Genomic DNA, 144,179 nt, shown 5'->3' with positions numbered 1-144,179 from the left:
CTGTGCCATGTGACTGCTGGCAAAGAAAAATGGGCGTGTTGCCGCCGGCTTGTGAAAAGCCTCTGGACTGGAGCAGGGATGCATGCTGACAGCACTTACCTTCAGGGTGGAAAAGCGTGAGGAAAATAAGAAAAAGGCGTGTGGCTTACAGCTGGTGTTTGTTGCCTTCAGAAAGCTTTGACCTTTAACCCTCGCATCTCATTCATGTGCCTGGTTGCAAAAACATTTCCACACTAACCCTAATAATTCAGGGCCGTCTCAGAAACACCTTGAACACGTTAAACGTGAGCGTGCTGCAGTTGTAATACAGCAAAGGCCCAATGACAGCACTAAGCTCAGGTTCACCCATTTTTAATAGATACTGTTGGTTAATAAGAGGGAGTCAAATCTATTTTTACAGAGATCCTTTTTAAAGTACAGCTGCTGGACACTGAAAGGAAACTGCTCCCTCATCACGGGCGTGAGGAGAAGAACCAGGGACACACCCGAGGAGCCAATTAGAGCCACGCACCGGGCCTTCCTTCTTTCTGCTGCTCACAGTGGATCATCTGCATCCACCTCAACCTATCCCAGCGTCTTCCTCTTCTCCTGCCTGCAGCTGCATCTTCATTCTCCACCCTCCCTCCATCCTGCTCACTGAACACCTTCAGCTCAGCTCCACTGTCTCAAGTCTCACCTCCATCCTTGAACCTTCCCTTTCACTCTTGCTGCTATCCTTCAGTCACATTTGCCTCCACCCGCTCCACCCTGCCTGCACTCTGTCCTGTGATGTTAAACCGTCACCATTTCTGCTCCTGCATGTTCAGCTGCCTCCCTCTCATTCACACACATGTATTCTGTCTTCTAAATCAGCGGTCTCCAACCTTTTTTGTGCCACGGATCAGTTTATGCCCGACATTATTTTCACGGACCGGCCTTTAAGGTGTCGCGGATAAATACAACAAAATAAAACTAGTACCGGTACCGAAAAAAAGAAGATTTATTCATAACACACGTGAAAAGACCCAGGAAAACCGAGTAAATGATAAAAACGATAACAAAATAACGCTGAAAACCGATAAAAACCCTGAAAACTATACATTTCACACCTGAGCCTCAACTCTCGCGGCCCGGTACCAAACGACTCACGGACCGGTACTGGGCCGAGGCCCGGGGGTTGGGGACCGCTGGTCTAGTGGACTTCATCCGTTTTGCAGACGTCTCAGCGCTGCTGACGAATCACATTTCCTGGCTACACGCTGCTAACTTCAATCTGCTTTTTTATTTCCACTCATGATCAACAAGTTAATGCTGCATTTTTCAGGGATAACTTCTGTATTAGTTTAATTACTGACAGCGACCATGGACTGCACCTAAACTCAGCTCTAATGTTGGTTAAACAGATACTAAATGTTTCTGTGTGGCAGCGACGCTGGAACAACAGGATCAGTGGAGGAAGTTTTAATCTGGAGTCTGAAATGTTTTATGCAACCAGACACCAGTCGAAGCTTCGTGTTTGTGCGTTTGTGCGTTTGTGAGCTTGTTAATTGTGCGTGTGCACGTGCTCAGCTGCAAACACATTCCTGTGCAGGGTTAGTGCTCCGTGTGTGTGTGTCAGTGTATGGATGGTATAAACAGCTTTCACTGATGTCATACTTTCACCAGGACGCAGGAAGTGGAGCCATAAGCTGCATAATCACACCCACCTGTTGTCTGAGCGCCGCTGCTGTAGAAACACGCCGCCATGATGAGGCCGACCAGAGCAGCCCGCCTCCACTCCATGCTGGATCAGGTTTCTCTGTACCTGCGACAGAAACACAAAGTCTGTTTCACATCTGGAAGCAGCTCCATCACAGCGTGGGGGGCGGCGTTTTACTGGCACGGATACCAAACGCTCCGACAAACATCTGCTCCACGAGGAACGTGAGGCTGAGTAGATGTTTGCAGAAGCTTTTTGTGCCAAAACAGAATTTTGATATACAACAGAGACAGAAACACAGCAGAGACACGAGGGGAGGAACAATATTTATGATAGTGATTATGGGATGTTTCAGCCCCAGTTAGGATACTTACAATCGTCCAGGTTAAATTATTGGACAAATATGTGTAACTTTCATTTTTTAAATAAAGGTTTGAAGGATTCGTCTAATAAATTGTTAATGAATGGACGACATGTTGTTTATTAATGCACACAGTGTTCGTAAGGCATGAAAATAAAGCCTGCATCAGGAGTCCACAGTCTGCATCTGCAGCCGAGGATGAACCCTCCACACAGGAAATATGGATTTGCTTGTCAAGATGTGACAGGAATCATCTGATGTTTCCCAATCTTGTAACAGTAAAGAAGCCATCCAAAAATTCCTGCATCCAGTAAAGTAAATCACTTCCAGCCCCGCGCCTGAGCTGAGACATGTGAGATGGAGCTCATAATGATGACGATGGAGCTTCCTGATTGGTCAGTTTTTAATCAAGCTGAAATGGTTCGCTGAGCGTGTCTCGCCCACTGATGTTGAAAGTTTCAGTATAATTATTGAAACGACACATTCCTGCTCGCCGCCATGAACTCATTTCCTTGCAGTGCTGTGAAACCAGAACCGCAATAAAAGCTACAAATCATCGAGCGGCAACTACGAGGTCACCAATCACGTCTGTGCGACGTCTGTAAATCAGTGTCAGCCACGGGAAACTATTAAAACTCGGCGTGTGTGAGCGCACTGACAGGAAATAAGATGTGACGCTCAGTCTGAATAACGTCAGCGTTGCCGTGGAGTCAGGGACACGGCAGGGGAGGAGCCAGCGTTGCCGTGGAGTCAGGGACACGGCAGGGGAGGAGCCAACGTTGCCGTGGAGTCAGGGACACGGCAGGGGAGGAGCCAGCGTTGCCGTGGAGTCAGGGACACGGCAGGGGAGGAGCCAGCGTTGCCGTGGAGTCAGGGACACGGCAGGGGAGGAGCCAGCAGGAATCAGGAAATTGTAATTTAGTCAAAAGCATTTTGTGAATCCAGATGGAGCCGTAGCATCCAGGCGGGAAGCCTGTTAGCGGGTTACACGTCCAGCAGGGGGCGACTCCTCTGGTTTCTGATCTGACAGCTCAGGGAACTATGAGGTCTCAGTCGCTGGTTTCAGGTCGGATGGAATTAAAAACCATGAGGATAATTCTGGAAACGAACCCCGTTAGAGCAGGAAGGACGAGCGAGATGATCGAGGGGTACGCTCTAAGGTGAATGAAATGCTTCTGTGTCCTTCACTTACTCGTATCCACCGTCAGCACCACACCAACCAGTGGCCATGTCCATCTTTTATATACAGTGTGTGTAAAACACCCTCAGACATCCCCGGCTGGTTTCTGCTGTCGTTGGGCCAAACACGATAACTCCACGTGCAGCTCCACAGCCTCAGCAGCCAGATGAGTCAGACTCTTTCTGGTGTTTGCAGCCAGACTTCAGAGCATCATCTGGCTCTCCTCACGGCCTCACGGTGCCATTTCCTGAGATCTGTAGGCTGCAGACAGTGTCTGGCCACATCACAGGCCGGATGAATGAGAGAATATTTTAAATGTTGTCTGGACGATGGTGCTTCAGATGCAGAGGAGCTCCCTGCTGGCTTTTACTGCCTCTCTACTTTCTTGTCTCACGCCCGCCACCATAACGTCTCTGCTCTCTGTTTACTTCCTCATTTCAAACTCGGTCCTCCCTGAACTCCTGCTCACATCATCTCACAACAAAACAACATCAGATTTAATCTGTTCATCCATCATTAGAAGAGCAGGAGAACGTCGTTTACTGCAGAGGAGCATCGTCTTGGACGAATTGTTCACACGGCGACACAATCGTGCACGACGTGCAGGTGAGCCGTGTCGTCAAACCAAAATAACATATCTGACTAACGTGCGTCGGTACTCGAGTGAGGATGTGGGCGTGGCTACTACAAACCAGAAGGTTTTACTGGCTTTAAGTTCCCGATCAATAAACTGTTTAATATGTCAGTGATCTGTCCTGAATCATGGTTTCCTTCCTCGTCTCCTGCTGCCTCACACTTCCTGTGAATTTCACCAGCTGATTCCAGCTAATAAAGATTTCAAACTCGTCTCTGCCTTTTACAAGGTGCTGCAGATAAATCTGCTTCGTCCTCAGGCAGCAAAAGTAACAATAAGCAGCTCTGGATCTGTGTGGGCTTCATTTATTGGACAGCTGTACTCCAGCTCACGCCTCCCTCTCTCCGTCTACATGACCATGTGTTCGCCCACGAGCGTATTTCAGAGCTGTGTTTAATCACGGGCCAAATGCTCGAGGCCCTGTGAGTGGAGGAGGATTTGGGGGAGGGTTATTCTAATGCGAAGCATGTGGAGGTCATCAGCGCTCCAGTGACAGGCTGATTGAAGCGAGGTCCAGCTCTAGTTACACGCACCTCCAACTGTATTTACTCGTGAGCGGCTCTTTCCTGTTGGCTCTACGGACCGTAGATGTTTGATGTTAAAGAGTGAAGGGCCTCATGGTTTCTAGTTCAAACTGGTGTCACACATGCAGGAGGCTCTCCTCGCTGATGAGGACATTATAGAGCTGACGCTCTGCAGGCGCGCTGGAGGACAGTTTGTGCCGTCCGAGCAGCATTTAGGAGAACGGACGTATTTCTGTACTGCATCGTGGACAGCTGCATGAAGCTGGAACGTTTCTAACGTGAATCTGTGTCCGAACAACAATCCCACATTCAAAGCCTCAGCTGTGGAGGTCAAAGAGGAGCTGAGACTGGACTCGTGTTGAGCGAGCCCGCCCTCTCGCTGTCTGGAGAGGCTGAAACTAAGAAATGCCGTCTGACAACCAGTGTTGGTCAAGTTACTTGAAAAAAGTAATCGTAACTAATTACTGATTACTTCCCCCCAAAAGTAATCCCATTACTTTACTGATTACTTATTTTCAAAAGTAATTAGTTACTTAGTTACTTTTTAAAAACAGGATTTACAACCTGAATAGGTGATAAAGTGATAGATCTTTCAGCCCAATTCTACTTTTTCTGCATCATCATACAAAATGTAATCAAATGGAAAAGTCTCTTTTTAAAACTTGTTTTATTAGTTTTAATCTTTTAACTTTATGCATCAAGCAAAAATTTAATTATCTGCAACATTCTCTGACTGGAAGAAATTAGTTTAACATTTAAACCTATTTTCTGCACATTCCAGCACATAAAATAAAATATTTTGTGTGTTTACACTCAGTCTTTCAAATAGATGCAAGTAAAACACAGCAGAAAATAAATAAAGTCAAAGACTAGCGGTCCTGTTGCTCTATTTTCACCTGTAAAGCAGGAGTGGGGTAGGCGGAGGTTTACCCTGGTGCAGGTGTGCAGCGGTCAGTGGAAGAATCCGCGAGTTTCTCTGTGAGTTTCCCATTACGTCGTAGCTACTCGGTGCTTGTTTGGAAGTTTAGGGGTTTTTTCGCTGTAAAAAGAAGTTTTCTTCCCACGCACAACGGACACTAATGTTTTTGTCACTTTTTATGGAATCAAACTCAAAGTAAGGTCAGTACTTCCACGCTTTAAACGCTGCACGCTCATACTCTCTCTGCACTCGATATATGATCCATTGTTGATCTGCACACAGCTGTTGTCACGAACGTCGCACTCGCTTACGTCACTGTCATGAGACATTCTCGCAAAAAATCACGGTTTTAGTAACGCAGTAACGCAGCGTTCCTACGGGAAAGTAACGGTAATCTAATTACCGTTTTTGCAATAGTAATCCCTTACTTTACTCGTTACTTGAAAGAAGTAATCGGATTACAGTAACGCGTTACAAGTAACGTTACTTCGATGGTCCGCCTCACATACGAACTGTTTACCTGCTTTTACCTGCTCACTGTCGCTGTGCATCTGCAGGACGCTCTGGAACCCACGCCCACCCCAACCTCTTCTTTCCAGCCTCCGTCTGACTCGATGTGGGCTGCTCGTTTCTCCAGGTGTTGCTGCTGAGCCCGTTCTCATCCTCTGGACGTCCAATGGAAACACCTCCAAGCATCAGCCTCACATGGATGAGCGGGGTTACTGCTGTGATGGGGCAAAAGCTCAGCCTGGTACTTTTCAGAGCCTCAAACAGTGAAATCCTGGACTGAGCAAATCGAGCAGTGGCTCTTTTGATTTATGCCAACCTCCAAAAGCCGACCTGAGGAGGCGGCGTCTGACAAAAACAGCTGTATATTAATCACATCATAAATGTGCATCTCACACAGCGATAATAGCTTCAAATCTATAGAGGTCAAAGACTTTGTGACTCCTGTGGAGTTTCCTGATGTCACAGACATCCAACGCTCATCAGCCGTCTTTTAGCGATGAATGAAAAAGGAGAAAGGAGAGGCCCGACAGCTACACGCATGCAGGGAAAGTGAGACTGAACGTCATGCTTGGTCAGACAGGAGCGTTTTCATGATGCAGAACCTGAACGAGCTTCACTGAAACGGTCGGGAGGACCTGGAGCTGCTCCCGTGAACAAACACAGGCTAATGCACGCGGCCGATGCTCAACCTGCACTTCCATCCAGACAGAGAATAAACGCCACGCAGCTGAAACAGTCGCACACCTCTGCTGTGACCACACAGCGACTTATTTAACGTCTCTGCTGGGGCGAAGAGAAAAGGAAGAGGTAATGGACGATGAACGGCGAGCAGGGCGAGGCCTCAGAGCAGAAAGACAGAGCGTCTGTCCCCGTGAGTCAGTAAATGGAGTGTAACATTACATGGGGCGGTTTGCACTGAGCAGAGCTGAAGACAAGAAAATAATGAGGCTCAAATGTACGTCAGTTAATGTCTCCTGTTCCTAACATGAAGCCTGCCACCAACACTGAACCTAAATCGCCTCCTGGCTGCAGCAGCCATCGCGCTCGCCAGGAGCAGAGGTGGACTGGGGACTGTTTCGGGTCTCAGACAGGGATTACCTGTCCAGCTGGAAGCAGTCTGGCTGCTCGGAGTACTTGGCTGAGTTTCCCAGCACTACTACAATCGAGCGAGGGTCTAACAGCGACCATCATCAACAACAACCACATTGTTAAAAATTCACAAACACAATTTAACGATCACTGTTTGTTTTCAGCTGCCAGGATGCACGAAGAGGCAAAGACTGAGCAGCAATTAGGACTGACCCTGGAGGAGATTAGCGACCTCCACAGATCCACATCTTGAGAGCACATGTGTGAACAGAGACGATGTCTCACTTCAGCCTGAGGCTTCTCCTGCTCATCAGAGCTGAGAGTCTAGCTGATTATTAGAGATAGGTTGATCATATTTAAGATCGAAGAATTAATCAATGGCAGGACTTCTTTGAGCAGTTTTGTAGGAATGGGGTCTAAAAGACACGTTGATGGTTTGGAGGAAGTAATTATTGAAGTTAACTCAGAAAGATCGATTGGAGAAAAAGAGTCTAACTTAACATCAATGGTACTAAGAGTAGCTGTAGATAATATTACATCTGTGGGATGATTATTGGTAATTTTTTCTTTAATGATAAAAATGTTATTTGTGAAGAAGTTCATGAAGTCATCACTAGTTAACGTTAAAGGGATGGTTGGCTCAAAAGAGCTCTGACTTTTTGTCAGCCTGGCTACAGAGCTGAAGAGAAACCTGGGGTTGTTCTTATTTTCTTCAATCAGTGATGAGTAGTAAGCTGTTCTGGCTTTGCGGAGGGCTTTCTTATAAAGCAACAAACTATTTCTCCAGGCTAAATGATGATCCTCTAAATTTGTGACACGCCATTTCCTCTCCAGATTACGAGTCATCTGCTTTAGGGTACGTGTTTGAGAATTATACCACGGGGTCAGGTACTTCTGATTAGAGACCTTAGTTTTCACTGGAGCTACAGTATCCAGAGTCGTACGTAGTGAGGAGGTGAAATTATTAACAAGATAATCGACCTCTGTTGGGGTAGCGTTCAGATAGCTGCTCTGCTCTGTGTTGGTACAGGGCATTGACGATGATAACAGTGGCTGGATTATATTCTTAAACTTAGTTACAGCGCTTTCAGAGCAGCACCAACTGCAGGCCAACATGGAGGAGGTGGAAGGAGAAATTACCAGAGGAAATGATGCTGAGGAGCACCAGAACAGCACCAAGGGAGCCAGTGGGGAAACAGGAAGCAGTGACCGAAGTTTCAAAGTAAGAGCCAAGGGATGGACCTGTAGTAAATCAAACAGTGATGTTCATACAGAAGAATAAAAATGAAAAATGTCTAGAATGAGTCACTAATCATCCTTGGGGGATCAATACCTGAGCAGCCCTCCAAAGTAAAGTGCAACCAAGAAAATTATCAGTGGACTCAATGATGTCAGTATGCAGACGCGAGGAGCTGGTGGGAAGAAATCCCTGCAGACGCCCTCAGCAGGAGAACAGTTAGAGCATAGACAGGATGTCCACATACTTTTGGCTGTTCAATGATCTGATGTGGTTTTTTTGAGCATGTCTCCATCAGGGAACATTTGCACCAACCAGCAGGTGGGTGGGCTGAGAAGAAGACGTGAAAGTTTACGTGAAGAAGACGTAAACCTTCAAAAAGAAAAACATGCAAACAGTCTGAGTCTCTGCAGTTTTAATGTTTAGAGTGAAGAATGCACAGCTTGAAGCTGCATGATGTAAAGCCTCTGCCAAACACAGGACACCCAGGCGCCCCGGGGGCCCGTGGGGGGATGATGCACTTCCCTCCCTGATTGAAGAAGTGTTTGAAAGCCAGATGTTTGTGCTCTGGATAATCTAAACCCAGGAATTTGTTATTCTGATGTATAGAAACCAAAGTTTGGAGCAACTCTGACAGAAAGCAGCCTCAGCTCTGCTTTCAGCAGCTGATGGGAGTTTAAACCTTCAGCACCAGCAGACGTTCAGCAGCAGAAGTTCAAGGAAAAGCACCGATGATGAAACTGCATCGGCTCAGTTTTTAAACCCACTCTTTGAATAGAACAATGAAGCAATCGAGGCAGCTAAAAGATGGATATGACGGATTTGTTTAGGACTTTGGAGACCTGTGAAACAATCCAGATGTTCCAGCCACTCGGCAGCTCATTAACTCACAATGTAGAAAAATATGGACTTCCAAGAAATCGTTGCAGTTTTTCTCTGAACTCATGTGGTGAGAAAAATTACTTCAGGCAGGTCCGACCAAGAAACGTCTTCAAAGCGCTGCGAGTGTGTGAGCCTTCGAGTCCACCGTTCATCGTTTTGTGTTTGTTCTAACTCTGATAGAGGAGGCTAAACTGGTCAGGCTAAACTGGTCAGGCTAAACTGGTCAGACACTCTGAGACATTTAAAAAAGTCAAAGTTTGGTTGGAAAGCAAAGAGTCTTTTTTCTGTTCCAAGGACCATTTTCAGTGTGAAACAACATCTTTTTCTCTGAAATGCAAATCCCTGCCCGCTCTTATCTACCACTGACGTTTACATCAGTTATTAGAGGTTTGCCACACAGATCTGTCATACTGGTTTCAGTCCTTGTTCAGGTTCTTCACTCAGCATGGAAACATGTCAGCGTGTTTGTTCACGCAGGGAAAGCCGGTGTTTCCATGGCTACAAACTCCAGGGGCTGGTTATTCTGACCAATGAGAGCAAATCCAGCCCTTCTGTTGCTTTTCACTGGAAATGCAGATCTGTGCCAATTTCTCTTACCAGTCCGTCAAACTGGATCCAACCAGTTAACTTCAGGATATTTTAAAAGTACAAACTCAGATGCACCAGTTTGCTAAATCAGATTTTAATTATAAGGGAAAATTTCACCACTTCAAAAAGAGCCGAGGAGAAAAACGTGCCATGCATTTGTTATTCGTTCGCCTCCTCAGCTCATTTCAGCTCATTTCAGTTCTCTGCTTTTACTAAAGTGGCTTTGACTCACAAACAGTGTTGGTCAAGTTAATTGAAAAAACGTAATTAGTAACTAATTACTGATTACTTTCGCAAAAATCACGTTATTTTACTAATTACTTATTTTCAAAAGTAATTAGTTACTTAGTTACTTTTTAAAAACACGATTTCCAACCTGAATAGGTGATAAAGTGATAGATCTTTCAGCCCAATTCTACTTTTTCTGCATAATCATCATACAAAATGTAATCAAATGGAAAAGTCTCATTTTAAAACTTGTTTTATTAGTTTTAATCTTTTAACTTTATGCATCAAGCAAACATTTAATTATCTGCAACATTCTCTGACTGGAAGAAATTAGTTTAATATTTAAACCTATTTTCTGCACATTCCAGCACATAAAATAAAATATTTTGTGTGTTTACACTCAGTCTTTCAAATAGATGCAAGTAAAACACAGCAGAAAATAAATAAAGTCAAAGACTAGCAGTCCTGTTGCTCTATTTTCACCTGTAAAGCAGGAGTGGGGTAGGCGGAGGGTTACCCCGGTGCAGGTGTGCAGCGGTCAGTGGAAGAATCCACGAGTTTCTCTGTGAGTTTCCCATTACGTCGTAGCTACTCGGTGCTTGCTTGGAAGTTTAGGGGTTTTTCGCTGTAAAAAGAAGTTTTCTTCCCACGCACAACGGACACTAATGTTTTTGTCACTTTTTATGGAATCAAACTCAAAGTAAGGTCAGTACTTCCACGCTTTAAACGCTGCACGCTCATACTCTTTCTAATCATTAAAAAAATCCCCCCTCGTGTCTGGCAGCTCTGATGAGGCGTCCCGCATTAGCTTAACTTACTGAAAGTGCCTCTAAAGCTGAACAAATGTTAATGGAGCCTGAAAAGAGGGCAGTGAGGGCCCAAAGATGAGAACTCCATAAAACTAAAATCCCTCAGCATGTTTTTGTTCAGAGTCAGGAAACCAACCAAAGCTCTGTTACTTAAAAATATTTGTGGTTTCCCAGAATTCTCAGCGGGGCTAAAATCTGATAATGGTAGTCGCCACTGAAAACAAACAACATAAATTACGGAGTATTGTTAATGCACCGAGGACATAAACTGGCTCAAACATCAGGTCGGTGCAGCCAGAGACAGCAGCAGGAGTCTGGGCTGAAGGTGGTTCAAAACCAGGAAGTGATTATGTTAGTAACAGGAAACTGACCTAATGACAGGACAGGGGAAGTGAAACTAAATACATACTCCTTCAAAATAAAACAGGAAACATGGAGAAAAAACACAATAATCAACAAAATAAAACTAAAATGTCTTGGTACTGGGTCGCACCGGGACTTTTTTCTTCCTGTGCAATCACCTGGAGGGGAGAAAATGGAGCACTACAGCAATACAGCCTTTGAGGAGCGGAGATGTGGACGTTACTTTTATTGTTATTGCACAACAGGACAAGAGTGTGACAGTAAAATTGGACAGAAGCTGCTAACACAGCTTTGGTCTTTGCAAGTGTCTGCACAGACAGCATGCTAACACTAAGCTAGCCAAGAACCCAGACTGGTGTTAGAGCTGAGCGCATGCAGACCCGAGCCCGCAGCCAGAGCCTGAGCGATGAGCAGTCAGGCCGCAGCCTCCGTTTCTACCTGTTCATGTTTTAGAGTCGCTGTGGCGATCACTCTGAGCTCCCTGCTGGTTTTCAACTTTGCTTTGTGAGTTTTAAGTTCAGACGTAAACACTCAGACAAAGATCTGAATCAGGCGGCTGGTGTGGATATCGATGCAGGGCCATAGCAGTGGATTTCAGGGCGAATGGTTAGTATTTAAAATGCATGTGTTTGTCCCAGGCAGTAAAAACGCGAAAGTGCTGAAGTATCATTTGATTTTTGTGTTTTACAGGCATTTCACAGGAAATTAAATTTCTGTTGCCGGGGAGGACTGCAAGACCGTCCACAGACCCACGCGGGCCTGGTTCTAATCTAGGACCACATGAACACGGACATGTGACGAGGAGCTACAGAGACAGAGCTCTTCATTGCGAGCCTTCTGTCTTTCATGTTGCTGGAAACTGACTTTTCAGATTGATGTTTTCCTTTTGAACACTGGAGCAGCTCTTTCAGCACTTTTTAATGTGAGCAAACCCCTTTTGACTTGTTTGTTTGCATTCTTGGTCAAAGCTCCCATGAAAATAAAAATGCTTGCAATGCTAAGCAAACATCAGAGGGAGAATTTAAGGACAATGTTCCCAGTGTGAGAGAAAATCAAACAGCAAACTCGAAGGGCTCAGAACTAAAACCGATAGTCATCTGCAGGAAACTCCTCATTATGGATTTGTTGCAGTAACATCCTGGAGAAAGCCGGAGCTAAAGCTAATTATGTAATTACTTCCTGTCACAACTTAAACTAAGCAACAACAGATGAAAACCACAGAGGATCAGAGACGACCCAACATCAGCTTCAGCCACCGATAAAACTCCCAAACCAACAAACGTCACCGCAGCAGTGGAGGAGGTGAATCCCTCTGAGGCGAGATTAAAGCACCAAAGAAGAAGAACAAAGATTCGAGCATCTGTGATGAAATGTTAATTAAACACTGAAGGTTTCACAGCTTATTTCAGGTGCTCAGTGTATGTGTACAGCGAATCAGCTGCGAGGTGCAAGGAGAAACCAAACAGTTGTCACATGTTTATGAACACAAAACGATAGAAGTGACGAGACTATGGCCTGTATTTGTATCAGGAGGCAGCCTGGGATCAAACCACCGACCTTCTGATGAGTGGCTGACCTGCTCCGCCACCTGAGCCACAGCCAGAAATTAGAAAATATAATTTTTAAATTTTTACAGTTCGGTAAGTTACTTTTCTTCTTCTTTTTTAAACGTTTAAGCAGGATTTTAAACATGAATCACTACCTGGCAGAAAGTCGGCGCTTGGCTCACTTCAGCTGGATGACGGGTGGTCAGGAGACTCTGATGATCCTGGATCACAAAAACAAACAAAGAGTCAGCATCAGCAACCAGCAGCTTCACCCGCTGCCTCGATACGCCAAACGCTCACTCGCAGGAGGAACTCTGGGTTTATCTAATTAACCTTGTTTTGTTTAGACATCTGTTCAATGAGGCGCTGCAGCTGCACGCAGAGCTGTGTCTACAACACATTTCCCTCATGCAGGTAACAGCTTGACTTCAGATTTGGTTTCTGCTTTGGTCAAAGGGCCATCTAACGTGTAACTTCAGACAAAGCTGTGAGATCAGCTGATCTCGTTTCCAGATGTCATTAGCTGATGGATTTCGTTGGATTCAGTTTGAAAGATTTTTGCTGGATGTTACATCAAAGCTGATTTCCCCTGCGTACAGTTGCTGCACAGCTGCAAACCACCTTTTATGCTGTATCAGACTGATGTTGCATCTGCTGTCACTGGTGCTGCCCTGTTTGAAGTGCATGTTCTGTCAAAGGAAACCATTGCTAATTTACATGTGTGGGAAGCTACAAATGTTCAGATTGTAAGGCAAACAAATCAGAAACAAAACAGCGTTTTGGTTTCCTCGTCTTGATGTGCTCGACTCTGAGGTTTCTTTGAAGTGCCAGCACCCTTTCCTCGGTCACTTTAAAGTACAGACAGTGTCACATGTCTGTTGTTCTAGTAACAGCACAGAAAACTGTAGAGGTAGATACAGTAGATACTGTAGGAGGCTCAGAGTGAAGTTCTTTCATGTTCTAAAGGAAAGAATTGATTCATGTTTTACATGAAGTGTGCAAACTCTCAAAAGGACTTTCCTGTTTCCTGTTGTGCTAAGGACAGTTTATGATGCCAGACTGCGTCATTACAGTTTTTGTGGTGAATACTGAAACGCGTTCGTGTTAACCAAAACCACAGCCCTGGTCTCCAAACGTAACCAATGGAAATAAAAATATGAACAAAGAAAAAAACTGAAGAACAACAATGGTCCCACATTGCTTCCAGTTTGTCATCAGCCCCGCCTCCTCTCAAACGGGAATGTGCTGATCTTTGGACACGCCAGTACAGGGGCCACACAGGGGTCACACAGGGGCCACACAGGGGCCACACAGGGGCCACACAGGAGGACATGTTGGATCTTTGGTGGTTTAAAGAGTGTGATGTGATCAGCTGTTATGAAAACAGAACAGGGGGTTGGAAGTAGCGCGTACAACCTGAAGTGTCATTTATCAGTCACCGAATCTGAAGGCTGCGTTGATGTGATGCAGATGTTAGCTGTGGTGAAGGGGCGGAGCCAGGATGAACAAACTGATTCATGCAGAAGCATTCACTGAAGATCATCTCGGGAGAACAGACTACATCCTGATGACGTGGTCACAGAAATACGTGATTATAGAGAATATTACTCTCAAGGAAAGAGGCATTTGAGTAGACGTGGAGCTCTGACATTCGATGCTGGTATATGACAAGAAATCATGAAAAGCACACTAGGTCCACTTTGTCTCTGTAGCCAGTGGTGGACGTTCATATTAAACATGACTGTTTCCAACACTGAGCTCAGAGCATGAGCAGTAATCCCAGTGAGCCCGAAGCTCAGCTTTCATTCTGCTTTCATTTCATCTGTTTCATGGCACAGAAGCCACACCCACCTCAAGCCCTCTGTTTTTCAGGGGCAGCCAATCAGAAGAAAGGTGAGAACAGCTGTAGCCCAGTGTGAGATAAAGAAGGCTCATTTTGGACAGCTAATCATGCAAAGCTGCTGAGTCCTAGAATCAAAGTACAGATTATGACGCACTGATGAGATTTCCATTTATGTGAGGATGAATCCATCAGACGGGGCACTGCACAACCACTTTTCAGTTTTTGCTTCCAAAGCTGCTGCTGATCCATCAGTCTCACATGTGTACACAGAAAATACACAAAACCAAAGGCACTTCCTGCTGCGAGGCAGCGCCCTGCCCGAGAGCAGATAAACAGGAAAGAATAAATCAGATGTGAGCGGAGGCGAGTCTGCTTCTCCTAAACACTCAACATGTGCATGAAAGCCTCCATCACACCTGCTCGGCTCCTCTGCTCTCAGGCGACTGCCGGGACGACGAGGTCTTTCCTAATTTGGCATCTCGATGTGTGCTCCTTTCTTACAGTGAGGCGCAAACTCAGTCTGCTTGTTTCATCCAATCACAGATTGGACAAACTGTCATCAGTGCCTCTTGAACGGTCGCTGAGTTTGTACCTGGAGCTTTTTTTAGATTCTAATTATTTAAAGCAGCAGAAAATTAAAGAACACAACATGTCTGTATGTCCGTGCATCAGCTGATGCTCTGTGAATATAACACAGGCCTGATGCACAAGTTTCAGCTCAGAACTAGAGATGCACGATACCACTTTTTTATATCCGATACCGATATCATAAATGTGGATATCTGCCGATACCGATATGAATCTGATATAGTGTTTTTAATCAATAAAACTTTTTTTAATATCTTGCTGCATTTTGTATAAGTTTATACTCAAGTTTAAATAAACAACAACACTAAAGTTATTCTGTTATACCTGTATGTAAAAAACACACTGCACCCAAAATATTTCATAGTTCAGCAACACTGATCAATCTAATAAACTTAAACCTGCTCCATCCTCCCTATTCTGGTGTTTTAAAGAGAACTTAGCAGAAATATTAAGCAACCTAACTAATAGGGTTGCAAACTCCCAGCAAAGAAAATAGGGAACTCCCCCCCAACCCCCAACCTCATGATGATTAATCGACGTGATCAACTTTAATTTGATGCAGTGGAAAAAAATGCACAGAAATAAATTATTTTTCAAGAATAATTAAATAGATTCAACATCTTTCTTCAACAGAACTGCAGACTGCACAGATGGTTCCCAAAGGAAAAAGTACTACAGCTTACTAGGGTATATTAGACTTAACAGTTACTATATACAGTAATGGACTTCTATACATTTTACATCAGATTAAAACTTTGGGTGTAAGATTCAGATAATTATTTATTAAAAGCTCGACATTTTAAATGAGAATAAGAAAGAAAAGTATGTCTTTGTGCCCCCTTTTCCCTGTTCATGCCCTATCGGCCCCCCTGGCTACACTTTGCTAGCTCCGCCCCTGCACAGTTACGTCAGCTGTAGAAAAAGATCCTGGTGTAGAAATAATATTAAATAAATTCTAACAACAGCTGATCAAGCTTAAACATGCTGCTGTTGTTCAGCCGCTGGTTTCCTCTTTCTGGCGCAAAGTGGGCCAAAAACAAAGAAGAGAGACGATCAGCTGATCATTGATCAGTTTATGATTGAAGCAGCAGCAGGAGAGAGAGAGAGAGAGAGAGAGAGAGAGAGAGAGAGAGAGAGAGAGAGAGAGAGAGAGAGAGAGAGAGAGAGAGAGAGAGAGAGAGAGAGAGAGAGAGAGAGAGAGAGAGAGAGAGAGAGAGAGACGCTCCATATATCTGTTGTTAAGCTTTACAAACATTCAGAGATGAACTTACACACTTGCTTTACTTCTCTCTGGGAAAACTTCCTCGGAGATGAAATGCTGGTTTGTTAGCGATGCTACAAATACACACAGCCGCTCTATCACGTGACCACACTGCTCCGACTGCTACGGTTATGAGCCGAGTTACGCCGTGTCGCAAGTTTTGTGAGGTGCTTTTTTGATATTTAATGGATCGATTACATTTTTTATTTCTCTCCGATATCCGATCCAGTAATTTGGGTCAGTATCGGACAGATACCGATACGTAATATTGGATCGGTCCATCTCTACTCAGAACATCAGCAGATGTTAAAAAGACTCCAAAGGTCCATGTCATCCAGGAAGAAACTCGCTCACTGTTTCTGTTCATGTGCCAAAACTAAAACATCATGAGACCCTGGCGGCGACGGCAGCTGCTGGGTTCATGTTTCCCAGAATAAAACAATGAAAGTTGGACAGACTCAACTATGGTGAAAACTCCCACTTCATAATCCCTCCAAGTGGGATGATTACACGCACAAGTATGATTGTGTTTCTTTAGTGAGACAGTGAATGTGCCTCACATCGTGTCTCATGGATTATGATGCAGTGAATCATGACCATAGGCAGCACGGTGGCACGGTGGTTAGCACTGTTGCCGCACAGCAAGAAGGTCCTGAGTTCAATTCCAACATCAGGCCGGGGTCTTTCTGTGTGGAGTTTGCATGTTCTCCCCGTGTTTGCGTGGGTTCCCTCCGGGTACTCCGGCTTCCTCCCACCGTCCAAAGACATGCAGCTTGTGGGGATAGGTTAATTGGATAATCCAAATTGCCACTAGATGTGAATGTGCGAGTGAATGTGAGTGCGAATGGTTGTCTGTCCCTGTGTGTTGGCCCTGCGACAGACTGGCGACCTGTCCAGGGTGTACCCCGCCTCTCGCTCTATGACAGCTGGGATAGGCTCCAGCGCCCCCCGCGACCCTGAAAAGGATAAGCGGAAGCGAATGGATGGATGGATGAATCATGACCAGCTGACAAACTGAGGAGCTAAAACAGCTAAACCACCCGCTCCCCGTCCAGGTCTCGTTTTACTATCAAACACATGCATCAATGTAAATATCACCATATCATGTTAAATTATATCATTATTTTAAATTCAAAGTCCTGCTCCTCCATCTTATCTTATTGACCTTGTAGTACCATATCACCCTATTAGAGCACTTCGCTCTCGCTCTGCAGGCCTACTTGTTGTTCCTAGAGTATTTAAAAGTAGAATGGGAGGCAGAGCCTTCAGTTTTCAGGCCCCTCTTCTGTGGAACCAGCTTCCAGTTTGGATTCAGCAGACAGACACCGTCACCGTCAGAACTCTGCCTCCACTTTCTACTGTTAGTGACCACACAGGTCGTCTGACGGGAGGCAAGCTGTCCTTAACCCCAAGCTGTTCAGCTCAGATTGGAGCGTTCTGCAGAGGCGACGTCACTGTTTGTGGAGGAATTTCTGAATTTGTGCTGCTTATCACAGCCCACCGAGACGAGAGCAGACACACACACACACACACACACACACACACACACACACACACACACACACACACACACACACACACACACACACACACAGGAGGAGGGGTCTGATTCTAATCTCATGATCTGATTGGTCCCTGCCTTCACAAACTCTCCCTGCTAATGACTTTACATTTAGAAATGTAAACTCTGACCAAAAAAGGCCCAACAGTCTACACACACACACACACACACAGACACAAACACACACACACAAACGCACAGACACGCACACACACACACACAGACACAAACACACGCACACACACACACACAGACACAAACACACACACACACACACACACACAGACACACACAGACACAAACACACGCACACACACGCACACACACACACACAGACACAAACACACACACACACACACACACAGACACACACAGACACAAACACACACACACAAACGCACAGACACGCACACACACACACACAGACACAAACACACGCACACACACACACACAGACACAGACGCACACACACAAACACACACACACACACACACACAGACACAAACACACGCACACACACACACACAGACACAGACGCACACACACAAACACACACACACACACACGCAGACACACACACACACGCAGACACACACACAGACACACACACACACACGCAGACACACACACACACACACACACACACACACGAGGGGATCTAAGCCATAAAATGAGCAGGTCATAATGGCTGCAGTCGACAGTGGGCGTGTCCATTGTTGTGGGCGTGGTTGTCAGATCAGTGTCATAAACTAACTGGCGAGTGGAAAAAAGTGGGAACCCTCACCCTCAGTTTTCAGAATAAAAGCTTTCTTAAACTCTCACAGCTCCACAGGTGGACGCTGCACGTCAGCTGCTCTGCTGAAGCATCACAGGAATAATTAGCGACACTTACAGTCACATCCAAATAAAACGTCACTCAGAGGCCACGCCCATATTAATGCAAATTTGCATACTTGCATAAATAAAATCTGCAGGCTCACTGACAGGAAACAGCGTCTGCTGCTCTTTCAGAAGAGGCTGAGAAAGAGCTGATTCTGGAATGTTCTCCTGGAGCTGAGGGGACCTCACTGACGTCACTGCAGACACACTTTAGCTCCTATATGATGAAACTGTAGAGCTTTTTAAGCACCGTCCAAAGACTGAAATGGAAACCAGCTGCAGATGGAGAGGATGGAAGTTCAACAGTGACAAAAACACGAACCTGCAGAGAAACTAATCTTTGTTTTACAGATGTCAGCTTTCATCAGCGCCATTTGTCCTGTTTTAAATATTAGTCTACAGATACGAACACATTATCAACCACACAGCACAGTTTCAACTCGAAGCTTTTACATTCACAGCAGTTAGCAAAGCTTTGAGATCCCACAGCATCCATGAATGTCTGCATCCCCGCGAGGCAGAGCCTCGGCACGCGTCGAGACTCGCACGGCAATCCTCAGCCTTTGACTTCCTCTCCAACACATTTGTTTCATTATTATTGGATTATCTGAACTTTGTCTGTTTCTGGTGTTCTTCAGCACATTGAGCTCGATGTTACTCAAAGGCAGTGACTTGTGTTTGTCTCCTTCCCCAGAATAATCCTCAGATTAATGCTGGGATGGATTTCATGACTCCTGGTTGAGAGGAGGAAATTAAAAACCAAACAAACTTCAGTGCGATCTTGGTGGTCTTGGCAATATTCACATGAGCTCACGTCAGGGGAGCCAAATGAAGGTCACTGAAATAATACAGAACGATAAGAAATGTTTTCATTTTATATTTTGTGTTTGTCTGTAACAGACGGTCACAACATGTTTAAATATTTTAACTGATGTGTTTTGTGTCCTTTTAAATAATAAAAATCTCATAAAACTTGTGCAAATGTTGTTTTCTCAGAAATCTATTTTTAGCGTCTTCATCCCAGTGATAAGTTCAGGATGTTTGAAACAGGAATCGATCAGAAATAAGGTTGTGTTTAGAAACAAAATCGATTTTAGTCTGAATAAAGTGATCTCGAGTCATTAAATCCTGGATTTAAATATGAATGTGATTTATCAGAAACTCCAGAATCAGCTCAACCAGGAGATGAGAGCAGAAACACAGAGCGCGGGTCGTCCACAGAGCGTGGATCGTCCACACAGCGTGGATCGTCCACAGAGCGTGGATCGTCCACAGATGCGCCGTCGGGGCTGAAACACAATGATCGCTCAGCTGTGATCAAACCTCTGTGACTCTGCTTCCCTTCAGCAGCATCAGCTTCACGTGTTGATTCACGGTTTGCTTCAGTTTTTGATCGACTGCAGAAGATTTTGAAGCTTCGAACGAGTTTTTCACACTGAATCGACTCGATGATAGAAATCGGTGAGGACACCAGCCCTAATCAGAAAGAATTGATCGTCCATGCATTCTGGCTCTGACTCCACCCGAGCCTCCAGCAAACTTTCCCCATATGGAAAAGATCTATATAAATCATATAAAGTTTGTATCCGTCTTGTATGAAACTTGTATGAAAAGCACACACAATTAAACTTGTATGTTTTGAATACTTACTAAAAAAATATATGAAAGTAATGAGAAAGTTTCACTTTCATGAGTAAATCATATAAGTTTTTACTATTTCTTTTCCATATGGGTTCCCATGCAGTAAAAGCTAACAGCTGATGGACTGAGCGATGATTTTATAACCTGAAATGTGAAAAGTTGACTCTGAGTTTGATAAAAACTAAACTGATGTCGTTTCCAAACAGTTTCTGCTTGAAATAAAAAAGCTCTTTAGATTTTGGATGTTAGAGCATTTGAGACATTTCAGCAGTATTCAGATGAAGCCACAGTCACACTGCAGCACCACAGGCTGAGGCTAACAAAGAGTCTACAAACAGCAGGTAATAAAACCACAAAACCTGCACCTCATCGCGTCTCAGTGATGAACCACAAAGTAAAACATCTGAACGACTGTCTCTGACTAAAAATCAAACAATCATCACAAAAACTGCTGCAGGAAAAAAACTTCCTGTGCATTAAAAAGCCTCCATAGACTCATTTACCTCACAGACGAAATGCAAACAAAGTACTTTAAATCATCAGCTCCTGTTAGTCTTTGCATGAATAATAATCAGTAATAGGAATGAATCATTTCCCCACACTTGTCCTCCTTTAAAGGAAACATTCATAGCTAAGCGTCACCTTTCTGCTGTCTGACACAACATTCATGTTAAAACTGACATAAATGAATTCACAGGTTAAAACTGACGAGTTTCTAAACCAATGAAAACACAGAGAAGCTGCATGAGCATCAGCCTCTGAATCAAAGCCCTTCACTATCTGCTCTTTATAAATCGCTGCAGCCATCCTGCCCATGCACAGGAGAGTCACTTACAGATGTGGCGCTCTGCGTCCGTGCCCTCCACGCACAGCACACGAGTGTGAAGCCATATAGGGAGCTGTAACTTGTTCTGTAGGAAACGCCTTCCTGCCGTCTCCACTCCTCCCACCAGCCTGCAGTGGGGGAGAAGTGATTGCTCATGTGAGTGCAATTTATAACTAAAGACACCTGATTGGTCTGTTTACATGTTGTTCTGCAGGACACCTGCTTCCTGTTTTCTTCCTTGAGCTTCTACATACTTGGTTGCTTCTCTGTGTTGTTTCAGAGGACACACACCGGTGGGCTCTTCAGAGGATGATACAACATGTGTACCTATGTTCAGATGAACCAGCTTACAGCTTTGATGGTTGATCAGCTCATGATGTGCTTCTCCAGGAAAGTCCCGCCTTCTTCAGAGGAACAGACCCTGCATGCTGTACAGGCCCCGCCTTTTCCTTGGAGCCCCCATGACAGGAAACTAGTTTGTGGTGCTGATAACAGTCAGTGACGAGAATGAGACGACTCCCAACATCTGCTCGAGAAACAAAAAGACTTTCTGAAGAAGTGGAGCGCACTTGTTCACTGGGGGAGGTTTTTCTTCCCTGCAAGAAAAATCCAAGACGGGAATTCTCATCAATGAATCAGCTTCAAGTGAAACATGAGCCACAGACCCCATCTGCCTCCATCTGCCTCCATCTGCCTCCCTCGCAGCGCCCTGAGGCCGCAAGGCAGAATGTTTCAGCTTGAACACATCTGGATGTGCATTAAGGCTGATCAATGACATTTAAAAAATAAAATCGTATCAGAAACCTGAGCTCGGACTTCCTGGAGCCCCGAAAGAGAGTTTTATATTTGGCATTGTAGTATTTTGACTGGTGTTTTCTTATTTCTCATTCGGATCTTCCTGGATGGTTTTATGTTTACATTCTCAGATCCTCTCAGATGTAGTCTGTGTGTTACAGGTTTCGGGTGTTTGTGGACCCAAAAGCAGATACAGGACAGAGAAAACTGAGGAGTAACAAAAAGTGAGCCGTTTGTTAGGCTGATAGCAACAAACTAAATCAAGGTGAACGGGAGAAACTAAAGCTGTGACATGAACACAGCCTGAACAGCAACATGAAGACAACCTGAGACACGAAGAGCCGAGACTCACGGGCAACACGTTCTCACTCCCAAAGCGTAACATTTTACGCTAGGTGACAAATCGTCAACATATTACGTTTTTGGCTACCCACCACGTTCCTAAATGACGACCTCGGAAAAATGAGGAAATATGAGAACCGTATGGACTCAATCTACACATGTTTGCTCTTTTTCTTCAAATCACTTAGAAACACGCTATTTAACATCATTAAAGTCCTGGTTAAGGTCAGGAAAAAGGTTAGGTTTAGGGCTGGAACGTCTATTACCGCGGGAGCATCATTGCACTGGATTTCAGCCATAACCCGCCGCGTACCATAAGAACGCCGAAGGTCTCCTTTTGTGTCCATCAGGAATGACCTGGGACGTGACAAAACGTCGCCATGTTACGCCTCGGGAGTGAGAACGAGCTCTCACGGGACAAACGAGAGACAAACACACAGGGAAGTGGAAACACAGCTGAATGAGCCTGAACGCCACACAGGAAGTAAACACACTGAACATCAGACTCTTCAAAATCAAACAGCAACAACAAGAGACAAAGACATGACGAGCTCGACAAATGTGGAACGAGGAATAGCAGACGTGACAGACGGAGAGACTCAGATAAGAGGGACGAGGACACGGGCATGACTGACAGCAACACAGAGGACAAGACAGACACATAGAAGACACAACTAGACTCAACTAAACACCAACTAAAATAAAAACACAATCATTAAACAAATAAACTGAAAACACTGGGTGACAGATCTATGATTGTTCCTGTTGTTTGTATGTTAGAGATGCTCGGTGATTCGTGTCTGCTCTCTGCTCATCAGCTCCCGAGTATTTAGAGGTGATGTCTTCAGTCTCAGTCGGTGTGTCTGTGTCCTCCAGCTTAGCTTACGCTCTGCTTGGGCTCAGTTTCATGTTTTCCTCACACTGTACGTTCTCCCTGTTTGCACTCTGGGTCCTCATCACGCTCCACACGATCTGCTTTGTCTCCAGACTTTGACACGTGGACGCTCTGTTACAGTGACCTCACAGCAGCCATGTTGTTGGTCACATCAGCCTTTAAAACCCACGCAGAGCAACGAGTTAATCGCGCTGCGCACACACTGACCTCATGGAGCTGTGACTCTCAGAGACATAAACATGTCTGTAAAAGAAATGTGGGTGTGTGCGTGTGTGTGTGTGTGATGGCCACAGTGATGGATCACTGCAGATATGGACAAAGGTATTTGGTTTGGCTGTGGATGGGATGCGGGGGAGGAGGAGCAGGGACGCTGGAGGAAGGCTCCGAACATGTTCGCGTCACATCAGAGCGTCCTGCTGAAACCTGAAGACCAAAAATGAAAAATAATTTTCTGAATTGAAGGAAGCAGCTGTTTGTTCCAGCGCTGCTGTTTGAATGTTCATCTTCTGCTCTTTAGCTCCTCACATGATTTAATCTGGTGTAAGTTTGTACTGCTGAAACACACAAAACAGTAACTACATGCACAGATTATTAATGTGAAAATATGCAGCATTAAATACTTTCAAAGCCAGGAAACATGTTGCTCTGTCCTGTTATCATGCTGAACTGTCATGATGGATGCTTTGTGAGAGAGCGCCGCTGGCTGCAGTCGGCTCCGTGACTGCTTCACTACAACTGTCCAAACATGCCTCAGCAGAGCTCAGCAATGACCCTGAATCACACAAGCAGCCCACACATCCCAGCATTCACCGAGGAGCCAGTAACCACAATACTGATACATACTGTGTGTGCGTGTGTGCGTGTGTGAGTGTGTGAGTGTGAGTGTGTGTGTGCGTGTGTGTGAGTGTGTGCGTGCACCGAGGGGAGATGTTCTTTTAAAGTTGTTCGAGACATTTCCTGCTGCGATGGCAGCTCAGATGTTCCTCTTACTCTTGCTGTGATCCAAATTGTTCTATATGTCACAGATCTTTGTTGGTGTTGTTCAACAGCACCAACAGCAAACGCCACCTCGACGCGCTTTATACTGTGAGGTGAAGACCTACAAGAACCCCGCGGTTGAATGATTTCCTGCTGCTGGTCTTTTATTCTCCGCTGCTCCTTCCTGCACTCCACGATGGCCGAAGGAGATATTATCACACGTCTACAGCTTACTGGAGGAGTATGAGAAACACCTCACTGTGTCCACACTGTTGTGACGATGCTGATTGCAGCGTGTGCACATGGAAAGGTGGGAGAGCTGCGCCGTGCTGCCACACGCAAATTACACATGAAAAAAAGACTTGTTTAGTCTATAGTGCTCCTCATTAATCTCCTTTTCTAAAGCAGGATAATTAACCACGTCTGCTGTGTGTCCACTTTAATATCCGCCTGTAAAAACTCTGGGGACAGTTTACAGATGTTGAAAACAGCAGATATTTAAACCGCAGGGTGTTTGTGTGTCAGCAGCCTGTGTGAAACACGGCGATCCTCCTTCTGGGTCACAGACAAAGAGAATCCACCCGGTCCTGGTGTTGGTCTCCAGGAGCACCGAGCAGGAAACACATGTGACCTCAGTCTGCTGCTGGTCCCAGCAGTGACTGTACTGTGGCCATAATGACGTTAAAGCAAAGACGATCGTCCTCACTGACACAGGAATTCAATAACACTTTGATAAGACGAAAGATGATGACATCATCATTGAATCATACCTGTTATTAATCTGTCTCTCTTCCACAGCGTGTCTTTATCCTGTCTTAACCCCATAGTTGGTCGCAGCAGATGGCCCCGCCCCTCCCTGAGCCTGCTGGAGGTTTCTTCCTGTTAAAAGGGAGTTTTTCCGTCCCACTGTCGCCCAGTGCTGTTGACAGGGTGATGAGGTTTTCTCCTGAATATTGTAGAGTAGCAGAAAAATGACTTTGACGACAGTCTTGTTGTGAGTTGATGCCATCTGATAAACTTGAATGGAACTTTTTTTGTCGCCGACGTCCTGCTCAGGAGACACGTGTCTGCGTGAGGCGAGATGGAAAGAGGTTACCATGGTATCATTAAAAATCATCAACTATTCATCCTGAATTCAAACAGATCTCATAACACAGCAAACATGACGAAGGCTGAAAGAAACTCGGACGGTGAACTGCGGGGCGACGGTGTGGCAGCTTTCCACAGCGGTGCACTTGGATAAAACCCACTAAGGGTAAAAACAACAAGAGCAAACTCTAGAGGTGAGACGAACAGACGAGCAGCCTCTAGAGCCTGATGACAGCTTCTCACCAGCCAGTAATCAGCAATAAAGGTACGTGTCACAGGGGGAGGAGCTTCAGCACGCACTGACCAGAGTCCGCAGCTTTGATTTTTAATGGATCATTGATGGATTATTAACTTTAAGAGCGACCAGAAGTCACGCAGGATGTTTACATAAGGACCAGCTGTGAGCCGAGCCTAAGAACACGTCCCACAGACGCTCCCCGACTCTGTGAATGGTGCTCGTGGTCGTTCGTGGTCATGACAGCTTGCACATTAATGATCATGGCAATGAGCTTGTGGCTTCCAGCTTGTGTGCACAGCTGGAAGCAGCTGTGCACACGGCTGGATCACGTGACGAGTGAAAACACGTTCTTGGTGTAACTTTAGGTTCCTCACACTGGAGTCACAGCTCGTTACAGTGGACTCACACTGCATACTATTCTTGTTGTGCGAGCACTTTGCAACTTGTTATTGTGTCTATGTACGCACTTCTGTTTGTCCTTCTTCCTGCTGTCTAATATTTATATTTCATTCCAGCACAGTCGGTGTGAATCTCACTGGGAGCACTGGTTTTGATAAGTGTTTTAGGTCTTCTTATACTTGAACACTGGGCGTTTCCAGTGTAACGGCGGATATGTAAAACTAGCTCATATTCACGTAATATAACGTTTGTGCTTTTATTTTGGTAACTTCCTGTGTGACCGGAAGTGAACGATGTAACGGTAACCAACTTGATGTACAAAAAGACGGAAGAAAACGGAAAGCTAATGCTAACGGAGAAAAGGGAGAGAAAAATATTGTTAAATTGTACTAAAACGAATGGTTCTAGCTACAGTCGACAGGGGAACAAGGTTTGTAATGTACATGATTTAAGTTGAGCAATCTGAAATGAATAATATGTATTATATAGTTTAATAGAAAACGGTTAGACCAGCGTAATGAGCGGTTAAAATGGTGTTATATAAATAACATGGTAATTGTTTTATTTGTTTGTCTAGCTCTTACGTTGGTTCGTTGTCTGATACACGGCAAGGAATAATAAAGGTCATTCAACAACCATCAGTTCTGGCCTTCTCAGTTCGACTGGATGCTACAGTAAGAGCTTGACCGCCGCCATTTTGCTACACCACGAGGGCTCAAGGTTTAACGGCAATTCCCACAACGTCCAGCAGATGGCAGAAGCAGGTCAGAGAATAAAACGGCGAAAGGCATAAGAAAAATAAAGTTAAAATGGAGGATTCAGAAGAAGACAATGATCAGTTTGCAAACAAAGAACAAATATTAAATGAGCCACAAGATAAAGCTCAAAGTGACTCCGCGATTCCAAGGTGTTCAGAAAGAGCCAAGGTGCCAACTGAAAAAATGCTAACTTATCAGAAGGAAGAGATAAGTAAAAAAGAAAAAAGACTATTAACTCTTTATGAACAATGGAAAATACAGGTGCGAGAAACAAGAGAAAGATTAAAGTTGGACATTTCAGAGAAAGAAATGGCAGATCTTGCAGATGATGTAGAGTAAAGAAAAGGTGAACTGCTAAAGTTGTACACTGAAATGAGAAGTCACATTGCACCTTCATCAGACATACGAAGAAAAACCGATGCATGTGAAGCAGTTACTCACGACATCGTGAAAGTCATCCTGGAAAGAATAAGCGGTGTAGATTGAGATTTTGATGGAGAATATGAAAGAAAACGTCTACGCAGACTATTAGAACATGATTATACCCAATCCATCTATGGTTCAACTGCAGCATCAAAACGTAGCCAACTGTCTTCAGCCTCACATCTTGCTTCTAAACGAGCAGATGCAGCAGCAGAACTAGCAGCAAAGGAGGCAGAGTACAAGATTGTACAAGAGGAACAAAGACAGAAGGAAAAGATAAAGGCTCTAGAAGAGGAGCATAAGAAACAAATGGCAGTTCAAACATCAGAGTTGGAACGCCTGAAAGCCGAAAGGGAGGTGGAAGCCGCTCGCGCCAGGTTGGACGCCTACAACAGAGAGTTATCACAACTTGATGATGCATATTCAGTTAAGATGGAAAAGGTGAACCTAGAGCATACACCCAAACACACTGTACCATCATACTCCATACCGGCGCCAACAGCCCCTCCTAGTGTCACCCAGCTTGCACAGGTGGTACAAGACAGCATAAGAATAAATAGACTCCCCACGCCAGAACCAACGATGTCTAGTGGTGAGCCAATAAAATTTATTGAATGGAAATCCACTTTCATGTCACTCATTGAACAAAAACGGTATGTAACTGGCTCAGCTCGCAAGTGCCTTGAAGGGACTTTCTTCAGAAATGATGAAGAAGCGTATAACGACGCTTGGGCAAAGTTAAACCAAAGGTACGGCCAGCCGTTCTTGCTACAGCGGGCATTTAGAGAAAAGTTATCTAGTTGGCCTAAAATACAGTCGAGAGATGCTGACGGGCTAAGGAACTTTGCTGATTTTGTGAATGCATGCATGCTTGCCATGCCTCATGTGAAAGGACTGCAAATACTCAATGACTGAAGAAAATCAGAAACTGTTGCATAAACTGCCGGACTGGATAAACACAAGATGGAACAGGCATGTAACAAAGACACTCATGGGCGGTGGTGAATTCGCCTCCTTTCTCTCGCTTGAAGCAGAAGTAGCATGCAACCCAGTCACTTCCATACATGCACTTCGCTCCACGGAAACAAATGATGACAAAAGAAACACAAGAGAAGTCAAAAGAAACAAGGCAAGTGTATTCAACATTAACACAACTGAACGAGATGTAAAGACTAAAATATACAACAGTTCTTCATGCACACTGTGCCAAGAGTCGCATCCACTTATAAAGTGCCCAAACTTTCTGCAAATGACCCTGGAAATGAAAAAGAAACATGTAAAGTATAATAAACATTGTTATGGTTGTTTAAGGCAAGGTCATAGTGCTAAGGACTGCAAACGGCGCCTCACTTGTGAAACCTGCTCTAAGAGACACCCGACCTGTCTTCACGATACGAACTACAGCATTAGTCTGCAAAGAGAAAAGCAAGCTCAAGTGAGTATAGACAACGCAACACAAGGGAACTCACCTGAAAGTGCAACAGCCATGGCATTAAATGTCGCTAGAGCAGAACACACAGTCAGCACCTCCATGATAGTCCCAGTATGGGTCTCAACGGCTGCTAATCCACAAAGGGAAAAACTAGTCTATGCGCTACTAGACACGCAGAGTGACACTGTTTTTATAGATCAGGATGTAACACAGAAACTGCAAGCAAATGTGTGCCCTGTAAAACTCAGACTAACCACAATGATGGGTAAAAATGCAGTAGTAAGCAGCGGAAAGGTGTGTGATCTTCTAGTGAGAGGTAGGGCTGGGACAACGCGTCGACGTAATCGATTACGTCGACGCGTAAAATACATCGACGTAAAACAATTTGCGTCGATGCGTCGTCACTTTCAAAAAAATACATGGCAGCAGCGAGTAGCGGTAACATGAGTGAGGCAGTCGCAGTCGACTTAAACCACTCCACCCGAACACGCAGTTCTACAGTATGGGGATATTTTAACCGAAAAGGAAATGATTCAGTCCTTTGCCGGCTTTGTAAGGTGGAAATGGCCTATCATAAAAGCACGACGGCTATGCACCAGCACCTCAAACGACGACATCCAGGAGCAGCTTCTGAAAAGGACAAACCACCGTAAGTTTTCAACTTTTTTACTAATGCTGGTTTTTACCCGTTAATTCATCCAGACCCCCCCCTCCCCTAGACATACACTTACTCATAGACAGAGATAAACACCCAACCTCCGTAAATACAAAACTAATTTAAGCTGCTTAGCAGTAACATATAGCAGCTGCTGTTTAGTTGTTTTTTTAAATTTGTGGCCCATGCTGGCAAATTGAGTCTGAACGCGCGCAGGCTGATTATCAGAATCGGCGAAAGACGAAAATGTGAGACATCGAATTGGCCGCAGGAGAAATGTTATCAAGGATAATGCACCGCCTGCTAAACGTAGCCATTGTGGACACTGTTACAACATTGTTAAAGTGCTTGCAAAAGCAAAATGACAACAAACTCTTGATTTGTCAAGTTTAATGTCTTTCATCCTATTTGAATGCTGTTTTTATACGTAATGCTTCTCCAGCTTGATCTTATAGGTCAAAGTTATGCCATCTATGACTAGAAAGCAGTGCACCAGTAAAGGTGCCATCAGCTATGGTTGTTTAAACGCTATTTTTTGGCTGCATATCATATGTTCAACATTGGTGATTATCATTAATCTCTTACTGTTATGCTATGAAAGCACATGGGATAACAGTAAGGCACATACATGGTTTTATATATATATATATATATATATATATATATATATATATACATACATACATACATACATACATACAGTGGGGCAAAAAAGTATTTAGTCAGCCACCGATTGTGCAAGTTCCCCCACTTAAAATGATGACAGAGGTCAGTAATTTGCACCAGAGGTACACTTCAACTGTGAGAGACAGAATGTGAAAAAAAAATCCATGAATTCACATGGTAGGATTTGTAAAGAATTTATTCGTAAATCAGGGTGGAAAATAAGTATTTGGTCACCTCAAACAAGGAAAATCCCTGGCTCTCACAGACCTGTAACGTCTTCTGTAAGAAGCTTTTCTGTCCCCCACTCGTTACCTGTATGAATGGCACCTGTTTGACCTCATCATCTGTATAAAAGACACCTGTCCACAGCCTCAACCAGTCAGACTCCAAACTCCGCCATGGCCAAGACCAAAGAGCTTTCGAAGGACACCAGGAAAAGAATTGTAGACCTGCACCAGACTGGGAAGAGTGAATCTACAATAGGCAAGCAGCTTGGTGTGAAAAAAATCAACTGTGGGAGCAATCATCAGAAAATGGAAGACATACAAGACCACTGATAATCTCCCTCGATCTGGGGCTCCACGCAAGATCTCATCCCGTGGGGTCAAAATGATCATGAGAACGGTGAGCAAAGATCCCAGAACCACACGGGGGGGACCTGGTGAATGACCTGCAGAGAGCTGGGACCAAAGTAACAAAGGTCACCATCAGTAACACACTACAACGGCAGGGAATCAAATCCCGCAGTGCCAGACGTGTTCCGCTGCTGAAGCCAGTGCATGTCCAGGCCCGTCTGAAGTTTGCCAGAGAGCACATGGATGATACAGCAGAGGATTGGGAGAATGTCATGTGGTCAGATGAAACCAAAGTAGAACTTTTTGGTATAAACTCAACTCGTCGTGTTTGGAGGAAGAAGAATACTGAGTTGCATCCCAAGAACACCATACCTACTGTGAAGCATGGGGGTGGAAACATCATGCTACGGGGCTGTTTTTCTGCCAAGGGGACAGGACGACTGATCCGTGTTAAGGACAGAATGAATGGGGCCAAGTATCGTGAGATTTTGAGCCAAAACCTCCTTCCATCAGTGAGAACTTTGAAGATGAAACGAGGCTGGGTCTTCCAACATGACAATGATCCAAAACACACCGCCCGGGCAACAAAGGAGTGGCTCCGTAAGAAGCATTTGAAAGTCCTGGAGTGGCCTAGCCAGTCTCCAGACCTCAACCCCATAGAAAATCTGTGGCGGGAGTTGAAAGTCCGTGTTGCTCGGCGACAGCCCCAAAACATCACTGCTCTTGAGAAGATCTGCATGGAGGAATGGGCCAAAATACCAGCTACTGTGTGTGCAAACCTGGTAAAGACCTATAGTAAACGTTTGACCTCTGTTATTGCCAACAAAGGTTACAAAGTATTGAGTTGTATTTTTGTTATTGACCAAATACTTATTTTCCACCCTGATTTACGAATAAATTCTTTACAAATCCTACCATGTGAATTCATGGATTTTTTTTTCACATTCTGTCTCTCACAGTTGAAGTGTACCTCTGGTGCAAATTACTGACCTCTGTCATCATTTTAAGTGGGGGAACTTGCACAATCGGTGGCTGACTAAATACTTTTTTGCCCCACTGTGTGTGTATGTATGTGTATATATATATATATATAACAACCAGATCCTTATCTAATTATTTTGATATTATGCTTTCCATATAATTTGTAATTATTCGAATTCATCTGTGTGCTGTGTGTGATTTATGATTTCAGGAACAAACAGAAAAGTCTGGAGGACTACTGTCAGAGAAGAAGTACACCATGCACCCCCCAGGAGGCGGCTGTACTTACCGAGAGCATCTTATCTATGATTTTAAAAGACATGAGACCACTTGCTGTGGCTGAGGGTGAGGGATTCAAAGAAATGCTGACCACTTTCCATCCAGGATACACTCTGCCGTCTAGGCGTCATTTTACAAGCATGATGGAGAGAAAGTATGAAACTTCAGTTGAGAAACTAAGGAATGAACTAAAAAAAGCCACATCCAAAATCTCCCTTACCACTGATGCTTGGACAAGTCTGGTCACAGAGTCCTACTTAGGGGTAACTTGTCATTTCATTAATGACAATTGGGATCTTCTCTCCTTCAATTTAGCAACATTGCCAGTTGAAGAGCGCCACACTGCAGAAAACCTTGCCTCCTGGGTGGAGAAGGTGGCAGAAAAATTCCACATTTCCTTGCATAATGTCCTTGCTGTTGTGCATGATAATGCAAGTAACATAGTTGCAGCTCTCCACATCCTGAAAGAGAAGTTTGGAGTGGTGTCCTATCGGTGTGCCGGGCATACACTGCAACTGGTTGTAAACCATGCACTGAAAGACCCCAAGATTGATAAGGCACTATCAGCTGCACGGGGCCTTGTAAAGCACATCAGGAAAAGTGAGCCAGCTAGCACCAAACTTAAGCAGAAGCAAAAGCAGATGGGTACAGCTGGGCATAAACTAATCCAGGATGTCGCTGTCAGATGGAACAGTTCATAATACATGATTGAACGTCTGTTGGAACAGAGATGGCCAGTGGTTGCGACGCTTTCAGATCCAAAAGTCACACAGCGTGGGAAACAGTACCTAGATCTGAAAAGTGATCAGTGGATTCTTCTGGATGAATTGAAGGAGGTGCTCAAGCCTTATGAGCAAGCCACTAATGTTCTTAGTGGACAGTCTTATGTCACAGTCTCTGTTCTTCCCCCCCTGCTGAAAGGTCTCCTGAAATCCACCAAAAACAAATCATTTGATTCTGCTGTAGTGAACTCTTTCCAGAACTGTGCAGAAGAGGAAATCTTGTATAGGTGGCAGCCAGAGGTATCTGCATTTCAAGGAGATGGAAAAAATGTGTCACTCATTGCTGCTGCCCTCGATCCACGTTTTCGTAAACTGAAATTCCTTTCTCCAGAAGATGCTCTGAAACTGCAAGTAACAGTACAGAGGGAGGCACTTGATCTCAAAAGGGAGCAGAGATCACAGTTACAGCAGGAACATGTGGGACAGGAAGCCTCAGCAAGTCCCCCGACGAAGAAGAGGTCTGTGTTGGACACTTTGTTGGGTACAGATTCTGAGGAGGAAGATTGTAATGAAAACACTGACCAGGGTGGGGATGGAGAAAATGAGGTGGGGAGGAAAGAAGCACTGCTGTATTTTTGGGAAGCTCCTATTCCAAGGGATAATGACCCCCTTACATGGTGGAAGAATAATGCAACAAGATTCCCCACACTGGCTAATTTAGCCAAATCATATCTGGCTGTACCTGCCACATCAACACCATCTGAAAGGCTTTTTTCAGTTGCTGGAAACATTGTCACCAAAAAAAGGGCAAGCCTGACTGCTGAGCATGTTGAAATGCTAACATTTCTCCACTCCAATGCATAACTACTTCAATGTGATGAACGTGATTGAACACACACAGAAATAGGAGAGAAGGATGGATGAAAATGGATATTTTGTTAATGAAGAGCACTTTTTTTGCACAGAGCAAAGTGAATGTTACGTTGTATTTGTTCAAAGACGCCATTTCTGCTGTTTATATTTTATTAATTTTTTGCTATGATTTCCTTTGTTCATATTTGTTTTGCACAACATTTATTTTTGTTAAAAACAGAAGATTGTACTACAATGTTATTGTGGATTTTGTTTTGTGAATGAAGAGCACTTTTTGGCAGAAAGCAAAGTGAATGTTACATTTTGTTTGTTTAAAGACACCATTGTTGCTATTTACTTGAAATGTTTTGTTAACTTTTCCTTAATTTTATATATGTTTGCACATTTCATTTCTTGTTAAATGCTATCTTTAGTGTATTGATTGTACGACCTCTACAACTTTATTTTGCAAATTTTTTTATTAAAAGGTCTTCAAATGAAGAAATTTGTGTTTTTCATTGATATACATAAATTAGTAAATATGAAATTGCTATACAAGTCAAAAAGATATGGAAATAATCGATAATCGAATCAAATCGAAATCGAATCGGATTGAAAAATTAATCATTAGATTAATCGATGCATCGAAAAATTAATCGCTAGATTCATCGATTAGGAAAATATTCGTTTTGCCCAGCCCTAGTGAGAGGTTACAATTCAGCAACAGTGCTAAGGCTCCCAACTGCTTACACAAAGGACTACATACCTGCAAATAGAGAACACATACCAACATGTGACACAGCAAAACTGTGGAGCCATTTGTTGTGTATTGTAGATGAGATCCCACCGCTCCTCAGTTGTGAGGTGAGTCTCCTGATTGGTTATACTTGTCCCCAAGCTCTGGCGCCCAGACAAGTACTCTTAGGTAAAGACAATGAGCCATATGCCATCCAAACTGATTTAGGATGGAGCATAGTTGGCAACTCAGTGCCATGCAATGCATCAGAGACAACAAGGAGTCTCTGTCAGAATAACTGTTAAAGAAATTTCTCCATGTACTCCCGCAGATGCAATACGTGCACTAGAAAAGGACTTTAAAGAAAACGAAAAAAAAGAAAAGATGGTGTTTCAAGACGACCTTAGGTTTCTTGAGAAACTTGAACAAGGCATAGCACAAACAGAAAAGGGACATTATGAAATGCCATTGCCATTTAAAGAAAGGCTACAAATGCCAGATAACAGACAACTCGCCGAGAGCAGACTCAATCAGCTCAAATGTAAACCAATGCGTGATGAAAAATACAAAAGAGGCTATGTCACATGCGTGAATGACATTATACAAAGGGGTGATGCTGAAGAGACTGATGATAATGGACCTGAAGGCGAGACACAAAACAATACTACACCACAGCAATGGTTCTATCTACCGACGAGTGAAACCCCTGCTGACATAACATCAAGGAGCACATCAGTAGCGGAACTGCTATCATCAAACTGGCTCACAGGCCCACAGTTCTTATGGGAAAGGAAGTTAAATCTTCCAACTAAAGAGTCTATTGAATTTTTGATGGGAGACCCAGAGGTGAGAAAAGGGCAAACACTCAGCAGCCAAACTACAGAACACAGAAGTCTCTGTGACCGTCTCACAAAGTTCTCATCCTGGTCACACGCTGTCAGTGCCATAGCACGTCTCAAACGTTTCCTACTCAGAGACAAATCAAAGTCACGCAGCACTGTAACTGAAAGACAAAACGCTGAAATGGTGATTATCAAAACCCTACACGGACTAACATTTTCAGATGAGATAAAGATCTTTATCTCTTTAAAGATAAAGAGATAAAGATGAGGTAAAGGCACTACATGAGAGCAACAAAATGTATAACTTGGATCCTTTCTTGGACGAAGACAATGTGCTCAAGGTGGGAGGAAGGCTACAACACTCATCGCTTCCTAACACATTCAAACATCCAACTGTCATTCCAAGAGACCATCAAATTACAAAACTCAATCGCTCACTGTCACGAAATAATAAATCATCAAGGAAAGAGCTTCACAATGAACGAAATACGGTCCAGCGGTTATTGGATTCCCAAGCTAAGTCAAACAGTATCAGACTACATCCGTCAGTGTGTGACATGTCGGAGACTAAGGAGAGCTGTGGAAGGACAAAAAATGAAAGATCTCCCCACAGAAAGAGTCGAACACTCTCCGCCTTTCACATACTGTGGTATGGATGTTTTCGGCCTGTTCCTAACCAAACAAGCAAGAAAAGAAAACAAAAGCCACGCAGGTGGAGTATGGGAACGACAAATTCGGACTGTGAGAAACGTCCTCAACGCCACACTTGCTCTCGCAAAGAGACGACTCACCGATTCATCGCTCAGAACCTTTCTCTATGAAGCAGCTGCAATAGTAAACAGCCGCCTGTTGACAACAGACAATCTCAATGATCCAAACAGTTTGAAACCAATAACTCCAAATCATCTCCTAAAGGAATATGCAAGTAGGTGACATAGTGATGGACACGGAAGAAATACTGCCACAATCCCAATGGAGACTTGGTAGGGTTGTGGACAGCGTAATGAGCAGTTAAAATGGTGTTATATAAATAACATGGTAATTGTTTTATTTGTTTGTCTAGCTCTTACGTTTGTTTGTTGTCTGATACACGGCAAGAAATAATAAAGGTCGTAGTCAAAGGAGCTTGCAAAGAAAAGCGTCTGGACTTCTTTAAGTTACTTGAAGAAGTTTCACCTCTCATCCGAGAAGCTTCTTCAGTTCTAAGGTCAAATGGTGGAGAGTCCCAGATATAAACCTAGTGGGAGTTTCCCCCCACAGAGGGACAAAAGGACCCCCTGATGATCCTCTAATCGCCTGAGCCAAGGTGTGGAACTGGGTGTGGGTCCCAATCAGCCAGAGTTTCGGGTGAGCTCATTGTGAAACCTGGCCCCACCTTATCATGTGATTTCCTGAGGTCAGATGGCCCAGGGCGTGAGTGGGCGTTAAGGCGTCTGGGGAGGGATCTCAAAACTGGATTATAGATGGCAGAGAGTTGGTGTCGTAAACCACCGCCTCTGTTCAAAGATGGTCGCTCACAGTGGACATAGCAGCTTCTTTCACTCCTCTTTCAAACCATCTGTCCTCTCTGTCCAAAATGTGAACATTGGCATCCTCGAAAGAGTGACCTTTGACCTTTAGATGCAGATGGACAGCTTTGCAAGCTCCTTTGACTACGATGACCTGGATGACTGAGAACCTTCACAGATGGACAGCTGAGTCTTGTCCTGTGGAGGTGGCTCTTCTGTGTTGTGCGATGCGCTTGTGAAGTGGCTGTTTGGTCTCTCCAATGTAGAGGTCTGGGCATTCCTCGCTGCACTGTACAGCAAACACCACATTGTTAAGTCTGTGTTTTGGCGTTTTGTCTTTCGGGTGAACCAGTTTGTGTCTGAGTGTGTTGCTGGGTCTGAAGTACACCGGGATGTCGTGCTTGGAGAAAACCCTCCTGAGTTTCTCTGATACACCGGCTACATAGGGGATGACAATGTTGTTGCGTCTGTCCTTCTTATCCTCCCTCGCTGGTGTCTGATCTTTTTTTCTGTGCCTCTTTGCTGACTTTAAGAACGCCCATTTAGGATAGCCGCACGTTTTGAGTGCTTCCTTTACATGCACTCACGCACACGAGAGTAGTGATCTTTGTATGGTAATCTGTAGTGTTTAGGACCACGGTGCATCTTCCCTTATCAGCTGGTAAAACAGTGATGTTGTGGTCTTTGCTCAGGGAAGCGACGGCCTTCTTTTCCTGTATTGTGAGGTTGGACGGAGGGACTTTGGCACTGGAGAGGGTGGCTGAGACTTTCATCCTGATTTGCTCTGCTTCTGTCTGTGATAATTTATTAATCCGTATGGCAGATTCTGTGGCTGTGATGAGGTCCACTATGGGCAACTGTTGTGGAGAAATGGCAAAATTGAGTCCTTTGGCTAATACTCTCTTTTCAGGTTCAGTGAGATTCCTGTCTGAAAAGTTCTTAACCCATTTCTGGGAACCTTCACAGACAATAAAGGTCATTCAAAAACCATCAGTTCTGGCTTTCTCAGTTCGACTGGATGCTACATCCAGTATGTTTTGTGTGAGAAACAAGCTGTACCTCTTCATAATATCATAGTATTATTTTTATCAGTACATAAAAGACTAAGCTGAATATTTATGGCTCATGTTTTTGGTGATTTCTGCCTATTTGATGATTGCTGACCAGGGGCCTCAACCTCCAGTCCTCGAGGGCCACCTCAGCATGCGGTCACGTTCGATACTCGTGCTAATGACCTACTAATTGTATTCAGGTGTGTTGCAGCAGAACAGCAGCCCTCGAGGACTCCTGCTGCAGACTGTAGGTGCGATGTCACTGAGATCATCTGCGTTCCTCAAACGCAGCGTTCTTCCCGTCATCGTAGCGAAGAAGAGAAAGGACAGTGTGACTGAGAGCAGGTGGATGCTCACCTGTGGACACAAAGCTGTCCAGCTGCTTTGTCGGCTCCACGTTCACATCTGTCAGAGACCAAACAGTCAGCAGGGAGTGTGAGCTAAAGCTGCAGAGCTTCAGTGAAGCAGGTTTCATTAGAGCACTTTACAACACCACGGGCTGAGTTACACCCACAGGGGAGAAATAAACAGCAACACAGACGGCCATAAACAGGCCGGTGATCCGAGTTTCTGCTTGTAATGATGTGGACTCACTGACGACTGAATGTAGTTGAAATCTGTTTGCTTTTAACTAATTGGAAACAAATTTCCAATAAAGTCAGAGAAGCAGTGGTGCTGAGTTCTGCCAGGACGGTCTATCAGCAAATAAATTCACATTTTATTAGAAATATGACAGATTTCTGTTTTAAAAGGTCTGCAGTGATGTCCTGGGGCAGGGCGTCGTGCTGCACTCGCTGCCTTTCACACTGTGGGCCGAACATGTTACTTAACCTCCTCAGACCTGAACTCTTTCATGGCTTTCGTTTTTAATTTCTCTTTCCTATTTGGGCTGATTGGGACCTGATGACAGTAAAAACAAAGAATTACTTGATTTTTGTTTTTTTTACAAAAATGAGATCCACATATGAGGACAGTAGTTTTAAATTTCAATAGAACAGCAGCAGTGCAATGTCCTCGTAAGTGCACATCAGGCCCTTTGTAGAGCAAAATGTAGTTTTTTGGTCTCGACAGCCCAAAATGTGACGTCCACTGTTAAGAAGAGATTACCTGAAGTGCCTCGATGCTGTGCTTTATATTAATAAGTGTATGTAAAGCGCTTTGGGTCCTTAGGGACTGAGTAAAGTGCTATACAAATGCAGGCCATTTACCATTTTACCCAACATGACCACACACCGCCAGCGTCATCAGTTTCCACCCCCCTCTCACACTGACCACTAGTATTCTCCTCATGCCATCAGGGAGCGTTTGATTGGTTGTCGCTTACCAGCCAATCTGGTGCAGTGGAAGAGGCCATGTTTCGTCAAAGCAGGGATGAACATACTTACATCCTGATACGAGAGCTGCTTTTGTTGCTACAGATCATTTCTGCTCCAACAGCTGGAAGATGTTTTCAGAACTACAGACTCAAGTCTTCATTATTGTTCTGTGTCTGTGTGCGCGCGTGTGAGAGAGAGTGTGTGTGCGTGCGTGCGTGTGTGCGAGAGGGTATGTGTGCGTCTGTGTGTCTCTGTGTGCGTCTGTGTGCGTGTGTGTGTGCATGCGTGTGCGTGTACACGTGTGTGTGCGTGCGTGTGTGTCTGTGTGCGTGTGTGTGTGTGTGCGTGTGTGTGCGTGCGTATGTGTGTGTGTCTGTGTGCGTGTGTGTGTGCGTGTGTGCGTGTGTGTGTGTGTGTGTGTGCGTGTGTGCGTGCGTGTGTGCGTGTGCGTGTGTGCGTGCGTGCGTGCGTGCGTGCGTGCGCGTGTGTGTGCGTGCGTGTGCGTGCGTGTGCGTGCGTGTGTGTGCGTGTGCGCTACCTGACTGTGACTTGTCTCCTGTCTTCAGAGTTGTTGATGCTCGTCCTGCTCCTGACTGAACGCAGAGCAGAAGAAACTCGCTGAGTCATCACAACATTTTTCTGGATGACACATTTTAACAGCCAACATCAGTTTACAGTCAGAGGTGCATCGTCCCGTTGAAGCACACAGACTCACTGAGTTTAATTGTTTGCTAACACTTCAGTGACTGAGAACTATGACAGGCTTTTAAATGCAGCTCTGTGATGTCCCAACAATCGTAGCTCGGCCACACTTATTGAAGAGAACACGAGTGTGGTTTAGAAACTGATCAGATCTATCAGACTTGATTAATAAAAGCCGACTCTGAGAATCACAACATTTAATTAAATACATAACAGTTTGCCTGCTGAAGAAGTGTACGTAGGACTATAACGTACAATTAAAAGTATATAAATGCTTTAAATAAATTCTGTAGAGTGAAGTTAAATAACTACGGTCACATGAAGTTTCTCAGGACTGTGTAGTGCTGAGAAACTGTTCTTCAGTCACACAGACACACCTGACCAACAGCCTGTCAGGTGTCAGTGCAGTCAGAGACGACAAATAACACAGATAAGTTTGTCTGATATTCTTGATGCGTCTCAGAAAATATTAAAGACAAATATAAATCAAGTTGGCGCTCAGCCCAGCAGCTAGATTTATATTTAAAAGACACAAATCTAATCTGGACATTTACAAAAAAAGAAACAGCCTGCCTAAACCAGCGAACACTTCCAGGACGTCGGCTCTTATCTGGAGCTAAGAATTCCAGCTCTTCCCTCTGAAGACAGATTAATGAGAGGATGATGTATCTGTACACCAGATATTTGGCTGAAATGCTGCTCAGTAAATCACTGACTGCACGTTGAACCCGGTCATCTAGTGTTACAGACCAGTTTCTGATCATCTCAGTCTTTGATGACAAAGCTGTGTGAGCTGCAGGGCACCGACATGTTCATCGGCCTGGATCTCCCTGAGCTGTCCAGCACCACGACCAGCCAGCTTTACTACAGATAAACTACACAACAATGAAACTATAGATGTGAAAGTTAGCACCATCAAAACACCATGATGCACAAGCATCGTGGTGTTTACTACCCATGGTATGAGCATCAGTCGTTACCGTAACAGACGGCACAGCTCTCGACCCTCCTCAGGTCAGCAGCCGGCTCCTGTGGCCTCCTCAGCACCGTGAAGATGGAGTTTCCTGTGTCGTCAGCCTGAAAGGAGACAGCAGCTACCGTTACCGACTGCTTCACTCATTCATGACAAACAGAATTCCTCAACGGCAGAGGGAAGACGACGAGCAGCTTAACCCTTTAAGACCTACCATAGAACCAAGTCCGCCAGAGCTTATATTATATTTTTACATGCTGTGGAGCCATTTTTGGGAGCATTTCAAGTTGCTATACATCAATACAACCATTATAGCCCAGATTTTAATAATATGTCTGCATTAAGTGCATAGTGATTACATAAATTGCAAAAAAGTGCAATAAACTACAAAAAAATTGAAAATCGTTTTTGTTTTTTTAACATATATTTCTAGTTAGAGAAATTTAAGAGGCTTATCCCTCAAAACTGTAAATACAAAAAAGTTGCACAAAATAGTTTCCCACCACAGGAAATTTATTTTGAGTGTCTTCATAGTTTTATTTTTGAAATACACCAATTTTTATATACTGCAGGAAAAACGAAAATAAATATTATAGTGCAAATTTGCAAAAAAGCAGCATATGCATCAAAATAAACTATTTCCAGCAGTGCAATATGAGTCCTAAGCATCCCAGAAACGACACAGAAAGTCATAAAGTCAAAGATAACTTTTAAAAACACCAGTATAGGCTCATTGAGGCCCGGGCGGTAAAAAATTACATTTCCGCGAAAATGACGTCACTTCCGGTTTCGGGCAGGTCATGGCGGACATGCGATAGTTCGCGCTGACGTCTAATCCAATGTAGGAAGTGTTATGAACAGCTGATTGGATCGGCAAAGCGTGTTTCTGGAATATTATGTTTTTGTTGCTGCAAGCGCTTTTTATGCAGTTTTTGCAAAACTATATGTGGAAGGAAACTGTGACCGAGGACAAGCTGATGGCATAAGATGTAAGTACAACTCCTCCGGTTTCATATGCAAAAACAATTATTGCGCTTGCTCACGTGGTTGCAGAGCTACCGGGATTTAAAAATAGTTACGCAAAACAGAGCGTGCCCGCTCCCACCGGTTTTAAAGGGTTAAAGAAAATGATGTTTTATTGAACTTCAGTCCATCTGTCTCGTATGTGCTTTATAACTGACAGCCATGAGAGAAGGTTTCAGGCACCACAGCTGTTTCTTCCTGTTCTACACTAACTTCTGGCTACACACTGTAAACGTAACTGGAGCCGCACAAGGAGACTAAGTGCACAATGAGCTGGAACGACTTCATGTGTTTGCAGGCCAAACAGGCTGGGAAAGGCCCTCACATCATCTGCTGAGAAGGTCCCAGATGTATTGGCTCAAGTGAGAGCAAAGAGTTTAAAAAGGGGATGATGACCTTTAATGAAAGATTGATAGAAAGGGCCAGATGTGGTTAAGGGTGGGTCTAACCTTTGATTAAGAAGTTCTTAGCCAAGGTGTACCATCCCTAATTTTCCCACTCAGATCCACTCCACACCGATCATGTCAGAGACACTGTGTTACTCAGTAAAATCCTACAAGCAGTTGGAGACATCCGTCCAAAACAACAGTTTCAGATAAAAAGGTCCAAATATGTTACTCTTGTCCCGATGATCTCAGTCAGTCGGCATCTGTGGACAAAGTCTTTGCACTGTGCTCACCATGTTTGTTCTCACTACGAGGAGACGTACGTACCGTGTGAACAAGCTGTGTGAAGCAGAAACATATTCACTTATCAGAGCGCAGTCTAAGGAGCTTACAAAGAAAAGCGTCTGGACTTCTTTAAGTTACTTGAAGACGTTTCACCTCTCATCCGAGAAGCTTCTTCAGTTCTAAGGTCAATTTGATCTCTCCAATGTAGAGGTCTGGGCGTTCCTCGCTGCACTGTACAGCATACGCCACAAACTTAACAATGTGGTGTTTGCCGTACAGTGCAGCCAGGAATGCCCAGACCTCTACATCGGAGAGACCAAACAGCCACTTCACAAGCGCATGGCACAACACAGAAGAGCCACCTCCACAGGACAAGACTCAGCTGTCCAGGTGTCGTCTACATATCTGTATACTGTGCCATGGGCTCCCCCGTGTCACCTATTGTAGCCAACCTTTACATGGAGGAAGTGGAAAGGAAGGCTCTTGGCTCTTTCAAAGGAAGAGTACCCAGCCACTGGTACAGATATGTGGACGACACCTGGGTCAAAATCAAGACACAAGAAGTGGAATCCTTCACTGCGCACATCAACGCTGTGGATAAAAACATCAAGTTCACCAGGGAAGACACAAAGGACGACTGTTTGCCTTTCCTGGACTGCGCCGTGCACATTGAAGAGAATGGCAACCTCAACATCGAAGTTTACCGGAAGCCCACACACACGGACCAGTACCTCCTGTTTGACTCCCATCACCCTCTGGAACACAAACTTGGAGTAATCAGGACCCTACACCACCGGGCAGAACATGTTCCCTCTAAGCCTGAAGGAAAAAAGAAGGAACACACACATGTAAAGGAAGCACTCAAAACGTGCGGCTATCCTAAATGGGCGTTCTTAAAGTCAGCAAAGAGGCACAGAAAAGAAGATCAGACACCAGCGAGGGAGGATAAGAAGGACAGACGCAACAACATTGTCATCCCCTATGTAGCCGGTGTATCAGAGAAACTCAGGAGGGTTTTCTCCAAGCAGGACATCCCGGTGTACTTCAGACCCAGCAACACACTCAGACGAAAACTGGTTCACCCGAAAGACAAAACGCCAAAACACAGACTTAACAATGTGGTGTTTGCTGTACAGCAGCGAGGAATGCCCAGACCTCTACATCGGAGAGACCAAACAGCCACTTCACAAGTGCATGGCACAACACAGAAGAGCCACCTCCACAGGACAAGACTCAGCATCTGCATCTAAAGGTCAAAGGTCACTCTTTCGAGGATGCCAACGTTCACATTTTGGACAGAGAGGACAGATGGTTTGAAAGAGGAGTGAAAGAAGCATCTATGTCCACTGTGAGCGACCATCTTTGAACAGAGGCGGTGGTTTACGACACCAACTCTCTGCCATCTATAATCCAGTTTTGAGTTCCCTCCCCAGACGCCTTAACGCCCACTCACATCCTGGGCCATCTGACCTCAGGAAATCACATGATAAGGTGGGGCCAGGTTTCACAATAAACTCACCCGAAACCCTGGCTGATTGGGACCCACACCCAGTTTCACACCTTGGCTCATGTGATTAGAGGATCATCAGGGGGTCCTTTTGTCCCTCTGTGGGGGGAAACTCCCACTAGGTTTAAATCTGTGACTCCCCACCATTTGACCTTAGAACTGAAGAAGCTTCTCGGATGAGAGGTGAAACGTCTTCAAGTAACTTAAAGAAGTCCAGACGCTTTTCTTTGCAAGCTCCTTTTGTGTTGTATTTATTAATTATTGACAATCAACTCCAGTAGCCGTTCTTACATCTTCTGATTAATAATAGCTCGATATTTAGCTTAATACCTGATATGCATTTATTCATTAGTGCTTTGTTAGTGTTACATGAGCATACCGTCACGATAGGACTCACCTGTGGCCCAGCAGCACCTGGGAGGTTCTCGGGTTCCTCTCTCACCAGGTGAGTCAGATATCTGTGTACAGTAACAGACCTTCTCACCACCGGGAGCTCTTCTTCTATTACGACCCTGCACAAGAAAGAAAAACACAAATCAAATGTATTTATTAACAGCGCTCTAAACCAGAGCTGTGCGTCACAAAAAAAGTCTTATAAAATATTTAAAGTTGTATCTGTACGTTTAAGGCAACAGATTAAAACGTGACTGAAGACTTTCAGCTTCGGTTTATCAAAGGTTTTATTAACTGTTCAGGGATGTCAGACATTTTCATGCACAGCCGCCAATTTTCAAAAGCTTTAAAAGCAATTGGAAAAAAAACACAATTCAATATAATTAAATAATATATTTATAATATATTAATATAAATATAAGTTTTTAAACTTGGATGAAAATCCAATGACTGCCTGATGTCTCTACAACAGTCCTGCATCCTCCCTTGAGACAAGGGAAAAATCCCAAAAAACTTTATTAGTTCTTTTAATTGATAGGATTGTGTGCTGGGATTATGTGTTCAATATGTTTTAGTCTGCACTTAAAATGAGCATTTGAATTAAAGTTGACAGCCTGTTCATGATTTACACTCTTGCTGTTGTTGGGGGTGGGGAGGAGTGAGCAGGGTGAAACGTCTGAGGTGTCAGAGGTGGAGCAGCAGTGGGGGTGAGTCTGATGTTGGAGACCGCCTCATCGATGAATCAAACCTGTTGAAGTTCATTTGCCCACCTCGAGATGGCTCTGGGGCCTCTCCAGACTTCACCAACGTTGTTCTGTTGGAGCTGGTTCTCCATCTTCTGCCTGTAGCTGTCCTTCCCTTTCCTTATCAGTCCTCTCAGCTCTCTCTGCACCCTTTTCAGCTCCTCCTTGTCTCTAGATTTGAAGGCCCTCCTCTTCTGCTTGAGGTTAGGGTATATTGTATACTGTGGTGGAAGGTTGGGATTTAAGGATTAACCTGAAAGTGGAATAATGGTTTAGTCTGTGACAGATAAACATATTTAAGGTTGTCATTAGAGGGTTGATGTGCTGTTAAGAAGCTCGACAAGTGAATTGTTTGTAAGGAGCTGTATGGCAAATAAATACTTATTGTTCCACTACACTTGCCTTAGTCCATCTTACTGTGTTTCCAGCCGCTAAGGGGCGCCCTGTTACAATGCTTACCGGCGGCAGACCCAGAACCAATGAGAGAGATTATATAGATCCGCTTTCCTGGGAATGTCTTAAACGTTCGCTCCCCCAGTGCACGATCTGAATGTGGAGTAGCAAAAGGGTCCAACAATCAGTGATTAATGATGAGGTTTGATGCTACACTGGTACAACAAGCTTTACAAATACCCAGAGTCGTCTGTGAGAGCTGCCAAAAACACTGAGAACAAACAAAAAGGCCCACAAATAAACACCCTGTCAGACCGCAATACTTCACATAGTTAAGACCAGTTATGTGACTAAATGAAAAACATCAGGAAACTCTTAAACACATCTGTTTATACAAGAGGCCAACTGCAAATCAGCCTTCATGTAACAGCATGAACGAAATGTCGTTCGTCTAATGAGCTCACCAGAATCATCTCCAGCATCCATCTCTGATCCAGATGGATGTAGAAAAATGGACTCAGCTGCACGTTACAGTTCAGCCCCAACATTTAACACTATAAATAACTCTGAGACCCCCAAAAGCTGCAGTTCATCCACCTGATGCTCCTAAAACGAGTCCCCTTACCAGCAGACACCTTCTCGTGCAGTTACCTCTGATCCCCTAAAACTCGACCATAAAGTCGTGGCTTCAAAGGACTACTCCACCAACCAGTGGGTGATGTCACGGTCACTACTTCCATGTTTTACATGCAGAGTATGGATGTGTCTTACTGGTGTCCCTGGGCTGCCGGGGTCTCCTTTGGGTGCTGGTCTGGTGCTGTCGACACCCGGGGTGCCCCGTCAGAGTCAGTGTTTGGTTGTTGAGCTTCCAGCTGTTTGTGGAGCTGCTGTCGGCCTTCTGACAGAAGAAAGAGCTGATTTTACATTATTGACATTAAAGACATTTAAGTTTCCTTGTATTTAGTCTGGTCACGTGTATGTTATCTTTCCATTTAGTTATTTTACTTTGACTCTTTCCGTGTTTCGTCCTTTTGTCTCCTCGTGAAATCAGTCGTGTCTGTTTAATATCAAGTTCCTGCCTCATTACACTGATTTGTGCCAGCTGTGTCCACAGCTGTCTGCCTGATCACCGTCCATGGGCATCCGATTACTTTTTTTCAGATAACAAGTAAAGTAAGAAATTACTATTGCAAAAGCGGTAATTAGATTACTATTACTTTATAGTAAGCATGCTGCATTACTAGAAGCGTGGGGGTTTTTTTTGCGAGAATGTCTCATGACAGTGACATAAGCGAGTGCGACGTTCGTGACAACAGCTGTGTGCAGATCAACAATGGATCATATATCGAGTGCAGAGAGAGTATGAGCGTGCAGCGTTTAAAGCGTGGAAGTACTGACCTTACTTTGAGTTTGATTCCATAAAAAGTGACAAAAACATTAGTGTCCGTTGTGCGTGGGAAGAAAACTACTTTTTTCAGCGAAAAAACCCCTAAACTTCCAAACAAGCACCGAGTAGCTACGACGTAATGGGAAACTCACAGAGAAACTCGCGGATTCTTCCACTGACCGCTGCACACCTGCACCAGGGTAAACCTCCGCCTACCCCACTCCTGCTTTACAGGTGAAAATAGAGCAACAGGACCGCTAGTCTTTGACTTTATTTATTTTCTGCTGTGTTTTACCTGCATCTATTTGAAAAAGTGAGTGTAAACAAAAATATTTTATGTGCAGAAAATAGGTTTAAATGTTAAACAAATTTCCAGTCAGAGAATGTTGCATATAATTAAGCTTTTGCTTGATGCATGCTGATTACTTTTTCCAAGTAACTTGACCAACACTGGCTAGGAGGATTGCCAGGATTTATACTTTGGGGAAACCAAACAACCTCTGGCTAAGAGGATGGCACAACACAGAAGAGCTGCCTCGTCAGGCCAGGACTCTGCAGTCTATTCACACCTACAGGCCAGTGGACACTCTTTCAATGATGAGGATGTAACATCCTGGACAGGGAGGAACGCTGGTTTGAGGGCGGAGTCAAGGAGGCCATTAAAGACAGTTTCTGAATGGAGGAGGGGCCTAAGGGTCCATCTGTCCCCATCTTACAATGCTGTGATTGCAGCCATTTCCCAACTCTCTGTAAATGGGACTCATGGTTATTGATCAGTGGTCATGAGAATTTGCATAATTAAGATTAAGGAACTGACCTCCCAGCCCGTTGTTCCTTCAGTGGGCTGGTTTCAGTCATTATGCAAATGTCCTGTTTGTAAGATTGAGACGTGCAGTCAGCTGGATGAGTGACGAAACGTTTCATCCCCTGAAAACATCCAGAGGATCAATCGACAGCAAGATTAAAAAACAACAAACAAAATAAACCAAACACTCTTAATTTTCCAATCAGAAAAAAGGCAAAAGCACATACGTTTGTTTTGTTTGTTTACAAAAAAAGACTTTAGGAGTGACCTGATTGGCTGTTGGAGAAGTGTGCTGCCGATGGGCGGCATGAAAATGAGAATAAACAGCTTGTAGAGCCGGGTGGTCATATATAGTTAGAGAACCAGTATGGATGTGTCTCCAGTAAATTCAGTTTTGTTTTGTAAGTGAGTGCATTTTCTCTTCTGTTGGCTAAACTAAACAGAAAAGACTGGGCGTACCTGTAAAACATGTGAGGCAGGTTAAAGAATAGCAGTTCACCTGCCAGACATGTTTAATGCTAAAAATGTGTTTTGTGATTGCTTCATGTTTAGAAAGCTGCTGTAAAGTCTTTATGCAGGACTTTGGAAAACTAATAATGTAACTTTCAGTACTTGAAAGTGTTTAACTTGCAAGTAACGGCCAGTTTGTACCAGACCTTTGTAGAAGCTCTGATTCATGCTCCGGTTTCATCACATCTTTGTCGAGTCCATCCGAGAAGACATAGCATACATTTACACTGCTATGCAGATGACACCCAGCTCTATCTGTCCATGAAGCCAGATAACACACACCAATTAGTTAAACTGCAGGAATGCCATAAAGACATAAAGACCTGGATGGCCGCTAACTTTCTGCTTCTTAATTCAGATAAAACTGAGGTTATTGTACTCGGCCCTGAAAATCTTAGAAATATGGTAATCGAAGCACTTGGTACGGTGACGCCCAAACTAGGCAAGTGGCTCCAGCAGATCCCAGGAACAACATCGGAGATCTCTGTGAAGAAGAGCTAAGTCCTGGGAACAGCTGAGATACTGCACAGGACTCACACAGACAGGACTGGAACTCAAAACGCTGCTTTAATGCTGAAAAACCCTCATAAAAATAACTAAAAAAAAAACAAAGTAGAAAGACTGGAACACGACAAACACACGGCATGGAGAAAGTACGACGCAAAAGAGAGCAAAGGCAAACAGAGGGCTTATATACACAGGGAGTAATCAGGGAATGGGAAACAGGAGGGAGACACAGCTGGGAGAGGTTAGGACTAACGAGCCTGGGGCAGGTAAAACTGAATACACTGACATAGGACTGAGACTATCAAAATAAAACAGGAAATAAGACACAATTCACAAAAACTCAAACTTGACACTGAAGGACAGACAGAAGGAATATAACCCATGAAACAGAAGACAGTGACTTAAACTAGAGGCCAGAACAACAAATGACACAAATAGAACAAAACCAAGAATAACCCTTAATACACTGTATTGTTAATTTGAAGAAAGAAAGTCAAAAATCTGAGATCTCACAGTACTATTTCAGGATTAAAGAGTAAACATATTTCAACTTTAATCCTGAAATATTTTTATTTTCAAAATTAACAACAAAAATAAAAAGGATCTTTGATTAAAGCACAAAGATCTGACATAACAGTTGAAACAGCATGAGGGGCATAAGGCTCTGAGTCAGCAGTGTCAGTTCATCCAAGCAACATTCATCAAGCAGCACATTCTAAATGAATCCCAATCTGAAGAGGCGGCTGCACAGGTGTGCCAAGGTAAGAACCACGCTCGTCTTTTTGGGCTGAAGCGTTAATGCCCGTCTGCTCTGACACACCGTGAGCTGCTGCAGCTCAGTCTGTAGTCTGAGCTCCACTAAAAGTCTCAGCAGACAAGCAGCTGCTTTCACAACATCTGATTGCAAAGAAGAATGAAAATCACAGCTGGAATCACACAAAACTGACCTGTGATCAGACATCATCAGCTGATATTTCAGGAGGAGACAGACAGTAAACTGTGCATGCAATCATTTCCTCTCTGACACAACAGGAAATTCCAAACTTCCCAAATTGACTCAGAAAAATCTGCATATTTTCTTTGACTGCACAAGATCGAAGAGAAAAAGACGTGAACCCACTTACAGCTCTGCTGCAGCAGCATCAGCACCTCTGCAACCAAACACAGCTGATCCAGAGCTGCAGCTAGGGGGGCGATGGCGGGGGTGGAGGAGGAAGGGTGGCACCTCCTCTGGCTCCTCCTGTCATCTTCCTCATTAGAGGTGGATTTACATGTTGGACTTGTGAATCAAAAGGATTTTCTGGTCACACTGAAGCATCTGTTGTGAGTTTTGCAGAGAAAGCAACACATCGTCTGCACATAGACTGATTTATGTTCCACATTCTTACATTTTATGCCCTTAATCACTGAATTCTGTCTAATTGCTGCTGCTAGTGTTTCGATAAACACTGCAAACAGTGAAGGGGAGAGTGGGCATCCCTGCCCGGTGCCCCTCAGGAGACAGAAGCTGGACGATGTTTGCTTATTTGTTCGGACACAGGCTGTTGGGGAGTTTTGTTATATTTTTAACACGTTCTCACTTCCAAAGGGTAACATTTTACGCTAGATGACAAATCGTCAACATATTACGTTTTTGGCTACCCACCACGTTCCTAAATGACGACCTCGGAAAAATGAGAACCGTATGGACTCAATCTACACATGTTCGCTCTTTTTCTTCAAATCGCTTAGAAACATGCTATTTAACATCCTGTCCTGGTTAAGATCAGGAAAAAGGTTAGGTTTAGGGCTGGAATACAGGGCTGGAACGTCTATTACCGCAGGAGCGTCATTGCACTGGATTTCGGCCATAATCCGCAGCGTACCATAAGAACGCCTTATGCGTTCCTTTCGCGTTCCCCAGGAATGCCGCGGGACGTGACAAAACGTCGGCATGTTACGCCTCGGGAGTGAGAACGGGCTGATTTTTAACCAGTTAATGAAAGAGGTTCCAAAACCAAGTTTGTGTAAAGTTGCAAATACAAATTTCCAGTTAACTCTTTAAAATGTTTTTTCTGCATCTAGAGAAAATATTTCTGTTGCATGAGTAGTCTTTTAAATTAAGTAAATCTACGTGCGTTTGTTGATGAGTGCCTACCTTTATCAAACCAGTTTGGTCAGGATGAATTAAACGGGGGGTTATCTTCTCGATTACCTACATTACTTCATTACTACTTCTACATTAATAAGGGATATTGGACGATAACTTGCGGGAAATACAGAGTCTTAACCTGGTTTTAGCAGGAGACTAATATTTGCAGAATTCATATTTGGTTGTAGTCTGCAATTTCCCTTCTAATCTCCTGGAACATCCTGTGGAATACAGGTGAAGGAATTGTTGACAATTCCTTGTAGAATCCTGCAGGAACGCCGCCTGGACCTGGAGCATTATTAGTGGGCATACTTATCAGGGCTTCCTGGAGTTCACCTGATGTCAGTGGTGAATCCAGCACCACTGCTCGAGTGTCTAATAATTTTGGAAGAGTTATGTTGTCCAAAAACTGATCAATTTCATATTTAGACGGGTTTATTTGTGGTTTCATAGAAATCCCTAAAAATTCTGTTTATTCTTTCAGGGTCATATGTTGTGTTCCCAGATGAATCTTTGACAGCACATACAGTTGTTTCTTCTTTATTTATTTTTAACTGGTTAGCTAGAACCAACCAACCATAGCTGCGTTAATATCAGCATTAGTATCAGCACTAATGATTTCATTAAATTCTAGCTTTGTTTTGGGTATTTTGTTCAGTATTTCCTGATCTTGGTCGGAGATGTAGGAGGAGCGTAGGAAGCGTGGGAAGCCCGAGAGCGGGGAGCACTGGGAGTGCAGACACGGGAGCGGAGAGCACGAGGCAGTTGGGAAGAAGACGTGGCACGAGAGCCAATGAACTGTTTACATCACTGTAAATAAACGCACTCATCATCATTAAGAGTCCTGCATCTGGGTCTTCAGGCCCACATCCCCACGGTTGGCCAGCGCTACCGTGACAAAGAAAGAATATTCCTTACTGTTGGGGTGAAGGGAGCGCCAAAGTCGCAAAGCCCAGCATCGCTCATCTACAGTTTGATTATATTTGTGGACTGCGCTGACTTCCTGCTGTGTTGAGCCTTTCCACCTCTCTATTTAGTGCAAAGATGAGGTCGAGTGAGTAATTTAGGTGTTCAGAGAGTGCAGTGGAAGAATGAGGCGTCGTCAACATTTGGATCATATTCACTTACGATACACAGCTTCTTGTTAAATATAGATCATTTAATAATTATGAATCTAATCTCTTGATCTATGACTGTGGACTGAGTACTTTCAAATTAATATTTTTATGTATGTTGCTAACCCTTTGTAGCTCACTACATACATACAGGCTGAGAACACGTTAGGAAGCCTGTGACTGTGGGTCATGGTCTCGGTCATATCACCCAGTGTTTGGAGTTTGTTGTGTCCTTTGTCATGTTGTGTTACTATTTGTGTTTTAGGTCCACAGTTTATTCAGTTTATTCGATTTCCCCTCGTGTCTTTGCCCTCTATGTCTCATGTTCCTCTGTTTCCTGTTTTATTGTGAAGGTCTCGTGTTTCCGTGTTTGTTCCTCGTTATCCGTCTCTCATGTTCAGCTGTTTTTTTGTAAAAAGATAACAATGTTAGCCTTTTCTGCAGCTATGGGGCATATATGGTATCACTCTTGGCTGGAAGCAGCTTAAACAATGGAAAAAACACAAACTTTGTCCAAAAACCTCTCATGTTTAACTGTTTTCCACTTTTTCTTTGGTCATTTTAGCCTTTTTGTCCAGGGTGAAGGGAGTATCTGCCATCAAACAAGAAGACAGCTGCATGTAGCTATGATGGTGTTTGCTAGTTCACCTTACATGCATTAATGTAATAACGTGGTTAGCCTACTCAACGTAAATTACACACGAACAACATTAAGCTACTCACGCAGAGAAGAACGGCTGCTGCTGCATCATCATCCTCATCATTTCTGCTACACTGGCAGGGCTAGGGGCCAGGACTCTCCTCTTCGGGTTTTTGGGGGATGTTGCTAACTCCGGGTCGATAACAGGCACCACACCCGCAGTAGATGTGTTCGGTGTGAGGTCTCGCAGCAAGCTATCAAATACGGCGCATTTCTCTGCAAAATGCTGTAGTCGCCAGGTGTTTCATCAGATTTGAGGTGTTACCTCCTTTGACAGCATCACAGTATCAGCTTAAAGCACTTGTTGCACCTGCTGAGTTTGCATCTTTTGCTGTGAAGTACAGCCAGACTTTGACCGCTTCACCTTGGGCATTTTTAATCTGTAGCTCTGCTCTAAAAGAACGTACGTACCTGGGCCCGCCTACTATCCTCGGAAAGGTAAAATGATTGGCTAGAATTCAAATTGTATCACAGCTCAGGAAAATAAAGCACCAAAATAAAGCACCGAAATGTGCGCTGCTTTTCGGTCTGGTTACTACCGTTTATGTCAGAACCGGTATCCGGTCTTGTATATCGGTGTATACCGGTGCCATGATGGTACCGGTATCCGGTACCATCATGGCACCGGATACCGGTACCCATCCCTACTAATAGACACCAGTTTACTGAGCTTGAAGTCTTAAAATTATCAAATAAATTAACCATGAGATTTCAGGCTGATGGTGATGTTTGTGTTTCCATCTTTCTTCACAATAAAAAATGTCCTTTGATAAAGTCTTTGAGCGTGTGATTACAAAAACATCAGATACCAGTCTGGAGGATAACTCCAGCCTGATGGTGCATCCCAGTAAACGACTCTATCATCCTGTAACTGTTATGTAACTCGTTGTGCAGTAAATTATCCAAAGGAAAACCCGTTAAGTTCAAAAACTGTTGTACGAAAAGATTGTTTTTAACAGGAAGCGATGGAGCTCAGAGCAGCTTTCACCGCCACACGCTGCAACAATCACTCAGCACAGAGACGTGTGGCGTCTCTGTGCTGCAGCATGGGCAGCGTCGCTGCTGAGTGAGGGAGCCTGGGCCTGCTGACTGCTTCTTAGACATTGCAGCGCCACCTTGAGGCAGGAACACAGCAGTACCGTCTTTGACCTGAACGCAGAGATTGAACGTGACAGGATCACTGAATATTTAATATGAGCTTCAACATATCAGGTGGAAAATGTTTTAAACTTTGTTGTGCTGCGTTTCTCTTTTTTAATGTCAGGTTTGGGTTGTTTTCACTGAGGCCCACAGACACGGACACATGTCGGACTTTTATCTAAACACAAACTTTTATTCAGAAACAAACAGTACAAAATACATGCAGCTGTTTCAGAGGAGCTGCTTCAAGGCAGCTGCGAGCCTTGCAAATATTTGGATTTTAAAGGCAGGTTTTAATATTTTCAACAGCAGGGGGCAGCGTTTCTTGAGCTGGCGTTGTTTTAACTTTAGTTTTTGATGTTTCTAAATTTTCTCACAGATTTTGTGTTTTGCCCGGCTGCAGCTGCAAAGGCACTGCACCAACGCCTGGTAGACATTTGTATCACAGTCCTGCTTCCTTTGGCATTTGTTAAACATAATTCATAAAGGTTTTAGGCATAAAATCATTTTTCAACACATTCTCGTGATGTCTTTCCTTAATTTGGAAGCATTTAAAGTATTTAAAAATGAAAACACCTTTAAAAATAGCACCCTATGACATAGAAAAGATTATTCGATTTCAGTAAAGTAGTTTCAGAGGAGTGAACTAAACTAACCACACATGGGTGGAGGAAAAGGCGGCTCCTTGTGTGTTTAAGTCTGGGAACACTTTAACTGCCCAGAACAAAACTCTGAGGTCGCTCTGCTGCTGTGTGGACATCGGTGGCCCGGCGCCTCATCTGTGCTTCGACAGACAAACTCTCTCACATTCTGCCTGCGTCTCAAAGCGGTTGTTGTTGCCTCCGCAGCCGCCGTACCAGAAGCGAGAGCAGACGCTGCGTTTGTGGTCGAAGAACCACCTGACGGCGTAATTCACACAGTCGCCAGCATCCTTGCTGAGGAAGCAGATGCCTGCAAGAGGTGAAATAAATAAAATCTTTTATACTTCTGTTCATTTTCCACCATCAACATGATTCATGTTCTACGAAACGCTGACAGGAGCGAGGAGGCAAAATCGGCTCACAGAAAAACAAACTTAATAAAATAGAATAGAAGAATAGAAGAGCCCTTTATTGTCATTGTACATGTACAAAATTATGGGCGCTCTGCAACGCAGAAAGAAAATATAAATAGTAAAGGGCTTTAGGCATAAATAGCAGACAGATCGGGGTCAGCAGCCTTTAACACCCAAAGAGCAGTTTGGACCCAGCGTGTTGTTACCATAGTTCATGGAGGAGCTGCTCACATACGTTTGTGCATCCAAAGATCCACACTTGGCCTGCCTGGTTGAAAGTCTCGATAAATGCACGGCGCTTCGGCGGGTACGGTTTATGCGAGTGTGACGCTTATTTTAAACGATGAAGAATACTGACATATAATTTTATTTTTGTATTTCAAGATCACGATAATCTTCCAATTTCGAACTACAAGTTAAAAAAGAACTAAGACAATTAAAATACACTTCAGTTAAATACTTATCATTCTTTTCCAAACCACGTGGAGCCGCAGTATCAGGACTAAAGAGCCGCAGGTTGCGACCCCTGCTCTAGAGGAATGTGAGTGTGTGAGCGTCCTGAGTGATGAGGGTCACTCAGACCATGCCTCAGATTGGTGGGCAGGGGTGGGGGAAGGAGCTGTTAGTGAGTCTGGAGGTGTGGCACCTGACTGACCTGAGGCACAGACTAGAGAGCAGTGGGTCAAACAGGTGGTGGGCGGGGTCACCTGTGATGGCCCTGGTTTACCTGGAGGATCTGGCGATGGCCTCCAGGTGTGTCAGAGGGCAGCCAGTGATTTTTTTGGGGGGTGTTAATGACCCTCAGTGCAGCCTTCCTGCTCTCAGTCGTGGCCCCTGAGTACAAACACCTGGCAGGAGGATCACGCTCTCCACTGAGGAGGGTAGAGCAGCAGCTCCTCCTCCACATTATTCCTCGTGGAGGAGGAGCTGCTGCTGGGCCTTCTTTGCCAGGGTGTTTTATTTGATTTTTACAGACTATTATTAAATGCGTAAACAATGAAGAGTGAACTGAACAGGAAGTCTGTGCTCAGATATCTGCCATCTGCTCTGAAGCTGGGAAATATCAGTCTCACACGGTAGCAGGACACTGGGCATAGTTTATGTATCGAGCTGCAAAGTGCAGCTGTGCTTCTTACTAATAACACTGTGACCTGCTGAGACTCAGCACACTCATGTCCTCTGAAGGGGAATTTATTTTAGTCTGTATCTTCTGACTGGTTTGAGCTACCCCCCTAAAAGACTTTCCCCTCAGTTCTTGGCTGGTTAAACTGAAGTAGGCTGAATGTTTGTGGCTCATGTTTTAGTCGATGTCTCCCTATTTGATGATTGCAGACTGTAGGTGCGATGTCACTGAGATCATCTGCGTTCCTCAAACGCAGCGTTCTTCCCGTCATCGTAGCGAAGAAGAGAAAGGACAGTGTGACTGAGAGCAGGTGGATGCTCACCTGTGGACACAAAGCTGTCCAGCTGCTTCATCGGCTCCACGTTCACATCTGTCAGAGACCAAACAGTCAGCAGGGGGTGTGAGCTAAAGCTGCAGAGCTTCAGTGAAGCAGGTGTCATTAGAGCACTTTACAACACCACAGGCTGAGTTACACCCACAGGGGAGAAATAAATAGCAACACAGACGGCCATAAACAGGCCGGTGATCCGAGTGCGTGCTTGTAATGATGTGGACTCACTGACGACTGAATGTGAACCATTCGTGGTTAAAATCTGTTTGTTTTTAACTAATTAGAAACATGTCTGTAAAGGTTCTCATCCAGCTCATCGTAGTCTGAGGAGCTTGGAAAGAAAAGCTTCTGGACTTCTTTAAGTTGCTTGAAGACGTTTATGCTTCTTCAGTTCTGAGAGCAACTGGTTTAAGCCCCGGCCTGAGAGGGCACGATGGACCCCCTAATGATCCTGTACCTAATCACACGAGCCGAGGTATGAAAACAGGTGCAGGTCACAATCGGCCAAGGGTTCGGGTGAACTCCCCACCCTATCATGTGATTTCATTCCCGACGCCTTAACACCCAATCACATCCTGGGCCTTCTGACAACAGGAAATCAGCCTCTTTGCTGATTTGATGAAAGCCCAATTAGGATAACCGCATGTTTTAAGAGCTTTCTTTGTGTGTGTGTGAGTTTGCTTGTGTCAAAATTGGGGACTTCTATCAGCTCACACACCAGTCAATTGGGGACACCTCTCCCTTTGGGGACCAAAACCACCGTCCCCAATTAGATTTACCTCTAACAACGTTCAGCATGCTCTAAAACATATTTTAATCCAAAAATATCACCTGTCCCCAAAAGTGACATTTTTTAGATTTTTTGTGTATGTGTATGACATTGCCACCAAAATTTTTCGCAATCTGCGTATATCTCTATGTTGCCCCCTAGTGGAAGTGTGTGAAATTGCAAAAATTTCCACTGTCCCCAAAAGTGACATTTCTTGGATTTTTTTGTGTGTGTATTACCTCTCCCTAACCCTTATATTATTATAGTGTAAGATTTCTTTTAATATACTGATCTTTGTTGAAAATCTTATTCAACATTCTTTTGTATGAATGGTTTTATATAAACAAACATTTGTTCTCTTAACTAAATAATAGAAATCAGTAGACTATTTGTTAGAAAGTAGATTATATTTTCAAAGGGTAAAGAAGACACTAGAAAATACAAAAGAGTCATATTTCACGTAATTATGATATAAATAATTTTAATATTTTTTAAAGAATTATTTGGCATGATGTGAAGCAGATGCATGAAATAATGGAGCACTTTAGGTTCATATTTGCTTTCTGAACTGCAGCTTGACATAAATTACTCCAAATTCTTGATACTTGTATTGCAACATATTTAAGATGTTTCTTGAATTTCTGTTGAATGGTGCAGGGATCCAAAATTTGGTGAAACAGCTGAGCTAAATTTAAATTTCAATGTTAATACCTTTTATGTAAAATACTGCCTAAAAAGCATAAAAAGTCACAAGCATATGGCATAAAACTTAATTCTCACCAAAGTCTCTTTAAGAGCTGATCAAAAACTGTGTAAGACTATGGTCACTGAATATGGATCATGACAGAAAAAAAATTATATCCTGGATACAAGCGGGAAAGATTAGCTTCTGTAGCATGGTTGACTGGGCCTTAGAGATATGTGCAGAGTTTGACTCAAGTCAAATTCAAAGTCAGCTTTATTGTGAAAACCCATATGTACAGATGATACACAGGAATTTTAAACTGTAATGCTCCCACGGTCTACGGTGTACAGTGAACAACTTAAAGATAAAAACAAAACAAAAGTCCTATGTACAACATAATACAATAAACACTAGTGTCATACAATCAGAGTGCTTTCGGGAAAGAGTTTGTGTGCAAGTGGGGGTGGGGCAGTCAGTCAAAGGGCGATGTTTAGAGTTTTGTATGTCTGTCGGGTGGGGGGGATCAGAGGAAAGAGATGAATGCAGGTCTGGAGTTCGTGTGTGTGAGAGTGAAGAGGGACACAGCAGGGACAGCCTAAAGGTAGGGGAGGTGAGGTAAGACCTCTGTGTCACCATAGGCCTTGATATCAGCCATGGAGGTGTGGGGAAGCAGCAGCATGTAGAGCAGCTTTAAAGGTATGAAAAGTGATTAAAACATTTTTAGTTTCTTATACCTATATCTTAAGGTTTCTGCTGAAAAGTTTCAGCATTTTCTGTTTGAATGTAAGAAAGTTATTTAGTAATAAATGCTAATACTAGTTTGCTAGATGTGCCCTTGATAATTTGGGAAAAAAAGACTTGAGCTAATTAGCCTGAAAAAGCTAGCCACGTATAAATTACACATTCAGAGATGTCTTGGATTAAAAATCAAGGCATGTTTGAATGAACCAAACTTTCAATATTTTAGGGGATTTCATTTTTTTTCATGCTTTTATGATTCTAAAATAAAAAAGGATGTTTATTAGCATCCTTAAGTTTTTCATGTGCAAGCTAACAATGAGGATTATCTTGTTAATTAAGAGAGGCTAATGAAATGGAAAAAAATAAATAAGCTTCATAAAGAGGAATATTATGTTATTTGTTTAATTTATTTATTTATTATTCTGAAACAAAGAAACATAAATAAGCTGCAGGATTTTGAATGTCCCCATTTAGGTTAAAGTGGAGTGTATTTGTGTTAGAAACGTCCCCAAAAGTCATAAGAATATGGCATACTAGTGACTATAGTTGGATATTGTTTTGTATTTTTTTTTAAATGGTATCATGCCCCTATTTTCTGCATAAACCTACCCATGAAGTCGGAGAACAATTTATCAATTAATAATCCGAGTTCATTGTATTTACCAGTTCCCTAACGAAAGTTTCCCATTGAATGTCCCCATTTAGGTTAAAGCGGAATGTATTTGTGTTAGAAACATCCCCAAAAGTCATAAGTATATGGCATACCTATGACTATAGTTGGATATGTTTTTGTATTGTTTTATAAAAATAGTGTCATGTCCCTTTTTCAGTATAACTCCATACATGAAGTTCGAGAACAATTTATCAGTGATCACCACACTCAAGTAAGGGTTATGTTGTAAAATCCTTCATTATGTCTAAGATTTGGAAATATGAAACAAATACCAATCAGAATGAGGACTAAGATAAAGCAATCCATCCCCCAAATCATTACACATACTTTAACATAAGCAAATATTTAATAATCAGAGTTCATTGTATTTACCAGTTCCCTAAGGAAAGTTTCCCATTGAATGTCCCCATTTAGGTTAAAGTGGAGTGTATTTGTGTTAGAAACGTCCCCAAAAGTCATAAGTATATGGCATTCTAATGACTATAGTTGGATATGCTTTGTATTTTTTTAAAAAATGGTATCATGCCCCTATTTTCTGTATAAATCTACCCATGAAGTCGGAGAACAATTTATCAATGATTCCCACACTCAAGTAAGGGTTATGTTGTAAAATCCTTCATTATGTCTAAGATTTGAAAATATGGAACAAATACCAATCAGAATGAGGACTAAGATAAAGAAATCCATCCGAAAAGTAGTTACACATACCTTAACATATGCAGATGTTTAATAATCCGAGTTCATTGTATTTACCAGTTCCCTAACAAAAGTTTCCCATTGAATGTCCATATTTAGGTTAAAGCAGAGTGTATTTGTGTTAGAAACGTCCCCAAAAGTCATAAGAGTCAGGTGTACCAATAACTATAGTTGGACATGTTTATGCAATTTTTAAATGGAGGTATATTTCTGTATTTAGTATTAATCTACCCTTGAGATCAGTGACAAAACCACTAATGGTCACTGATTGTTAATGACGATCAGTTAATGATCACTATACTCTGGTACTATATCAATTCAATTTCATTTATGTATATCCTTTTGATTGTCCTCATTCAGGTTAACGCAGTGCATTTGTTTTAGAAATGTCCCCGGAAGTCATAAGAGTCATCTTTTTTGGCAGTTTTCAATTGTCTCTTGTCTATTTGTTATTCATGTTAAATGTACCCGTAACATCAGTGAAAACTAAAATTAAGATATCCATTCTAAAATCGTACAGCTTGTCTTATCACTCACAGATCTTTAATACTGTACTTATTGGTGCCCTGAGGTAAAGGATAATTTGATTGGTTCTAATGTAGGTTAAAGCAGTGTTTATTAATAATTAAATTAAATCTTTTATCATAGGTTTGCTTCAAAGTTTGGATAGTTTCTGCAAATCAAATGAACCCTTAGTAATTGTGTACAAATTATCTGTGTTAACAATTCATAGTTGAAATGAGAAATTTCTTTTTTTAGTTTAAATAGAATATAAAAACTAGGTTAACTGTCTAATGTTTGCCTATTTAACTTATGTTTATCTACTCAAGACTAACCAAGCTGAAGCAGCATCATGAGAAATGCCTAAAATGTAAATAAAAATTGATCTGCAAAATCCGGATTCCTCAAGCATGGTATGGAGGCAACAAAAACACAATAGAATAAGAAAACAGATCAAAATGAAGACAGGGGACCAGGGACTATTTGGAAGCAAAGTTCTTGCCTTACAATTTGCTGGTAACAAACACTCAATAGTACAGATGATTTTTTTTATCCAAGTTTCTCTGCATTAATGATGTGCATATAAACTCCCAAAACAACACAGTAGTAATAAATGCAGTCAAAAATTTAAATTGTTCTGTGGCCGAGACGTTGGACATAGCTTTGATTTCTTCAAGATAAATGGAGACCTTAATTATTGTTTAGATTATTGTTAGATTGGGTAGTTAACCTTACATTGTACTTTGATGGAATTTCCTTTAAGGGAAGTAATATCCCCAAAACGGACATAAAATAACTTGTGTATGTGTGTGTTGCTGAAGACCCCAAATGGAAGTAAGGTCCCTAAAAGTGGCATAAAATAGTTTGTTTATCTGTGTATCGCTGAAGACCCCAAAGGGGACATTAAACATTCCCAGTCCCCAATGGGAAGGTAAAAATACTGTCTGAACAAATGTTGCTTAAAATGAAAATCTCAAGTGATTTTTTTTATTTCTGTGGTCTTGGAGGAGTAAAACTGAGCTGCCAGCTTGCTTTTAAACCATACAGAAAGTGGTGTCCCCAAAGGGTGGGAGTTAAGATATGCGACCCCAAATGGGACTTACGCGTGCGTGAGTGTGTGTGTGTGTGTGTGTGTGCACTACCTGTGAGGTCAGCTCCTGAAAACGACCCCTTTCCTTTGTTCAGAGTGTTGATGACACTCAGGTTTCTTGCCAAGATTCCCGTCTGCTCCTGGAACCAGTTCCTCGGCTGATCGGAAATCTCCAGCTGCCAGTCTGCTGAGCCCTGACTGGACATAGAGCAGCGGCACTCGCTGAGCCATCACAATAGCTTTCTGAATAACACGTTTAAGTATTGCTGCTCCGTAACTGCTGTTTACTAACATTTATGTGCTTTATATTTCAAGGAGAGAAATACTACAGAGAAACCCAACAATCAGACGACCTCATATGAGCAAGAAAAACTCAGACAGAACCAGGCTCAGGGAGGGGCGGAGCCATAAAAACACATTGGAGTCTATTAGATAGATATGATACAAACCACTGCAGCACAGTACCTGTAATACCTACAGCATGTTCTAATCGTTCTAATAGGATATTATGGTCGACAGTATCGAACGCTGCACTGAGGTCTAGAAGGACAAGCACAGAGATGAGTCCACTGTCAGAGGCCATAAGAAGATCATTTGTAACCTTCACTAAAGCTGTTTCTGTGCTGTGATGAACTCTGAAACCTGACGGAAACTCTTCAAATAAACCATTCCTCTGCAGATGATCTGTTAGCTGTTTGACAACTACTCTTTCAAGGATGTTTGATATGAAAGGAAGGTTGGAGATTGGCCTATAATTAGCTAAGACTGCTGGAGTTAACGTTAAAGGGATGGTTGGCTCAACAGAGCTCTGACTGTTTGTCAGCCTGGCTGCAGAGCTGAAGAGAAACTTAGGGTTGTTCTTATTTTCTTCAGTTTATTTGTGAAGAAGTTCATGAAGCAATAAAGAGAAACTTATTCCAGTTAATTAGTGCCAAACAGTAAGAGATGACATGTCTCCAGCTTATGGGTTATCTGCTTTAAGGTGTGTTTGTGTGAGCATAACAGATGTGTGAGTCTGTGGAAAGTGTTACCTGTTAGTGTCCAGAGTGCCGTCTGACAGCTGGCTGCAGATCAGTTTAAATGGGAGTGGAGGATAAGTGTTGAGTCCCTCTGAAATAAACCCAAACAGCCCGTCAGTGTGTGTCTGGTTACAGACGATAGGGAGATCTGAGCGTGCTCTTACTGTTGAGGGCGGAGAGGAAGACCCTGATGAAGCGCTGGGCGTAGCCCTGCTCGTCAGCCTTCAGCCTGTCGAGTCTGATCAGGTGCTGCTGTATCGGCACGCTGGCCAGCTCCTCCACCTCCGTCCGGTCGTAACGATCACCCACCGCCACCACAAACAGCGCCACCCCCTCACACTTGGCCTTCTGGGCGATGTAGCGCAGCTTGGCCTGGTCTCTGTAGGCCGTCTTGGTGCCCACCACAGTCAGGATGGCCCTCTTGCTGCGCGGCTGGCCGGCCTTCAGCAGCACCTCCCTCAGGGTGTAGTCCAGCATCTGTCCCAGCGCCAAAGAGCCGCCCTGCTGCTGCATGTTCTGGATCATGTACGTCTTCATGTCTCCAGCGTTCTGGTAGGTCTGCAGGCCGAACTCCACCTTGGTGCTCTGTTGGACCAGAGCTACTCGGGCCTGGCGGCCGGCTCGGCGGGGCTGCGGACTCACGGCCAGCTGCTCCACCACAGAGCTCAGCAGCTGCCAGGCACCGGCGTATTCATCGGCCTGGATCTCCCTGGAGCTGTCCAGGACCATGACCAGGTCCACATCCGCCTGCTGAGGCGGCACTGGTTCCTGGATGAAGGCGCACTCCTCTGCACGCCTGCAGGGGTCTGCAGAGACAGCAGCAGCCACCGAAAACACCTTTATTCATCCTTTTGTCCACATACGCTGCTCGTGTATTTGTAGTCTGACAAAAAACACGTTGTGATTTTTCTCATGTATTACCAAAACTGGAACAAAAAAGTCTGATATTGTGTAACTGTTTTTTATCCAGGGAAGGATTAGAGCCCTAAAGGCATAAAGTTATGTATCAACCAAAGTCTCTGTCAGTGTACAGAAGTTACAGAAGTTAAATATTTAACTGTTTTTCTACACGATGAACAAAGAAAGAAATGTGTGAAATTACAGAAAAAGTTCTGGAAGTTTAGTTTTTAACTGCAGTCGTATAAAAACATTTCATTGGTTTTTGCTTAATGACTCTGTGCAGTGTGAACAGGGAGGTTTTAATCAGCAGGGAAAGTCGTAAAACTGCATCAGCTTGTTTGTGGTGAGCAGCAGATCCAACAAGTTAGAATCAAAAATGGCTTCAAGTGCACATTCAGGTCTGTGAGACTCGCTGGGGAGAACACACATCACGTTTAAGGCCTGGACAAGTTGAAACGTTTTGTTCTCCATCATGCAAAAATGGCTGAAAATAAAACCAGGCCAGCTGCAAATTTTAAAAATTCTGCACTCAGCTCTGCGGTCTCCAGTGTCATCCTGTGTTTCCCAGTCTCTGTGCACTCGGCCTGAAGCTACACTCGCTGCCCCTTCCTTCTGTCACATATCGGTATGCTCCCAGCGATATGCGATTGGCCGCAGGCTGTTCCCCCCAAAATAAAGTCCCACCCCTACCTACTATCACAGTCACCTGCTGCAGAGCTGATAATGGCATCAATAGCAGTAGCTGTACATCCTGAGAGCAGTGAGATGTGGCGATTTACATTTTTAAGAGGACTGTAAAGTCAAGCTTCCTCATATTCTCTTTGATCCCACACAGCTCATCTAACTCGAACTAAAAAAGTGTGCAGTGTAGATGAGGCATGAGCATCAGTCGTTACCGTAACAGATGGCACAGCTCTTGACCCTCCTCAGGTCAGCAGCCGGCTCCTGTGGCCTCCTCAGCACCGTGAAGATGGAGTTTCCTGTGTCGTCAGCCTGAGAGGAGACAGCAGCTACCGTTACCGACTGCTTCACTCATTCATGACAAACAGAATTCCTCAACGGCTGAGGGAAGACGACAAGCAGCTTAAAGAAAATGATGTTTAATTGAACTTTCCCTCTTCAGTCCATCTGTCTTGTATGTGCTTTATAACTGACAGCCATGAGAGAAGGTTTCAGGCACCACAGCTGTTTCTTCCTGTTCTACACTAACTTCTGGATACACACTGTAAACGTAACTGGAGCCACACAGGGAGACTAAGTGCACAATGAGCTGGAACGACTTCATGTGTTTGCAGCCAAACAGGCTGGAAAAGGCCCTCACATCATCTGCTGAGAAGGTCCCAGATGTATTGGCTCAAGTGAGAGCAAAGAGTTTAAAAAGGGGATGATGAAACTGTGGAAGCCTCCTGAAGTCATCACACTGTAAGGTCTAAAAAGGAAACGTGGACACCCTAACCGTAGCATTAAGAGCCAAATGTTTTTTAATCCAAGGCAAACACTCCGATAATCTCAGGGCGTCGTTGCTGTAACAGGGCTTACTGATTTATGAAGTTCCATCTTCATCCAAACCAGATATTATGATATCGACTCCACACTCCTGTATGCTCACATTGAGAGGCATGGTAGGTTTTGTGGACAGATAGGGCGGCTCGCTGCATTATTGCATCACTTCCTGCTCCTGGTGCACCACATCAGTGGTGCTTGTTCAGTTGTCTGAAGAGCAGCAACATCAGCAGTAACTGTCTGAGAAGCTGGCTCTTTTCTGCTCACTTTGTCGGTTGTCCAATTGTTGCTTTGCCTCCTTTAGCACCTGGTCGCCTGATTGTAGCTCTGGAGGCCTGGCTCCCCACAGAGCGAGCCAGGCCCACAGAGCCAGCCAGGCCCTGTGGTGCTTTGCAAAGGGACTGTTGGCCTGGTTGACTGTGTCCAAAGTGGGAAATCAGGCCAGTTTGGTGACTATGAGGAGGAAGTGTAGCCTCAAACAGAAACCTTCAGTACATGAACCCAACACGTTGATTCTGTTCAGTCGGCTGAGACTGAAGAAGTCACTTGGATGAGTGACGAAACGTTTCCCCCACTGAAGACACGACGTTCAAATAAACGGATCTAACTTTGCCAAAACGATGTGGGCGTTATAGATAAGCGGGACAATTTCTGGACGAAACGTTGTCCTGTTAGTAGAGATAACATCCATCCCAGGCTGGAAAGAGCAGCTGTCACGGCCTGGACGATCACCAGTTTCTCTCTCTCTCATTGCGGGTTCACGCCCTCAGCCACGCCCCTCGGAGGAAGAAACACCTGAGCCTCGTTAGTGCTGCCAGCATCTTTGCTGGATCGTTGTGTGTGACTCGCGTTGGTGAAGCCAGGCCTCAGCAAGTTTTCTCTCGTGTCTCTTTTGTATGAACGTACGTTTCCCAGTGTACAGACTCCCTGGACTGTTTCCCGTGTGGTGAGTGTCGGAGAGAGAGGAATGAGTACTTTTCCCCTGGATTTCCCTGGAGCCCTGACCCCTCACCTTTTAATATAAATAAATTCTCTTGTGTACATCTGACCTCAGAGTCCTGCGTGTGAGTCCTCCACCTCAATCGTAACAGCAGCTCCCATTTCATTTATTAACCTTTTCATCTACGCTAGTCCATGCTGGTATCAACATACTGATTCATCCTGACCCACTGAGTCACAGCCAGACTCCTCAACGCACAGGCCAAGGAGGAGGAGTGGCAGCGCTTCAGCTTATTAACCAATCAAAGACACAGTTTGAATTCATTAAAAAAAACGTTAATAACCAGTTCTCATTTGTTATAACCAGTGTTGGTCAAGTTACTAATTACTGATTACTTTACTCGTTACTTGAAAAAAGTAATCGGATTACAGTAACGCGTTACTGCCCATCTCTGGTTATAACAAACAAGACATAATATTTTGTTACAGATTATTACGTCAGTACTTCAGACTAAAGAAGAAACTGATAGTTAGGGGTGACCCTGAATCATTGTCGGTTGTATAAAATAATGTTTTCTGATCAAAGCTGTGTTTGAGTTTCCCCAGGGAGTCACGCACTTCAGATTCCAGGCTCTATTTTTTCTACAGAATCCAGAGTCAAGATAAAATGATTAACAAGAACACTTTCCTTAAAGGTAACGCAGTTTGCTACTTAATTGCTCCTAACTAGTAATTTGCTACACTACCTGTTACATAAAAAAAGCTGTCTCACAACCACAGTTTAGTAAGATGAACCTCAGGCTACACCAAAGCAAATCCCTAATGAGGACTCACATCTCTGAGATCTTTCTCTCAGCAGAACACAAAGCAAAGACTGACTCTACTTTAGAAATGTGAGCAGGTAGACAGGGAGGCTGCAGCCCGACTGCTGTTTGTTACCTGTTGAAGGTAAAGTCTGTCTGGGCAGCATCAGCAACATCATGCAGTTGTTTCTGTCCTGGATGCAGTTTTCCTCTTTTCCATTTGTCTTTTGTACAATAAAAATAAATTTTCCTCCTCTGACACGTGAACTGGAACCAGCTGATTGTAGAGAGAGTGCAGCCACATGATTCCAAGGAATCGGAGCGCTGGGAACAGGTTTTCTACAAAAACGTTTTTGACCCATCGCCAGATGGTCTCAGTCTTTGGTTTTAAGTCAGACTAAATAAAAGATGATTTTGTGCATGATGGTGCCGTTTAAAGTGTTCAGGTTAATTCATCAACATCATTTTTTCCAACAACAGAAAAACTATGAAACATGTTTGAGAATTAATTTGTAATGTATCGTCTAATTTTAGCATGTTCACCTGACCCTAGATGTTCACCACGGACCTGATGGAGGTTAAATCAAACTCACCTCCATTGCCTGATTAATCGCGGGAACGTTCCTCAGGGAGATGATTGCTGGGACGATGTTCAGAGCCCGGTACTCCATAATGGCAGCAAGAATGTCAGCGTTGTCCTGAGACGCTCCATTGGTGAAAAAGACGGCCACCTTCCTCACCGTGAACCCAGCTCGCACTCGTTTGAAGATGTTCTGACCCACAAAGCACATGGCGGCGCCCAGCTGGCGTTTGTTGGACGTCTTCACTAGGGCGATGTTCTTCACAGCTTCTCTCAGCGCAGTCTTGTTATGGTGGTCCTGGAAGCGGATCAGGTAGTTGGTGTAGGCGCTGTAATCAACCACAGCCACGCGAGCACCTTGTGGACAGTTGCTCTCAGCGAGGCTCAAGTCCTCCAGCAGGTGGAGGAGGGCGGAGCGCTGACTCTCAAAGGCCGTCTCAGTCACGTCGTCAGACATGTCCAAGCCGAACACCAGCTCGGTGGGGTAGGCCGGACACTGTGACTCACCTGGAGGAGGTAACGTCAGGAAGAGCTGAAGTGAAACTATGAAGCGCCTTGAGGCAACTTTTGTTGTGATTTGGCGCTATATAAATAAAATTGAATTGAATTGAATTGAATTGAAACGACCGAGGTGTTTCAGACGGAGGAAACACGTTCAGGCCGATTAACAGATACTCAAAGACGACTATTTACAAGTTACAAATTACTTCTGCTACTCAGTAAAATCCTACAAGCAGTTGGAGACAGTTTCAGATAAAAAGGTGCAAATATGTCCCGATGATCTCAGTCAGTCGGCATCTGTGGACAAAGTCTTTGTGCTGTACTCACCATGTTTGTTCTCACTAAGAGGAGACGTACGTACCGTGTGAACAAGCTGTGTGAAGCAGAAACACATTCATTTATCACAGCGCTCGTACTCTGCAGTTTGCTTTCACAAACGTTCGTTTTACTTTCCATCCTCTACATAAAAACTCATAAACAAACAGCTCATCATTGTTTTGCAAACGTGTTTAAAGCGACGACACTTACCACAGTTGTCTCTGATTTTGTCAATCAGTTCGCATTCCTGAGATGACAGAAAATGGTCAACAACATATTTATTTTAAGCAGGTGAAGCGATTTAAAGGTGGACTTACAGACAGGCTTCTGCTCCCAGGAGGACCTTTCGGGCCCTGGATGGAGGAAAAACAGAGATTATTGCAAGTTTATTTGGGAGGATAATCAAATGTGACTTTTATCTGTGGCTTCCACAGGGTGATGACCCGCTTCCTTTACATGGTGCCAGTTTTACTTTGATGTGATCCCTCCCTGACCACTGAACAGGATGCAGCGTTACTGCTGGAGTCTGCCAGTCATGGATGGATCTTGTGTGATGTCTGTTCTATGGACAGTGATCCCAGCAATTTGTGATGCTGTGTCATTACCAGCTTTTTGAACTGAAATCGTCCATCAGTAATCAGGATGTGCTCACAGCCGTCTGCCTCCAGCTCACGATACCATCCTGCTCTGTCACAGCAACCCTCTGCATGATCTCGTCAAATACATCCATGAAACCTCTATGAGGTCTTTCTCTTTTCATCCTGCCTGGCAGCTCCATCTTTTAATATGTCCTCTGTCTAATTTAATTTAAAAACTAAATGAGCTTTTTCTTATTGGAAGATTTGCTTAGAAGATAACAATTTATCATTCAAAGAATTATTAGACCTGCTAATGAGAGTGAAGGTCGGCAGGTGAAGATGCAGTTTAAACGTACTTTGTGTCCTGGATATCCGTCACCTCCAGGCTCACCTGGTTCTCCTGGCATGCCTGAGTTCCCCTGCACACATAAATCACAGAAGAAGCAAAAAGCCAACGTCTCAGTGACGTGACATCGAAGAAACCTTTCTTACCCCGTGACCCCGGTTCCCCTTGGATCCTGGATATCCTTTTGGTCCCTTCGAACCGTCTTCGCCCTGAAGACAAAATGCCGTCTCAATCACCACAGAGTCCAACATACTTCTAGCTTACTTTGGCTGAACCACATGGTAGCATCAAAATCTTAGTGTGTGGAAAATGGAAGGACTCACCGGTAAACCAGGGTAACCAGGAAAACCAGCATCTCCCTGTACAGAGAAAGGAAGAAGCAACGATTTCACAATTAAGACAACAAAGACTTTCTAAAATGTTCAGCCACATGTGTAAATCTGTTTTACCCACATCATTGTCCAGCTGAACAGCACCAAAGACATCCCCATGCCTATGCAGATGATACTAAGCTGTATTTTTCCACTAAGCCCCCAAATCTCAACAAGCCTCCCAGACCTCAATCACTTCACCACTGCCAGTGAAAAATGGACGAACGTTCCTTTTTCTGAATCCTGGTAAAACTGAGGTTCTTCAGGTTCTTATGAGAACTTGGGAGGGAACATAAATTTTGGATTCTGCCAGCACAGAGTTTGGGTGCGGGTCACCAGTGACACAAACCACAGTGTATCCTGAGAGAACCAGAACATCTTCTCCTCCATCAAACGAATAGCTGAAACTAAAATCATGTGGCGTTCTTCTTACTGCTTTTCATTGTTGATGAAAACAGAATTCATTCAGTTTTTGTTGGTTGATGTTAAATTAAGGTTCAGCTCTACCTTGGAACCTTTCGGTCCTTCAGGTCCAAACCCGTCACGACCATCCAGACCCTGAACACAGAGAAAGTCATGCATGAGATAAATGCATTGAATTACAGATATACACAAGCTCAGTTCCTGTTCGGGATCCTACCGGCATTCCTCTGGGTCCCGGTGGTCCCAGAGCACCCTTCACTCCTGGTTCTCCTGGTTGGCCCTTAAATAACAACCATGGACATTTCTCCATCAGAATTTACACCCCCATCCAACAAAACCATGCCAAAATATCTTTCCATTTATAAAAAAAAAGTACATTATTTACAGGCTGAATCCAGTTTTATTCACATTTATACGTTTAAACTGCTGCTGTGGTTTATGGCCACGATCCATTTGACCCAGCGTTTTTATACATTTTGATGTTTATGTTTAAGTTCATCAGGTTATTAAGTTCATTTCTATTATACTGAGGTTGCTGTTACACTTTATTGTTTATTACAGTCCCCTGGTGTCTTCACCCCGTGTGTTTAAGTCTCCCTCACCCTTCACGTGTTTCATGTCATTATGTTTCCTGTTTTATTTTGAAGAGGTCTGGTGTCCCATGTTCATTGTGTTTAGTTTCACTTCCCCTGTGCCGTCATTGTGTTCATTGTAATCAGCTGTTTCCCCATGTGTTTCCGCTTCATCACCTCCTGTGTGTATTTAGTGTGTGTTTCCACTCATTCCTCGTCCAATCGTCTGCTTTGTTTCCATGCCTCTAGGTTGATGGATCCATGTCAGGTCTTCAGGTTTCTAGGTCCTTGTTCTAGTGTTTTTATATTTCGCTCACCCAGTTTAGGTTATTGTTAGTTTCTCCTTTGCCTTTTGTTTTTGTGCTGTTTACCAGCCTACAATAAACAGCTCGCTTTCAGCTAATATTACGTCTGTTTCCACTATTATCTATTCACATCCACACAGTTTGCTTCAACCAGACTGTGACACAAAATCTCATTGGGGCCATTAAGGCTTGTAGTTGGATAAGGGTTGGGTTTTGACTTCTAGCCGCGTGCTACATGGGTATTCCTGAATGCAAAGAAAGGAAGTGATGTCACCCACCTCCTGCCCATTAGGGCCACGACTTCCAGGTAGACCCGGTTCTCCAACAGATCCATGTTCACCCTGTGGGAGGAGCAGAACTGCCACTGTTCACTCGATTCACATCATGCAAACACTGAACACTCTTTATGTTGCAGCCACTGGAAATGAACTCACCTGATTTCCTGGAAAACCAGGTGTTCCTTTGGGTCCAGGTTCCCCATTGTCCCCAGCAGGGCCCTGCAGGGTCAACACAGTTTGATAACTGGTGATTATTTACACCTCTGCTCTTCCAATCAATGATGACTGATGATCACTGATGGATAGTCTGCATAGCTGTAGACCAGTAGTCATCTGGAGTGTACGTTGATAATAATATATATGTCACTACACTTTATTTGTATTGCTTCTAAAACAAAGAAGTGTTGAAAAATAATAATAAAATTAGGAAATAAAAAAAAAAGAACAAGAAAAAACAAGGGCGCTAGGAACATTCCATCAAAAAATAATTACAGCGCTATGACAAACATAGCAAATCAGCGTGTGGTTGTCTGCATGCGCCTGCCAGAATCCTTTCTACGGTCAAACCTCATGACGTCATGCATGATGTCATATAATTATGTATCGACTGCCTAGTACAGATGCCGGGAGTCTACGTATATATGACAGGATACTGGAGTCAATTCTCTATCATCTCACACGTCTATTTAATCAGTTTCTGTTTGATGGTTATTCAGCTGTGTGACAACCCTGGAGGAAACCACCCGGGGGATTAATAAAGTTTTATTTCATCTATTCTAATAACTTTAATCGCAGCCAAACCGATTTACTCACGAACAAATAAAACACTGAAGAAAGCCAAACAAAAACATTTTAAAGTGATCTAAGTGACTTATATATCATGTTTAACCTGAGTAGCCAAAGACCACGGGTGGCTGAAAACGATGTGCCGGGAGTTCGCTGTAATCGCCCCGGCTAGCTATAGTGGGTAACAGACGTCTCCGAAAACGTCGGAGCACCTTTGCAAACATGTGGTGTCTTGATAAACTGAGCAGATATTTGAGGTTTACACAGCTACTTTCTCACCTGAAAATATGTTAAAAGTTTATTTTGTGACCCAAAAAGATTAATAAGAGTAATTTTAAAACTAAGTAGCTGCCGCCATTGTTGGAAACTGGAATCGGCTGGGCTATGAATTCTGGGATAGGTTGGGCCACGAAGGATACCGACCCATTCTTCAAATCTGGGGAAATGAATGACGCATTTGTCGGCCGCAATTGGGACAGCCTTCGACCGTGGCTCAGGGGGTTGGGAATCGCATCTGTAACCGGAAGGTCGCCGGTTCGATCCCTGAGCTCTCTGTCCTGGTCGTTGTGTCCTTGGGCAAGACACTTTACCCTACCGCCTACTGGTGTTGGCCAGAGGGGCCGATGGCACGATATGGCAGCCTCGCTTCTGTCAGTCTGCCCCAGGGCAGCTGTGGCTACAACTGTAGCTGCCTCCACCAGTGTGTGAATGTGAGAGTGAATGAATAGTGGTATTGTAAAGTGCTTTGGGTGCCTTGAAAAGCACTATATAAATCCAATCCATTATTATTATCATTATTCGTCGCCTGGCTGTGACGTAATCGGCCTCCGAAGGATGCGGCCACCGAAGGATGCGGCCTAGGTTTTGGGACACAGCTTATGGAAAGACTGGATGTTTTTCAGTCACCAGGGCCGGAGGCTAAGTAATTCACCTGGAATAATTTTGTGTGTCCCTGACCAAATGGCGTGGAACACCTGCCTTAAGAATTTGGTTGGTGTCATTTGAGCACTGTGTGTCAGGCAGAGGGAGGAGCCAACGCAGGACTCAAAATTCAAAAGAATTAACTAAGGCAGGCAAAACACCAAATACAAAAAAAACGTAACTCAGACGTGAAACTAGACAACTGAGAAAGTGAGGAACAAGCAACTAAGAGCAAGGAAAAGTCGGGACACTCGCAGCAATATGGGACAATGCAACAATGGGCAAAGGAAAACGGTGGAAGCACACGGGGAATGGGGGAGAGATCAAACATAATGAGGTGGGAGGAAGGAAAACAGATGAATAAAACCCAGAGACAGAACTTATACGAGAGACGTGACAGACTAACCAGGGAGGGAACAAACTAAACCAACAAGAAGTACAAATGATTACACTTGGAAGAATGAGGAAACTAAACAACAGCAAACGAGGACATAAGAAACATAGAAACACTGTGTTAGCGTGACAGCAGGACAGCGTCATTCACACATCGTCACAGCCGCTCTCGTCTTCAAGAGCGCAGCATTTCATATGTTGCTTTGAGAAAACAGTCATGGTGTGGATAAGTGCAGTCATGTTTTGGGGAAGTACGATCTGACGTTGGCCACATTTCAGATCAACAGTGAGCTTATTTGTGTCTGTGTGATACCTCCTAATGCGTTAGCTCACCACATGAACGTACGGCAGCCTGAATGTGCAGACGGTGAATATCACAGACTGTGTGTCGACGTGAACACTGCCCATGAGACTGTTATACAACATGTGTTCACAAATATACTCCACTAAATGAGAAACAGCTTTTATTAAGTTACTAACTAATACCAAGCAGAGCTGCAACTGCATCCTATTTGGCTTTGTGGTTTGACAGAGAAAAATAAATTTATAAATAGTTCCACCGAATTTCTCTGGAAGTCTGTCCATGGGCCAAATCCAGCACGAATCTGCCAAATTCGGCTGAGCGAAAGCCAATGTGTAACCAGAGTGATGCAAAAACACAGACTAAACTGGCACCTCTCGAGTCCTGTGGGGATTTCTGCCTATTCAACTAAAACAAAACTTCTAAGGAATAATGTGTACAGTTACTGTCAATGATACTTCAGGAATTTAATGCTAAAGTCAGCCAGATGCAGCCTGCGGGAGAACATTTACAGTTTACTGCCTCAGCTGTAAACGCTGTTAGCCTGGCTCTGACTCACGGCTCTTGAACAGTTGAGACTTCAATATTTGAAACAGCTTATTGGTTCCAACATATCGAGGGGTCTTACAACGCAGTGGAGATCCCTTTACAGGCCCAGCGACGTGAACATGATGCGTAGTGGTTACATACAGTTGTGGTCAGATGTTCATCACAGGCATGAATTTCAGGTCATTTTGGATTTTTAATGATTTCTTTAAACCTTTTCCAGTGTGCAACGATCGTAGAGAGTGTGCATTAGAGCAGGGCGATATGACCAAAAATATTTATCACGATATACATTTGAAAACGATATAATTGACACGAGACAAATTACTTTACAACTCCTCAACTTTATTAGTGCAAAAAAACATCAATGTATTTTCACTTAAACAAGCAGCTGTTTTTTATCCGCATTAAAGTTATATAAACATTTAACAGTGCAAATGCAAATTCTTTGCTGACAGTTTAACCAAAAGGTATTTCCAGTGGAAACTGGCCGACATATCCTCAGCATAACCATGTATAATATCCACAACACTTTAAAAGAGGTTAAACACACACAATACGGTAACATTATGTTGAAGCACAGTACGTATCACTCCGCGAGGCTCCGCCTACGATAGCCGTAATGCTCCGACAATCCATCAAGCGGTGCGGCTTCGTAGCTTAGCAAAGTCGTACTGAAACATTTGACAGATTTTCGAGCGCCGTGTACATAAAATTGTCTCGAGGTCAGTAAACACAACCAGAGTTCATACATAAGGCACACGGGATTATAAGGGGCTCTGTCGACTTTCAGAAAAATCAAAGGATGATTTTAAGTGTGCCGTATTTTCCAAACAACACAGTAATAACGACGGCCCGCTAGCATGCGCTACCAAAAATAGTGCTTTGTTGTGTATCTGACGGACGAAAGCTAAACCAGTTCCACACCACTGAAGCTGCAGCATTTTTACAAACCAGTTCTGGTTCATCGTTTCATTCAACGATCCACTTTCACTCTTCTCATTCTGCGTCGCCACCATGTGCGTATGTAAACAAAGGCACTGCACATGCGCATTTTACCCAGATTCTATCGCCATATTTCATTTTCTTATCATTGCCCAACATTATACCGGTGTTACTGTGAACGGTATGATATGGCCCAGCACTAGCGTGCATCAAATGGATTTTCTCTAATCCACACAGGCTCAAATATAAACAAACATACTAATATTTGGTTAAATGTCTCAATCAAAGTTCTTCACAGACGCTCTTGGTAGCTGTCGACAAGCTTCTGGCATAATTCTGGCTGCATGTTTGATCACTCTTTTTATCAGAACTGAGGACTTGACCAGAGGGCGTTCCCACTCTGAATGACCGTCAGCATCTCCACAACATTCATAGTAAGAGCAGCGATGTGAAAGGAAGGCTGAGTGCGGGGAGGAGGGGTTAAACTACAGGCAGTCGCGTCTTTTCTGAGTTAAATATGTTCGGTTTCACAATTAAGGTCAACCTGCCGTGCGTCCAATCACAAAGCAGACCGTCAGGACAGAACTTAACTCTCACCGGTGGCCCAGCAGCACCTGGGATGCCGGGAGGGCCTCGATTTCCTTTCTCACCAGGTGACCCCTGCAAACAGAGTCAGACGTTGGTGTACAGTCACAGATATACATATAATCCTGATGCTGCTTCATATCGTCTTCTACCTTCTCACCACTGGGACCTCTTCTTCCATTACGACCCTGCACAAGAACAAAATGTCACCATCATCATGCTGAGGTCTTTCTGCAGCACAGAGCAGCACCTTCCTACCCGAGTCTCTGTATGAGGATCACTGCTCTTCATGAAAACAGCTTCTCTTAGAGAGAAACAGAAGAACGATTTTTCTGAGAAATCTCACCGGGTTTCCATTCAGTCCACTGTCACCCCCGTACCCGTCTGGACCAGGATCACCCTGTGGATTAAAAAACATTCTGATGACTGCATCCAGCCATCTGTCCTTCTGCCCGTCCATCCACAGAATTATATATTTTGGTCAAAATATTATAATTATATATTGTGACCATTTGGCCTGGCTTTCCTCAGACTGTACACCAGAGAAGGTCATGGCTACCATGGCGTCAGTCACTGGTTGGTCATTTCAACATTTTGGTCGTTGCCATCCTGAGTGAGCTACTCAGGACCAGCTCATATAGTCTTCACTCATTTGTGATGTACATCTGGTGGGCTTATTGATTTAAAAGTAAAATTAATCACATTTTATTCAGAAACACACCAAAGAGTGTTCAGCGTTGGGCTGAGTAGTGCGCTCCTTTTCTCATAGACTTCAGTCAGACCAGAGGAGTCGCCCCCTGCCGACCAGGTTTAGATACTTCTGTATTGGCTTCACGTTCATGTTCAATCACTGGCCACGTATCTGATCAGCCAATCACGTGGCACCAAATGAATGCATATAGGTGTATATGTGGCATGGCTGTTGGTACAGGACGGGTTGGTCTGACTATTCTGCTGATCTGTCGGGACTTTGCACACAATCATTTACAGAGGAAGCTCTAAAAGCACAACATGCAGCGTTAACAGCAGATCTCTGAGAGAAACGACCTCACTGATGTCAGAGGAGAACGTCTCTAAATCCACAACACATTAAACTTGAAGCAGATGGGTCCTGCAGCAGAAGACCACGCACTCCTGTCAGCTACGAACAGAACTGAGACTGTCTGATCCAATGGCATCCTCTCTTCTGAAAAGAAAGTGACAGGGTGTCACATGCTCTCCCCGTGTCCTCCAGCTCACTTCCACAGTCCAAAGGCATGCTCGTTAGGTTAACTTGTGATTCTGAAGGTGTGAGTATGAGTGTGTGTCTCTCTGGGACAGACTGGAAACCTATTCTCAGTGAACAACAGGTTCTGCATCCCCTGAAACCCAACAAATACTTTAGTATCAGAAACGCACAGTTCCTCTGATGCCCAGAAGAGGCAGCAGTGAGTCAGTCTCCATAGACACTGGTGTTGGCTGTAGATCAGGAGGTAGATCAGGTCATCTACTAACTGGAGGTTTGGGCAACATACTAACCCGAGCTGCTCCCTGATGCATCGTCACAGGGTGAATGTTAGAGAGAGATTTTAGAAGCAGTCCATATTAAAAACGTTTACAGCCTGATAAGAAAATCAGCTTTAGTCTCTGTAGATAATTTACGATAACCTAGTGGCATTATGGCGGCTAACGTTCAGCTTTTACATAAAGATGTGGACATGTCTTACTGGTCTCCCTGGGCTGCCGGGGTCTCCTTTGGGTCCTGGTCTGTTGTTGTCGACACCCGGGGTGCCCTGTCAGACAAAAACAGTGTTCGGTTCTTGAAGTGGAGCTTCCAGCTGTTTCTCAGCTGCGATCCGCTGTCGGGTTTTCCGACAGAAGAAAGAGCCGATATTACAGTTTTAATTAGGGCTGTGCAATATGACCAAAATCTCATATCCCGATATAAGACATCTATCGTCCCATAATGATATAAATCACAAAAATGTAACATTTTCTGTAAATTCTGTGAATCTCGGGCAGCTCGACTTACGTGAAGCGTTTTCAGCTGGAGTCGAGTGTTTTAACCGATGCATGAAACGATACATTTTTAGACATAAGTTGTAACAGCCACCGTTTTCTTTGTATTTATTACACGGCGTGCTGCGGGGAAAAGCCTGTTCTAACATTTGACTTTAAGGTCTATTTTTTAGCACCTGGCGGCTTTTTTACTTCTCATCCGTAAATAATCTGCTCTTTCACATGATTCAGTTTATTTTGAAAAGTCTCAACAGGATCTTGAGCTTTATTGTGAAAGGTTTATGTGGAACATGCTGTTACCGTAGTTGTTGCTAACGACAACGCATAAAAACAGGCGCTTGTCCGTCCGTAGTGTGGTTATATTAAATATAAGAGAAAGAGAGAACTTTAAGAAATTAATAATAACTACAGTGACATCAAAACATGAAAAAATATTGCTGTAAACAGTTTGTTTTGCGACACCACGAAACAAACGATAGCGTAAAATGAAACGATGTTTTTATATCGTCATCAGATATATATTGTTATATCGAACAGGCCTAGTTTTAACTGACATTAGTGACATTTAAATGTTTAAACACACAAAAACATCCTCAGAAAACATCGACATGCAGAGTTCTGTGATGGTTTTTATGGCAGCACGACGTTTGTGGATTATTGTTGTAAATAAAGTGTTTCATGAGTGAATGTAGTGCGTGATCACATCAGACTGGAAACGCTCTCGATCCCAGCTTATTTGTATTTGTTAGAAAGATCAGACGGGCACAGAAAAACTACATCATCAAATATCTTCACCATAATCTTTGTATCATAAAAATATGTGCAGAAACTAAAGGGTCATTATTTCAGGACATTTTTCATATTCAGGCATTGGAAACAGGTTTTCTTTGTAAAAACAAAAAACCTGAAATATGAAAGGTTTATTTTCCTTTAGCAGTCTGATTGACCTGAACTTGACCTGCCTCCTCCTCTTCCTCGTCCCCCTCCTCCTCCCACATTTTAAATAATTAGGAAAAAAAGTCCATGTGACTGCCGACCTTTCTGAAATGAAAGCACCGAAACTCACCGGGTCTCCTCTCAGTCCCTTCTGTCCTTTCAGCCCCTTCTCGCCTCCCGTCCCCGGGATGCCCTAAAGATGATATTTCAGCCTGTCAATCAACCTACCCAGAGGTCAGAGGTCAACAGCTCACAGCTTCATTTTTAGGAGCTGAAGTCAAAACACATTTAAAAAAAAACGAAAACAGAAACAATAACAGTAAAATGGATCAATCTTTTCATTAGTTAACAACGATCAGAGCTGATGCAGCGCGAAGAAACTTTGAGTGGTTTTAGTTTACTGGGTTTCCCGGCGGTCCTCGGTCTGCTTTCAGTCCACCGAGTCCCGTCTCTCCCTGCAAACAAAACCAGAAGAACGCGTCATCTCTTCTCTTCCACAGTCACGTGACATAAACCATCATACTCTCCTACCATGATTTGTAAATCACCAGGATAATACAGCATGTGTAAATGTTAACTATATCGAACAGCAGGAGCCAGGTGATGACCAATTCACTGATCATCAGCAGGTGTCAGCATGTCTGTCAAAGCTGTGTTCAGGTGTGTGTTAACACATCACTAAGGAACAAAGGCCTCAGTCAGCAGTGGGACATTGTCCTTAGCCCAGATGTTTGTCAGGCTACATTCTGTTTCACAAAGAGGAGAAAATCATTACAATATTAGCCTCAGCTAACGTTAGCCACTCCAGTGTGTCCACTGGCCTGCAGGTGCCCGACACAGAATGACGGAGTGCACGCTGTGCCAGGAGTTATACATCAGGGAAACCAAACCCCCCTCTGGCTACAACACAGAAGAGCCACCTCATCAGCCCCCCCCCCCCCCCTCCCCCGCAGCTCCCGGGAAACTGAAGACAGCTTCAATCGTTTGTTTGTTGAAAAATAGTAATTTTCTTGTTGTAACAATAGAAGTCAGTATTAGTTAGATTACTAGTTAGTGAAAAAGTGACGCCGTTAGCAACGCGTCACTGAGCAGAAGGCCTCAGTCACAGATGTTCATACCTGCTCTCCTTCAATGCCGTTCAGTCCATCCTCGCCGTCGTCCCCCTGCAGCGTTGGAGCAGAATCAGCTGTTACGTCTCACTGCTCAATCTATGACAAACTGTCGTTTCTCCAGTAAATGCAGCAGTGTCAGCAGACCTCGGCCACTCACCTTGTTGCCTGAGAGGCCTCGGTAGCCCTGCAGAAACAAACAGCAGATTTAAAGGTTAAAGCATGTTTGACTTTTTCAGCCCGACTCTGAACGTCCAACGTCTGATATATTTAATATTTGTGTGATATATTTATAACAAACTACAAACAAACTTGTTTTTCATGATAAGAACAAAAGTTAATACTAAAAATCAGTCGTCACACAGTCTGACATGAAAAACATCTCTATGAACTCGTCTGTTCAACTGCAGCGTCATTTTCTCCACGTGATCGATTAATGATCTTCAGCAGTGCTCCTCTCAGAGGTACGACACATCGCGTACCTTCTGTCCTCTGCTTCCAGGACAGCCCCGGATGCCCTGAAGTCCAGGAAGTCCAGGAGGACCTCGCTCGCCCTGCAACACAAAAGCAAAGTCAGCGCACCTGGTTCGAGCTCTCTGTCTGCTTCGTCCTGTAGGTCCATCTTTCAGTTATCAGGTTATATGAATAATATCTCAAAAATACATTTGCATTTAAGTAAAATGTAAATGTCAACTGCTTTTAGGAAGACCACAAACAGGAGCAAGCAGTTGGCAATTTAACAAGAAGAACACAAACTACAAACTAGAAAATTCAAAATAAATAATTAAAAGCAAAATTTTTAATGGTAATGAATTCAGGTTTGACGCTTTTTCAACCAGATTCAAGATCCTTTATTTATCACATGCATAGTTACACGCAGTGAAACGTGTCCTGACGCGCTGCTCGACTGTGCAAAAACAGAGAACATTCTGTACAAATAACTGAATAAAATAAAACAATCTGGAAATTTTTACACTGGCAATCTGAAAATGTGCATTGTGCGAGTGTCTCATTTACAGCTGAAGAGCTCGTGGTGGGATGAAGAAGAAGCACTTACACCGACTCCTTCTTCTCCCGGGAAACCCGGATGACCCCGCTCTCCCTTCTCACCCTGTTTATAAAGCAAACACACTCAAAACCATCAGACAGAAAGCAAAGGGCTGCAAAAGCCTTCAGGACACATTTCACAACTTATTAGATTAAGTGGCAGCTGGTCAGTAATGTGATATATCAAAATAATATTTTAGTTATTAGAGTTTATGTATTTAGACAATCGGGAAGCACAACATTAAAAGTGATTGCGTCATGGACACCAGAGCAGCTCCGGCTGCCGTCCACATGAACAGTTTAAAGCTCCATCGTGCAGAGAGGAGCTCGTTTAAAATGGACTGAGGCACAGTGGAAACTGATCTCAGGTCAGACCCATCCACACATGGACTGTGTGGATGGGTCTGTGGGAGAGGGAGCATCCGCCCTGTGGAGCTGGCAGCTGGCACATCTGGACAGGCTCCGTCAGTGCTGAAAGCTATACACAGGTATCTACACAGGTATCAGAGCAGCATCTGCTCCGTGCAGACGTGTTTTTCACATGCGGCCTTCATGTTTGAGTGGGATGATGCTAAAGCGCAGAATGCATCTGTTGCACCAGCCGCCTGCAGTCCAGACCTCTCCCCTGCTGCTCAGTTTCATGCAATGGTGAATTTTTGCATTTGAAATGTGTGATATGTTCACTGAAAACATTCCTGGTGTAAAGTTGGGGTTTCACACTCACCTTTGCCCCTCGTGGGCCTGGAAGACCACGGGGGCCTTTGTCTCCCCAACATTTGCACATCACTCCGCAGCATTCCCGGGCTATCACGGTGCTCTGCAGTCAGACGAGGGGACGAAGGACATACATGAACAATGCACGATCTTTGTGAAGATCTTTAAGAGGCAAACGTCGGTTACTGAACGTTTTATCTTCCGAGAATCAGGACACATCAAAATATTACTCGCTATGAACTCGTTTAAGAGGAACGATTATGTCAGCAGGAAAAACGAAAAACATCACAATCTTCGCGCCTCCTGAATGTCTGACGGGAGGATTATTGTCCCTTTGATTTCTTTGTTGCTTACGTTGCTTCTTTCAACCTACCATGTTTTGCACGTGGGTCCTCTTATCTCACCTCATGACTCCTTTACTGGTTGTTGAGTAAAATTCACTCACATCTTTTACATTATATGAATAACATGAACGTGGCTCCTTTTTACTCAGACTAAAGATTAAAACTTGCTTTATTTGTCATTTAGAAAAGGTAGAAACGCACTTTGCTCATGAGCAATGGGACTGACTTACAATCTGTTGGAACATGGTGCTGCCGATACTCGGCATGCTGATTATCAGCTGATCGGTGTACCCGAATCCGCGGCCAAACTCCACCTCCTGTAGCTGAGTGTGGTCAGCGCCCCTGAGAGCCACGGCCAGCAGGGCGCTGACTCCTGCAGACAGGACAACAGACTGGAACGGCGTGGCTTCACAAACACAGTGCACGTACATTTCCACTGGATCTGAATCAAGCAAACTGATTAGGTCTAGAAATATTTAGTAACTTCCCCTCGTAGATAAGATGGATCCAGTCTGATGGTGATCCAAGTGCTTTTTACCCCTCAGCTGTAAAAGGCAGTGATGTGAACGCTATAGCTCAAGCTTCAAATTGATATCATAGCTGCTTCCATTAAAATCTTTGATTAGTTTGAATCTCAGTGACCTCAGAGCCACAGTAAGTGAAGATCTTGCGGATGTAATAACTTGAGAACAAGACAACGTAGGAAATTGATATCTTAGGTGTGTCTCCTCAGAGGCTGACGGGTTGCACTAGTATTATATTCAGTTCTTTCAGCTCTCTGTCATTCCACACAAACCACTTTTTCCTGGTTGTTTAGGAAAGTTCTTGTTCTTGTGCTTCCGCTTATTCTGCTCTGCTTTAATCACGGGCCTTCCTCGAAGCCCAGAATTAAAATGCACGCAAAGGCATGCATTTATATGTTTTAGGACACACAGAATAATTTGTGCACTAACATCAGATCAAAGTACACAAGGATGTCAATAAAGATGAGCAATGAAAAGTACAGATGACACAATGAGAAAACCAGAAGCAAAGTTAGGAATGAAGTGATCTTAGTAAATGCATGTTTTTACCAGACTCTCGCAGCAGCTTTGATTCCCGCTGTAGACTCACGACGTCTTCATTGAGTCCATCAGAGAAGATCATCAAGACCTAAACGACAGAGTAAACCACGTCCGACAGTTTAATGTGGATGACGTCTCATGAAGTGGTAATGTTCAGGGCTGAACAATGAAGTCATAGAAGTGCTAAACACTGCAGCTCCTCTAATGTCCACTAGAGGCTCCATATACTCCCGTGTTATAAACAAAGCTCTTTACCAATAGCAGTCTTCATGCTAGGTAACAGTAATTAATGTAATTGAATGTAGTGTCCAGTATTTGGCTACCAAACAGCCACGGCTGCAGTTTATGTGCTAAATTTTAACAAGATGAAAAATAGCACCGTTGCATGTTAGCAACACAGGATATCAATTCATTTACTCGAAGATTTTAATGGTGGAAATGAGAACTGAAGGATTCTGAAAGGTCTAAACTAGTGCTGTCAGCGTTAATCTCGTTAAAATGACTTTAACGCCATAACCACATTAAAGCGGCAAATCTCTGTTAGCGAGTTAGCGCGGATTGCCCCGTGCGTGGGGCTGCACGGCATCAACACCTTAGAGTGGTTAGCTCATTAACGCGTTAGTGAGCTAGCGCTGTGCGTAGGGCTGCACGGCGCTAGCTCACTAACGATTATGGCGTTAACATCATTTTAACGAGATTAACGCTGACAGCACTAAACATGTCTCACCTTGACAGTAGCCTTGGATTTGGTCTTGAACCTCTCCTTGTAGAAATTCAGCAGCTCAGAGTTAAAGTAGGTCGGCTGGGACAACTTCCAACTCAAGACTTTCTTCAACACGTCTTCACTGAAGTCTGGAAAATTTGTATCATACAAGGCCCTGCCATCACTGTCTACCAAATGGAAGGCGATTTGGGTCTTGACCGGGGACTCGGGGACGCCAGAGCAGCACAAGTTATCTACTGTTGAAATATGTGAAATATGATGGACAATCTCTTCCAGGTGTTGGACGTAGTCACTGATCTGCATGTTGTTGGATCCACTCGTGTCAGTAATGTCGAATCCTATTGCAACGTCGATTGTGCAATCTGAACGTGGGAAGAGAAGCAGGGAAAGGATGTTTGTCTTTGACCTTTTACAGCTAAAGACAGTGACGTGGACAAGAGGGGCTCACTAAATCAAACAACAGGATTAAACAATCAAAGGTACTGATGCTCATGCTGGTACTGCTAACTTTAGCCACATTAGGCAATAGAGTGGGTACTGGATGATTTATGTTCACTGTGAATGCAGCACCAGCAACAGTCTTTAAATGATAAGAGGGAAAACATTAGGCATTGTGAGATTATTATGCTATTTTATGCCATATTATGGTTGAAGCTATAAGAATGTGAGAAATGGTCAGGTCACATCTCCCATCCGGATGGTTTATGCTCAAAAGTGTTTGTATGGAATAAAGAGATTGTTGATTGAGCATTTATACACCGAGTGTTGTTCTTCCTTCAGCCCACAGATCAAAGAATTGGAATATTTAACAGCATCTACAATAACAACAGCAGCTCTTGACAAACCAAGCACAAATTACTCAAACCAAAGACTGGGTGTGTTCATAGTCGAGGACGTGCATTTCACTTACTAGAGTGGGGTGAATGCACACAGCAAACCACCACCGGTAGATACTTGTAGGGCTGGACTGGGACAAAAAATTGGCCTGGGCATTTTGACCAGAGACGGGCCCACGAGGTATTATAGGTAAAGCCATAAAGCCTTTGAATCAAAACAAACACTGTTGTGACAGTGATTCTGGTATATATGTATCAATCTAATAAACCTACACCATCCTCCCTATTCTGGTATTCTAAACAGTACTTAGCTGAAACCAAAACACTGCTTGGTCAAGTTAACCTCCTGAACTATCTACAACCAAGGGCGTAGATTTGGCATGGACGGAAGGGACATGTCCCCACCAATATCCAGCGATTATTGAATTGTCCCCACCAATAATTTGATCTCTTCCAGTAATGAAAAACAAACCCGATTGTCTGTTGCTGTAACAGTAGTTCATGTTTAGAATAAAAAATCCCAGCTCACTGACCTGATAGGGGCAATAGTGTGCCTCTATAAGAGGAGTTGGTGTAGTATAACTGAAGTAATGTTGTTAAGTCCTTAAAGTCATATTCTTTTATTGTCATGACTGTATTTGAAGCTATTTTTATTTTTGTATGATACCTGATTTATATGGAATATGGCTGAAGTAAACTAAAGCCTAAAATACTTTACTCAGTCATTTGTTTAATAGTAATTTAACATTATATAATTCACATATAAAACTATGAATTTTAATTTTAAATGGTTTAAAAGCATGTAGAATAGGCAAGTATATTTCTCCTTTATTTATCAAGAAGCAAAGACAAAAAGGGGAAAAAAAGAAACGGGGCAGGGTTCGGTGGTTGAATCATCCGTCCCCACCAATGCCAAAACCAAATCTACACCCTTGTCTACAACACATGGTGGAAACCTGAAATCAAGACAGAGAAGACTAGAGATGACTTACATACATTTGACCAGAGATGGGTAATACTTACTTTACTAGTTACTTGAAAAAAGTAATCGGGATTACTATTGCAAAAACGGTAATTAGATTACCGTTACTTTCCCGTAGGAACGCTGCGTTACTGCGATACTAAAACCGTGATTTTTTGCGAGAATGTCTCATGACAGTGACGTAAGCGAGTGCGACGTTCGTGACAACAGCTGTGTGCAGATCAACAATGGATCATATATCGAGTGCAGAGAGAGTATGAGCGTGCAGCGTTTAAAGCGTGGAAGTACTGACCTTACTTTGAGTTTGATTCCATAAAAAGTGACAAAAACATTAGTGTCCGTTGTGCGTGGGAAGAAAACTTCTTTTTACAGCGAAAAAACCCCTAAACTTCCGAGCAAGCACCGAGTAGCTACGACGTAATGGGAAACTCACAGAGAAACTCGCGGATTCTTCCACTGACCGCTGCAGCACACCTGCACCAGGGTAACCCTCCGCCTACCCCACTCCTGCTTTACAGGTGAAAATAGAGCAACAGGACCGCTAGTCTTTGACTTTATTTATTTTCTGCTGTGTTTTACTTGCATCTATTTGAAAGACTGAGTGTAAACACACAAAATATTTTATTTTATGTGCTGGAATGTGCAGAAAATAGGTTTAAATATTAAACTAATTTCTTCCAGTCAGAGAATGTTGCAGATAATTAAATGTTTGCTTGATGCATAAAGTTAAAAGATTAAAACTAATAAAACAAGTTTTAAAAAGAGACTTTTCCATTTGATTACATTTTGTATGATGATTATGCAGAAAAAGTAGAATTGGGCTGAAAGATCTATCACTTTATCACCTATTCAGGTTGTAAATCGTGTTTTTAAAAAGTAACTAAGTAACTAATTACTCTTAAAAATACGTAATCAGTAAAGTAACGGGATTACATTTTTGGGGAAGTAATCAGTAATTAGTTACTGATTACTTTTTTCAAGTAACTTGGCCAACACTGCATTTGACATCACATGACTACTTCGATCGTAAGATTCAGATAATTATTTAATAAAAGCGAGACATTTTAAATGAGAATAAGAAAGAAAAGTATTTCTTTGTGCCCCCCTCTCCCTGTTAATGCCCTACCTGCCCCCTGGCTAAACTTTGCTAGACCCGCCCCTGCACAGTTACCAGCTGTCAGTTACACAGAAAAGGATCCTGGTGTTATTTGTCTCTCAGAAACACTTCATAACTTCAACTCATTCATGTCACCTAAAAGGTAAACCTGTTTCTCCATCACCTGTTCAGCTCTGATGATTCAGTAAGGACATCTCCTGGTTTCATCTTCATGTTTCCCTCTCACCACATATCCAAACCATCATGACCAGCAGCTTTACAGCTGTGGCTCCAGCAAACATCAGCTGATACTAGAAATTAATATTAAATAAATTCTAACAACAGCTGATCAAGCTTAAACGTGCTGCTGTTGTTTAGCGCGACATCCGCTGGTTTCCTCTTTCTGGTGCAAAGTGGGCGATAAACAAACAAGAGAGAAAAGCCGATCAGCTGATCATTGATCAGTTTCATGATTGGAGTAGAAACAGGAGAGGGAGGGGGGAGAATGAGAGAAGAAGAGGCAGCTGTGCAGCAAAGACACAGAATAAATCCAGCTTTGTGTCTTTATTTCATTTTAGCCGAAGTCTGGGACAAATCGCTTCCTTTTCACCTCAGTACCATTTTCTTCTCTTTGTCTACGATAAGATTGGTTTCAGAGTCGTTGCCCAAGCAAGGGGGAGGGTGCATCAACCTTCTTGGCTATAATTGGTCCAGCCCAGAGTCAATCATGACCAATAGGCTACCACCTTTCACTCTATATACCGTTACAAACAAAAATGGCCCATAAAAATGAAAAATCACCATCGGGCAGTTGCCCGGTGTGCCCGATGGCCAGTCCAGCTGTGGATACTTGTCCCCTGAACTGTGTGGTGTGAAAGCAGTTGCTGTTATAAATGGTGCCCCACATTTCGTCACCATTTAAAATACGGAAATTGGATCTTCTGGCTGTCTTGGTTTAGTCTCTCTTTTAAAGTATTCACTCAAAGATTTTCTGTTCGCCTAATTATGAAATTACTAGTCATGCACATCTCTTTTTTCCAACTTACCAATTTTGGGCTCAGGCCCAGTGTCACAGATTTCGTCAATGATCTTTGTCTTGATATTTGCCAAGCTGTCGAAGTTCTCGACATCAAAGACCTTCTCTGGCGTGCCAGTGATCTGCAGGAGCTGTAGGTAATAGACATCTCCAACAGCAATGGCGAATATTGTAATGCCCATTTTCCTGAGCGCTTCTGCGGCATCCTCCACGTCATCATGAGAATTACCATCTGTGATCAACACCAGGTTCTTGGGAACGTCTCTGCGGCCTCCATTTGATTCATGAAAGTAGTCCCTAATGTGATACAAGGCTTTTCCAAGATAAGTGTCTCGACCTTTATAGTTCATGTTACGGATATGCTCAATCATCTTCGTCTTGTCGTTGTACGTGTTAAGGTAAAACTCATGTTTAGGATCATCACTGAACTGTGCAAGTCCGACATGTGCAAACTCTTTACTGACATTGAAGTTGTCCACCACACTTGCTGTGAAGTTTAACATAATCGTGTGCTGGTCTTGCTTGATGCTGCTCGAGTAATCGAGCAGGAAGACCAAGTCTGTCTGGTTGCAAGCTGCCAAAGAAAAAGCAAGAAAGAGACATTTGATGCCATTAATACACAACTGTGCTGTGAATTTAACACTGTGGCATCGTCAGGCCTCCATCAATCAGCCAACCAAAAACCTGATGCCATCTTTGGTTAGACGTTTGTATCTATTGTGACACCGGAAGAAGGGTTGACCAAAAAATTAGACATTAATGAAAAACTTGGGAAACATTAAACATACATATATTATATAATTATTATAATATATTAATCAGAATACTTTGATCCCTAGGGGAAATTATTTTATATTATATAATATAACAAATGTCCCACATATTAAAGTGCAAATGGAAAAAGGATTTTGAAATGCAGTTTATTAAATTGGAATTCAAAAATGAATTCACAAATGCAAAATTTATTCTACAATTCATTATTTAAACAGAGAAATCTTTATTTCAATGCGCGTGGCTCTTGTGGTCCTCCATAAGACCCAGGATCGTGAATATAATATAATATAATATAATATAATATAATATAATATAATATAATATAATATAATATATAAAGCAGTTTGAGGTAATTGTTGTGCTCTGGTGCCTTTGGGACATTCTTACCTCGCTTAGTGGAATTGCAGATGACAGAAGAAATGTTCTGGTACAGAGTTTCCAAATCCTTAAAATTTTCGACAAAGAAAACTTTGGATGTGTCGTCACCAGCCATGGTCTCCAGCTCGTCCCTCTCTGCGTCCTGCACTCCGATACTGATGACTGTGATCTCATTTTGTCGCAGAGCATCAGATTCTGCTTTCAATCTCTCAGAGTCAGTAGCTGCTCCATCTGTGATCACCATGAGAATCTGAGGCACCCTGATTTCTCTCCGACCACCATGTTCAGCGTTGAAGTACTGCAGCGAGTATGCCAAAGCAGCACCTGTGTAGGTAACTCCGCGTGGTTGTACCAGCTGCTGCACTGCTTCAAGGACTTTTCCTTTGGAGTAAATTTCATTTAGAGTAAAGCTGGATTTGGGTGTGTCAGAGTAGAGAATGACTCCAAAACGAGTCAGATCTTTACCAACGGTGGTCTGGTTCACAACTGAAGCCATAAAGGTTTGCATACTTTTGAACTGTTCCTTCTTTATGCTTTCAGAACCATCAACCAGAAAAATAATATCAGCCTCTACTGTCTTTTTACAATCTGGATGAAGGAAAAAGAGGCAGAGAGGAGGTTAGCAAAGACAGAACTTTTTGTTGTCACAATAAAAACTAAAATAGCAAAACAAACATTTTAAAAGTCATTTTTATTTTACTAAATCAATCATTAACGATTCGTGCTGAGGTATTGATGGGTTTAATATATTAAAAACTTTTTGAGTTAACTGACTGAATGATTTAACACCTCCACAGACTCCACCTTTGGTTGTACCTTTTAGACAGTCACACATCACAGATGGTTTGAAACAGCCTCTCTTACCTTTCTCACAGAACTTCAAGGCCAGCTTGGTCTCTAGTTCCTTCAATGCATCAAAGGTATTCTCAATGAAGACCCTCTGCGATGAGCCACTGATCTCCGACAGTTCCTGCCTGTTAGCCTTATCCACTCCAATGGCATAGATCACCACTCCTTTGGCCCTCAGAGCTCGAGCTGGTTCTTTGACGCTATCTTGGGATTTACCATCTGTTATAACGACCAACCACTGCTTCATCCAAGGCCGCCCTCCTCTGGCTGCATCAAAATACTGTGAGACCTCTGTGATGGCCCTCCCAGTGCGAGTGCCTTTGTTCATCTGCTCCATAACATCGATGGTGTTTAGCATTCCTTCCAGGTTGTAGTGTTTGGTGAGGTCGAACTCCAGGCGTCTGTTGGTGCTGTACTGCATAAAACCAACATGCACCTTATCCAGCCCAATGCTGGACTTGCTAATGACAGATTTCGTGAAATTTTTCATCTTTTGGAAGTCTTCCTCAGAGATACTCTCAGAGCTGTCAGTTAAGAAAAATATGTCGCTTGGTATGTCTTTACAAGCTGTGGATGAAAAACAAATAGAGGTTAGTGTGGTTTTCTCTTTTTACAGTTTTTTCCCTACCTAAATCTAGAATTGGCAATTTTGAACATGTGAAAGTCCCATAAAAGAAAGTGGAAATCATGTTTACATCTAATCAAGTTTTTGAAATAGTTTATGGTCCTGTTCTCTATCCTCTCCTCTTATTATCTCAATGATGTGTGCCACAAAGCAAAGCCCAACTTAATTTAACTCACTTTCCGAACAGATCTCTCTGATGACGTCATTTTTGATGGTTTTCAGGGCATCAAAATCACTGACAAAAAACTTTCTCTTTGGATCCCCAGCAATCTCATTCAGCTCATTATCATGTGAGGAGTTCACCCCGATGGCGTAGATAATGACATCCTGCGCCCTCAGTTCTTCTGCAGCATCTTTAACTTCATCTTGGGATTCTCCATCGGTGATGACGATCAGGTACTCGGAGACTTTGTAACCACGGCTCGTCTTTGCGTTCTGAAAATGTCCTTTCATGGATGACAGTGCTTTTCCTGTGTTAGTTCCACCTCCTTTGTGAAAGATTTCCTTCACAGCCTTTTCCATTGTCTTAGCATCTGAGTGCTGTGTTAGGTCAAACTCTAGAGAGGGGGAATCTGAATATTTCACAAGACCCATGCGAACATGGTCTGGCCCAATACGGAAGGTATGAAGAAACTCAATGATAAACTTCTGCATGTCTGAGAAATCTGCATTTTTAATGCTTCCTGAGTCGTCCATCAGGAAGAAAATGTCAGCTTGGTCCTTTTGATCACATGCTGAAGAGAAAAACAAACAATGGGAGTTAGATCTTCTCACATTGTCAAAGAAAGCAAGTTTGAACTGAGCATTCAGAGTCTGAAATGTTTGAGAAACCATATTTACACCCAGCATGTTTTACAGGCTGCTTATGAACAACTATAACTTAATAATGGATGAGCGGTTTCTTACTCTTTTTTCTTATCTGGGAAATCACCCACCTTGACATTCCTCTAACACTAACACAGAGCATTGCATCAATAATGCTACTATAAAAGTTAACATTTCTCAGGGAAAACTAACGGCAACTTATCAGGAAAGCTTAGTTCAAACCTTCTTTAGTCTCTGCATCACTTTCCTTGTCCTGGACCCCGATCTGGATGATGGTGTTGCACAGGGTTGCCTGCAGAGTTTCTTTCAGGGGTTTCAGCTTGATGAAACTGTCCACAGTAAAAACAAACTTGGGGTAAGATGCCATCTTCAGCAGTTCGGCTTTATTGGCGTCTTTGATTCCGACAGCAAAAACTGTGACACCAGCTCGACGGAGAGCGATCGCAGGTTCCTTCACATTATCCTGGGATTCACCGTCTGTGATTACCACCGCTACCTTTGGGACATCCTCCCTGCTGCCCTTTTTTTCAGTGAAGATGTTTTTCAGGGCGAAGTGTAGGGCAGCTCCAGTGTTTGTACCACCTTGACGGTAAGGCAGGAAGCTGATGAACTGCAGAATGTCTGCCTTGTCTCTGAATGAGTTGAGGGAGATGTGTGCAGTCGGCACGTCGTTGTATGTAACAATGCCTACTCGGATTTTAAATGGACCAGTTTCCAGGCTGCTGATGACCGAGCGCAGGAAATTACGTGTCAGCCTGAAGTTTTCCTCTCCAATGCTTCCGGACTCATCAACAACGAACACAATGTCTGCCTTGTTAGCTTTTTTGCAATCTGTGAAAGGAGCACACTCAGTTTAGTCAACCCAACTGAAACTGTATGTGATGTGAATCTGAAGCCTAGACTGTCCAATTGCACAGCCGTTCACATGTACCCCAATCAGAAAACATGGGTGAATAAGGAAGTGCGGCTTCTACTAATGGCACGTACCAATACCTTCAGATCAGGGGACGCTCAGATCTACAGTACATCCAGGGATGACCTGAAGAGGGGCATCAAGAAGGCGAAGCACAGCTACAATCTGAAGAACACTTTGTCAGCTCTGACTCACAACATATGTGGATAAGCATTCAGGCCATGTCTGACTACAAGCCCAGCAATTCCACACAGACAGCCATGGATTTGTCCTTCCTCAATGAGCTAAATGACTTCTACGCTCGTTTTGTTAATGACAAAAAAGAAAAAGAAACCCTACCCCCTGATGACAGCATTTCAGGACGTGTGCTTTGAGCATGTGCAGAGCAGCTTGCAGGGCTCTTCACAGACATCTTTAACCTGTCGCTTGCGTGTCAGTGTCAGTGCTAAAACACTCATCACCAACTAGCCTGAACCACTATCGCCCTGTTGCTCTCACGCCCATAGTTTTGAAGTGCTTTGAGCAACTGGTCCTGGCACACCTCAAATGGTAAAATGGTAAATGGCCTGTATTTATATAGCGCTTTACTAGTCCCTACGGACCCCAAAGCGCTTTACATATCCAGTCATCCACCCATTCACACACACATTCACACACTGGTGATGGCAGCTACATTGTAGCCACAGCCACCCTGGGTCGCACTGACAGAGGCGAGGCTGCCAGACACTGGCGCCACCGGGCCCTCTGACCACCACCAGTAGGCAACGTGTAAAGTGTCTTGCCCAAGGACACAACGACCGAGACTGTCCAAGCCAGGGCTCGAACCGGCAACCTTCCGATTACAAGGCGAACTCCCAACTCTTGAGCCACGATCGCCCTCAAGGCATGCTTGCTCCCCACACTGGATCCTCACCAATTTGCCAATCGAAGCAACAGGAGTACAGAGGATGCTGTACCCACAGCGCTTCACTGTGTACTCTCACACCTGGACAACAAAAATACTTATCCAAGAATGCTGTTTCTTGACTTCAGCTCAGCATTCAGTACAGTTGTTCCCTCCAAGCTGATCACCAAACTTGTGGATCTTAGAATCAGCAGCTCCACCTGTACCTGGATCATGGACTTTCTGACCAACAGACCCCAGCATGTTAGGCCATAACTGCTCTGCTGTGTGCCGAGCCCGTTCCTCTATGACTGCAGACCTTGGTGAGTCTGCTACAGTGAAGAACTAAAGCTGTGTGGTGCTGACAATAACCTGTTCCTGAGTACCAGCAAAACCAAAGAGCTCATTGTGGACTTCAGGAGAAAGGAGACAGACACCCATGTCCCCATATACATAAATGGCACAGCTGTTGACCGGGTCTCCAGCTTCAAGTTCTTGGGGACCCACATCTCTGAGAATCTGTCCTGTTCAACTACAACCTCCAGCCTTGTCAAGAAGACCCATCAGCGCCTCTTTTTCTTGAGGACACTGAAGAAAAAACACCTGTCTGCTGTCATACTGAGTAACTTCCACCACTGAGTGATGGAGAGCATCCTGACCAACTGTGTCACAGTGTGATGTGGGAATTGTTCTGTTGCTGACCACAAGGCACTGCAGCAGGTGGTGAAAGCTGCGCAATGCATCACAGGGACTCCACTTCCTGCCACTGAGGATGTCCACAAGACGAGGTATCTATGCTGAGCACACATCATTCTCAGAGACTCCTCTCATCCTGCCAATAAACTCTTCCAGCTCCTGTCCTCCACAAGGCGCTAAAGAGCCTTCAGACTAAAACCAGCAGGTGAAGGCTTGATGCTGGTTTTAGTCTTTCCAGACTAAAACCAGCAGGTTTTAGTCTGGAAAGACTAAAAGAATCATTTGTCCTCTCAGCAGCAAAAGAATCCGGGTAACACGCACCAATTATTAAATTCTGTTCTTTTGAATTCTTTTGGCGACAAAGAAAGACTTACGACTCAGAATGGTCAAGTTCGAAAAATGATCTCTATTGTATATTTCCGGAAATGGAGACCTGTCACACGAACACACACGCTTAGGTCTGAAAGCATTAGAAGCCAGCATGGTTATGTAGTTCTGCTGCACGTCACACACACACTCAGTTTACTTAGTTCCGCTTTTTCTATACTTCCTGTTTTCTGCACAAGACGTGCAGTCTACCCTGTGACTTTTGGCCTACATTCTAACTCACAGGGGCGTTTTCCTGCACTGGACTCTATAAAACAATATAAACAGAAAATAAGCATTAAGAATATATATTTATATCGTAAAATTAGGAAGAGCTTCTTCCCCACAGCTGTCACCCTACTGAACTCAGTCTGCCGCTGAGCCTTTCCATCCACACTCACTTAAACCTCTACACTCCACCTTCCTCCTATCCTTCCCAGTGATAATTTCATTCTCAACATTCACCATATGCTTAACTTATATGTACATAATCTGTCATAACTATTTCCATCTTTTATCCTACACATATCTGTATATAATCTGCTCCTATTGCACTTACTGCTTTTTCATTTCTGATTAGATGCAAACGGTATTTCGTTTTCCTATATTCATTCATGTGTAATGACAATAAAGTTGAATCCTGATAATGCTGCAGGCAGATTTCAGGCATGATTGAGTTTCACTCACTCACCAAACAAAGCATAAAACCTAAGCAAAATATTAAAATGTTAGCCTCCATGAATAAAAGAACAGAAATGGTGGATTTCCTTCCTTCATTGAGTCTTTTTATGGTCTGCTGTGACATGCGAGTGAAAAGGCTAGGCTGACATGTTCCAGATCCAGGTTTTTGTACACCTGGATCACAGTTGATAGTAATGGGTCTTAAAGTACAGTGAACGGCTATTTAGTTTTAAAAGAGCAAATATACGTTGAAAAACGCCTCAGGTGATTTTGTGGAGACTTTCTGCATCGTTAGTTGGGATGATCTGACTGCTTCCTCTGGAAAACTCTGGCTTACTTATAATAAACCATCGTTGCATTCATAGCTGCTTCAGAAACACTGCTGTGTAGTTACTGATGATGATGATGAACCGATGGCGGCTTTCTCACCTTCAGTGACATTCTCCACTTTCCGTTCCGTGAGCAGGTCAATCAGCAGAGTTACTCTTGAAGAATCAAAGATATAGCCAGGGCTGGCAAAGCGGTCCAGAGCATCCCGTGTCGCACCTGCGTCCATCCCCACAATAATTACCCCCTCATCTTTCAGATTTTCAGCAGATCGAAACACAGGATCATCCGAGTCTTTTCCAGCCACTACAACCAAATACTGTGGGGTTCCCTGTTGTGCGCGGCCTCCTGCCTCAGCAGTGAAGAAGTTCTCCTTAGCGTAGGACAGAGCTTGTCCGAGATTTCGTGGTTGGCCTGTTTGTGAACGCAGTCGGAAACGTCGAGCAGCGGCCACGATCTGCTGCTTGGTTTGATGAGTGTTGAGACGAAAGTCAGGTCTGACGTCCTGACCGTACTGGGCCAAACCGACACGGTAACCAGACGCTCCAACTTCCAGTCGACTCAACAGTCTGACAAGCTCATTTCTAAACAGGGTAAACTGATTGGAAGCTATTCCACTGTCCACCAGGAAGAAAATATCTGCAAACCTGTCGACCAAAGCTGAAAGAACACAGAAGCAAAAGTGTTTTAGTGCATGCAGAGTTTTCACAACAAGCCTAGCGCTCATGTGATTGACTACCTCACAGTGCTCAGAGGCCCAGCTGAGGATGGACCAAGCAAAATGTGTATTTTCAGCTTTCTGTTGATTCTTGTGTCAAAACTGTATTCAGGTGCTTCTTAGTTATAATTAATCGTACAATAAAGAGATCACTGTATCAACCAATCAGCTTTCTTTACCTAGCGTCTGGTCCTCCAGACTGAGACAGACCATTTCCAGCAGGATGTTGGTCTGATCCTGGAGCTTCTGGAAGCTGACAGTGGTGAGGACGAAGCGCTCCGAGGGCCAGTTAGCCATGGTTATAAGCTGTGACTGGTTGATCTTTCCGACCCCGATGGCGAACACGATGACACCGTGCTGCCTCAGTCTCCTGGCAGGTTCCAATACGTCATCAGTGGATTCGCCATCTGTGATGACCACAGCAATCTGAGGCACACGGCGCTCGGCTCGGCTGCCGGCCTCTTTGGTGAAGTACTCCGTCCGGAGGAAGTCTATGGCTTTGCCGGTTTCTGTGCCGCCTCCTCGGCGGGTAAGGTTTTCCACCGCAGCCAGCAGGGAATTCTTGTCCCTGTGATCCGTCAGCTGGAACTCCGGATAAGGCTCATCGCTGTACTGCAGCAAACCGATCTGAACTTTGTCGGGGTCGATTTCAAAGCCCTGGATGGTGTTGCGGAGAAATGTGCGGATCTCCTGAAAGCTTTTATCATCGATGCTGGACGAGCCATCAACCAGGAAGACGATGTCACCGACGGAGACGTTTTCACACTCTGGATAGCAGCAAAAGAAAATCAGTGTTCATACACAAGTATTACAGGAAGACGACACAAAGTCCCAGAATAACATTATCAACTAAGGTCCATGAAAGAAATGTTCTGTCTCCTGTTCTCTACTATTAATCCCACTAACCCTCTACAGCACACACTATGAGCTCACTGAGGAATCAGATAGTCATGATTTGTTGTTGGTTTTTCGCTGCTTACTATTGGATGCTATACCATTGTGAAAAACGGAAAAATATCACACTTTAATGGAGTAAACACAAATATATCAGCAGAAAAATGAATTAAATTGGTGTCTCAGTTCCTTTAAAAAGGATAAAATAGACTTTTTAGTCTGGAAGCAACACCGTGCCACTGAGAATTAACAGTTTGTCTTTGAAAGCAATCACATGAAATGAGCACCTGGATTATCCTGTATCTAAACTCAGGTTTCAAAGACACAACCTGGCATGCTGCGTTCAAGTACCGACCTCTGACTGTCTGAGCAGCGACTTTACAGAAAAGTGCCGCTGTGATGAGGCTGAAGAGAAGACCTGTCCTCCCCGTCATGTTGGGACCGCTCATGTAGTCCTCTCCTCCTACACCAGCAACAAGACGGAAAGAGTGCCAACAACATTGTAGACATTATAAATTACGTGAACGTGCTTTCACGCATAATAACGTGACTTTATTTTTTAATCAGTTCATTTCACAAAGTCTAGTTGTTTGTCCAGATGAAGCTTTGCAAACCTAAGCCGTGCTGCCGTGCACGTTTTTGGGAGTGAACGTTCTCCCGTGACTCTGCCCATGGGCGGATCTACAGGGCTAGCATGGGGTGGCATGTGCCTCCCGAAAATAATAATAAGCTAGCATCAACACTTTGAGCCTAGCTACAATTAACAGTTAATATGAACTCTAAAACAGAATATATTTCATAGTGTGCCCCTCCCCCCCACCCCTCCACCAATGAAATGGTTCCTCCTGTAGCTCGGGACCAACTTTATATCTTCATGTCAGTAACAGCCGATGCTTGTGGTTGTCCCAGAGCGCATTTGAATCAACACCGTGGGCATTTTCAGATTTCACACACGAGGTTTATTGTTCCTGGAAATGGAATGAAGGTTATTGCTATTAATGCCGGCGCCTCCAAATCACATGACCGATGTATAGGCTTTGGAGCGTGATGTCACGGGAGGGGGTGTGACCAGGATTTTTGGTTGAGGCACCATATTTCTGCGCCAAACAAAGCGCTAGCAAAAGAGGAGAGAAAGCACACGGTTAACACGTACTTGCTGTGTGGTCGTAACGTTAGACACACAACACACAACCATTGTTTCTCCACCTGGAAGCATCATGAGGGTAGTTTTATTTGCGATGTGATCTGGGGTCATAACAAATTAGAACAAACATCCTAATGAGTGAATTTGCAGAACTATGTTCTATTTATAGAGTTGCTATTTGGCATTATTGCAGAAAAACTTGCCTATGAAATGGATGAAACACATTGTGACTGGTTTCCAGCGCTACACATAGCGGTTGGTCTTCAGGGTTTCTACTCCATGGGTGTACTTCATACGAGTCCACATTTCCAGTGCATGCTATTTTTGGCAAATATCGTCTCTTTGCATCTGGACACAATCTGTCTCTGTACCGTCCTTTTTCTTTTGAGCTGCTTTTAAGCATGTTTCTAACAACTGTCCTCCCAACTCACGCCAGAAATATGGCGCCGCGCTGTCTGTCAATCAATGTAAATGGGCTGGACCTTTGCACCTATTGGCTTATTGTTTACCATCGACTAGTTTTCCTGGATATCTGCTCCACGGACGGCTGCTACAGCTAGCAACAGCGTGCTAGGTCAAAAGTCACGGAGGATGGCGGACTGGTGTGAACTTCAGTCAGTTCTGCTCATTTAAGCAAATCAGATAGAGAGGGATCATTTACCAGTAGACACTGTTTTGAGTCGTTTAGATGATGTTTCTGAAATGCCTGGATGATAATTGCTCTTCAAGATGTTAGCATCGATGACAACATTGTCGAAGGTTTAAGATCAATTCAGCACCGTGTTCGTTTGGAATACGCAGAGGAAGAACTGTCTTCAAATGTTGGTCGTCCACGTCTTGAAATCCCGGTGCAGCACTCAGGACTTTAGTGCTGTCCGGGATAACCATCGGGGTAATTGCCGATATGTTTTCTGTGTCTCCGAGCACAATTAGGAGGAAAATGACGGAGGAAGGTCTAAGGTAAGTTTATGCTGTAATTGAGCACCTGTGTGATTCTGTACACAGCATTGTTTAGATGTTGACCTTAATTATGACGTTTGACATTGAAATATTATCGCTTACTTTTTTTTGGTTACTGTCTAAGTGGGGCAGCTACGGCTAAAGCTATCGGCGCCATCTCGGCGTTGAAACACGTTTAGCCGGTGAGTAGACCCACCAGCTTTCCACATTCTACTTAGTTATCACATCTTGTTAGACAACAGGGTCATTAATGCTTTAAATAGTACATAGTTGAATGTTTCATTGCTGTTTGCAGTTGATTGTTGTCTGATAACACATAACAAAGTTGATGTTAAATAGCGAGTTTATTGAAATGGTTTTGTCTATTACAGCAGCGTTTTAAATATCATACTTTCTCTGGTGTCTTCAGTAAAGCTAAAACAAGAATACATTTACATCCTTGGTTCTTTCAGTATTAATTGGAAAACTTTGAGATTTGCTGTTATATGAAAATATGAAAAAATGTTTATGTGCAGAAATTCTGATAGGTATTCCTCTATTGGAGATGTGGATTTGGATTCAAAAGTGCTGGACATTCAGCATCATCACCCAAATGCCGACTGCAGAATGATGATGGGACATCTATGATCCAGAGGCATATGCATTCAAAGTAAGTTGATATTGTTAAAATATCCAAACACCAGTTTCCGGCCTGGAAAGCATGTGTCAGTGTGGCCTTGATGTGATATTTTAATGTAGGCATCAAAAATGACTAGCATGTTCTTATCATTGTTATGCAGTTATGTTCCTGTTTGAACCAGTCTGTACACAATTCTCTCTCCTCACTAAATCTGTACAGCATCTGGATACTTACCTGACACAATGAAGATCTGTCCCATAAGCATTACAGTGTTTACAATACAGTCTTTTTGTAGTTATTACTAAGACATGATCTGTTTGTTAATCAGGATTTTGACTGATGGATTCAATGAGATGAGTCAATCCAGAAGGGGTCAAGATGCGACGGTTATCTATTAAGACTACAAGGCGTTTTCAGTACAGTGTCACTTGGTGTTCGCTCGCTCTGCGGTAGAGTATCACTTCGTGTTCCTGCTCAAACACAGCGGTGTTTCTGAGTAACTTCTTTGCTTAGCAATTTAATTAACAACTTTTAAATACATTCTTTTTTCAGAGTATAATCTTCACGCGCTTCATCCGAAGCACACTTTCTGTGTACTCACTACCTAATTTATAGCCAAAGTATTCACTCACTGTCTCTGTACTGTTTCGCTAGCTTAGCTTAGCTCGTAGCCGACTCATTAGCACCATGGCTACTTCACCTGTCCATCCTGCACTTTCTTGCTCATTGTGTCAGATGTTTAGTTACTCCTCGGCCTCCTTTAGCAGTAATGACATCTGTAACAAATGTAGCATATTTGCAGCTCTGGAGGCCAGGATTACTGAATTGGAGACTCTGCTTCGCACCCTTCATTCACCTGTAGCTAGCCAGGCCCCTGTAGCTGGTGCAGCCGAAGATAGCGTAGGCCCCGCTAGCTGTTCCCCGGCAGACCCCAAGCAGCTGGGGAAAGAGGGCGGCTGGGTGACGGTGAGGAAGAAGCATGGTCCTAAACAGAAGCCCCAGGTACACCACCAACCCGTTCACGTGTCTAACCATTTTTCCCCACTCGGTGACACACCCGCCGGGGGTCAAACTCTGGTAATTGGTGATTCTGTTCTCAGACATGTGAAGCTAGAGACACCGGCAACCATAGTCAATTGTCTTCCAGGGGCCAGAGCAGGCGACATTGAAGGAAATTTAAAATTGCTGGCTAAGGGTAAACGTAAATTCAGTAAAATCATAATTCACGTCAGCAGTAATGACACCCGGTTACGCCAATCGGAGGTCACTAAAATCAATATTGAATCGGTGTGCAACTTTGCCAAAAACAATGTCGGACTCTGTAGTTTTCGCTGGTCCCCTCCCCAGTCAGACCAGGAGTGACATGTTTAGCCACATGTTCTCCTTAAATTGCTGGCTGTCTGAGTGGTGTCCCAGAAACGATGTGGGCTTCATAGATAATTGGCAAACCTTCTGGAGGAAACCTGGTCTTGTTAGGAGAGACGGCATCCATCCCACTTTGGATGGAGCAGCTCTCATTTCTAGAAATATGGACAAATTTATTAAACCCCTCAAAATATGACTATCCAGAGTTGGGACCAGGAAGCAGAGTTGCAGTCTTACACCCCTCTCTGCAGCTTCTCTCCTCCTGCTACCCCCCCAAAAACCCATCTCCATAGAGACTGTGTCAGCTTCCAAAAAGACAAAAAACAAACTAAAAACCAGTAACAAACAACTTGAACATAAACAATTACAAAGAAAGAACAATACAGTATCCACATCTGAACCAAAGAGTAAAACAGTGAAATGTGGATTATTAAATATTAGGTCTCTCCTCCAAGTCTCTGTTAGTACATGACTTAATAATTGATCAACAAATTGATTTACTCTGCCTTACAGAAACCTGGTTGCAGCAGGATGATTATGTTAGTTTAAATGAATCAACACCCCCGAGTCATTCTAACTACCAGAAACCTCGAAGCACAGGCCGAGGGGGAGGTGTGGCAGCAATTTTTCACACCAGCCTATTAATCAACCAAAGACCCAGACAGACTTTTAATTCATTTGAAAGCCTGATGCTTAACATTGTCCACCCAAGTTGTGAAACTCAGAAACCAGTCTTACTTGTTATCATCTATCGTCCACCTGGGCCTTACACAGAGTTTCTGTCTGATTTCTCAGACTTTTTATCTGATTTAGTTCTGAGCTCAGATAAAATAATTATTGTGGGTGATTTTAACATCCATGTAGATGCTAAAAATGACAGCCTCAACATGGCATTTAATCTGTTATTAGACTCAATTGGTTTCTCTCAAAATGTAAAAGAACCCACCCACCACCTTAATCACACTCTAGATCTTGTTTTAACATATGGCATAGAAACTGAACATTTAACAGTGTTTCCTGAAAACCCTCGCCTGTCTGATCATTTCCTGATAACATTTACATTTACAATAATTGATTACACAGCAGTGGAGAGTAGACTTTATCACAGTAGACGTCTTTCTGAAAGCGCTGTGACTAAGTTTAAGAATATAATCCACCCACTGTTATCATTGTCAATGCCCTGTACCAACACAGAGCAGAGCAGCTATCTGAACGCTACCCCAACAGAGGTTGATTATCTTGTTAATAATTTCACCTCCTCACTGCGTACGACTCTGGATACTGTAGCTCCAGTGAAAACTAAGGTCTCTAATCAGAAGTACCAGACTCCGTGGTATAATTCTCAAACACGTAGCCTAAAGCAGATGACTCGTAATCTGGAGAGGAAATGGCGTGTCACAAATTTAGAGGATCATCATTTAGCCTGGAGAAATAGTTTGTTGCTTTATAAGAAAGCCCTCCGCAAAGCCAGAACATCTTACTATTCATCACTGACTGAAGAAAATAAGAACAACCCCAGGTTTCTCTTCAGCACTGTAGCCAGGCTGACAAACAGTCAGAGCTCTGTTGAGCAAACCATCCCTTTAACATTAACTAGTAATGACTTCATGAACTTCTTCACAAATAAAATTTTTATCATTAGAGAAAAAATTACCAATAATTATCCCACAGATGTAATATTATCTACAGCTACTCTTAGTACCATTGATGTTAAGTTAGACTCTTTTTCTCCAATTGATCTTTCTGAGTTAACTTCAATAATTACTTCCTCCAAACCATCAACGTGTCTTTTAGACCCCATTCCTACAAAACTGCTCAAAGAAGTCCTGCCATTAATTAATTCTTCGATCTTAAATATGATCAACCTATCTCTAATAATCAGCTATGTACCACAGGCCTTCAAGCTGGCTGTAGTTAAACCTTTACTCAAAAAGCCATCTCTAGACCCAGCAGTCTTAGCTAATTATAGGCCAATCTCCAACCTTCCTTTCATATCAAACATCCTTGAAAGAGTAGTTGTCAAACAGCTAACAGATCATCTGCAGAGGAATGGTTTATTTGAAGAGTTTCAGTCAGGTTTCAGAGCTCATCACAGCACAGAAACAGCTTTAGTGAAGGTTACAAATGATCTTCTTATGGCCTCTGACAGTGGACTCATCTCTGTGCTTGTCCTGCTAGACCTCAGTGCAGCGTTCGATACTGTTGACCATAATATCCTATTAGAGCGATTAGAACATGCTGTAGGTATTACAGGTACTGCACTGCAGTGGTTTGTATCATATCTATCTAATAGACTCCAGTTTGTGCATGTAAATGGAGTGTCCTCTTCACACACTGAGGTTAATTATGGAGTTCCACAGGGTTCAGTGCTAGGACCAATTCTGTTTACATTATACATGCTTCCCTTAGGCAGCATCATTAGAAGACATAGCATACATTTTCACTGCTATGCAGATGACACCCAGCTCTATCTGTCCATGAAGCCAGATAACACACACCAATGAGTTAAACTGCAGGAATGTCTTAAAGACATAAAGACCTGGATGGCCGCTAACTTTCTGCTTCTTAATTCAGATAAAACTGAGGTTATTGTACTCGGCCCTGAAAATCTTAGAAATATGGTATCTAACCAGATTCTTACTCTGGGTGGCATTACCTTGGCCTCCAGTAACACTGTGAGGAACCTTGGAGTCATGTTTTACCAGGACATGTCCTTCAACGCACATATTAAACAAATATGTAAGACTGCGTTCTTCCATTTGCGCAACATCTCTAAAGTTAGAAATATCCTGTCTCAGAGTGACGCTGAAAAACTAGTTCATGCATTTATTACTTCCAGGCTGGACGACTGCAATTCATTATTATCAGGATGTCCAAAAAACTCACTGAAAAGCCTTCAGCTAATCCAAAATGGTGCAGCAAGAGTACTGACAGGGACTAGAAAGAGAGAGCATATTTCTCCTGTTTTGGCTTCCTGTTAAATCTAGAATTGAATTCAAAATCCTGCTCCTCACATACAAGGTCTTAAATAATTTTTACAGTTTTACAGTTCGGTAAGTTATTTTTCTTCTTCTTTTTTAAACGTTTAAGCAGGATTTTAAACATGAATCACTACCTGGCAGAGAGTCGGCGCTTGGTTCAAGGACACTTCAGCTGGATGACGGGTGGTCAGGAGACTGTTTGTTTTTGTGATCCAGGATCATCAAAGAGTCAGCATCAGCAACCAGCAGCTTCACCCGTAACGCTGCCTCGATACGCCAAACGCTCACTCGCAGGAGGAACTCTGGGTTTATCTAATTAACCTCGTTTTGTTTAGACATCTGTTCAATGAGGCGCTGCAGCTGTTTGCAAGCGCCGTCACCAGCCCCGCCTCCTCTCAAACGGGAATGTGCTGATATTTGGACACGCCAGTACAGGGGTCACACAGGGGCCACACAGGGGCCACACAGGAGGACATGTTGGATTTTTGGTGGTTTAAAGAGTGTGATGTGATCAGCTGTTATGAAAACAGAACAGGGGGTTGGAAGTAGCGCGTACAACCTGAAGTGTCATTTATCAGTCACCGAATCTGAAGGCTGCGTTGATGTGATGCAGATGTTAGCTGTGGTGAAGGGGCGGAGCCAGGATGAACAAACTGATTCATGCAGAAGCATTCACTGAAGATCATCTCGGGAGAACAGACTACATCCTGAGGACGTGGTCACAGAAATACGTGATTATAGAGAATATTACTCTCAAGGAAAGAGGCATTTGAGTAGACGTGGAGCTCTGACATTCGATGCTGGTATATGACAAGAAATCATGAAAAGCACACTAGGTCCACTTTGTCTCTTTAGCCAGTGGTGGACGTTCATATTAAACATGACTGTTTCCAACACTGAGCTCAGAGCATGAGCAGTAATCCCAGTGAGGCCAAAGCTCAGCTTTCATTCTGCTTTAATTTCATCTGTTTCATGGCACAGAAGCCACACCCACCTCAAGCCCTCTGTTTTTCAGGGGCAGCCAATCAGAAGAAAGGTGAGAACAGCTGTAGCCCAGTGTGAGATAAAGAAGGCTCATTTTGGACAGCTAATCATGCAAAGCTGCTGAGTCCTAGAATCAAAGTACAGATTATGACGCACTGATGAGATTTCCATTTATGTGAGGATGAATCCATCAGACGGGGCACTGCACAACCACTTTTCAGTCTTTGCTTCCAAAGCTGCTGTTGATCCATCAGTCTCACATGTGTACACAGAAAATACACAAAACCAAAGGCACTTCCTGCTGCGAGGCAGCGCCCTGCCCGAGAGCAGATAAACAGGAAAAAATAAATCAGATGTGAGCGGAGGCGTGTTTGCAGGGATGTCTCCGCTTCACCTAAACACACTCAACATCACACCTGCTCGGCTCCTCTGCTCTCAGGCGACTGCCGGGACGACGAGGTCTTTCCTAATTTGGCATCTCGATGTGTGCTCCTTTCTTACAGTGAGGCGCAAACTCAGTCTGCTTGTTTCATCCAATCACAGATTGGCTGACAGTACAAACTGTCATCAGTGCCTCTCGAACGGTCGCTGAGTTTGTACCTGGAGCTTTTTTTAGATTCTAATTATTTAAAGCAGCAGAAAATTAAAGAACACAACATGTCTGTATGTCCGTGCATCAGCTGATGCTCTGTGAATATAACACAGGCCAGATGCACAAGTTTCAGCTCAGAACATCAGCAGATGTTAAAAAGACTCCAAAGGTCCATGTCCTCCAGGAAGAAACTCGCTCACTGTTTCTGTTCATGTGCCAAAACTAAAACATTATGAGACCCTGGCGGCGGCGGCGGCTGCTGGGTTCATGTTTCCCAGAATAAAACAATGAAAGTTGGACAGACTCAACTATGGTGAAAACTCCCACTTCATAATCCCTCCAAGTGGGATGATTACACGCACAAGTATGATTGTGTTTCTTTAGTGAGACAGTGAGTGTGCCTCACATCGTGTCTCATGGATTATGATGCAGTGAATCATGACCAGCTGACAAACTGAGGAGCTAAAACATCTAAACCACCCGCTCCCCGTCCAGGTCTCGTTTTACTATCAAACACATGCATAAATGTAAATATCACCATATCATGTTAAATTATATCATTATTTTAAATTCAAAGTCCTGCTCCTCCATCTTATCTTAATGACCTTGTAGTACCATATCACCCTATCCGCTCTGCAGGCCTACTTGTTGTTCCTAGAGTATTTAAAAGTAGAATGGGAGGCAGAGCCTTCAGTTTTCAGGCCCCTCTTCTGTGGAACCAGCTTCCAGTTTGGATTCAGCAGACAGACACCGTCACCGTCAGAACTCTGCCTCCACTTTCTACTGTTAGTGACCACACAGGTCGTCTGACGGGAGGCAAGCTGTCCTTAAACCCAAGCTGTTCAGCTCAGATTGGAGCGTTCTGCAGAGGCGACGTCACTGTTTGTGGAGGAATTTCTAAATTTGTGCTGCTTATCACAGCCCACCGAGACGAGAGCAGACACACACACACACACACACACACACAGGAGGAGGGGTCTGATTCTAATCTCATGATCTGATTGGTCCCTGCCTTCACAAACTCTCCCTGCTAATGACTTTACATTTAGAAATGTAAACTCTGACCAAAAAAGGCCCAACAGTCTACACACACACAGACAGACACACAAACACACACAAACACACACACACAAACGCACAGACACGCACACAAACACACACAAACACGCACAGACACAAACACACAGACAGAGACACAGACACACACAGGCACACGCACACACACACACACAGACACACACAGGCACACGCACACACACACACACGCAGACACACACACACAGAGACACACGCACACGCACAAACACACACACGCACAAACACACACACGCACAAACACACACACGCACACGCACGCACAGACACACACAGGCACAGACGCACACAAACACACAGACACAGACGCACACACACACACACACACACACACACACCCACACACACCCACACACACACCCACACACAGACACACACACACACACACACGCAGACACACACACACACACACACGCAGACACACACACACACACGAGGGGATCTAAGCCATAAAATGAGCAGGTCATAATGGCTGCAGTCGACAGTGGGCGTGTCCATTGTTGTGGGCGTGGTTGTCAGATCAGTGTCATAAACTGATTTTAATAAACTGGTGGAAAAAAGTGCAAACCCTAACCCTCAGTTTTCAGAATAAAAGCTTTCTTAAACTCTCACAGCTCCACAGGTGGACGCTGCACGTCTGCAACTCTGCTGAAGCATCACAGGAATAATTAGCGACACTTACAGTCACATCCAAATAAAACGTCACTCAGAGGCCACGCCCTTATTAATGCAAATTTGCATACTTGCATAAATAAAATCTGCAGGCTCACTGACAGGAAACAGCGTCTGCTGCTCTTTCAGAAGAGGCTGAGAGCATCGAGAAAGAGCTGATTCTGGAATGTTCTCCTGGAGCTGAGGGGACCTCACTGACGTCACTGCAGACACACTTCAGCTCCTATATGATGAAACTGTAGAGCTTTTTAAGCACCGTCCAAAGACTGAAATGGAAACCAGCTGCAGATGGAGAGGATGGAAGTTCAACAGTGACAAAAACACGAACCTGCAGAGAAACTAATCTTTGTTTTACAGATGTCAGCTTTCATCAGCGCCATTTGTCCTGTTTTAAATATTAGTCTACAGATACGAACACATTATCAACCACACAGCACAGTTTCAACTCGAAGCTTTTACATTCACAGCAGTTAGCAAAGCTTTGAGATCCCACAGCGTCCATGAATGTCTGCATCCCCGCGAGGCAGAGCCTCGGCACGCGTCGAGACTCGCACGGCAATCCTCAGCCTCTGACTTCCTCTCCAACACATTTGTTTCATTATTATTTGATTATCTGAACTGTTTCTGGTGTTTTTTAGTGCTAAATCTTCATTCGGCACATTGAGCTCGATGTTACTCAAAGGCAGTGACTTGTGTTTGTCTCCTTCCCCAGAATTCCTCAGATTAATGCTGGGATGGATTTCATGACTCCTGGTTGAGAGGAGGACCCACAAACTTTGATCAACAAATTAAAAACCAAACAAACTTCAGTGCGATCTTGGTGGTCTTGGCAATATTCACATGAGCTCACGTCAGGGGAGCCAAATGAAGGTCACTGAAATAACACAGAACGATAAGAAATGTTTTCATTTTATATTTTGTGTTTGTCTGTAACAGACGGTCACAACATGTTTAAATATTTTAACTGATGTGTTTTGTGTCCTTTTAAATAATAAAAATCTCATAAAACTTGTGCAAATGTTGTTTTCTCAAAAATCTATTTTTAGCGTCTTCATCCCAGTGATAAGTTCAGGATGTTTGAAACAGGAATCGATCAGAAATAAGGTTGTGTTTAGAAACAAAATCGATTTTAGTCTGAATAAAGTGATCTCGAGTCATTAAATCCTGGATTTAAATATAAATGTGATTAATCAGAAACTCCAGAATCAGCTCAACCAGGAGATGAGAGCAGAAACACAGAGCGTGGATCGTCCAGCGAGCGTGGGTCGTCCAGCGAGCGTGGATCGTCCAGCGAGCGTGGGTCGTCCACAGAGCGTGGATCGTCCAGCGAGCGTGGATCGTCCACAGACGCGGGGCTGAAACACAATGATCGCTCAGCTGTGATCAAACCTGTGTGACTCTGCTTCCCTTCAGCAGCATCAGCTTCACGTGTTGATTCACGGTTTGCTTCAGTTTTTGATCGACTGCAGAAGATTTTGAAGCTTCTCTGCTATAAAAAGCCAGAACAGGAAAACCTGCTTCCTGTTTGATCCTCAGTGACTTTGACACAAAGACGTCTGCGGTGATGCTCACACCTCTGATGGAGTCTCAGCGTCAGCTGTGTCTTATACACCGATACGTGCTGATAAACGAGTTTTTCACACTGAATCGACTCGATGATAGAAATCGGTGAGGACACCAGCCCTAATCAGAAAGAATTGATCGTCCATGCATTCTGGCTCTGACTCCACCCGAGCCTCCAGCAAACTTTCCCCATATGGAAAAGATCTATATAAATCATATAAAGTTTGTATCCGTCTTGTATGAAACTTGTATGAAAAGCATACAAGAGTGAAAACAGATATAAGATCCCTTGAAGAATTATATAATGAAACTTATAATGAATACTTACTAAAAAAATATATGAAAGTAATGAGAAAGTTTCACTTTCATGAGTAAATCATATAAGTTTTTACTATCTCTTTTCCATGTGGGTTCCCATGCAGTAAAAGCTAACAGCTGATGGACTGAGTGATGATTTTATAACCTGAAATGTGAAAAGTTGACTCTGAGTTTGATAAAAACTAAACTGATGTCATTGCCAAACAGTTTCTGCTTGAAATAAAAAAGCTCTTTAGATTTTGGATGTTAGAGCATTTGAGACATTTCAGCAGTATTCAGATGAAGCCACAGTCACACTGCAGCACCACAGGCTGAGGCTAACAAAGACTCTACAAACAGCAGGTAATAAAACCACAAAACCTGCACCTCATCGCGTCTCAGTGATGAACCACAAAGTAAAACATCTGAACGACTGTCTCTGACTAAAAATCAAACAATCATCACAAAAACTGCTGCAGGAAAAAAACTTTCTGTGCATTAAAAAGCCTCCATAGACTCATTTACCTCACAGACGAAATGCAAACAAAGCACTTTAAATCATCAGCTCCTGTTAGTCTTTGCATGAATAATAATCAGTAATAGGAATGAATCATTTCCCCACACTTGTCCTCCTTTAAAGGAAACATTCATAGCTAAGCGTCACCTTTCTGCTGTCTGACACAACATTCATGTTAAAACTGACATAAATGAATTCACAGGTTAAAACTGACGAGTTTCTGAACCAATGAAAACAGAGAAGCTGCATGAGCATCAGCCTCTGAATCAAAGCCCTTCACTATCTGCTCTTTCCCAGATAAATTGCTGCAGCCATCCTGCCCATGCACAGGAGAGTCACTTACAGATGTGGCGCTCTGCGTCCGTGCCCTCCACTCCACTCCAGCGGTGCACTTGGATAAAACCCACTAAGGGTAAAAACAACAAGAGCAAACTCCAGAGGTGAGACGAACAGACGAGCAGCCTCTAGAGCCTGATGACAGCTTCTCACCAGCCAGTAAGCAGCAATAAAGGTACGTGTCACAGGGGGAGGAGCTTCACCACGCACTGACCAGAGTCCGCAGCTTTGATTTTTAATAGATCATTGATGGATTATTAACTTTAAGAGCGACTAGAAGTCACACAGGATGTTTACATAAGGACCAGCTGTGAGCCGAGCCTAAGAACACGTCCCACAGACGCTCCCCGACTCTGTGAATGGTGCTCGTGGTCGTTCGTGGTCATGTCAGCTTGCACATTAATGATCAATAAATATAAATCGAGTTGGCGCTCAGCCCAGCAGCTAGATTTATATTTAAAAGACACAAATCTAATCTGGACATTTACAAAAGAAGAAACAGCCTGCCTAAACCAACGAACACTTCCAGGACGTCTGCTCTTATCTGAAGCTAAGAATTCCAGCTCTTCCCTCTGAAGACAGATTAATGAGAGGATGATGTATCTGTACACCAGATATTTGGCTGAAATGCTGCTCAGTAAATCACTGACTGCATGTTGAACCCGGTCATCTAGTGTTACAGACCGGTTTCTGATCATCTCAGTCTTTGATGACAAAGCTGTGTGAGCTGCAGGGCACCGACATGTTCATCGGCCTGGATCTCCCTGAGCTGTCCAGCACCACGACCAGCCAGCTTTACTACAGATAAACTACACAACAATGAAACTATAGATGTGAAAGTTAGCACCATCAAAACACCATGATGCACAAGCATCGTGGTGTTTACTACTCATGGTATGAGCATCAGTCGTTACCGTAACAGACGGCACAGCTCTCGACCCTCCTCAGGTCAGCAGCCGGCTCCTGTGGCCTCCTCAGCACCGTGAAGATGGAGTTTCCTGTGTCGTCAGCCTGACAGGAGACAGCAGCTACTGTTACCGACTGCTTCACTCATTCATGACAAACAGAATTCCTCAACGGCTGAGGGAAGACGACGAGCAGCTTAAAGAAAATGATGTTTTATTGAACTTCAGTCCATCTGTCTTGTATGTGCTTTATAACTGACAGCCATGAGAGAAGGTTTCAGGCACCACAGCTGTTTCTTCCTGTTCTACACTAACTTCTGGATACACACTGTAAACATAACTGGAGCCACACAGGGAGACTAAGTGCACAATGAGCTGGAACGACTTCATGTGTTTGCAGGCCAAACAGGCTGGGAAAGGCCCTCACATCATCTGCTGAGAAGGTCCCAGATGTATTGGCTCAAGTGAGAGCAAAGAGTTTAAAAAGGGGATGATGACCTTTAATGAAAGATTGATAGAAAGGGCCAGATGTGGTTAAGGGTGGGTCTAACCTTTGATTAAGAAGTTCTTAGCCTCACTTTCCCACACTGATCATGTCAGAGACACTCCTCACTTTTTATCACTAAAACATGGTTTAAGATGCTTCGTCCCTGCAGTGGCACTTGTGCTTTCTTTTTCTAAATCTCAGATGAAACGCTGCAGTTTATCAGCTGCTGTTAAGCCAAACTCACCTCCATCGCCTGATTAATCGCAGGAACGCTCTAGTTACAAATGACTTCTGTTACTCAGTAAAATCCTACAAGCAGTTGGAGACATCCGTCCAAAACAACAGTTTCAGATAAAAAGATGCAAATATGTTACTCTTGTCCCGATGATCTCAGTCAGTCGGCATCTGTGGACAAAGTCTTTGCACTGTGCTCACCATGTTTGTTCTCACTAAGAGGAGACGTACGTACCGTGTGAACAAGCTGTGTGAAGCAGAAACACATTCACTTATCAGAGCGCAGTCTAAGGAGCTTGCAAAGAAAAGCGTGTGGACTTCTTTAAGTTACTTGAAGACGTTTCACCTCTCATCCGAGAAGCTTCTTCAGTTCTAAGGTCAATTTGGTCTCTCAACGTGGTGTTTGCTGTACAGTGCAGCGAGGAATGCCCAGACCTCTACATCGGAGAGACCAAACAGCCACTTCACAAGCGTATGGCACAACACAGAAGAGCCACCTCCACAGGACAAGACTCAGCAGTCCATCTGCATCTAAAGGTCAAAGGTCACTCTTTCGAGGATGCCGACGTTCACATTTTGGACAGAGAGGACAGATGGTTTGAAAGAGGAGTGAAAGAAGCATCTATGTCCACTGTGAGCGACCATCTTTGAACAGAGGCGGTGGTTTACGACACCAACTGTCTGCATCTATAATCCAGTTTTGAGATCCCTCCCCAGACGCCTTAACGCCCACTCACATCCTGGGCCATCTGACCTCAGGAAATCACATCATAAGGTGGGGCCAGGTTTCACAATGAGCTCACCTGAAACTTTGGCTGATTGGGACCCACACCCAGTTTCACACCTTGGCTCAGGCGATTAGAGGATCATCAGGGGTTCCTTTTGTCCCTCTGTGGGGGGAAACTCCCACTAGGTTTAAATTTGTGACTCCCCACCATTTGACCTTAGAACTGAAGAAGCTTCTCGGATGAAGGTGAAACGTCTTCAAGTAACTTAAAGAAGTCCAGACGCTTTTCTTTGTAAGCTCCTTTGACTACGATGACCTGGATGACTGAGAACCTTCACAGACAGATCAGAGCGCTTATACTCTGCAGCTTGTGTTCAGATATAAAAGCTTTTTCTTCATTTCCATGTTTAGAATGATTAAAATGACCACTGACATGATCATTGTATCTCAGGTTCATCAACAAATTAAAATCTTACCAGGGGAGATTGTCGGAGCGATAGAGAACAGATCTTCTTAACCATTCAAGGCTCCACGGAAGGCCGTGATAATGGCTGGACAGGTTTCGGAAACAGCTGAAGAAGGAGTGAGCGAAGCAGTAATCAAAGCAAAGAGTGGAAATGATGAATAGTCTAAATTATCAAACATGTTTTGAGTTTTTTCACACTGTTTTGTTTACTAAATAATTCCATATGAGTGTGCACTCATATTTTTGATGAGAATCTACAATGTAAATAGTTATGAAAATAAAGAAAAACCATTAAATGAGACGTTAAATTCCCTACCGGCATTGCTCTGGGTCCCTGTGATCCAGAATTACTCTTTACACCTGGATCTCCTGGTTGGCCCTTAAACAACAACAGATTGGTCAAAACATTTACGAACCATCTGCTCTCATATGTTAATATGTGTGAACAGAATAATAAACTGGGAACTTGAGATACAGGGAGCGTTATGTGCTGTTGGCTTTCTCTGTTGTAAAGGAACAGGAAGTAGTTTGACATCATTTAGATGAAGATACAGAAACCACTTTCTGACTGAAGACAGTCAGATGCAACAATATTCAATTTGAAAAACCTAAAAACACTTTTACAGCTGGGTGCCATGAGAACTCAGGCATAGGAAGTGATGTCACACACCTTCTGTCCACTAGGGCCACGACCTCCAGCTGGCCCTGGTTCCCCAAGTGGTCTATGTTTACCCTGCAGGAGGAACAGTTCACACTCTATTAACATCATGAGCAGTGATACTGTTTAAATCAGTCACTATAGGCTTATCTGCACAGATGAAGTGACGCACTCACCTGAGATCCTGGAAAACCAGGCATTCCTTTGGGTCCTGGTTCGCCGCTGTTCCCCCGGCTCCTTGCAACAACATTAATGCCTGATTACGAGTGTATATCCTTGTTATCAATATGAATGACAATATTTAAAGTTGCGTCCACACACACACACACACACACTCTTTCGAAACAGCTCCAGTGAATTTCTCTGGAAGTCTCTTTATGAGCCAAGTCCAACAGCTACACCACGCTGGAGTTAAACACATAACTGATGCCAAGGATCATTATTCATGAGAACTCGGTCTACTCGGCCAAACATGACTGAAGGACTAAGTGTGTGCAGCTGCTCTGAATGAGCCTTTAGTGTTTGCTTCCTGGGTGAGAAGTAGAGTAAAAAAGTGTTTAGAGATAGAAGTTTATATATCCCACAGGGACGTGATTAGGAATATGGGACCAAGGTCGTTTACAGCGCTCACTGGCTCAAAATGGGTTTCCGTGCTTGGGATTCGCTGGGTACTACAGGCCAAGCCTACTGCCAAGCCACTCAACAACATCACACGTGGATACCCATCCACTCACAAAAGCTCCAGAAATGAGACTTCTAAGAGCTCACAGTTTGATCCCGAGCAATCTTTGGTTCCAGGTGGAGTCCTGAATGCCACTTGGCTTTTGATACTCTCATTGACAAACTTACCACTGCACCAGTTCTAGGTTTTGCTGATCCGGCATTGCCTTACTTCTTCCACACTGATGCCAGTACCTCCGGATTGGGCGCCGCCCTTTACCAAGAGCAAGAGCGGAGACTTAGGGTGATAGCCTATGCCAATCATAATCACAGAGTGAAGAAAGCGTGAGGGGTACGTGAGTGCAATTAAGGCCAAGCACCACCCCCAATTAAAGGTGAGGAAAAGAAACAAGGTGCATCTGGTGAAGTGAATGTGCTGAAAGGTGAGCCTTTACAACAGTCATTTTAACAAGATTATTGGTGACAGCACTAATTTCATTAAATTCTAGCTTTGTTTTGGGTATTTTGTTCAGTATTTCCTGATCTTGGTCGGAGACGTAGGAGGAGCGTAGGAAGCGTGGGAAGCCCGAGAGCGGCAAGCACTGGGAGTGCAGACACGGGAGCAGAGAGCACGAGGCAGGTGGGAAGAAGACGTGGCACGAGAGCCAATGAACTGTTTACATCACTGTAAATAAACGCACTCATCATCATTAAGAGTCCTGCATCTGGATCTTCACCCCCACATCCCCACGGTTGGCAAGCGCTAACCGTGACAAAGAAAGAATATTCCTTACTGTTGGGGTGAAGGGAGCGCCAAAGTCGCAAAGCCCAGCATCGCTCATCTACAGTTTGAGTATATTTGTGGACTGCGCTGACTTTAGTTTAGTCTGTTTAGTCCGAAGATGAGGTCGAGTGAGTAATTTAGGTGTTCAGAGAGTGCAGTGGAAGAATGAGGCATCGTCAACATTTGGGCCATATTCACTTACAATACACAGCTTCTTGTTAAATATAGATCATTTAATCTGTCCTGGTCCTGGAGCGGTGACACCGTCGGCGCTGAAGGTCATGTGACAGCCTTCAAACCCAAAGACGCATGATTTTCTTTTAGAAAGGCTGGAATCCAATAAAACAAAAAGACTTAACACAAATGAATAATCACACTAATTTTTCTTTGTATTATAGAAATAAAATCCTTACTTTTCCTATGTGGGTCCGAGTAGTGTAGTCAGTGTTTCAGGAATGCTGAAGAATCCCACGAGGAAGAGCACGGCAACATCGTCCTGTGTTATGTATCATGGTATTAAACCTGCTGTTTACCAACAGAGGGGGAAACTCCTTTCAGGTGAGTTACTGGTATTATGTTGTGCAGTAAATTATCCAAAGGAAAACCCGTTAAGTTCAAAAACTGTTGTACGAAAAGATTGTTTTTAACAGGAAGCGATGGAGCTCAGAGCAGCTTTCACCGCCACACGCTGCAACAATCACTCAGTGCAGAGACGTGTGGCGTCTCTGTGCTGCAGCATGGGCAGCGTCGCTGCTGAGTGAGGGAGCCTGGGCCTGCTGACTGCTTCTTAGGCATTGCAGCGCCACCTTGAGGCAGGAACACAGCAGTACCATCTTTGACCTGAACGCAGAGATTGAACGTGACAGGATCACTGAATATTTAATATGAGCTTTAACATATCAGGTGGAAAATGTTTTAAACTTTGTTGTGCTGCGTTTCTCTTTTTTAATGTCAGGTTTGGGTTGTTTTCACTGAGGCCCACAGACACGGACACATGTCGGACTTTTATCTAAACACAAACTTTTATTCAGAAACAAACAGTACAAAATACATGCAGCTGTTTCAGAGGAGCTGCTTCAAGGCAGCTGCGAGCCTTGGAAATATTTGGATTTTAAAGGCAGGTTTTAATATTTTCAACCGCAGGGGGCAGCGTTTCTTGAGCTGGCGTTGTTTTAACTTTAGTTTTTGATGTTTCTAAATTTTCTCACAGATTTTGTGTTTTGCCCGGCTGCAGCTGCAAAGGCACTGCACCAACGCCTGGTAGACATTTGTATCACAGTCCTGCTTCCTTTGGCATTTGTTAAACATAATTCATAAAGGTTTTAGGCATAAAATCATTTTTCAACACATTCTCGTGATGTCTTTCCTTAATTTGGAAGCATTTAGAGTATTTAAAAATGAAAACACCTTTAAAAATAGCACCCTATGACATAAAAATGATTATTCGATTTCAGTAAAGTAGTTTCAGAGGAGTGAACTAAACTAACCACACATGGGTGGAGGAAAAGGCGGCTCCTTGTGTGTTTAAGTCTGGGAACACTTTAACTGCCCAGAACAAAACTCTGAGGTTGCTCTGCTGCTGTGTGGACATCGGTGGCCCGGCGCCTCATCTGTGCTTCGACAGACAAACTCTCTCACATTCTGCCTGCGTCTCAAAGCGGTTGTTGTTGCCTCCGCAGCCGCCGTACCAGAAGCGAGAGCAGACGCTGCGTTTGTGGTCGAAGAACCACCTGACGGCGTAATTCACACAGTCGCCAGCATCCTTGCTGAGGAAGCAGATGCCTGCAAGAGGTGAAATAAATAAAATCTTTTATACTTCTGTTCATTTTCCACCATCAACATGATTCATGTTCTACGAAACGCTGACAGGAGCGAGGAGGCAAAATCAGCTCACAGAAAAACAAACTTAATAAAATAGAATAGAAGAATAGAAGAGCCCTTTATTGTCGTTGTACATGTACAAAATTATGGGCGCTCTGCAACGCAGAAAGAAAATATAAATAGTAAAGGGCTTTAGGCATAAATAGCAGACAGATCGGGGTCAGCAGCCTTTAACACCCAAAGAGCAGTTTGGACCCAGCGTGTTGTTTCCACAGTTCATGGAGGAGCTGCTCACATACGTTTGTGCATCCAAAGATCCACACTTGGCCTGCCTGGTTAAAAGTCTCGATAAATGCACGGCGCTTCGGCGGGTATGGTTTATGCGAGTGTGACGCTTATTTTAAACGATGAAGAATACTGACATATAATTTTATTTTTGTATTTCAAGATCACGATAATCTTCCAATTTCGAACTACAAATTAAAAAAGAACTAAGACAATTAAAATACACTTCAGTTAAATACTTATCATTCTTTTCCAAACCACGTGGAGCCGCAGTATCAGGACTAAAGAGCCGCAGGTTGCGACCCCTGCTCTAGAGGAATGTGAGTGTGTGAGCGTCCTGAGTGATGAGGGTCACTCAGACCGTGCCTCAGATTGGTGGGCAGGGGTGGGGGAAGGAGCTGTTAGTGAGTCTGGAGGTGTGGCGCCTGACTGACCTGAGGCGCAGACCAGAGAGCAGTGGGTCAAACAGGTGGTGGGCGGGGTCACCTGTGATGGCCCTGGTTTACCTGGAGGATCTGGCGATGGCCTCCAGGTGTGTCAGAGGGCAGCCAGTGATTTTTTGGGGGGTGTTAATGACCCTCAGTGCAGCCTTCCTGCTCTCAGTCGTGGCCCCTGAGTACAAACACCTGGCAGGAGGATCACGCTCTCCACTGAGGAGGGTAGAGCAGCAGCTCCTCCTCCACGTTATTCCTCGTGGAGGAGGAGCTGCTGCTGGGCCTTCTTTGCCAGGGTGTTTTATTTGATTTTTACAGACTATTATTAAATGCGTAAACAATGAAGAGTGAACTGAACAGGAAGTCTGTGCTCAGATATCTGACATCTGCTCTGAAGCTGGGAAATATCAGTCTCACACGGTAGCAGGACACTGGGCATAGTTTATGTATCGAGCTGCAAAGTGCAGCTGTGCTTCTTACTAATAACACTGTGACCTGCTGAGACCCAGCACACTCATGTCCTCTGAAGGGGAATTTATTTTAGTCTGTATCTTCTGACTGGTTTGAGCTACCCCACTAAAAGACTTTCCCCTCAGTTCTTGGCTGGTTAAACTGAAGTAGGCTGAATGTTTGTGGCTCATGTTTTAGTCGATGTCTCCCTATTTGATGATTGCAGACTGTAGGTGCGATGTCACTGAGATCATCTGCGTTCCTCAAACGCAGCGTTCTTCCCGTCATCGTAGCGAAGAAGAGAAAGGACAGTGTGACTGAGAGCAGGTGGATGCTCACCTGTGGACACAAAGCTGTCCAGCTGCTTCGTCGGCTCCACGTTCACATCTGTCAGAGACCAAACAGTCAGCAGGGAGTGTGAGCTAAAGCTGCAGAGCTTCAGTGAAGCAGGTTTCATTAGAGCACTTTACAACACCACAGGCTGAGTTACACCCACAGGGGAGAAATAAATAGCAACACAGACGGCCATAAACAGGCCGGTGATCCGAGTGCGTGCTTGTAATGATGTGGACTCACTGACGACTGAATGTGAACCATTCGTGGTTAAAATCTGTTTGTTTTTAACTAATTAGAAACATGTCTGTAAAGGTTCTCATCCAGCTCATCGTAGTCTGAGGAGCTTGGAAAAAAAAGCTTCTGGACTTCTTTAAGTTGCTTGAAGACGTTTATTCTTCTTCAGTTCTGAGAGCAACTGGTTTAAGCCCCGGCCTGAGAGGGGACGATGGACCCCCTAATGATCCTGTACCTAATCACACGAGCCGAGGTATGAAAACAGGTGCAGGTCACAATCAGCCAAGGGTTCGGGTGAACTCCCCACCCTATCATGTGATTTCATTCCCGACGCCTTAACACCCAATCACATCCTGGGCCTTCTGACAACAGGAAATCAGCCTCTTTGCTGATTTGATGAAAGCCCGATTAGGATAACCGCATGTTTTAAGAGCTTTCTTTGTGTGTGTGTGAGTGTGTGTGTGTGTGTGTGTGTGTGTGTGTGTGAGTGTGAGTTTGCTTGTGTCAAAATTGGGGACTTCTATCAGCTCACACACCAGTCAATTGGGGACACCTCTCCCTTTGGGGACCAAAACCACCGTCCCCAATTACATTTACCTCTAACAACGTTCAGCATGCTCTAAAACATATTTTAATCCAAAAATATCACCTGTCCCCAAAAGTGACATTTTTTAGATTTTTTGTGTATGTGTATGACATTGCCACCAAAATTTTTTGCAATCTGCGTATATCTCTATGTTGCCCCCTAGTGGAAGTGTGTGAAATTGCAAAAATTTCCACTGTCCCCAAAAGTGACATTTCTTGGATTTTTTTGTGTGTGTATTACCTCTCCCTAACCCTTATATTATTATAGTGTAAGTCCTCTTTAATATACTGATCTTTGTTGAAAATCTTATTCAACATTCTTTCGTATGAATGGTTTTATATAAACAAACATTTGTTCTCTTAACTAAATAATAGAAATCAGTAGACTATTTGTTAGAAAGTAGATTATATTTTCAAAGGGTAAAGAAGACTCTAGAAAATACAAAAGAGTCATATTTCACGTAATTATGATATAAATAATTTTAATATTTTTTAAAGAATTATTTGGCATGATGTGAAGCAGATGCATGAAATAATGGAGCACTTTAGGTTCATATTTGCTTTCTGAACTGCAGCTTGACATAAATTACTCTAAATTCTTGATACTTGTATTGGAACATATTTAAGATGTTTCTTGGATTTCTGTTGAATGGTGCAGGGATCCAAAATTTGGTGAAACAGCTGAGCTAAATTTAAATTTCAATGTTAATACCTTTTAGGTATTATTATTATTTAGATAACCGCATGTTTTAAGAGCTTTCTTTACAGGGTTCACCCAACATCTTGGTTGATTGTGACCCCCACCCATTTTCACACCCAGGCAGAGGATCAATAGGGGGTCCACGACCCTCGTAGGGACACTCCCACAGGGCTTAAAAATCTGGGACTCTCCACCAGTCGCTCTGAGAACTGAAGAAGCTTCTCGGGTGAAACGTCTTCAAGAAACTTAAAGTGCATTTCTTTGCAAAATGTTTTTGAATGTTACTGAGAAACATCTCAGATAAACAACGTACCGTGTGTGTGTGTGAGTGTGTGTGTGTGAGTATGAGTGTGTGTGTGTGTGTGAGAGTGTGTGTGTGTGTGAGTGTGTGTGTGCACTACCTGTGAGGTCAGCTCCTGAAAACGACCTCTTTCCTTTGTTCAGAGTGTTGATGACGCTCAGGTTTCTTGCCAAGATTCCCGTCTGCTCCTGGAACCAGTTTCTCGGCTGATCGGAAATTTCCAGCTGCCAGTCTGCTGAGCCCTGACTGGACATAGAGCAGCGGCACTCGCTGAGCCATCACAATAGCTTTCTGAATAACACGTTTAATTATTGCTGCTCCGTAACTGCTGTTTACTAACATTTATGTGCTTTATATTTCAAGGAGAGAAACCCAACAATCAGACCTCGTATGAGCAAGAACTTGGCGACAGTGGGAAGGAAAACCTCCGACAGAACCAGGCTCAGGGAGGGGCGGAGCCATAAAAACACATTGGAGTCTATTAGATAGATATGATACAAACCACTGCAGCACAGTACCTGTAATACCTACAGCATGTTCTAATCGCTCTAATAGGATATTATGGTCGACAGTATCGAACGCTGCACTGAGGTCTAGCAGGACAAGCACAGAGATGAGTCCACTGTCAGAGGCCATAAGAAGATCATTTGTAACCTTCACTAAAGCTGTTTCTGTGCTGTGATGAGCTCTGAAACCTGACTGAAACTCTTCAAATAAACCATTCCTCTGCAGATGATCTGTTAGCTGTTTGACAACTACTCTTTCAAGGATGTTTGATTCAATTCAATTCAATTCAGTTTTATTTATATAGCGCCAAATCACAACAAATGTCGCCTCAAGGCGCTTCATAGATACAGAGAAAAGCCCAACAATCATATGACCCCCTATGAGCAAGCACTTTGGCGACAGTGGGAAGGAAAAACTCCCTTTTAACAGGAAGAAACCTCCGGCAGAACCAGGCTCAGGGAGGGGCGGCCATCTGCTGCGACCGGTTGGGGTGTGAGAAGGAAGACAGGATAAAAGACATGCTGTGGAAGAGAGACAGAGATTAATAACAGATATGATTCAATACAGAGAGGTCTATTAACACATAGTGAGTGAGAAAGGTGACTGGAAAGGAAAAACTCAATGCATCATGGGAATCCCCCGGCAGCCTACATCTATTGCAGCATAACTAAGGGAGGATTCAGGGTCACCTGGTCCAGCCCTAACTATATGCTTTAGCAAAAAGGAAAGTTTTAAGCCTAATCTTAAAAGTAGAGATAGTGTCTGTCTCCCGAATCCAAACTGGAAGCTGGTTCCACAGAAGAGGGGCCTGAAAACTGAAGGCTCTCCCTCCCATTCTACTTTTAAATACTTTTAAAGCTTTTAATTAGACCAGGGTTTTCATGGTGTATTTTATGACTGTATTATGTTTTTACCTTGTAAAGCACTTTGTGACATATGCCTGTGAAAGGTGCTATATAAATAAAGTTTACTTACTTACTTACTTACTTACTCTAGGAACAACAAGTAGGCCTGCAGAGTGGGAGCGAAGTGCTCTAATAGGGTAATATGGTACTACAAGGTCATTAAGATAAGATGGGGCCTGATTATTTAAGACCTTGTATGTGAGGAGCAGGATTTTGAATTCAACTCTGGATTTAACAGGAAGCCAATAAAGGGAAGCCAAAACAGGAGAAATATGCTCTCTCTTTCTAGTCCCTGTCAGTACTCTTGCTGCAGCATTTTGGATTAACTGAAGGCTTTTTTAGCTGTTTGACAACTACTCTTTCAAGGATTTTTGATATGAAAGGAAGGTTGGAGATTGGCCTATAATTAGCTAAGACTGCTGGGTCTAGAGATGCTTTTTGAGTAAAGGTTTAACTGCAGCCACCTTGAAGGCCTGTGGTACATAGCCGATTATTAGAGATAGGTTGATCATATATAAGATCGAAGAATTAATCAATGGCAGGACTTCTTTGAGCAGTTTTGTAGGAATGGGGTCTAAAAGACACGTTGATGGTTTGGAGGAAGTAATTATTGAAGTTAACTCAGAAAGATCGATTGGAGAAAAAGAGTCTAACTTAACATCAATGGAACTAAGAGTAGCTGTAGATAATATTACATCTGTGGGATGATTATTGGTAATTTTTTCTCTAATGATAAAAATTTTATTTGTGAAGAAGTTCATGAAGTCATCACTAGTTAACGTTAAAGGGATGGTTGGCTCAAAAGAGCTCTGACTTTTTGTCAGCCTGGCTACAGTGCTGAAGAGAAACCTGGGGTTGTTCTTATTTTCTTCAATCAGTGATGAGTAGTAAGCTGTTCTGGCTTTGCGGAGGGCTTTCTTATAAAGCAACAAACTATTTCTCCAGGCTAAATGATGATCCTCTAAATTTGTGACACGCCATTTCCTCTCCAGATTACGAGTCATCTGCTTTAGGGTACGTGTTTGAGAATTATACCACGGGGTCAGGTACTTCTGATTAGAGACCTTAGTTTTCACCGGAGCTACAGTATCCAGAGTCGTACGTAGTGAGGAGGTGAAATTATTAACAAGATAATCGACCTCTGTTGGGGTAGCGTTCAGATAGCTGCTCTGCTCTGTGTTGGTACAGGGCATTGACGATGATAACAGTGGCTGGATTATATTCTTAAACTTAGTTACAGCGCTTTCAGAAAGACATCTACTTTGATAAAGTCCACTCTCCACTGCTGCGTAATCAATTATTGTAAATGTAAATGTTATCAAGAAATGATCAGACAGGAGAGGGTTTTCAGGAAACACTGTTAAATGTTCAGTTTCTATGCCATATGTTAAAACAAGATCTAGAGTGTGATTAAAGTGGTGGGTGGGTTCTTTTACATTTTGAGAGAAACCAATTGAGTCTAACAACAGATTAAATGCCATGTTGAGGCTGTCATTTTTAGCATCAACATGGATGTTAAAATCACCCACAATAATTATTTTATCTGAGCTCAGAACTAAATCAGATATAAAGTCTGAGAAATCAGACAGAAACTCTGTGTAAGGCCCAGGTAAGGCCTGGGCTTGATATGAAAGGAAGGTTGGAGATTGGCCTATAATTAGCTAAGACTGCTGGAGTTAACGTTAAAGGGATGGTTGGCTCAACAGAGCTCTGACTGTTTGTCAGCCTGGCTGCAGAGCTGAAGAGAAACTTAGGGTTATTCTTATTTTCTTCAGTTTATTTGTGAAGAAGTTCATAAAGCAATAAAGAGAAACTTATTCCAGTTAATTAGTGCCAAACAGTAAGAGATGACATGTCTCCAGCTTATGGGTTATCTGCTTTAAGGATGTGTTTGTGTGAGCATAACAGATGTGTTGTTGATGACAAAGCTGTTTGAGTCTGTGGAAAGTGTTACCTGTTAGTGTCCAGAGTGTCGTCTGACAGCTGGCTGCAGGTCAGTTTAAATGGGAGTGGAGGATAAGCGTTGAGTCCCTCTGAAACAAATGCAAACAGCCCGTCAGTGTGTGTCTGGTTACAGACGATAGGGAGATCTGAGCGTGCTCTTACTGTTGAGGGCGGAGAGGAAGACCCTGATGAAGCGCTGGGCATAGCCCTGCTCGTCGGCCTTCAGCCTGTCGAGTCTGATCAGGTGCTGCTGTATCGGCACGCTGGCCAGCGCCTCCACCTCTGTCCGGTCGTAACGATCACCCACCGCCACCACAAACAGCGCCACCCCCTCACACTTGGCCTTCTGGGCGATGTAGCGCAGCTTGGCCTGGTCTCTGTAGGCCGTCTTGGTGCCCACCACAGTCAGGACAGCCCTCTTGCTGCGCGGCTGGCCGGCCTTCAGCAGCACCTCCCTCAGGGTGTAGTCCAGCATCTGTCCCAGCGCCAAAGAGCCGCCCTGCTGCTGCATGTTCTGGATCATGTACGTCTTCATGTCTCCAGCGTTCTGGTAGGTCTGCAGGCCGAACTCCACCTTGGCGCTCTGTTGGACCAGAGCTACTCGGGCCTGGCGGCCGGCTCGGCGGGGCTGTGGACTCACGGCCAGCTGCTCCACCACAGAGCTCAGCAGCTGCCAGGCACCGGCGTATTCATCGGCCTGGATCTCCCTGGAGCTGTCCAGCACCATGACCAGGTCCACATCCGCCTGCTGAGGCGGCACTGGTTCCTGGATGAAGGCGCACTCCTCTGCACGCCTGCAGGGGTCTGCAGAGACAGCAGCAGCCACCGAAAACACCTTTATTCATCCTTTTGTCCACATATGCTGCTCGTGTATTTGTAGTCTGACAAAAAACACGTTGTGATTTTTCTCATGTATTACCAAAACTGGAACAAAAAAGTCTGATATTGTGTAACTGTTTTTTATCCAGGGAAGGATTAGAGCCCTAAAGGCATAAAGTTATGTATCAACCAAAGTCTCTGTCAGTGTAGAGAAGTTACAGAAGTTAAATATTTAACTGTTTTTCTACACGATGAACAAAGAAAGAAATGTGTGAAATTACAGAAAAAGTTCTGGAAGTTTAGTTTTTAACTGCAGTCGTATAAAAACATTTCATTGGTTTTTGCTTAATGACTCTGTGCAGTGTGAACAGGGAGGTTTTAATCAGCAGGGAAAGTCGTAAAACTGCATCAGCTTGTTTGTGGTGAGCAGCAGATCCAACAAGTTAGAATCAAAAATGGCTTCAAGTGCACATTCAGGTCTGTGAGACTCGCTGGGGAGAACACACATCACGTTTAAGGCCTGGACAAGTTGAAACGTTTTGTTCTCCATCATGCAAAAATGGCTGAAAATAAAACCAGGCCAGCTGCAAATTTTAAAAATTCTGCACTCAGCTCTGCGGTCTCCAGTGTCATCCTGTGTTTCCCAGTCTCTGTGCACTCGGCCTGAAGCTACACTCGCTGCCCCTTCCTTCTGTCACATATCGGTATGCTCCCAGCGATATGCGATTGGCCGCATGCTGTTCCCCCCAAAATAAAGTCCCACCCCTACCTACTATCACAGTCACCTGCTGCAGAGCTGATAATGGCATCAATAGCAGTAGCTGTACGTCCTGAGAGCAGTGAGATGTGGCAATTTACATTTTTAAGAGGACTGTAAAGTCAAGCTTCCTCATATTCTCTTTGATCCCACACAGCTCATCTAACTCGAACTAAAAAAGTGTGCAGTGTAGATGAGGCATGAGCATCAGTCGTTACCGTAACAGATGGCACAGCTCTTGACCCTCCTCAGGTCAGCAGCCGGCTCCTGTGGCCTCCTCAGCACCGTGAAGATGGAGTTTCCTGTGTCGTCAGCCTGAGAGGAGACAGCAGCTACCGTTACCAACTGCTTCACTCATTCATGACAAACAGAATTCCTCAACGGCTGAGGGAAGACGACAAGCAGCTTAAAGAAAATGATGTTTAATTGAACTTTCCCTCTTTAGTCCATCTGTCTTGTATGTGCTTTATAACTGACAGCCATGAGAGAAGGTTTCAGGCACCACAGCTGTTTCTTCCTGTTCTACACTAACTTCTGGCTACACACTGTAAACGTAACTGGAGCCGCACAGGGAGACTAAGTGCACAATGAGCTGGAACGACTTCATGTGTTTGCAGCCAAACAGGCTGGAAAAGGCCCTCACATCATCTGCTGAGAAGGTCCCAGATGTATTGGCTCAAGTGAGAGCAAAGAGTTTAAAAAGGGGATGATGAAACTGTGGAAGCCTCCTGAAGTCATCACACTGTAAGGTCTAAAAAGGAAACGTGGACACCCTAACCGTAGCATTAAGAGCCAAATGTTTTTTAATCCAAGGCAAACACTCCGATAATCTCAGGGCGTCGTTGCTGTAACAGGGCTTACTGATTTATGAAGTTCCATCTTCATCCAAACCAGATATTATGATATCGACTCCACACTCCTGTATGCTCACATTGAGAGGCATGGTAGGTTTTGTGGACAGATAGGGCGGCTCGCTGCATTATTGCATCACTTCCTGCTCCTGGTGCACCACATCAGTGGTGCTTGTTCAGTTGTCTGAAGAGCAGCAACATCAGCAGTAACTGTCTGAGAAGCTGGCTCTTTTCTGCTCACTTTGTCGGTTGTCCAATTGTTGCTTTGCCTCCTTTAGCACCTGGTCGCCTGATTGTAGCTCTGGAGGCCTGGCTCCCCACAGAGCGAGCCAGGCCCACAGAGCCAGCCAGGCCCTGTGGTGCTTTGCAAAGGGACATTTGGCCTGGTTGACTGTGTCCGAAGTGGGAAATCAGGCCAGTTTGGTGACTACGAGGAGGAAGTGTAGCCTCAAACAGAAACCTTCAGTACATGAACCCAACACGTTGATTCTGTTCAGTCGGCTGAGACTGAAGAAGTCACTTGGATGAGTGACGAAACGTTTCCCCCACTGAAGACACGACGTTCAAATAAACGGATCTAACTTTGCCAAAACGATGTGGGCGTTATAGATAAGCGGGACAATTTCTGGACGAAACGTTGTCTTGTTAGGAGAGATGACATCCATCCCAGGCTGGACAGAGCAGCTGTCACGGCCTGGACGATCACCAGTTTCTCTCTCTCTCATTGCGGGTTCACGCCCTCAGCCACGCACCTCGGAGGAAGAAACACCTGAGCCTCGTTAGTGCTGCCAGCATCTTTGCTGGATCGTTGTGTGTGACTCGCGTTGGTGAAGCCAGGCCTCAGAAAGTTTTCTCTCGTGTCTCTTTTGTATGAACGTACGTTTCCCAGTGTACAGACTCCCTGGACTGTTTCCCGTGTGGTGAGTGTCGGAGAGAGAGGAATGAGTACTTTTCCCCTGGATTTCCCTGGAGCCCTGACCCCTCACCTTTTAATATAAATAAATTCTCTTGTGTACATCTGACCTCAGAGTCCTGCGTGTGAGTCCTCCACCTCAATCGTAACAGCAGCTCCCATTTCATTTATTAACCTTTTCATCTACGCTAGTCCATGCTGGTATCAACATACTGATTCATCCTGACCCACTGAGTCACAGCCAGACTCCTCAACGCACAGGCCAAGGAGGAGGAGTGGCAGCGCTTCAGCTTATTAACCAATCAAAGACACAGTTTGAATTCATTAAAAAAAACATTAATAACCAGTTCTCATTTGTTATAACCAGTGTTGGTCAAGTTACTAATTACTGATTACTTTACTCGTTACTTGAAAAAAGTAATCGGATTACAGTAACGCGTTACTGCCCATCTCTGGTTATAATAAACAAGACATAATATTTTGTTACAGATTATTACGTCAGTACTTCAGACTAAAGAAGAAACTGATAGTTAGGGGTGACCCTGAATCCTTGTCGGTTGTATAAAATAATGTCCAGTTTATGAGTTTTCTGATCAAAGCTGTGTTTGAGTTTCCCCAGGGAGTCACGCACTTCAGATTCCAGGCTCTATTTTTTCTACAGAATCCAGAGTCAAGATAAAATGATTAACAAGAACACTTTTCTTAAAGGTAAAGCAGTTTGCTACTTAATTGCTCCTAACTAGTAATTTGCTACACTACCTGTTACATAAAAAAAGCTGTCTCACAACCACAGTTTAGTAAGATGAACCTCAGGCTACACCAAAGCAAATCCCTAATGAGGACTCACATCTCTGAGATCTTTCTCTCAGCAGAACACAAAGCAAGACTGACTCTACTTTAGAAATGTGAGCAGGTAGACAGGGAGGCTGCAGCCCGACTGCTGTTTGTTACCTGTTGAAGGTAAAGTCTGTCTGGGCAGCATCAGCAACATCATGCAGTTGTTTCTGTCCTGGATGCAGTTTTCCTCTTTTGCATTTGTCTTTTGTACAATAAAAATAAATTTTCCTCCTCTGACACGTAAACTGGAACCAGCTGATCGTAGAGAGAGTGCAGCCACATGATTCCAAGGAATCGGAGCGCTGGGAACAGGTTTTCTACAAAAACTTTTTTGACCCATCGCCAGATGGTCTCAGTCTTTGGTTTTAAGTCAGACTAAATAAAAGATGATTTTGTGCATGATGGTGCCGTTTAAAGTGTTCAGGTTAATTCATCAACATCATTTTTTCCAACAACAGAAAATCTATGAAACATGTTGAGAATTAATTTGTAATGTATCGTCTAATTTTAGCATGTTCACCTGACCCTAGATGTTCACCACGGACCTGATGGAGGTTAAATCAAACTCACCTCCATCGCCTGATTAATTGCGGGAACCTTCCTCAGGGAGATGATTGCTGGGACGATGTTCAGAGCCCGGTACTCCATAATGGCAGCAAGAATGTCAGCGTTGTCCTGAGACGCTCCATTGGTGAAAAAGACGGCCACCTTCCTCACCGTGAACCCAGCTCGCACTCGTTTGAAGATGTTCTGACCCACAAAGCGCATGGCGGCGCCCAGCTGGCGTTTGTTGGACGTCTTCTCTAGGGCGATGTTCTTCACAGCTTCTCTCAGCGCAGTCTTGTTATGGTGGTCCTGGAAGTGGATCAGGTACTTGGTGTAGGCGCTGTATCCAACCACAGCCACGCGAGCACCTTGTGGACAGTTGCTCTCAGCGATGCTCAAGTCCTCCAGCAGGTGGAGGAGGGCGGAGCGCTGACTCTCGAGGGCCGTTGGAGTCACGTCGTCAGACATGTCCAAGCCGAACACCAGCTCGGTGGGGTAGGCCGGACACTGTGACTCACCTGGAGGAGGTAACGTCAGGAAGAGCTGAAGTGAAACTATGAAGCGCCTTGAGGCGACTTTTGTTGTGATTTGGCGCTATATAAATACAATTGAATTGAATTGAATTGAATTGAAACGACCGAGGTGTTTCAGACGGAGGAAACACGTTCAGGCCAATTAACAGATACTCAAAGACGACTAGTTACAAGTTACAAATTACTTCTGCTACTCAGTAAAATCCTACAAGCAGTTGGAGACAGTTTCAGATAAAAAAGTGCAAATATGTCCCGATGATCTCAGTCAGTCGGCATCTGTGGACAAAGTCTTTGTACTCACCATGTTTGTTCTCACTAAGAGGAGACGTACGTACCGTGTGAACAAGCTGTGTGAAGCAGAAACACATTCATTTATCACAGTGCTCGTACTCTGCAGTTTGTTTCCACAAACGTTTGTTTTAGTTTCCATCCTCTACATAAAAACTCATAAACAAACAGCTCATCATTGTTTTGCAAACGTGTTTAAAGCGACGACACTTACCACAGTTGTCTCTGATTTTGTTGATCAGTTCGCATTCCTGAGATGACAGAAAATGTTCAACAACATATTTATTTTAAGCAGGTGAAGCGATTTAAAGGTGGACTTACAAACAGGCTTCTGCTCCCAGGAGGACCTTTTGGGCCCTGGATGGAGGAAAAACAGAGATTATTGTAAGTTTATTTGGGAGGATAATCAAATGTGACTTTTATCTGTGGCTTCCACAGGGTGATGACCCGCTTCCTTTACACGGTGCCAGTTTTACTTTGATGTGATCCCTCCCTGACCACTGAACAGGATGCAGCGTTACTGCTGGAGTCTGCCAGTCATGGATGGATCTTGTGTGATGTCTGTTCTATGGACAGTGATCCCAGCAATTTGTGATGCTGTGTCATTACCAGCTTTTTGAACTGAAAGCGTCCATCAGTAATCAGGACGTGCTCACAGCCGTCTGCCTCCAGCTCACGATACCATCCTGCTCTGTCACAGCAACCCTCTGCATGATCTCGTCAAATACATCCATGAAACCTCTATGAGGTCTTTCTCTTTTCATCCTGCCTGGCAGCTCCATCTTTTAATATGTCCTCTGTCTAATTTAATTTAAAAACTAAATGAGCTTTTTCTTATTGGAAGATTTGCTTAGAAGATAACAATTTATCATTCAAAGAATTATTAGACCTGCTAATGAGAGTGAAGGTCGGCAGGTGAAGATGCAGTTTAAACTTACTTTGTGTCCTGGATATCCGTCACCTCCAGGCTCACCTGGTTCTCCTGGCATGCCTGAGTTCCCCTGCACACATAAATCACAGAAGAAGCAAAAAGCCAACGTCTCAGTGACGTGACATCAAAGAAACCTTTCTTACCCCACGACCCCGGTTCCCCTTGGATCCTGGATATCCTTTCGGTCCTTTCGCACCGTCGTCGCCCTGAAGACAAAATGCCGTCTCAATCACCACAGAGTCCAACATACTTCTAGCTTACTTTGGCTGAACCACATGGTAGCATCAAAATCTTAGTGTGTGGAAAATGTAAGCACTCACCGGTAAACCAGGGTAACCAGGAAAACCAGCATCTCCCTGTACAGAGAAAGGAAGAAGCAACGATTTCACGATTAAGACAACAAAGACTTTCTAAAATGTTCAGCCACATGTGTAAATCTGTTTTACCCACATCATTGTCCAGCTGAACAGCACCAAAGACATCCCCATGCCTATGCAGATGATACTAAGCTGTATTTTTCCACTAAGCCCCCAAATCTCAACAAGCCTCCCAGACCTCAATCACTTCACCACTGCCAGTGAAAAATGGACGAACGTTCCTTTTTCTGAATCCTGGTAAAACTGAGGTTCTTCAGGTTCTCATGAGAACTTGGGAGGGAACATAAATTTTGGATTCTGCCAGCACAAAGTTTGGGTGCGGGTCACTAGTGACACAAACCACAGTGTATCCTGAGAGAACCAGAGCATCTTCTCCTCCATGAAACGAATAGCTGAAACTAAAATCATGTGGCGTTCTTCTTACTGCTTTTCATTGTTGATGAAAACAGAATTCATTCAGTTTTTGTTGTTTGATGTTAAATTAAGGTTCAGCTCTACCTTGGAACCTTTCGGTCCTTCAGGTCCAAACCCGTCACGACCATCCAGACCCTGAACACAGAGAAAGTCATGCATGAGATAAATGCATTGAATTACAGATATACACAAGCTCAGCTCATGTTCGGGATCCTACCGGCATTCCTCTGGGTCCCGGTGGTCCCAGAGCACCCTTCACTCCTGGTTCTCCTGGTTGGCCCTTAAATAACAACCATGGACATTTCTCCATCAGAATTTACACCCCCATCCAACAAAACCCTGCCAAAATATCTTTCCATTTATAAAAAAAAGTACATTATTTACAGGCTGAATCCAGTTTTTTTCACATTTTAAACGTTTAAACTGCTGCTGTGGTTTATGGCCATGATCCATTTGACCCAGCGTTTTTATACATTTTGATGTTTATGGTTTATGTTTAAGTTCATCAGGTTATTAAGTTCATTTCTATTATACTGAGGTTGCTGTTACACTTTATTGTTTATTACAGTCCCCTGGTGTCTTCACCCCGTGTGTTTAAGTCTCCCTCACCGTTCACGTGTTTCATGTCATTATGTTTCCTGTTTTATTTTGAAGAGGTCTGGTGTCCCATGTTCATTGTGTTTAGTTTCACTTCCCCTGTGCCGTCATTGTGTTCATTGTAATCAGCTGTTTCCCCATGTGTTTCCGCTTCATCACCTCCTGTGTGTATTTAGTGTGTGTTTCCACTCATTCCTCGTCCAATCGTCTGCTTTGTTTCCATGCCTCTAGGTTGATGGATCCATGTCAGGTCTTCAGGTTTCTAGGTCCTTGTTCTAGTGTTTTTATATTTCGCTCACCCAGTTTAGGTTATTGTTAGTTTCTCCTTTGCCTTTTGTTTTTGTGCTGTTTACCAGCCTACAATAAACAGCTCGCTTTCAGCTAATATTACGTCTGTTTCCACTATTATCTATTCACATCCACACAGTTTGCTTCAACCAGACTGTGACACAAAATCTCATTGGGGCCATTAAGGCTTGTAGTTGGATAAGGGTTGGGTTTTGACTTCTAGCCTGAATGCAAAGAAAGGAAGTGATGTCACCCACCTTCTGCCCATTAGGGCCACGACTTCCAGGTAGCCCCGGTTGTCCAACAGATCCATGTTCACCCTGTGGGAGGAGCAGAGCTGCCACTGTTCACTCTATTCACATCATGCAAACACTGAACACTCTTTATGTTGCAGCCACTGGAAATACTTCTAAGCCTTTAAATGTCTAAGACCTTTAAAGCAATAATAATATTAAAAAACCATGTTGGTATTTTTCCTCATGCAAAACTCCCTTTAATCAGACACATGCTTCATTAGGAAAACACAATCAGTAAATCATAATTTAACTCGTTGGTCAGTGATGCATGAATACAGCCTAGTTGATGAACTCACCTGATTTCCTGGAAAACCAGGTGTTCCTTTGGGTCCAGGTTCCCCATTGTCCCCAGCAGGGCCCTGCACGGTCAACACAGTTTGATAACTGGTGATTATTTACACCTCTGCTCTTCCAATCAATGATGACTGATGATCACTGATGGATAGTCTGCATAGCTGTAGACTAGAAGTCATCTGTAGTGTACATTGATAATAATATATATGTCACTACACTTTATTTGTATTGCTTCTAAAACAAAGAAGTGTTGAAAAATAATAATAAAATTAGGAAATAAAAAAAAAAGAACAAGAAAAAACAAGGGCGCTAGGATGTCAATCCTGAAAACATTCCATCAAAAAATAATTACAGCGCTATGACAAACATAGCAAATCAGCGTGTGGTTGTCTGCATGCGCCTGCCAGAATCCTTTCTACGGTCAAACCTCATGACGTCATGCATGATGTCATATAATTATGTATCGACTGCCTAGTACAGATGCCGGGAGTCTACGTATATATAACAGGATACTGGAGTCAATTCTCTATCATCTCACACGTCTATTTAATCAGTTTCTGTTTGATGGTTATTCAGCTGTGTGACAACCCTGGAGGAAACCACCCGGGGGATTAATAAAGTTTTATTTATCTATTCTAATAACTTTAATCTCAGCAAAACCGATTTACTCACGAACAAATAAAACACTGAAGAAAGCCAAACAAAAACATTTTAAAGTGATCTAAGTGACTTATATATCATGTTTAACCTGAGTAGCCAAAGACCACGGGTGGCTGAAAACGATCGTGGCTATCGTGGGTAACAGACGTCTCCGAAAACGTCGGAGCACCTTTGCAAATATGTGATGTCTTGATAAACCGAGCAGATATTTGAGGTTTACACAGCTACTTTCTCACCTGAAAATATGTTAAACGTTTATTTTGTGACCCAAAAAGATTAATGAGAGTAATTTTAAAACTAAGTAGCTGCCGCCATTGTTGGAAACTGGAATCGGCTGGGCTATGAATTCTGGGATAGGTTGGGCCACGAAGGATACCGACCCATTCTTCAAATCTGGGGAAATGAATGACGCATTTGTTGGCCGCAATTGGGACAGCCTTCGTTGCCTGGCTGTGACGTAATCGGCCTCCGAAGGATGCGGCCACCGAAGGATGCGGCCACCAAAGGATGCGGCCTCCGAAGGATGCGGCCTCCGAAGGATGCAGCCTAGGTTTTGGGACACAGCTTATGGAAAGACTGGATGTTTTTCAGTCACCAGGGCCTGAGGCTAAGTAATTCACCTGGAATAATTTTGTGTGTCCCTGACCAAATGGCGTGGAACACCTGCCTTAAGAATTTGGTTGGTGTCATTTGAGCACTGTGTGTCAGGCAGAGGGAGGAGCCAACGCAGGACTCAAAACTCAAAAGAACTAACTAAGGCAGGCAAAACACCAAATACAAAAAAAACGTAACTCAGACGTGAAACTAGACAACTGAGAAAGTGAGGAACAAGCAACTAAGAGCAAGGAAAAGTGGGGACACTCGCAGCAATATGGGACGATGTAACAATGGGCAAAGGAAAACGATGGAAGCACACGGGGAATGGGGGAGAGATCAAACATAATGAGGTGGGAGGAAGGAAAACAGATGAATAAAACCCAGAGACAGAACTTATACGAGAGACGTGACAGACTAACCAGGGAGGGAACAAACTAAACCAACAAGAAGTACAAATGATTACACTTGGAAGAATGAGGAAACTAAACAATAGCAAACGAGGACATAAGAAACATAGAAACACTGTGTTAGCGTGACAGCAGGACAGCGTCATTCACACATCGTCACAGCCGCTCTCGTCTTCAAGAGCGCAGCATTTCATATGTTGCTTTGAGAAAACAGTCATGGTGTGGATAAGTGCAGTCATGTTTTGGGGAAGTACGATCTGACGTTGGCCACATTTCAGATCAACAGTGAGCTTATTTGTGTCTGTGTGATACCTCCTAATGCGTTAGCTCACCACATGAACGTACGGCAGCCTGAATGTGCAGACGGTGAATATCACAGACTTTCTGTCGACGTGAACACTGCCCATGAGACTGTTATACAACATGTGTTCACAAATATACTCCACTAAATGAGAAACAGCTTTTATTAAGTTACTAACTAATACCAAGCAGAGCTGCAACTGCATCCTATTTGGCTTTGTGGTTTGACAGAGAAAAATAAATTTATAAATAGTTCCACCGAATTTCTCTGGAAGTCTGTCCATGGGCCAAATCCAGCACGAATCTGCCAAATTCGGCTCAGCGAAAGCCAATGTGTAACCAGAGTGATGCAAAAACACAGACTAAACTGGCACCTCTCGAGTCCTGTGGGGATTTCTGCCTATTCAACTAAAACAAAACTTCTAAGGAATAATGTGTACAGTTACTGTCAATGATACTTCAGGAATTTAATGCTAAAGTCAGCCAGATGCAGCCTGCGGGAGAACATTTACAGTTTACTGCCTCAGCTGTAAACGCTGTTAGCCTGGCTCTGACTCACGGCTCTTGAACAGTTGAGACTTCAATATTTGAAACAGCTTATTAGTTCCAACATATCGAGGGGTCTTACAACGCAGTGGAGATCCCTTTACAGGCCCAGCGACGTGAACATGATGCGTAGTGGTTACATACAGTTGTGGTCAGATGTTCATCACAGGCATGAATTTCAGGTCATTTTGGATTTTTAATGATTTCTTTAAACCTTTTCCAGTGTGCAACGATCGTAGAGAGTGTGCATTAGAGCAGAGCGATATGACCAAAAATATTTATCACGATATACATTTGAAAACGATATAATTGACACGAGACAAATTACTTTACAACTCCTCAACTTTATTAGTGCAAAAAAACATCAATGTATTTTCACTTAAACAAGCAGCTGTTTTTTATCCGCATTAAAGTTATATAAAAATTTAACAGTGCAAATGCAAATTCCTCGCTGACAGTTTAACCAAAAGGCATTTCCAGTGGAAACTGGCCGACATATCCTCAGCATAACCATGTATAATATCCACAACACTTAAAAAGAGGTTATACACACACAATACGGTAACATTATGTTGAAGCACAGTACGTATCACTCCGCGAGGCTCCGCCTACGATAGCCGTAATGCTCCGACAATCCATCAAGCGGTGCGGCTTCGTAGCTTAGCAAAGTCGTACTGAAACATTTGACAGATTTTCTGCTACCAAAAATAGTGCTTTGTTGTGTATCTGACGGACGAAAGCTAAACCAGTTCCACACCACTGAAGCTGCAGCATTTTTACAAACCAGTTCAGGTTCATCGTTTCATTCAACGATCCGCTTTCGCTCTTCTCATTCTGCGTCGCCGCCATGTGCGTATGAAAACAAAGGCACTGCACATGCGCGTTTTACCCAAATTCTATCGCCATATTTCATTTTCTTATCATTGATAACTCTTTTTATCAGAACTGAGGACTTGACCAGAGGGCGTTCCCACTCTGAATGACCGTCAGCGTCTCCACAACATTCATAGTAAGAGCAGCGATGTGAGAGGAAGGCTGAGTGCGGGGAGGAGGGGTTAAACTACAGGCAGTCGCGTCTTTTCTGAGTTAAATATGTTCGGTTTCACAATTAAGGTCAACCTGCCGTGCGTCCAATCACAAAGCAGACCATCAGTACAGAACTGAACTCTCACCTGTGGCCCAGCAGCACCTGGGATGCCGGGAGGGCCTCGATTTCCTTTCTCACCAGGTGACCCCTGCAAACAGAGTCAGACGTCGGTGTACAGTCACAGATATACATATAATCCTGATGCTGCTTCATATCGTCTTCTACCTTCTCACCACTGGGACCTCTTCTTCCATTACGACCCTGCACAAGAACAAAATGTCACCATCATCATGCTGAGGTCTTTCTGCAGCACAGAGCAGCACCTTCCTACCCGAGTCTCTGTATGAGGATCACTGCTCTTCATGAAAACAGCTTCTCTTAGAGAGAAACAGAAGAACGATTTTTCTGAGAAATCTCACCGGGTTTCCATTCAGTCCACTGTCACCCCCGTACCCGTCTGGACCAGGATCACCCTGTGGATTAAAAAACATTCTGATGACTGCATCCAGCCATCTGTCCTTCTGCCCGTCCATCCACAGAATTATATATTTTGGTCAAAATATTATAATTATATATTGTGACCATTTGGCCTGGCTTTCCTCAGACTGTACACCAGAGAAGGTCATGGCTACCATGGCGTCAGTCACTGGTTGGTCATTTCAACATTTTGGTCGTTGCCATCCTGAGTGAGCTACTCAGGACCAGCTCATATAGTCTTCACTCATTTGTGATGTACATCTGGTGGGCTTATTGATTTAAAAGTAAAATTAATCACATTTTATTCAGAAACACACCAAAGAGTGTTCAGCGTTGGGCTGAGTAGTGCGCTCCTTTTCTCATAGACTTCAGTCAGACCAGAGGAGTCGCCCCCTGCCGACCAGGTTTAGATACTTCTGTATTGGCTTCACGTTCATGTTCAATCACTGGCCACGTATCTGATCAGCCAATCACGTGGCACCAAATGAATGCATATAGGTGTATATGTGGCATGGCTGTTGGTACAGGACGGGTTGGTCTGACTATTCTGCTGATCTGTCGGGACTTTGCACACAATCATTTACAGAGGAAGCTCTAAAAGCACAACATGCAGCGTTAACAGCAGATCTCTGAGAGAAACGACCTCACTGATGTCAGAGGAGAACGTCTCTAAATCCACAACACATTAAACTTGAAGCAGATGGGTCCTGCAGCAGAAGACCACGCACTCCTGTCAGCTACGAACAGAACTGAGACTGTCTGATCCAATGGCATCCTCTCTTCTGAAAAGAAAGTGACAGGGTGTCACATGCTCTCCCCGTGTCCTCCAGCTCACTTCCACAGTCCAAAGGCATGCTCGTTAGGTTAACTTGTGATTCTGAAGGTGTGAGTATGAGTGTGTGTCTCTCTGGGACAGACTGGAAACCTATTCTCAGTGAACAACAGGTTCTGCATCCCCTGAAACCCAACAAATACTTTAGTATCAGAAACGCACAGTTCCTCTGATGCCCAGAAGAGGCAGCAGTGAGTCAGTCTCCATAGACACTGGTGTTGGCTGTAGATCAGGAGGTAGATCAGGTCATCTACTAACTGGAGGTTTGGGCAACATACTAACCCGAGCTGCTCCCTGATGCATCGTCACAGGGTGAATTTTAGAGAGTGAAAAAGTGCTTGTGTGAATGGGTGAATGAGGCATGTTGTACGAAGTGCTTTGAGCATTCAAAAAACGTTTACAGCCTGATAAGAAAATCAGCTTTAGTCTCTGTAGATAATTTACGATAAACTAGTGGCATCATGGCGGCTAACGTTCAGCTTTTACATAAAGATGTGGACATGTCTTACTGGTCTCCCTGGGCTGCCGGGGTCTCCTTTGGGTCCTGGTCTGTTGTTGTCGACACCCGGGGTGCCCTGTCAGACAAAAACAGTGGTCGATTCTGGAAGTGGAGCTTCCAGCTGTTTCTCAGCTGCGATCAGCTGTTGGGTTTTCCGACAGAAGTAAGAGCCGATATTACAGTTTTAACTGACATTAGTGACATTTAAAAGTTTAAACACACAAAAACATCCTCAGAAAACATCGACATGCAGAGTTCTGCCAAAAGAAGTGATGGGTGGGGTTTTTATGGCAGCACGACGTTTGTGAATTATTGTTGTAAATAAAGTGTTTCATGAGTGAATGTAGTGTGTGATCACATCAGACTGGAAAAGCTCTCGATCCCAGCTTATTAGTGTGAATGCTTGTAAAAGCATTCACAGTATTGTTATTCTAATCTTTATTAGTGTGAATGCTTGCATCCTTTTTTTCAGCCGTTTCAGAGTTTATAATGGGTGTGTATGGGATGGAATGTTGGCGCTAGAGTGAGACAGCTCAACTGCTAGAGTGAGAGGAGGGGGGGAATTAATCTTAAAATCTTTTCTTAAAGCTGCTGCTGTGTCCGCAGCGTTTGCTCTACAAGTATGATTTTACCCTCAAAACGTAGCCATCGCTGTCCTCTTTCATCCAATGTGTTTACTATTGTAATAAGTGTTATGGTTCTTTCATAAATGTCACCAATGCACAGCCTCCTCCTTCCAACTCTGCCATAGACTCTAATGTTAAGATGGCTCAGAAAGTTTGTCTGATAATCAGAAGTACAGGCTGCCTTTACACTGTCACCACGTCCATATAATAAACTCCACAGGCATGAAAACTGAGAATTCAGTAGGCTAGACATTGCTGCCGCTCACGGTGAAAGAATTTTGTCAATACAACTTGTACTTTTCATTTGGGAACGATTTGTTTCGGGCTGATGTTTCTGTTCATTTTAAGCAGCAGAAGTGAGGCACATGTCTGTGTCCATGTGTATGGAGCCATTGGGTGCAGTCACTATAGCAACCAGGCTCACACCTGCCTGCTTAACGAGCTCTCTCTCACTGTGCCAAGATTCATCTTAAACACTTCTCTTTCAACTGCTGCTGTGTCCACAATGTTTGCTCTACAGCCATCATTTTACCCTCAAAACGTCGCCATCGTTGTTCTCTTTCCAACACTGTGTCTTTCAAAGCTCAGACATTTAAAATTTTTAAACTGTGTGGATCCAAGTGGAGGGATCACATTTTAGTCATTCAGCGATTCAAAGAATATGAACTTTTAATATTCATTCAGATGTTTTCTTACTCTAAAGTGTCACGGTTCTGGGTCAGTTTCCACCCAGTATTTTGAGTTTATTATGTTTTGGTTTAATTTTGCATCAGGGATTGATTTCTTGTTCTCTTGTTGTGTTAATGATGATGATTATGATGTTTATTATTAGAGTTTCATGTTTCTGTTTGTGTTTAGGATTTGTTCTTCGGTTGTGTTTGCTTAGTATATGTCTAGTTCCATGTGTCATTTTCTGTCTGTCTCTCAATGTCGAGTCTGCGTCTTAGTGTGATGGTTTCTTGTTCCTGTTTTATTGTGAAGGTCTGCGTCTCATATGTGTTCAGTTTTACCTCTCGTCTGGTTAATGACTCCCAGCTGTGTCTCCCACCTGTGTGTGTAATCTCCCTGTGATTCTCTGAGTGTATTTAAGTCGTGTCTTCTGTGTTTGTAGTTGCTGGTCCGTCTGTGTATCCACCCTGCTTCATCTGTGTGTTTCCCTGCTGTCAATCTGTTTCTGCTCACTCTCGTTCATGTTCAGGTTCGTGTTCTGTACTCAGTTTGTTCCCAGTATAGTTTAGTCTTTGTTCGGTTCGCCTTTTGTCCATTTTTATTTTGTGTTTAATAAACCACCATCACACCTTTACAAGTGCCTGCGTTTGGATCCTCCTTTATTTTCCACACGGCTTATCCCACTCGCTGTGACATAAAGTTTCTTTTCTCATTACTCAGGTTTTTCTAATTTACATTTAAAACATTTTCAGCTATTTTCCAACGACTTCTGTGTGGATGTCAGCTATCATAAGTTCAGCACTTTTGTTTTCAGGCGAAAATTTCTGTATTTTTCATCTCATTCAAAATCTTTAACTTAAATTCAGCAATTAATTCATTTCAGTGCACACATTCAGATTCAAGCATTCACACTGCAGTTTCTTCAGAAAATGCACTTTCTAGTTCTTCTATTTTATTGTTATTATATATTCCGTACGTTTTTTGAAGTCCTACTCCTTCAAAACCGTTCAACTTCGAAAAACCATTCAAACACCGTTAGATTCCTCTTCTTTTGGACATGACTGCTTCTATTTTTCTCATTTTTAACATTTATATTTTTAATTTTATTCAACTTTTTTCATCAAAAATTTCCCATGTATTTCAATGGAGAGAGTAAATTAACATTTAAAACATCTTCAGCTATTTTCCAACTTTTTCTGTGTAAACATCAGCTATCATAAGTTCTGCACTTTTGTTTTCAGGTTAAATTCTGTTTTTTGTTTTGTTTTTTATTTCATTCAAACTTTTTAACTTAAAATTCAGCAATTAATTCATTTCAGTGCATACATTCAGATTCAAGCATTCACACTGCAGTTTCTTCAGAAAATGCACTTTCTAGTTTGTATTTGTTAGAAAGATCAGACGGGCACAGACAAACTACACGATCAAATATCTTCATCATAATCTTTGTATCATAAAAATATGTGCAGAAACTAAAGGGTCATTATTTCAGGACATTTTTCATATTCAGGCATTGGAAACAGGTTTTCTTTGTAAAAGCAAAAAACCTGAAATATGAAAGGTTTATTTTGCTTTAGCAGTCTGATTGACCTGAACTTGACCTGCCTCCTCCTCTTCCTCGTCCCCCTCCTCCTCCCACATTTTAAATAATTAGGAAAAAAAGTCCATGTGACTGCCGACCTTTCTGAAATGAAAGCACCGAAACTCACCGGGTCTCCTCTCAGTCCCTTCTGTCCTTTCAGCCCCTTCTCGCCTCCTGTCCCCGGGATGCCCTAAAGATGATATTTCAGCCTGTCAATCAACCTACCCAGAGGTCAGAGGTCAACAGCTCACAGCTTCATTTTTACGAGCTGAAGTCAAAACACATTTAAAAAAACGAAAACAGAAACAATAACAGTAAAATGGATCAATCTTTTCATTAGGTAACAACGATCAGAGCTGATCGAAGAAACTGAGTGGTTTTAGTTTACTGGGTTTCCCGGCGGTCCTCGGTCTGCTTTCAGTCCACTGAGTCCCGTCTCTCCCTGCAAACAAAACCAGAAGAACGCGTCATCTCTTCTCTTCCACAGTCACGTGACATAAACCATCATACTCTCCTACCATGATTTGTAAATCACTAGGATAATACAGCATGTGTAAATGTTAACTATATCGAACAGCAGGAGCCAGGTGATGACCAATTCACTGATCATCAGCAGGTGTCAGCATGTCTAGTAATTTTCTTGTTGTAACAATAGAAGTCAGTATTAGTTACATTACTAGTTAGTGAAAAAGTGACGCCGTTAGCAACGCGTCACTGAGCAGAAGGCCTCAGTCACAGATGTTCATACCTGCTCCCCATCGATGGCGCTCAGTCCATCCTCGCCGTCGTCCCCCTGCAGCGTTGGAGCAGAATTAGCTGTTACGTCTCACTGCTCAATCTATGACAAACTGTCGTTTCTCCAGTAAATGCAGCAGTGTCAGCAGACCTCGGCCACTCACCTTGTTGCCTGAGAGGCCTCGGGAGCCCTGCAGATACAAACAGCAGATTTAAAGGTTAAAGCATGTTTGACTTTTTCAGCCCGACTCTGAACGTCCAACGTCTGATATATTTAATATTTGTGTGATATATTTATAACAAACTACAAACAAACTTGTTTTTCATGATAAGAACAAAAGTTAATACTAAAAATCAGTCGTCACACAGTCTGACATGAAAAACATCTCCATGAACTCGTCTGTTCGACTGCAGCATCATTTTCTCCACGTGATCGATTAATGATCTTCAGCAGTGCTCCTCTCAGAGGTACGACACATCGCATACTGTCAATGGAAAATTGTACTTAGTAGTCAGTATAATCTTTTAATGAGTTTGTATATGGTAGAATACTGCATGTAACCATTTGTGTTTAGAAGTATATAGTTGGTGGCATATTGAAAGGATGTCTCATCCTAGGAAGTCTGTAACATTCCAGGGTGTTCTGGCTTTCACCCCCGCATTCTAGGAGCATGGGAAAGGTCGTACCTTGTTTTATTTTTTTACGGTAGGATTAACGTAGTTATATCTGTTTTAGTCTAAGTGCCTTTTTGTTTAGATGAACTGTTGGACTTTCCAGACCAGCAGTTTAGGGAAGTCATTTATGGGGTCACACTCTGACCACACACACACACCTCCACATTTCAATGTATGGAACCAACGCTCACTGAAGTGTATAAATAAAAGACGAGGGCAGTCCTCGGGGCCAGTCTCTGAGACTCACTCTTGAGTGTGAGTTCTGAGAGCTGCCCTTGCTAGCAAGTAATTCTGTGTGTTTCTCTTCTCTGACTCTCTACTGAAGAAGTGTTTTAGAATATATCTCTTAACAACATTTGGTCCTTCGCGCCGGATTAGAAAATATCAGATCTGTTATCTGTGACTCTGTTCCAGGATCCAGCACTGATTCCTGACGCCGTGGGGAGCCAGCACCGAAGCCTGTGCACAGCCCTCTTAGACGAGGAGAGAGCCCCAGGACGTGAATTCGGGGTCTGGGCCGGTAGCCTGGTCCACGGCGCTGGGATTCAGTTCTGATGATCCGAACCACCAGTGAGACGTCGGAGGGTGAGAAACACTATTTTGGTATATAAAACGGCCGCAAAGGTTTAAAGTCACGTGATAAAATAGGTTGGGTTCGCCGAAAGGAACTGAATTAAATTTAGGTTTTAGAAGTAGCCGTAAATACTTCGTGAGAAGATAAAATAGGTTGGGTTCGCCAAAAGGAACTGAATTAAATTTAGGTTTTAGAAGTAGCCGTAAATACTTCGTGAGAAGATAAAATAGGTTGGGTTCGCCGAAAGGAACTGAATTAAATTTAGGTTTGAGAAGTAGCCGTAAATACTTCGTAACAAGATAAAATAGGTTGGGTTCACCGAAAGGAGCTGAATTAGACTTAGGTTTTAGAGGTAGCCGAAATTACTTCGTGACAAATTAGCGCACAAATGTCTATATGTGTGTGTGTCTGGAAGTAAGTTGATTTTACAGCACAATACGCTGCTGAACTACTTCCATTTTTGTTTTCTTTGCTGAGGCTCAAGTACTGGTGACAAAGGAGAACGGTTGAGTTTCATCTCATAAAACTGATACCGCTTCACCGTTAGGGTGAAGTCGAAGGCCGTATCAGTAAACCACTCTGAAGTCAAGTGTGCCAGCGACGGCCCAGCAAAATCTTTGAAAATGGAGAATAAACAAGTGAAATTAACACCTGATGAGAAATGTTTAGAAAAACAACAAGCCAGAGCAGGACAAATCCAAAAGAAAGGGAGAGGAATGCATAGTGGAAGAGCAAGAGGTAGAGGCAGAGCTACACACACACCAAACAGTGGCTTTAGCACTACATGCTGGAGGTGTGGAAAAGAGGGACATTTTGTACGTGACTGTAAGAAACAAAGAAGACAGTAACTCAGAATAGGATAGCAGCTCAGGTGAAGAGAGCAGTTCAGACTAGGAAGAACGTAATAATCCCTCACCAAGTGAAAATTAGAGATCAAAGTAGTTTAAAGTAGTTTAAAAAGGGTTGGAAACAGACCCGACTGAATAGCAGTTCATACAAGAGGAATAAAGTAAAATAAACAAAAGGCTAAATTACAACTTATCTTTAATGTATTCATACTAATAATAGCAAGGATAACAACCTGTAAACTGGTATTAATGATGAAATAATATTAATATGAAGAGGCACCTCAGTCAGTTATGATGTGAGGTGGATAATTGTTGAAAGTAATCTGCATTAAGCTTAGGGTTGCTCAAATTTAGTACAATGACATATGAAGTAAAATAGGTAAATATTTAAACTAATGACGTGCATAGAGGCACTTGACCTGTTTGAAAAACTGTCATCCTAATATGAGCCATTGTTGAGATATAGAGCACACCTATGAAAACAACTAATATGCTGAACCCTGTATAAAACAGCTGAAAACTACATGATGGAGAAGCTGAATTGAATATGAAAGTGCAAGTGGATCACCATGGCACATATCATCAGCCATGTGATTTATTTACGCAGATGAAAAAAGTGAGTGTGAATGTGTCTGACGTCACAGTGTTTTTGTGCGCTGTGTAAAAGTAATTGCTTCTGATTGTGAGAGCGGTGATTCTGCAGGTCACCAGCTATTGTAAAGAAGAAAAAAAAATAGTGAAAAAGAGACAAAATTTACATTGTAGATGAAAAATAATCATAGGAAAAAGGTTTTGTGTTGATCAGCCAAGAACAACTACAATCTCATTTTCTGCTTTAAAGAAAGGACTGTTCACAAAAACAGAGAGAGATGTGTGTTGATTAAGCAGTGATAATAATAATGAAAATGTCTTAGTTTGTCACTTTCAGGTGAAAAGCAGACCTGAATCAATTTTCCACATGCAGCGGTCGGAAGAAAGTTATAGTTTAACATCATTGGAAACGTTCAGGCCAAGTTTCTGGCTAACTTATTTACAGCACCATGTGTCTCTCAAACTCACAAGCGAGCTCTCACTCCTCCCTGAAGACAAGGAATGCAGCTCCAAAGAGCAATAACATGGCAGATAAAGAGACAGCAGCAAAGTCCTGAGAAAAGAGTCCCAGCAAGCAGCAGCAGTGTGGACAAACAGCATCAGAGAAGAAGAGCAAACCCATCATCCTGCCTGATTGGATGAATGGCACTGTGTTCCCAACAAGCTGCAAATTCACTGTGCATGTGAAAAGAACGTTTGAGGAGAACTGAGGAGACTGTTGGAGTTTGACATTTGCCACCTTTGGAGTAAAATGGCAAGAAGAGACAGTGAAACACAGGACAAAGCTGAAAGAGAACTGCCTGCTATTGGACTGTTGAAGTGGGAGAGGACAACAGTGAGAGTAAGTGAAAATGCTGGTGTTTAAAGTGGGAAATCAAAATTTGGGTTAGCAAACCTGGGGAAAAGAAAACTGACTGCTTAAGTGGGAAAATTGTGAAGGAGTCTGAAACACTGCAAAAAGAAACATACAAAATCACACACACGAGCTGAACATGCATTAACCCTACTAACACAAACACAAGAGAGCTCATGAAGATTAGACAACATCTTAAGCATGTGAGTCTGTTTACCATTTTGTCCAAGTCACTTAGTGTGATGAGAAGTGATGCAAAGATCAGTGGACTCATAGCACATCAGTTACAAAATGATTAAATAATAGCAGAGAAATGTGTAGGAAAGGTAGCTTTAAGAACATGTTCTGCTGGATATGCAGCTCCACAGACATTGATTAAACCTGCCTAATAACAAAAACACACATGCAATGAAGATCAGCTTGTTATCTTTCATCAGTGTTAAAATAGTGTGAATTTAACAGACACTTGTTATCAAAGGCTGAATTTATCCAATGCAAAAAATTGACTCTCTAGGTTGCAGGACAACAGTTTAACTTTTGTGGGAAAAAAGATTCTGGT

At 43.5% G+C, this 144,179-nt stretch overlaps 3 protein-coding genes and 1 pseudogene across 4 annotated transcripts in view; 1 reads left to right on the top strand and 3 right to left on the bottom strand.

Annotated features, from left to right (window-relative positions):
- Window positions 1-21,273, bottom strand: part of col6a4a (collagen, type VI, alpha 4a) — a 59,375-nt gene extending 38,102 nt beyond the window's left edge. Inside the window, 3 exon segments of the mRNA XM_087848595.1 lie at window positions 1,686-1,783; window positions 12,705-12,770; window positions 21,159-21,273. Of these exon segments, the coding sequence (XP_087704721.1) occupies window positions 1,686-1,761 (76 nt within the window). The 5' untranslated portion in view covers window positions 1,762-1,783; window positions 12,705-12,770; window positions 21,159-21,273.
- Window positions 21,274-25,393: 4,120 nt separating this feature from the next.
- On the top strand, window positions 25,394-34,067 carry LOC148100759 (E3 SUMO-protein ligase ZBED1-like; annotated as a pseudogene). The gene is made up of 5 exons (XR_015719797.1): window positions 25,394-25,513; window positions 26,463-28,195; window positions 28,378-28,501; window positions 29,056-29,147; window positions 31,587-34,067. The product of XR_015719797.1 is annotated as an E3 SUMO-protein ligase ZBED1-like (transcript).
- A 19,553-nt stretch (window positions 34,068-53,620) lies between these two features.
- LOC118456120 (collagen alpha-6(VI) chain-like) lies at window positions 53,621-97,805 on the bottom strand. The gene is made up of 40 exons (XM_087847675.1): window positions 97,697-97,805; window positions 96,129-96,236; window positions 95,059-95,646; window positions 94,264-94,821; window positions 90,518-91,126; window positions 89,647-90,204; window positions 88,861-89,412; window positions 88,006-88,584; window positions 86,855-87,418; window positions 82,898-83,256; window positions 82,180-82,258; window positions 81,337-81,479; window positions 80,773-80,865; window positions 80,059-80,112; window positions 79,484-79,555; window positions 79,162-79,188; window positions 79,011-79,055; window positions 78,294-78,347; window positions 78,023-78,085; window positions 76,665-76,730; window positions 75,305-75,358; window positions 75,111-75,146; window positions 74,971-75,033; window positions 70,638-70,700; window positions 70,482-70,544; window positions 69,544-69,606; window positions 69,411-69,461; window positions 68,856-68,891; window positions 68,679-68,741; window positions 68,543-68,605; window positions 67,926-67,961; window positions 67,819-67,855; window positions 67,652-67,663; window positions 66,803-67,296; window positions 63,861-63,957; window positions 62,229-62,870; window positions 62,077-62,155; window positions 61,098-61,243; window positions 55,882-55,929; window positions 53,621-54,333 (listed from the first exon to the last, which is right to left on the bottom strand). The coding sequence occupies exons 1-40, from the start codon at window positions 97,803-97,805 to the stop codon at window positions 54,158-54,160; spliced, it is 7,602 nt and encodes a 2,533-aa protein (XP_087703801.1). The 3' UTR covers window positions 53,621-54,157.
- Window positions 97,806-114,827: 17,022 nt separating this feature from the next.
- Window positions 114,828-144,179, bottom strand: part of LOC102799086 (collagen alpha-6(VI) chain-like) — a 60,001-nt gene continuing 30,649 nt past the window's right edge. The window contains exons 16-40 of the mRNA XM_087848594.1: window positions 140,244-140,270; window positions 140,093-140,137; window positions 139,733-139,786; window positions 139,472-139,534; window positions 136,478-136,543; window positions 135,079-135,132; window positions 134,885-134,920; window positions 134,745-134,807; window positions 131,065-131,127; window positions 130,730-130,792; window positions 129,805-129,867; window positions 129,672-129,722; window positions 129,117-129,152; window positions 128,940-129,002; window positions 128,804-128,866; window positions 128,187-128,222; window positions 128,080-128,116; window positions 127,913-127,924; window positions 127,069-127,562; window positions 124,116-124,212; window positions 122,484-123,125; window positions 122,332-122,410; window positions 119,066-119,211; window positions 117,149-117,196; window positions 114,828-115,601 (exon numbers count right to left, since the gene is read on the bottom strand). Coding sequence (XP_087704720.1) covers window positions 115,426-115,601; window positions 117,149-117,196; window positions 119,066-119,211; window positions 122,332-122,410; window positions 122,484-123,125; window positions 124,116-124,212; window positions 127,069-127,562; window positions 127,913-127,924; window positions 128,080-128,116; window positions 128,187-128,222; window positions 128,804-128,866; window positions 128,940-129,002; window positions 129,117-129,152; window positions 129,672-129,722; window positions 129,805-129,867; window positions 130,730-130,792; window positions 131,065-131,127; window positions 134,745-134,807; window positions 134,885-134,920; window positions 135,079-135,132; window positions 136,478-136,543; window positions 139,472-139,534; window positions 139,733-139,786; window positions 140,093-140,137; window positions 140,244-140,270 — 2,577 coding nt within the window. The 3' untranslated portion in view covers window positions 114,828-115,425. The remainder of the gene's footprint in view (window positions 115,602-117,148; window positions 117,197-119,065; window positions 119,212-122,331; window positions 122,411-122,483; window positions 123,126-124,115; window positions 124,213-127,068; window positions 127,563-127,912; window positions 127,925-128,079; window positions 128,117-128,186; window positions 128,223-128,803; window positions 128,867-128,939; window positions 129,003-129,116; window positions 129,153-129,671; window positions 129,723-129,804; window positions 129,868-130,729; window positions 130,793-131,064; window positions 131,128-134,744; window positions 134,808-134,884; window positions 134,921-135,078; window positions 135,133-136,477; window positions 136,544-139,471; window positions 139,535-139,732; window positions 139,787-140,092; window positions 140,138-140,243; window positions 140,271-144,179) is intronic.

Source organism: Neolamprologus brichardi, chromosome 11, assembly GCF_056152115.1.
Source record: "Neolamprologus brichardi isolate AB-2024 chromosome 11, ASM5615211v1, whole genome shotgun sequence".
NCBI classification, from domain to species: Eukaryota; Metazoa; Chordata; class Actinopteri; order Cichliformes; family Cichlidae; genus Neolamprologus; species Neolamprologus brichardi.
Note: the sequence above shows the minus strand (reverse complement) of the source record. Positions and strands in the feature narration are given on the sequence as shown.

Excerpts from the sequence above, each read along its gene's own strand:
- LOC118456120 (XM_087847675.1), bottom strand. The coding sequence starts at position 97,805 with ATGGTTATCCCGGACAGCACTAAAGTCCTGAGTGCTGCACCGGGATTT. Across the intron at positions 89,413-89,646 it reads CAGAGAGATCTGTTCGGAAA|CTTGTAAAGACATACCAAGC; the intron begins GTGAGTTAAATT and ends TTTCATCCACAG. Across the intron at positions 82,259-82,897 it reads AATCCAAGGCTACTGTCAAG|GTCTTGATGATCTTCTCTGA; the intron begins GTGAGACATGTT and ends TCTGTCGTTTAG.